Below are 142,892 nucleotides of genomic sequence, written 5' to 3' on the forward strand. Positions count from 1 at the left end.
GGGGGGGGGGGGGGGGGGGGGGGGGTACTGTCTTGGTTTTGGGAATATTGCCTGATTATTACGTAGCTGGCTGAAAGTGCATTGTTTGCCCGGTATCCAAGCAGCTGTACGAAAACAGTTTCCTTCTCTTTTCAGTCAGAAAGGTCTGGAAAGCCGAACGGTTAGAGGCGGATGATTGCCAACTCAAATCCTGGCTGTTGAACCCTTAACTCAACGTTGGTGTTGGGGTGGAGGAGGAGGTGAGTGGGGAGGGGGAGGGGAGGGGAGGGGGGGGTGGTAGAATGGGACACAGTGTCCCAGCGTGGTGATTGAAGCTTCCACACTGTATTCCCTCAGGGAGGGGGCGTGCTGGGATCGGGGAGGATGGGGGGGGGGGGGGGGGCACGGCTGCGCTTATGCTCATAAATGCTGTGTGTGTCTGCTGCTGCTGGCGCTGTGCTGCACGGTGTGTGTGTTTGTCACATGGCCACTTGGCCACAGGGGCTGCCCCCAGTGTCCCCCCCCCCCCCCACACACCTGTGTGTTTGTGTGTCTGTGTGTGGTGTGTGTGTTTGTGTGTGTGTATGTCTGTGAGAGGGGGGGGGGGGGGGGGGGCTAGACCATGACTATGAGTGAGCCTGTCAGTCTCGGGGAGAAGCGCTGACTCCGCGAGGAGGGCGAGGGACGGGGGAGGGGCTTCCGTGCAGAAGTGGTGTCTTCACCCTTCGGCTCCTCCTCCATATCAGACCATCAATAAAAGGTGTGCGAAAAATACAAAAATTAACGTTGTGATTGGCCGCCATGGTTACAGCATTTCAGATTCCCTGGTGTGCGTGGTTTGTTTGGAGTCGGAGACAGGGGAAGAGGAGGAGGAGGAGCGGAACGGAAGACGCCCTCCTCTCCCCCTCTATCCTTCATCTCCCAGTGGTGGCAGCCATTAACCCTCGTGGTGTCTGAGCAGAGAGGGACCTAATTCGCCGCTGCATGTCTCCCTCTCTGACCCCTTCCTCGCACACTGGGGGAGTGTGTGTGTGTGTGTCGTGTGTGTGTGTGTGTGTGTGTGTGTGTGTGTGTGTGTGTGTGTGTGGGAGAGATTGTGTGTGCGTACCCAGGTTGGTTTGAGTTTGCAAACTTCTGAAAGATGCACTTTTCCACTCTGTATCGGAATCTGTGAGAAACACAGAGATGAACATCAAGCGCTCTGTATAACGTGTATGCAAATCTATCAACAAATGGAGCGTGGGTGTGTGTGTGTGTTTATTTGTGTGTGTGTGTGTGTGTGTGTGTGCGTGTGTGGTGAAACTCCTACATCCAGCAGCTGTACACTAACCAACCAGGCCGTTGCAAGCCATCTCCCTCTGTCTCCACTCCTACTCTGTGGGATCTGTCTCTCTCTCCGTCTGTCCATCTTTGGTCTCTCGGCTGAGTATACCCCTCTCTGTCCCCTTATCTCTCTATCTCTGAATTTCTCTGTCTCTCTCTCCTAATCTTTCTCTATTTTTGAACTTTTCTTTCTCTCTCCTGGAAACACCCACCAGACACACACCTCAGGCTTGATATCCATAATCTCCTCCTTTTTCACTTGACATGGGAGCCCTAGCAGATGTGTCCATGCAGCCTTGAGCTGCATCTCTCCCCCTCTCTCTCTCTCTCTCTCTCTCTCTCTCTCTCTCCTCTCTCTCTCTCTCTCTCTCTCTCTCTCTCTCTCTCTCTCTCCTCTCTCTCTCTCTCTCTCTCTCTCTCTCCCCCCCCCCCCCTCTCTCTCTCTCTCTCTCGCTCTCTCTCTGTCTAAAAAACAGGCGGCTCCGTTTGAACCTATCTTTAGGCTACCGTTGTTTATAACATCTGAGGAAATCACCATCGCCAAAATCTGCGTTAGCCTACAACTTATTTGACAGTTGTATTAATAATAGGTTTTGATACGACGTGACATAGCACTATAATTATACCTAATCCCCCAATTACGACACAAAGTTAGAAGAAGAAAAGTGTATTAAGGAATAACATATAAGGGATAATGACTGGGATATAAAGGATAATTAAACACACCCAACCTTCTGGGGACACTCCACACAACAGTTATAATTCTGCACGTGTATTAACACTCCCCCAGTGAGGGGGGGGGGGGGAACCACCTAAGCAATGACCTCACATTTCCAGTTGAATGACTGCTAGTGGAAAGTATCATCGTATCCTGCCGAAGTCTCTTTGATCGCGAGCACGATAAAATGATATCGTGTAGGCTGGTTTCCAATAGGCAACATCTCCTCAGCATTTAGTAGGCGTGTAGTCACGCGCTTCTAAGGGTCTACATCTTCAACTATTTAGTCATTTTCATTCTTTCTTCCATTCTTCCATTCTCTCTCACTCACTCTTTCACAATCTATTCTTGTTAGTGTACGCTGAGAGTGCGTGTACGCGCGCGCGCGTGTGCTCGTGCTGCGCGCTGGAGGCTTTATGGTAATTGCGGTCTCCCGACTAGCCTTCTGGGTAGAGTCTGTGCGAGTGGGAGTAGAGCGAGCGAATCGTTCGGCTCGCGGCATTCGTCGATTCAGTGCAGCAGTCCTGTGTGAGCTCCGCGCGCCCTTGATACGCACCGGAGCTACGTCGCCGCGTCTTTCTTTAGAAAACACGAACACAAAGACCGACGGAATATCCTATTAGACCCACCGGGCCGGCCACCGCTATCTCGGAGAAGACGTGGGGTGAGAAGTGGAGAAGCGGAGGCTTTTTGAAACGGCATGCTCCGATGAAACCCAACATGGCGCTGCTGCGAGGTACGGGCAGGCTGAATTAATTTTTGAGTCGGCGGACCCCAGTCTCCACCTGTATCCTCGGGCTCAGCCGCACGACACACGTCGTCGCCCAAACTACCGGACAATAACGTTGGGCTTTTTCCTTTTTGAACCATATCAGTAATTTCCATGTTTCCCCCCTCTGACGCGAGAGCTTCTTAGCCTACTGACCTGCGCGTTTCATGGAAAACTAAGTGACATTCACAATTAAAGTCCAGCGGAAATGTGAGGCGGGGAGTTGCCTGGAAATAACGGAGAGAGAGGAACTCTTTGTACGCCTCGTTTTTCTTATCGGTGCCAGAGGATAACCTGTTTGGCACTTTTTACTGGTCTTCTGGGTCCGTCACTGGGCGTCCTGGTCTTACGTCCGCGCGGATCGCTGCTCTCCCAGTTAACTTGGCCAAACAGGAAAAAGGCGTGAGTTGGGGCACGACCACGACGGCTGGAGATAACAGCAATTAACCAGGTGAGGAAGAGACGTGACGACCCACCCCGAGACATGAACTGTGGTGACCGATCTTTGAAGCTTTTGTGGGATTGTAATGTATGCCCCACACACGCACACACGAACGCTTGTATGTAATAGGCGTATGGTGTTTTTTCCTCTAGAATCTTTAATGTATTATCTCCCTTCACATGGTAATATACGTTTTCAGGCGATGAAACCTCCCAACAAACAATCCAACGTAGAATTGAATCTCAATGCCAGAGCGGTTTCGTGTGAGGAGACACGGGAGAGGAAAACGGCCACTTCTAAGAATAGCGCATAGGGTGGTCTTTGTGCTTTTCGGCGGGGCAGTGGCATGTGGTTGATAAATAACGTCGCTTTAATGATTCGGCCCTGAGCTTGGCTTTTATTATTCTGCTGTCAACTGGACGGCCCCGCGCCTGTGAACAAGGTGAACCACCTCTAGCAGATTAGTGGACCACAAAGTGTGTGTGCGTGTGTTTGTGTGTGCGTGTGCGTGTGTGTGAAAACGAGCGTCTGCGCTTAACAAGGTTACGGAATACAGCCTCGCCCTGCCAAGGGGAAGCAGACGGACTGCTCCGTTTACGCGTTTTTTAGTTCAGTTGTAGGACACCCCCTTCTCCCCGTCTGTGTGTGCGTGGTCTGTGTGTTTATACACGCGCGCAGTGGTGTTTGTGTGTGAGTGGGTGGGGCTTTGTTTGGACGGAGCAGTCGTTGATGAGTCTCGGTCCCAGATGCCGAGCCGTGTGTGTGTGTGTGTGGGAGAGAGACTCCGTGGAGATCCGCTGTTCCCGACGGGACGTACTGCACTCGCTTTGATGAGAAACGGCCGCCGTGCCACCAGCCAACTCACCGCTCCCTTGATTGGCCGGGGTCCTCCCATTTGACCGTGGCCCACAGCTTCAATTTAAGTGCCAGTAATTTTTTTGTTGCCTAATAGGATTCTGCCGGCACAAGTGGCCGTGCGCACTCCAATAGTTGTTTGCTTCGAGGCAGTATCGTAACCGCGGTCCCGTTTCTCCCGCGCGCCCTGTGCGGCCGTCTGTCCCGTAGCCACCCGAGCACTCATTAGGAGACGCGGTCATGGGAGGATCGATGGCACTCATATTGGCTGGTTCCAGATCATTGACTAGCCTAGCGAGGGAACTGGCTGGAGACGGAACGATGACGCCAAATGGGCATTTCCCTACCATAACACAGGCGTCACGCATTTTGGACTGGGAAGCAAAGGCCCACTGCGATGATTTAATTATAATGGCCACGTCTCTGCGGGTCATAAGAGGCTATTTTCTATACTGACCTTAAATGTAAGTTATGCAGATTCTCCAAACTGTTTCAAAGATAAGAGGTCTATCGATTTTTCTTCTCGTGATATTCGTTAGTTGTAGGCCTATATAGATCTCTTGGGCGATGTTAACATTTGACTAATTGTTAATTAGAGGGATGCATCCTTTATACTATACAGCCTCTGTTTAATGATTGATTTTGTCACTCAGCTGCAATTGCGTCTTTTCAGTCCACGACGAACAATATATTGTGACTTGTTTTAAAAATAATTCAGTGGTGATTATGTCAGTGGTGACGTTAATGTCACCACTAACATAAATATAACGGAAGACCTAAACCCACGGTAATTTCTGTGGGCCGAGGTTATTTATAGTCTTTCCACTGACTGTTTCGCGCATCATTTTCCGACCGTCATTAAGAGGTCAATTTAGGGCTGATGTGTTTCCCAGATGTTTACACTCCGCTCAAAGAGCATCACCATAGCACACGGGTGGTGTTGAAACCATCACTTAGAGGGGATTGTATTTCTCGTGGTCCCTGTGAATTTTAAATGGGTGGCCAACAGTGCTTTAAAGAAACCTAAACCCAGGGCCTGGGGCGTTTGTTATGCTGTGTGATGGATCTTTTATTTGTGACATTCAGTGCATCTCTGAGGCCCTGCATGGGGGGGTGACCAGGAGATGTAATCTGTGTTTATTGGGACAATCACGCCGCCTCCCATTTTAAACCCATTAACCAATGCTCTGCCGATCTCCAGCCTCCCGCAATCAATAGGCCCGGCCAGTCGAACCATATGCTCAGACACGTACATTTAATCCACAATCTTTAGATTTTGCCGTCCGCCACACTTTCAAAGCCCGCAGATCTGTTGACCAAACGGGCGTGACCATTGGGGCCCTAGAACAAACATCCCCTCTACCACGTCTGTCCTTGATGGGGCCGAAAGACGGCCTCTCAGCTTTGGCTCCGCGCTCTCGCTCACTCTCCCTCGCTCGCTCCTCAGACGAGGAGGAGGAGGAGGTGGTGCACGTGAACAAAAGAACGGGGCCGGCGGAGCGCCGCGGAGAGATTGGGTTTCCGCACGCTGCACGGCTCCCGGAGGAGACGTCACGGTTTGATTGAAGCTGCGCTCCGTCCCGGCCCCCGGGGACCCGCCGCTGAAACGGGAGAGGCTTTCTCTCTCCGCTCCACAAAGCTTTTTGTCCCGCTGAGGTTTGGCGCGCACGGATCACTTCCCCGCAGAGAGACATGTCACCGCCCCGGCCAGCGTGTAGCGCCCGCGCGGCACCATCATGTGACGGGAGCCGTTGATACGGCCGGGGACCCAAAGAACACCAGAGTATCCCCGGCCCAAAAGAGTCAGATCGAATAAACTGCCAAAATATAAAAAGCTGGTAAATGCTCTGGTAAATACAATGGATTTGAAATAGAGACCGGCGTGGCGGTTCAGAAACCACGTAGCCTACTTTGGTGTTTTTGTGAAATCTCCAAGAAAGGTTTTTGATTTGCTGACCTTGGCAGCGCCGACCGAAAGACGATTTACATTCTGGAGAAGCGTCACCGCCCTGCCCCTTCTGCTCTCGGCAGGCCCCGTCTTGATCCCGCGTCTCCGGTCGTGTTTGGATGCGGCCGCCTCAGGGCCGTGTCTGACGAAACCCCACAGACATGACGCCGTGCCGCCGAGCGCGGGTGATAGGCGGGTTGCGCCATTTTTTTGGAATGTATTATTGAATGCCCCTGCCGTTCGGAATCTCTCAGAAGATATTTTTTATTGGTTTTGTCCCTCAGATGTGGCCTAATTAAGTCGTGCTATAGAACAACGTCACTGATTGCAATCGGCATGGGGTTTCCAGTCCCAATTTTTTCTATCACTTTCCTGAACCCCCCCAAAAACATCTTCTGTAACGAAAACCAAAGGAGCTCTGACGATCGCGAGGCGATTCGCATGCACTTCCTTGTTACAATCGACCCCTTTGGAGACATAAAGGGCCATTTAGTCCTCATTTGGCGCACCATGAATAGGCCCGGTTCAGCAGCAGTCGCCCGTTCTCCAGTGACAGCACGGGGACTCACAATGTCCTCGTTGTTAGCGGCTGTGATGCCGGGGGGGGGACTGTCCCGTGCGCCGACCTGCATGCGGCTGTGTAGCGCTTGGGCAGGACGCGGGGCCTTGTTTACAGCTCGCTAGCTAACAGCGTGACAGCTGAGCAGCCGCCATCGGCTCTTTCTGGGCTTCTCGTGTCATTCGTTCTACCTCCCCCCCCCCCCACACACACACACACACACACACACACCCAGACTAACGACAGAGCTTCTCTTGCCTCCTTTGCCCCCACCCAATACACCCAGGAGTAGTGGTGAATAACCAAAATCTCCTTGTAGCAGCGTATTATGGCGATGGTCTCGGCGAAAGTCTGCGAGTAGCCCAGAGAAACGGCCGCTCTCCCTGATTTATGCTTTGTTCGCTGGCGGTATGCGTCGCATTCCTTTCGCTTTGGACACACTCTCTCGCGCGGTGGCGGAACCACACATACAGTGCGCTGGTGTGTGCATTTAATCTGTGTTTATCCCCACCCACGCCCTCTTCCCTCCCCCCTCCCCCCACCGCCCGTCGCTGCGGAGATTATCCTGCGTCACACTGCATTTTTTTTTAGAGTCGATCTGCGCTCTGCGCTTCAGAGGGCTTGGATGAGCGCCAAGGACAAAGAGCAAGACGGCGCCTCCACTTCTGTCCCGCTCTAACACAGCCCCGACTTCCCGGTCCCAGAGTCCCACAGCCCCGACTTCCTGGTCCCACAGACCCACAACCCTCCCCACCCCCCTCCTCCCCCCTGCTGATCGAGCCTGCAGCAAAATGGGTTAAGCAACCACTTTTGTGTCTGATGAGGATATTTAGTGTTTCCCCTCCTCGCGCTCGGTCCTTCCCCTCCGCTGCACGGCCCTGACACATGTTAACACTACGGTGCACAGACGCCAGGAGAGAGGCCGACGAGGGGGAGATCCGGTGGAGAGGAAACGATCCTCCTCGCTGGCGTCTATGCCGCCACGTATCACGGGTCAAAGAAAGTTCACCTCTGCGTCACCAGAGTCGCCGTCAAAACAGCATCTGACTGGCGGAGGGAGCGCTCGTACTCAGGCCGCCGGCCCCCTCTTCATCTGGCTGGCGTTGTTCAACGCCTTAGTGTCGTCCCACACACTCGCCCAGAGAGCGAGCGGACACCGGGCTAGCTGGTCCAAAAACGCCCGGTGGTTTTCAGTTTAATGGTGCGGATCGGGCCACGCTCCAGCGGTCCGTCTTATAAACGCAGCTTTGTCTGCTCAACCCCCCCACCCTCCCCTCTCCTCTCCCTCCTCTCCCTCTCCCACCGCCTGCCGGCTCGCTTTACCGGCCGTTGTGATGGATTGGATGCCCGTCGGGACTTGTTTGTTGCACAAACTATTCTTAGCACCGGGGTTATAGGCGTCACCGTGTGTTTGCCTTCCCTCCCGTAGCTCCCGTAGCTCAGTCATCCTCGCTCTCCAAACGATATGTGGCCCTCTCTACGATATGTCATGGATTTGGTGGTCGCCATTGAGGCCTACGTACTGAACGTGAAAATGGTGGCCCAACTTACTGCTTACGAGCATTCATAATGTATATTTTCCAAATTAATGGAATCATGACATTCATATTTTCTTTTGTCGGCATCGTTGAGGGAAAACATCTTCTGCTGTGAAGTTGGCCTCTTGACCTCTGCAGACCTTTTTTCAATTACATTTACCTTTTATTATGGGCGTTTTAATGTTGGTTATCTAATGTTAAATGTTCCCACTAACTTCAGTGTAGGGTCCGGCTTGTGGTGCAGTTTTGGTAATGCTCACTCAGACCCTTGTTACTTAAGTCTTTTTGTGTGCACTTGTGTACACACAGCTAGGCAGTTGCGCTGCCGGCGTAGCTGCTGTTGATGCATGCAGAGCCTGGAAGGCTGCTGTTGATGTATGGTCCGGCAGCTCGCTTTTACTAGACTATTCATTCCACTTAACGACGCGTCCCAGTGCGCTGGTAGCCCTCTGCCTGGACTCTGTCAGCATTGCATGGGGTCGCTATCGTGGGGACACGGCCTGCCATAGGCTGCAACGCTAGCGTGCCATTTATCTGCAAATCTGTTCGTGCGGGATACCATTAGTCTGGCTATTGCCAGACCAAGCTCAATCGTAGATTGAGCTTGGTCTGGGGAAGCTGCTGTCATTTTCTTCAGCACAAAAGGTGTGATCAACGGGCCTAGTTCAACAGACTCTGTACGCTATTGGCTTTCCCTGTCGTTATTGTGTTAAACCAGCATATAGAGCGCAAAGGGGAAAAGACGGCTTGGTGATTGGTTCCCGCAAAAACGTATCGGAAGCAGAACGAAATGTCTTGCTCTTCTCCAGACCCTTGTACTCAGAATGGGCGGGGCTACCAGTCTAGGATTCCATCTCTATACCTGCTGTTCCTGTACGCAGGGACTCTTAATGAGAACATGTCATTTTCTTTTCTCCCAGTCCCCACCGTGCCAGGAAAGCCGTAAGCGTGTGTTTTTTTTTTTGAGTCTTAATAAAATGGCAGCCCTTCTACTGAAGTGAAAAGGGGCCGGGAACGCGGCCATTGTCCACACGTTGAGGTATTATTTCCTGTGTGTCACGCATGCGATGTAGCGAACGCAGGACTGGATTTTCCCTTTTTCTGTTGTTGCGCTGCCTGCCTAAACATGCGAGCGCTGAGTGTTTCAGCGCCCGTCAGACGCAGATGTCAGAAGCGGGCTGTGCCCGGGGGAGGTGGGGGAGGCGGGGTGTGCGTGTGAGGAGATGAGGAGCGAGAGAGGTGGGGGGCCGAGGGGGGGTGCGCTCCGCTGCGCGGAGTGATTAATAGGCCCGAGGTCAGGGTAATAAAAGTGGCGTGCCAGTGGCGGCAGGGGGGCTCGGGGCTGGCTTTTCTTTCAATGTTTTTGTGTGAGGATCAGGCAGCCGAGTTTTCCGTGCGCTGCACGGCCAGCCGTCGCTTTTACTATATTAGGGACCTTTTTCGGCGCCGCGTCTCGCCCACCGTATCCTCCCATGGCTTCCTGCGGCAGGGCTGTCTTCTCTCAGCCACGCTCCGTTAGCCATGACTGTGTGTGACATCCATTGGTTGGTTACGCAGGGGTAAATGGTTTATCCCCGGGATGGACCAGGATGTTGGGGATGAGCAGCGCAGATGGAGATTTAACGACAGAAGTGCGGATTCCTGGATTGGATTATTGGGGTGAATTTAGGGGTGTGCCAATTCTTCTCAGTTTTATTTGAAAGAAAGTACATTATTATAGCCTATATTTGACACCATTCTTACGTTTAGTTAAATGTTCACACTCGTACAGAACCTGGTCCACTAAAATCTAATAATTACTGTTCACATGGTCTTTGTGCTTGATGGCCATGTCTCAAACCAATTTCTACATTCCCCATGCAAACATTATTTTCAGGACTCTGAATCCATGCAGGATATTTCACCAAGATACACAGCTCAAGTCTCTTGCTATATCAAAGCCATCCTTTGTTGAAATCATTGCTTTTGGTTTTATTTAGACAAAAGTACAAATGGTCACCGACTTAACAATACGAAGCTCCACACCGCTGCTATATTAGATCCCGGTGTGTCGTGATTCTCACCATCCCACTAAATGCATGTGGCCTCGTGAAATGTCTCGGGGCTCTTTCCCGGCTCTTTGCATCTTGTGTGCGTCTACCGTCGGTGTGCGTGTCTGCGTTGGCGCGTTTGAAGTGCTCGGTTGCGGTGTCTGTTTGTTGATCCGTGGCACCGTGGCGGCGGGGGTGGGGGGGCGGGGAGGAGGGGGTCCGCCGCGGCCGCCTCTGATGTGTGCTCTCCCCCGGCCCGCCCGGCGCAGAGGGCAGGTCAGGCGGGGCACGGGGGACCAGTGAGCGGGGGAACCCGGCTGAATGGAAGGGGCCCCACCATGCTGGTCTGCCCCCCCCCCATTGGGGGAGGGGCAGCCGGGGGAGGCAGAGCAGGGGGGTTGTTGCTGTCAGCGGAATAGAGGAAAGTGTGTGGGGTGTGGGGGGGGGGGCTGCTTTCATCTTGGAGACTGGGTGGTTTTCTCTGTGTGTGTGTGTGTGTGTGTGTGTGTGTGTGTGTTGGTGTGTGCGCGCGCTAGAGGATCGTTGTTGATGCATGCGGTTAGCGCGGTGCGATTGTTTTCCATCCCACTCGGTTAAGCCAGGTCCTATCTTCCCTCTCTTTGCTTTCCTACACCACTTTCTCGTGTGTTTCTCTACACAGTTAGACCATCGGAGTCTATATATATTTGTATTGTTCGTTACACAACACTTTGTGTGTCCTTTCCAGATGTAAGGTTTGTGCTAAAAGCCTTTTATAGACAACCTTCTGGAAAAATCCAAGAGGGTGTTTTTCAACAGAGGTGTGTGTGTGTGTGTGTGTGTGTGCGTGTGTGTGTGCGTGTGTGTGTGTGTGTGTGTGTGTGTGTTTCTGTGCGCCTCGATGCTTACTAGTAACAGTTTGCATGTCCCCATAGGGCAACATCTGTTCGTGATGTCGATGCTGAGACGCAGACCAACCTGGAACTGAGACAAGGGAACCACATCAAACAAAACATGGCAAGTCCTGCTGCTCCTTATCGGCTCTGTTTACGCTGTGTGACACGCGTGTGACAATTATCCTCATGCACATGTGCACTCTGCTCACTTATGTACAATCAAATGCATAACCAACGCAATCCGTTTTAACTAGGCGTTTTAACGCCTAGTGAATTTCAGAGGTACACCCTTTTAAAGTTTGAATTCAGTACGAGGGAAACCCAGTTTTATGGGGCTTTTAAATCAGTAGCAGCCATTAATTCAGACTTGGTGAAACCGTCTCTTCTTTTGAAACCCCTTTCACCTGCAGGTGGATGCGAGGCTTACGCCTATCGGGCTCGACCGAGGCACTCTAATGCGGGACAGCCTCCGTCTGCACGGCGGGGTGGTCTACCCCGGGATCCGGGCCCTGCCGGCCGAGAAGGGCCGGGAGGGGACGTCCCTGCCCCTGGGTTACGGCCGGGACGGCCTCCCGGAGCTCATCTACAAGCCTGACGGCTCCATGGACAGCCGCAAGCCGACCAACGGCTACCTAGGCCTGTACAAGGGCGCTCCGCTGGGCCTCCACAAGCCTGTGATGGTGCAGGGGACCGGAGCGGAAGGCCTGGGCCTGGAATGTAGAGCGGGTGGGCCGGGGGACAAGAGGGCATCAGAGCTGAGCCTGGCTGGCGCCGGCGGTAGCTACCTCCGTCTGCCCTGGCTCAGCCCCTACCCCGAGGCCAACATGTATCCCTATATGGACTCCTCCAAATACGCCGCCCTGAGCATGTACAAAGCCTCCCTGCTTAGCCAGCCCAACCCCTACCTCCCCCAGCACCTGGCCTACCCCTCGCTGTGTGCCGCCCAGGGGGGCAGTGTGAACCAGGCCGCCGCCTCCGCTGCCGAGCGGCTGTACTACATGCCACCCTATCCGCCCTCTCCCATCTCCTCGCCCATGGTGGCTCCCCCGATGAGGATTCCCGCGGTGACGGTGGCCCCCACCTCCATGGTGCACTGCCAGGACAAGGGGCTTAGCGTGGGCTCGCCGTTCGGACAGCAGCTCCACCAGCCCTCGTCCCACACCCAGCATCACCAGGCCAACCCTGACAGAGACAGATCTCCAAACAGGAGCAGCAAAACAAACAGACCCCCTTCCCGCAAAAGCCTTGGCAGTAGTAACGCTGGCGGTAACGGTGGTAACGGTAGTAGCTCTGGCAGCGGCAACAACAACAACAACAGCGGTGGAAACAACGGCAGTAGCTCCATCGACTCTTCTCCTCGTGCCTCTTCTCGCATCCCCCACCCTCCCCAAGCTCTGTCCGATGGCTCTGTGGACTTACAAAGACCGGTGGCTAGAATGGGTCAACCGCCCACCTCTTCCACCTCTTTATTATCCTCCCAGTCCATTCCCCATCCGTACTCTGTCAACGGCATGGCACCAGAGCAGCCCTCTCCGGCCCGACCCAGTCCCCATAAGCCCCGGCCCAGGGACGGCCCGTCGGAGCAAAGAGCCGAGCGAGGCGAGAGGAGAGCGAGCAGGTCCCCTTCCAAACCCAGTTTCGACCGGGCTGCTCATCAGTCCTCTGCAACCAAAGACCCGGCGGAGAAGCCCCTGGACCTCTCTGGAAGGATGCTTGAGTTTGGCCTGCCCCCTAACGGCTACCCTGTAAAGATGGACGCTTTGACTCCAGGGGCCCGCTACGGGCTGCCCCCCAGCCGTGAGCTCTTAAAGGAGACCCTTTCCCTGTCTCCTCCTTTGCATCCCCACCCGGTGGGCAGCAGCACTTCCTCCAAGGTCTCCGAGAGGCCCGAGATAATCAGCACTTTACACTCCTCCTGGGTGGTGCCCAACCCGTCCCCATCCCATGCTCAGCACATGCCGGGTTTACCCTCTTCCCCGAGGCCCAACCCCAGCCAGGACCCAGGCTCAGTCCAAGCCAAAAGCTCCTCCCCGTCGGTCATCAAACACAAGGGCCTTGAGAAGGTGCTGCCTCAGCAGCGCAGCTCCTCCTGTCCACGGATAGGAGAGCCCAACCACACCATGCCCTCCGCCCAACACCCTAGCTCATCTCTCATCCCGTCCAGGCCCGTTTCCCCGAGGCCCAACGGGGACTGGCCCAAACACAGCCCCAACCCATCAGAACATCACCATCACCGAGAGGGGGGAGACAAGTCCTCCCAGTCCTCTAAGAGAGGGGAGACGGCTCCCGATGTAACTTCATACAAAAGGCAGTGTTTGGAGAACGGTCACCTTTACCTCTCCCAGAGCGACGCCTACTTGAACCACAGCTTGGCCTATGCCAATAGATACCTGCAATACTCTGTCCCCGATGGAATGGCCCTCCACTCCCTTCCCCTGGGGGCCAAAGGCCCTGTTTACCCTCACCCAGTGTTATTGGGCAGCAACAGCCTTTACCCAACCCACTTGGCGGCCAAGCACCCCTTACCATACCACAACCTGGCCGCTCCATCTGGGGGAGAGTACCTCACCTTTAACTCCCAGGAGATGTCCCACCCCCTGATGCAGACCCACACCGAAGCTAAGCTCCAGGAAAGGGGGGATGTGAGCCTAAAGCCCAGGGGAATAGACAAGCCCAGGAGTCGGGCGGATGAATGTGGAGGGGACCGGGCCGGAGCCATGGCTCGGTGTGAAGGGAGCCAAAGGATACTGGAGAAGGGCGCGGGGGAGCCGGGTGCAAGCCACGCAAACCCGCCGTCCTCTTCTGCATCGTCGAGGGAGAGAATCGTCTGCATTGACCTTGTTCACTCCGACACGGACGCAGAGTCTACCCCCAAAGTGCACAAGCTGCCGCCTTTGGTTCCAGGCGCAAAAGTCAACCAAAATGAATGTGACAACCAAAACCAGACGAAGTCTGAATACGAGCCAAAACATCCCCGTCTCCCTTCTCCTCCTCTCGCCTTCCCGACCGGCCTTACCCCCAACCTGAAGGCACCCCACCACGACCGGCGCTCAGACACCACCTTTGGGCACATGAGGCTGGCCCCGGTCGCCGGCTGTGCCAGCGGGACGTCAAGCTCGCCCCAGTGCTCCCCGGCACGGAGTCCCAGCCCGGACCTCGGGGACCAGGACCAGAGCACCCTGAGCTGCGCCCGGACGTCGGGCGAGCGCGGGAAGTGCAAAGGAGAGCGACGAGGCCCCGCTTACGCGCCTCAGACGTGCAGTGACCTGGAAATGGAGGCCGAGCGGGAAATCCTGCGCGGCAGAAGGGCTGAGAGGGAAGACGGCATCGTGGACCCGGAGGACTCTCACGGGGAATGCGATGAGGATGACGACGACGACGACGACGACGACGACGACGACCATTCGTCCAGGGGCTCACGGAGGTCCAGCCTGGCCAAGAGGATTGCAAACTCCACGGGCTATGTGGGCGACCGCTTCAAATGTGTCACCACAGAGCTATATGCAGACTCCAGCAAGCTGAGCCGGGAGCAGAGAGCCCTGCAGGTGAGGCCATTAACACATGGGGCTATATTGGGCTCAGGGGAGGGAGTGGTGATTTTCAGGCAGCACGGCTTTTCTGATGAGAATTGAGTCGAATATATACCATAGAATATATTCTACACATTCTGCACACAATTCAACCACACACGAAAGACTGCACACCAGATTTCCAAAAATCAGCATGATCTTCCCCTCCCCACACTAAATAATTATGACAGAACCCCCCAAATACGTTGTGTATTCGTGGCTAACGTGGCATTAGAGGAACACGGCCTCTGTCGCGCTATTGCCATGGCTACCGGTGTGACCGCCACCCCCTTCGTTTGACATTGCCGCTCCGAGTTAGCACGGGGGCTTTCGGAGCCCTTTACCCGGCTAGCCAGTTTGTTGGAGGGCAGTTCAGAGGTTAACAAAGGCTGCCGTTTCTGTATGCTGATTAGGGAGCAGTCGGCGTAAAGGTCGTTTCCGTGTGCCTGCATTTATTTGCAGAGTGTCCGTGCTCGAGCGGCTCGGTGCTAAAGTGGGCGTTGGAGGTGGCTGCTCGACAGTTACAGTTGGTTAACGGGCTATGCTAACACCAACCGCCTCATAGTTTACACGGCCCATGGCTATGCTTAACCAACAGTCGGCCCAACCTTCTGCTGGGCCCGCTAAGACCCTCCCCTCTGAAAGCCTGCACCTGTCCTCTACTGGCTGGTCGATCTCCACGGTCAAAGTCCCTTGGCCCCATAGACCCCTGAACCCGCATCCCTGAAGAACACGCACGCAGAGACACACACAAACAGGCAGACACAAGCTATAGATATCCCGCTCAACACCAAGGCATGTTGAGCGCTCACACACACTAAAAGCTGTATGCCAGTTTACTGACACTGGCACGGAGGCAGTTTGATAATAAGTTGCATATGTCTGTCTATGTTGTGAACGCAGCCCTGAAAACTTGTGGTTTTGTCTGTCATGCTTGCCACTGCAAAGCTGCAACACAAAGCTATCAGACGCTTTTAATTATGGCCATGAACTAATTGGATCCGGGTGATTCTCGCCAAACAACAAATGAGACTGATACTGAAACACAATTACTATCAATCACGAGTCAAAAATCAGCAAAAAAAATGTCAAGCTAATTTTTCAACATTTTCAACTTAAGCAATTGGGGAATGTTAAAGTCATTTGATAGCTTTGATGTTGTGTTAATAATTGACCTGTTGAATCATTTGATTTGATTGTGTGTTGCTTCGTGGGATTGTTTGGCTTCCTGTTGTTAACTCTGTAAAGATGCCTTGTGCAGAAAAGCCAATGAACATACAATTCATGCAAAAAATATAATAATTATAAATCAAAAACAAACATGACATGATGGACAGATATATATTGAGACCCCCGTTCTAATTGCTTAGATGGAAGTCATATCACAAGAGGAGAGTAATATAAGTCAACCTGCTGCTAACTGGGAGGTCAGTTCTTTACATTTCTTATCACGTATCTACCCCTCTGACAGGCTTTCTCTACTTCTATGTATTTCTGCGCACTCTACCAACTTTTCCTCCTTCCCTCTTTCCCCTCTCGCTGTCTTATTTCTCTTTCCCCGTCTCCCTCCTTCTCCCTCCTCCTCGCCCTCCCCCCTCCCCCCTTACCCCCTCTCCCTCTCTGCCTCAGGGCTTAGCTGTATATGTTTCCTAGCCATGTTCATGTTTCAGGAAGGGAGATGCCAGGGCTAGCCCCCAGAGCGCATGGACTCACAGTGGCTGCACTAGTCTAACCCATGTCTGGATGCCATGCTTGTCGTTTATCTGTCTACCTCTTTGTCCTACATGTGTGTGTTTGTGGAGTGTGTGTGTTTGTGTATATATCTATATCTTCTTATATATGTATTTTGTTAACTTGTTTGTGTTATTGCCATATTTCTTTGATGGAAAGTTTGCTTCAGTAGCAGTTGAGCCCAGATTGAGGTTTAGAGAGGTGTATGTGTGTGCACGCAATGCGGGCAGACGGTGAGTGGTTTTCATGGCTGTCTTGTGTGTGTGTCTGTGTTCTTTGCGTCTTTGCGGGTGTGCGTGTCTGTGTGCGTGTCTATGTATGTGCATGTGTGCGTGCGTGCGCAGCGGGCGATGATGCGGTTCTCGGAGCTGGAGCTGAAGGAGAAGGAGGGCGGCGGTGTGTGTGTGTCTGCGCCGGGTGCGGGACGCGAATTGGCAGACTGCCAGCGAGAGCAAATGCTGGAACACGGCCAGCTCACCGCCAGGCAGGCGGAGAGGGAGGGTGAGACACACACACACACACACACACACACACACACACACACACACACACACACACACACACACACACACACACACACACACACACACACACACACACACACACACACACACACACACACACACACACACACACACACACACACGAGCACACACACACACACGAACACACACACACAAGAACACACACACATACACAAGAGCACACACACAAGAGCACACACGAACACGAGCACACGGCCGCACACACTCAAGCACACTCACAAGCACACACACACAAGTGAGCACACAGTAAAGGACATAGAAACAGACAATGGTTTGTGCACGCTTGCTGCAAATGCTGAGGCAAGTTGGTCTCAAAACACATTAGCCCCCCACCCCCCCTTCCGCGCACGCACACACACACACGGATAAGCGTACACAACACACAGCGAGCGAGCGAGGGAGTTTTGTTTTTGTAGAAGCCTTTTGTTCGTATCTAAGGAAGGAGAGTGAGAGAGAGAGAGACAGCGAGGGGAACAGGGAGAGAATGAGAAATAAAGAGGGAGTGAGAGATGGAGGGAGGAGGAGAACAAACCAGGGTAGAGGGAAAGAAAAAGAGGAGTGGAGAGGGGGAAAGAGGTGGATGAGGAGGATGAGGAGGAGAGGGAGGGAGGCCCCGACGGTACGGCGGAGCCGAGAGCAGGGGGGAGAGAGTCAGTGAGTGAAAGAGCGGATGGGAGAGCGCTACGGAAAGAAGGAAGGAGGGGGGAGGGGGTTACTTATGTTGGCGAGGAGCCCAGCTGTGTGTTGGGCCGAGGCTGGGGCTGACGTGTGAGCCTAATTATGGCACGGAGAGAGCGAGAGAGAAGAGGGAGGAGGGAGAGGGGTGGGTGGGCGGGCGGGTGGGAAAGAGGGAGAGAGAGAGAGAGGGGGGGGGGGGGATGGGGCGGGGGGGTGCGAGTCACGCTCTGTGTGAGAAGGGCGTGGTGCGGTCAGGCCACTGGGGGAGGACAGGGGGCCACCGGGGGGGGGTGGGGGGGTGGGGGGGGCGGGCGGTGACGTGCGCAAGGCGTTTAATCTCTCCCCTCCCCCGCGCTCCCCGGGAAGCGGGAGTGTCTGGCGCGGCCGCGGCCTGGCGGCCTGGCTCGGCTCACATCAGATTAAAAAGTCTTTACCCCATCAAACTTTTACGGCCTGTCTTTAAAGGGGAATAAAAGCTGGCTGGTGTTTGACTGGTATCCCCCCCCCCCCCCCCCCACATCCCCCTTATCCCCACTTCCCTTGTTTTTCTGTCTAACTCGCTCCCTCCCCCCTCCCCTCCCTCTCCTCCCTCCAGCTCTCTGTGTTTGGCTGCCAGCCGTTCTGCATGTCTGACTCTGTTGCTTTCATCTCCCCCCCCCCCCCCCCCCCCTCCCCTTCTCCGCAGGGGTACGGCCGGCCTACGGCAACAACCGGGTCCCGGTCCTGCAGCGCTGCGGCGGGGCCCTCCGGGAGCCCCTGCTGGGAGGGCAGGGCCTGGCGGACGGGGCCAGGAAAGGTGCGCGGGAGGCCGACATCGGACACGGCGTGCCCCCCACCTTGGCACCGGCTAATGGGCACCTCGTGGAGCGGGGCGCTCCCCCCGGCGTGGGGCCCGCCAGGAAGCGGCCCCCTTTGCCCCGAGGCCGGGGAGCAGAGGCCGCAGGAGGCGGAGGGGGAGGCGCGGGGGGAGCGGGACAGGACGTCCCACCCAGAGAAGAGAGCCAAGCTTTGTACTGGTGAGAGAAACGCAAGCGCCGTGTTTTCAAATACCCGGCTCCCCTTTCAATGGAGGCGTTTTCCCCCCTCTCTTTATCTCTCTATCCACGTGCGCTCTCTCTCTATTGCTCTCTCTATCCCTCTCTCTTTTGCTCTGGCTCTACTCCCCACTGCCCCCCCCCCCCCTCCCCTCCTCCCACCCTCCTTTCCCATTTCACTGATTCCTGGTTCCGCCGCTCATTCCCGGTAAAGTTTTCGTCATCCCATTCCTGCCGTGGCTCTCCTTTTTCTAATCAATCCCAACCTAAAGCATGTCAGCCCGCAGCCCTCCCCCCTCGCCCTCCCTCCCACCTCCGGTCCCCCTCTCCCACCCCCGGTCCCCCATCCCTCCCTCCCTCCGCCGGCCCCGTCTCCCGCTCTGTGTGGCAGCCAGCCCACAGGAGAGCAGTCTTTAATCCTGTCTTAAAGCGCAGCGTGTGCAACAGACAGAGTAGAGCGGCCGAGGGACAGTCTCTCTCTCTCTCTCGCTGTCGCTCTTGCTCTCTCGCTCTTTTTTATTTTTTTTTGGTCTCCCTCCCCCCCCCCCGTTACACAGCTGCCGTTCCTCCGCTATGCTTACTCGCCCTCTTCAAGCGGCTCTTTTCTTTTTTATCTCTGTTCTTTCTTCCTTCATCTGTTTTATTTTTTTCATTGTACCGTTTTTTTTTTCTTTCTTCCCTTTTTCCTTGCATGAGCAATTGCTCTCCTGGCAGTCGCAGGGTGGAAACCCCGTCCCCCGTGACTTTGAGGGGGGTGAACAGTTTTTCCTAACCCCCATCCTTCTGTTTCTGAACCTCTCTCAGGGCCCCTCTCATGTGCACACGTGTGTCTGCGTCCATGTGCAGCCACTATTGCCCCCTTTCTCATCTTTCTAAATCGTCGACTGACTCTAGATTTCAGGTTGTGTGTGGCGAGAGCAGAGATCCTCCCCGGGGTAGAAATGCTGTCGTGTCTCCGCCGCAAGCTAACGAGTGCGCGTGAGTGTGTTCCACGCTGGCTAACGTCTGGTCCTGTGTCCCCCCAGACGACCACCGGCCGGCCTTCCCCCCCCGACGAGGAGGAGGAGGAGGAGGAAGAGGACGAGGACGTGAGGAAGCTGAAGGTGTGCATCGAGCTAAAGGGGCTGAGGCTCAGCAAGCCCAACGCCCTCGGCGCTGCCTCGCCCGACCGGGCCCGACATCAAGCAGGAGCGGGCGTGGCCCCAGCCCCATCCCCGCATGTCGGGCCAGGCCCCCAGCCCCTGGGAGAGGAGGGCCCGACCCGGCGGCCCTGAGGACAAGGCGGCGGCGGCGGCGGCGGCGCAGAGAGCGGAGATCCACAGGAAGTGGGGCTGCGAGAGGTCGTCTAACGGTAAGGGAGAGAGTGAGAGGAAGTGCCCCCCACCCGACAGCCTCCTTAAGAGGCTTCAGGGAAGAAGAGGCCTTTTTGAAGACCCCCTCTTTGTGATGCCAAGCTTTTTGTTTTTAGTTTTTTTTCTCAGAGAGATGCGGACGAAAGCTAGTGCAAACAGAGGCTAGGTGTGGCTGGGGCGGAGATGCATTTGGGCGGGTGTACACTCGACTAATGTGGGATCAATGCTGTTTTCCCCACAGTCAAAGACAACCGAGAGTCGGAGTGAAAGATGCAGTCAGACAGAGAGAGAAAGGCAGAGGGGGCGCGCTGATTAGAGCCCTTCGTCATGTGCCCACATTGAGGTAGAGGGCGAGACGCACAAACGACAGGAAGGAAATTAAGAGCAGGAGAGAAAGATTAAAGGAAGTGCGCAAGTGGGGAGGTTTGGTTTTTTATGATTCCGCAGAAACCACATGACTGGATTGTTAGTCGGGCCCGCTTTCCTTTTCATGCCTCTCACTTTATTTATTAATTTATTTTATAAATATCATCGCCTTGGCACAAGCGTTATGGATGCACGCGGCTGTTTATGTTTTTGTCTCAGCAAGCGGAAGCATGGGATGTACGGTAATGCAGGTCACGTTGACGGATCATTAGGGTTTCCGCTTTGACTAAGAGAAGCACAGAGAACCAACGGGTTGACGCGTTCATTTCCTCAACGCCATTTTGACATTGCGGGCTCAAGGGCAATTTGGCATCTCCAGTGCAAACGTGTAACGTTAGAGGCTGAAGCCAGACGAGCCGCGCTTGTTAAAGGATATTACTCATAGGAGTGTCCTTGCTGCTCTCGGTGTGTGTGTGTGTGTGTGTGTGTGTGTATGTGTGTGTGTGTGTATGTGTGTGTGTGTGTGTGTGTGTGTGTGTGTGTGTGTGTGTGTGTGTGTGTGTGTGTGTGTGTGTGTGTGTGTGTGTGTGTGTGTGTGTGTGATGCAGGTGCGAGTCTGTCTCAGCGCGTCTGTGTTCGTGTGAATCCTTTTTCTATTTTTTTTCTCCCTCCACCTTTTTTTTTTTCTTCTTCTTTTCCTGTCGTATTTCTCCCTGCCTCTCTCCTGCGCGAGCAGGCCCGCTGTGCCGACAGTTCTCTGTGCTCATTAATAAACCAACAGGGGCCGGGAGACGGCCTTGCAACACCGCTCCCACCTCCCCCTGCACTCTCACACCCTCGGTGACTCACCCCCTCTTCCCTCTCTCTCCCCCCCCCCCCCCCCCCTCACCACCGCAGGCGGCCCTGTCGCCCCCGCCCTCCCCCCTCCCGGCCAGCCCAAGGACCGAGAGCCCCCGCTTGCGCCCGTCGCCGGGGACCGGCCGTGCGGGCCCCGGGACGTCAGGAGGGCGCCCCCCTCGCCCGCCTCCTCGGACCACCTGGGTGCCGGGGACCCCGTCGCCGTCAAGCCCCGTCGCCACAGCGACGTGGACAAGCCCAAGGGCAAGCGCCCCTGCAAGACCAAGCACACCAGCCAGAGGGAGCGGCGCCGGGGGGAGGCCCCGCCCACCGGCCCTCGCTGCGCCAGCGACCCGGGGGCCGCGGTGGACGACGACGACGACGGCAACAACAAGGTGGGTGCTGGGGGGCTGGGTCCTGGGAATTGTTCTCGGCAGGCTGGCGGCGGTCTGGCGGTTGAGTGGCTCCGGCGTTCCTTTCAACATTCCTGCTGCCGCCTCTGATTATGCAGCTGGGAGGAGGGGAGGGAGGGGAGGGGAGGGGGGGGGTGGGGGGGGGGGGGGGGGGGGGGTATGCGTGGGCTGGAGAGAAGGGAAGTATGTTTACAATGTTTAGAGGGCTGCGGGAGCTTTGACCTCGTTCTGCCCTCGGTAGCTCCCTGTGGACTGTGTGTGTTTGTGCGTCCCTCTGTCCCCAATGGTCGAACCCTGTGTCGCTTTGTTTGTCGTCAAGTGCCGTTCATCCATTGCTGCCTGCTTGTTGTTGGTTTGTCTATTTTCCTTTTTTTTTAACATAACAAGGCAGCCCAGAAGCAATTACACATTTTATGGCGGTGATCACACACACACACACACACACACACACACACACACACACACACACACACACACACACACACACACACACACACACACACACACACACACACACACACACACACACACACACACACACACACACTTTGATTCACAGTGTGGAATGTGGCAGCCGCGGTCGAGCGTCTGAAGCGCCGGAGTTCAAAAGATGAAGAGAGGGAAAAAAAAGACGGCACAGGGAAAAAAAATTGAGAGGGGCAAAAAAAGAAGAAGAGAAGCTTGTTGTTTTACGCCCGCGCTGCTCTCCTCGCTCCTTCTCAGGCTGACAGCTGCTCCCATGTGGAATACCTCTGAGAGGGCACGCACGCACACGCGCACGCACACGCGCTCTCCACGAGTTCCCTTTGGTCATGGTTTAGTGTTTAAAGAGAAGTGACATGCCAACCTGCAGTGTTTAGGCTGGGGAACAATTTGTGTATATGGTGTGTGTGCGTGTGTGGCCTCGCGCCTGCCGTTCTGTGTCGCCGCATGCGTGTTTTTTAAGGAACTTCTGGTGTGCGTGGAGATCCTACGCACCGTTGTGTGTGTGTGTGTGTGTGTGTTTGCTAGTGTGAGTCAGGGCCGGGTTGTTTGTTTAATGTGCCTGCATGCATGTGTGTGTGTGAGCCAGAGGGGAGGCGGCACACAAGCGTTTATGGTGCGGAATGTGTGTCATACTGGTGCTTTACACTCCGTCCTTTTTCCCCTCTCCTCTCCCTCCACTCTCTTTCTCTCTCTCTCTCTTTCTCTTTCTCTTTCTCTCTCTCTCTCCTCAGTCAAGCGAGCAGCGCAGCGCCGCCAGGAGGAGCGCCGCCTCTCCCGATCATTACCCCGGCTCTCCGGTCAAGCCCTGCTCCCCTGGCTGCCCGGCCCCGCCGCCCCCCCCACAGCCCCAGGCCACCGCCAGGGGGGCCGCCCCGGCCGAGGGAGCGGGGCCGCCACGCAGGCCCTCCCCCGCCGAGCCCCCCGCTGTGCGGCCCGTTCCGCCGGAGGCACGGCGTCTGATCGTGAACAAGAACGCCGGCGAGACCCTGCTGCAGAGAGCGGCGCGGCTCGGCTACGAGGTGAGGACTCGGCGCTCCGCGCGCTGCTGCCTTCACAGCGCTGCTGCTGCTGCTGCTGCTGTTTTAGCTGTCTCTGTCTCTCCGTCTGTCTGTCTCTATGGCTGTCTCTTTCTCTCTCTCTCCGGGCTCTCTCTCTCCTATCTGTCTTTCTGTCCGTCTCTTTCGCTCCCTCTCTCATGTCTTTCTCTCCGTCCGTCTCTTTTTATCTCTCCAGTCTCAGTCCCTTCTCCTGTCTTTCTCTCTCCTGTCTTTCTCTCTCGCCTGTCTGTCTCTCTCTTTCATCCCTCACTCCTACTGCTGCTTGCACCTGACTCCTTTCTCAAAATCCTTTGTTCCTGCCACGGGGATCTGGCAAGCGTTGCCTCTATGTTATTTATTTCATTACATTTTTTTTTAACTGCTCCCTCCGTTCCAGGCTCACTCCCATCTGTCCTTTTCTTCTCTCTTTCTTGCTCTCCCTCTTCTCCTTTTCACTTTTGCGCTGGCGGTCTCTCTTCACCCTCTCTCCCTTGGTCTCTCTCTCTCTCTCTCTCTCTCTCTCTCTCTCTCGCTCTCCCCCTGGTTTCCGCTCCCTCCCTTCCCCCCTCTTTCCTCTCAGCGCTCTCCTCTCTTCCTCTCTTTGTGACTCAGATTGTCGCTAGCCACACACACACACACACACACACACACACACACACACACACACACACACACACACACACACACACACACACACACACACACACACACACACACACACACACACACACACACGCGAACACCTCCCTCCCTCCCTCCCTCCCTCTGCTGTGCTCCGCTGTTTCGCATCTCATTAATTTTCTGTGAGGCGGTGTGTGACAAACGCACACACAGAAAGACGTGCACGTGCGTGTGTGTGCGCGCACACGGGCAGGCAGCGCGAGTGATGGGTGGGATCGTTATACAGAGACGGATGCTTTGGTGCCTCTCCAGCATTGGGAGGTTTCTTTCTCGCTCTCTTCCTTTCTCTCTCTCCTTCTTTGTTTGGAGCCACTGTTCGTTCGTTCATTCACTCGCTCCCATCATCATATAGTCTTGACACACACACACACACACGCACACAGGCCTTGCTATATTTCCTTAATTTCTTCTGTCTCGCTATCACAGCTGCCGGTGCTTTGACTGCTTTTAATCAGCCTGACTACCCTGGCCCCCCGGTGTCCCCTCACCCGCTGCGCCTGTCTCCGGGGGTTGGACTCACGTTCATGGTTCCACCGCCACGTTCCATGTTTTTGACGGACACTACTCACTGATGCATCGGTTCGGCAGGTTTCCACGGCTTCTCCCGCTCCTAGTGGACACTGGCTGTCCTTGCTTTTGTGTGTGTGTGTGTGTGTGTGTGTGTGTGTGTGTGTGTGTGTGTGTGTGTGTGTGTGTGTGTGTGTGTGTGTGTGTGTGTGTGTGTGTGTGTGTGTGTGTGTGTGTGTCATTGGAAACATGATCACCCACGCTGGGCTCTGCTTCTAACGACCAGATAGGTGTGTCGTTGTTGCTCATTACGGAGTGCACTACGGCCGTGGGTTTGTAGCGCTGTGTGATAATGCGGTGTGTGTGCGAGAGGGAGAGTGTGTGCGCGAAAGCACGTGTGTGAATGAGAGGTAAGCAATGGGAGTATAATGGTGTTCTAATGGCCCTCTAATGTGCCGTGGTGACTGTGGTTAGCCGTGGCAGCGCTGCTTCTTTTTTTTATTTTATTTTTCTCCTCACACAGGCTCACACGTCGCGGACGCGCACACACAGGCAAACACTGATGCGCGCACACACACATGAACGTACACAGACAGACGCACGCACAGGAAATCAGGCATTCCTGCTTGCCGGCACACGCAAAAGCAGGCAGACGCACACACACACGCGCATGCACTCACACACAGGCACACACAGGCGTATGTGCTTGTACACGCACACAAAGACACACACGCACGCGCAGGGGTGCAGCGCAGCACCGGAGTTCAGTCAGCCGTGCTGGAGAGAAGCCGACTCCTCTCTCTGATTTATGCGTCTCTTCCCAACGTTTTTTTCCCCCCTCTCTCTCCAATTTTTTCCCTCCCGCATTTTTCCCTTCCTTTTCTCCATGTGTGGGGGTGGGGGATTGGTGGTGGGGGGGGGGGGGGTTGTTTGCGCAGCGGTCAGCGCCTTGTTTGTGTAGTCTCAGGTTTTCTCCTCCCCCTTCCCTCGCTCGCTCTCATTCGCCCTCTCCCTCTCTCTAGAAGTCTCGCTTCAGCTCTCTCTCCCTCCCTTTTCTCCCTCCTCTCGCTCTCTCGCTTGCACCCCCCCCACCCCCTCATTCTCTCTCAGGAAGCGTGTCTCTCACTGCCTGTGTGTGATAAGCCTGGGGCAGACCCCTGGGGCACGCACACACACGCACACGCACACGCACAGGCGCACACATACAGGCGTACACACACATACAGGCGCACACATGCAGGGAACACATGCAAACACATTCTCACATATACACACACAGACACTCTCCTCTCGCTCTCTCTCGGTCTCTGTCTCTCTCTACAGAAACAGACACAAGTCACCACGCATACACATGCAGCACACGCTTACACAACAGTGACACGCATACAATGACACACTGACTTATGCACACGCACAGCTTTATGTGCTCGTAGACACACAGTCTCACACACTGCTGTCTTAGCGCCGCAAGCTTCGCGCTTATCGCACATAGGCAGGGAGATATGAGGACCTCGGACACACATATACACACATACACACACACAAACATACACACACACACACACGTTCACAGGTACACTTACACATGCCCAGATACACACGTACACAAGCACTCACACACACACACGCGTACACGTACACACGCCCAGATACAAGCATACACAAGCGCACACGCACACACACAGCTTTCGTAGTGTCATAGTGACCCAGTAAGTGCACGCACAGGCATGCCTACACCCTCGGTCTCCATCTGCTACGCTGCCTCCTCCACACCCACTCCTGTCGCCGCCTACGTTCCCACACCTGCACACACGCAGACACAAAGACACACGCAGACACAAACACACACACACAGAAGCATGTTTCTTAGACCACATGCACAGTCCTTTTGCCGTTACCGTGGCGCTCGATACTCTGCATATTTCATGTTGGTTTTAGATTTGTGGGCCGTGCCCCCCCCCCCTCCACATGTAATCGCGTCGCTCTCTCTCGTATATATATATTTATATAAATTCTGTTCTTGCTCGTCTGCTTGATGCATTTGAAATGGTAATGAGCATGGATTCTGTGGATGTCTTCATCCCCTCCATTTTCCTCTTTCTTTGTAATCTCTGCTACAGTGTCTCGCCCACCTACCCCTCACCACCTACCCCTCACCCTCTACCCCTCACCCTCTACCCCTCACCCTCTACCCCTCTACCCCTCACCCTCTACCCCTCACCCTCTACCCCTCGCCCACCTACCCCTCACCCACCTACCCCTCACCCTCTACCCCTCACCCTCTACCCCTCACCCTCTACCCCTCACCCTCTACCCCTCACCCTCTACCCCTCGCCCACCTACCCCTCACCCACCTACGCCTCACCCTCTACCCCTCACCCTCTACCCCTCACCCTCTACCCCTCACCCTCTACCCCTCGCCCACCTACCCCTCGCCCACCTACCCCTCACCACCTACCCCTCACCCTCTACCCCTCACCCACCTACCCCTCACCCTCTACCCCTCACCACCTACCCCTCACCACCTACCCCTCACCCTCTACCCCTCGCCCTCTACCCCTCGCCCTCTACCCCTCGCCCTCTACCCCTCACCCTCTACCCCTCACCCTCTACCCCTCGCCCTCTACCCCTCGCCCTCTACCCCTCACCCACCTACCCCTCACCCACCTACCCCTCACCCTCTACCCCTCACCCTCTACCCCTCACCCTCTACCCCTCGCCCTCTACCCCTCGCCCTCTACCCCTCACCCACCTACCCCTCACCCACCTACCCCTCACCCTCTACCCCTCACCCCCTACGCCTCACCCACCTACCCCTCACCCACCTACCCCTCACCCACCTACCCCTCACCCACCTACGCCTCACCCCCTACGCCCATCCTACCCCATAGCCATCCTACCCGGCCCTCTGAGAGCTCCAACCAAGACATGCTCTGTGTTATTAACCTGTTCATGCACTGACATGACTCGCATCTATTTTCTACCCTTGCAAAAAATCACGCGGGGGGTGTAAGGGGGGCGGGGAGAAACGGTTCCATGGCGTGGAGCCAACTCTTGGCAGTTCTGGTCCCTGAATCGCACCACGGTGAATAGATTCAGCTCACCACCGAGGCACAGAGCTGATGGGTGCAGTTATGTTAAGTGGATTATCGATCAGGACCCAAAGCATTGATGCTCAATGTATTATACATATCGTTTAACTGACGATGCCCCAACCCCTCCACCACCATCACCCCCACCCCTCCACCACCATCACCCCCACCCCTCCACCACCATCACCCCTTCACCATCCCTCCTCCACCCCCACCCCTCCGCCTCCCCCAACCCCCTCACCCCTCCACCACCACCCCTCCTCCTCCAACACCGCCACCCCCCCCCCCAGCCCCCATGCGAGCCGCTCCGCCGTCCTCCCGTTGGTATGCGAGCCGGTGTCCAGATTAATTAACTCTCCGGTCGCGCTCCAAGGCTGTGCTGCGTCTCTTTTTTAATTTGCCCTTGTCCGACTCGTCAGGCTATGAGAAATGTCTGTCCGGGAACGCCTTGTGCTTCTGACTCTCACACACACACACACACACGCACACACACACACGCACGCAGACGCCAATGAGCCGCTCCGCCACGGCTTGTCGTTATGCTTGTAATTCGCAGGCAGGGGAAAGCCCCGTACCCATACATGTGATACGCATCATCGCACGCAACCGCCCTGCCCGCCAGCCGCGTGGGGTGCAGGACGAGAGCAGGAATGCAAGGGGTTAAATGTCTGAGTGATGCATTGATTGCAGTCGAGCGCAAGGGAAGCATTCTAGAGAGGGAGATTAGAGGACGCAGGGCGTGAGTCCGATGGGCGGGGGTTGTCTCATTTTACTGCGGAGGAGTGCGTGCGTGTTTGTGCGCGCGCGCGCGCGCACGCGTTTGTTTATGTGTGTCTGGCGGGAAGCCGTGGCTCTCGTGCTAAGCTCCCAGCTCTCTCCCACCGATATTAAACACGGCTCCAGAGGTTTAGCGCTAGCCCTCCTCCACAGCCGCACACATTCACAGGCCGGTAAAAACCTCCACGGCATGGAGCCACACACACGCACACTGACGCACACGCACACCTCTCTCTGCCGCGAGGCTGCCTTTATGGCCATGACGACGGTCTCTCAGACCCACACGGGTGCTTGCGAGGGCACACGAAAAATGCCACAAAAACACCCGTACACACAGAGCGGAATCCCCCCAGGGGGGGGGGGGGCCGCCGGGGCACGGCGCTCCTGGATCGCTCTCCGGCAGGCACGCACACGGAGCGCTGGCAACGAGCTGACAAACCAGTTGGAGCACCTTCCTACTGCCTCCCCCTTCTTCTCCTTCTCCCTCGTTCCCTCTCTCCCATCGCTGCTTTTCCATTCCTTCCTGTTATTTTCCTCCACACTCAGACACGCGCTTCATTGTCTCGCTCTGCTCCGTGGCTCGCACTCCCTCTCAATTTCCCCTCCTTGCGTGCTGGCTCTCCCTCCTGCCCGCTCGCTCTCTCACACTCTCTCGTTATCGCCTCTCTCTCTCTCTCTCGCTCGCGCTCGCGCTCTGTGTGTCTTGCTCCCTCTCTCTGTGTCTCTGGCTCTCTCGCTTGCACTCCGTGCGTCTCTCTCATTCTCTGTCTCTAGCTCTCGCTCTCTCTTGCGCTCGCACTCTTTCTCTTGCGCTCGCACTCTCTCTCTTGTGCTCTGTCTCTCTCTCTCTAGCTCTCTCGCTCTCTCCCGTGTTGTTATCGCCTGTGCGCGAGAAGGGCGCCGGCTAATTTGGTCGTCTGTCATCTGCTTGGGTGTTGCCCTTCACTTATTTTCTGTCTCCCCTCGTCACTCACTGTGGTTTTCTGGTGCTGTCTGTATACTTCCTTCCTTTCCTCCTACCCTCCTTCCCTCCCTCCTTCCTTCCCTTAGTTGGAAGAAGGAGGAATGGTATGGCGTTAAACAATCTTCGCGTAGACAGCTGTTTGGAATTAGCATAGAGATGGAAAGTTTGGAGTCATTCCCCACGTACAGATGAGCAAACTCCTCCCGACCCACCATTTACCAAGGACTGTTTGCTGGACATTCTGGAGTGTGTGTGTGTGTGTGTGTGTGTCAATTGTGGAATAAAGTATGTGTGTGTTTTTGTGTTTGTTGGTTCAACCGTACCCAGCTGTGTCTCATTTACCTTGGGTCACTTTTCATACACTACGCTTTATTTTCTCTCACGCATACAATCTCCCCGCACCACACAACGCCAAACCGCGTCACGCCACACACACTTGAAAGACCAGGCACCGAACACTGGCGCTTCCTACACTGTGTGTCCTCCGAACTCTGGTGGTCGCTGCACTCGTGATAATGCCTGACCTCACCGATGGTCTCTACCAGACCGCTCCGTTTCCCCCCCACACACACGCACACACCAAAAAGACGCTTTCAAGCACCCACGCAAGAGGCCAGGGCAGCCAGACACATGAACAGAATCTGGCAGACTAAATACAGTTGAGTCATACTTGCAGTCACCACGCTATGTTTTGATGCCAGATGCCGTGTGTGTGTGTGTGTGTGTGTGTGTGTGTGTGTGTGTGTGTGTGTGTGTGTGTGTGTGTGTGTGTGTGTGTGTGTGTGTGTGTGTGTGTGTGTGTGTGTGTGTGTGTGTGTTTTGCCCATTTGTGTATGTGTCCCGCCGTCTTGAGATGTCGTGTTTTTTGGGGCCTGCAGAAACGCATGCGTCGACTCACCACTCCTTCCTCCTCCCTCCCTCCCTCCCTCTCTCTCTTTCTCCCGCCCTCGCTCTCCCTCTAGGAGGTGGTGTTGTACTGTCTGGAGAACCGCGTGTGTGAGGTGAATCACCGCGACTACGCGGGCTACTGCGCGCTCCACGAAGCCTGCGCCCGCGGCTGGCGCACCATCGTCCAGCATCTGCTGGAGCACGGGGCGGACATCAATTGCAGCGCCCAGGATGGCACCAGGTACGCCCCCACTCACTCACACAGAGAGGCACGTACATGCATACACACACACACCGAGGTAGACAGACGCACACAAACCGAGGTAGACACGCACACACAAACCGAGGTAGACATGCACACACACAAACCGAGGTAGACATGCACACACACACACACACACACACACACACACACACACACACACACACACACACACACACACACACACACACACCGAGTTAGATGCGCACGCATGCACACACACACACACACACACACACACCAAGACAGACGTGCACACACACACCGAGACAGACGCGCACACACACACCGAGACAGACGCGCACACACACACCGAGACAGAAGCGCGCACACACACACCGAGACAGAAGCGCGCACACACACACCGAGACAGAAGCGCACACACACAAATGGAGACAGTCGCACACCGACAGACAGGCAGGCACCGTGCACACACACTAATCCCATCTCGCGAGCGGGGAAAGTGAATGCTTTTTAATTGTATTTAACGTTGATGTGGAACGACGGCGTTTCCGCCTCGGCTACACAAGCCGGGCCCCCCCGTAGCAGCCGCCGGCGTCGTCATCAATCACGCCACTAACAAAATATCTCCCACCGGTTTCACGTTGCGCCTGCCAGCAACGGCGCTTTCCCCCTCCCCCCGGTCGAGAGGTAGCTCGGGAGCACCTGGAGCCTTGACTGCTCTGTTGTTTTAATATATTTTCTTCTTGGCATTGATGGCAGTCTTCGCCTTGGCCCCACGTCGGGGGACACAGGAATCGGTCGGAACGTTCCTTAGCGCCTGGATGTGCTTCCCTCTTTTTGGTGCTAACGTGTGTGTGTGTGTGTGTGTGTGTGTGTGCGTGTGTGTGTGTGCAGACCGATCCACGACGCTGTGGAGAACGACCACCTGGACGTGGTGCGGGTGCTGCTGTCTTACGGGGCCGACCCCACCCTGGCCACCTACTCCGGCCGCGGGCTGCTGAAGATGACCCACAGCGACAACATGGAGCGCTTCCTCATCGGTACGAGACGACCACACACACACAGGCACACAGGCACACACGCACACACGCACACACAGTACCCCTCTCCCTGCCTCTGGTCCATGGTGATTGGCCGGGCTCCTGCTGCTGCTGTGACCTCTCCACAACCTGTTGCTGCTAAATGCCCCCCCCCCACTGCTCTCCCTCCCCCTCCCCCGCCAACGCTCTACTGCTCTGCCTTCCAAATTTCCACAAGACGTGTCTGTATGCCCCCCCCCCCACCCCTGGCCGACCACCTGTTAGACGGGGAGCCGGGGCTTGCGTGCTGCCTCTGAGCTCCTCTATCTGGTTACTTAGCAACGGCAACTGTGTTTGCTTAGTGTACGTGCGGAAATGGGTTCCGTGCAGCAGACTCTCGTGTGTGCGTGTGTGCGTGTATGTGTGTTTGCCTGCTCTGAGCTGTGGCTGCGAACAGGCTTTTGTCTGTGGACAGTTTTGTGTTTTCACAAGGCAACCGCTGCCAAGTTGTTTTGTTGTGTGTGTGTGTGTGTGTGTGTGTGTGTGTGTGTGTGTGTTGGTGGTATGGGGGTTACAGGCAGATTTTTTTGTCTGTGAGCGAAACACACACACAGTGGGAGGAAGCGGAATCGGAGCAACCACTCCCTGCCGCATCCACAACCCCCGCACACCTAACGGCTCAGACCCCGTCACCCGCAGCCCTCGCTGCTGGGGGGCTGACGGGGGGACGGGGGACGGGGGTTTGGAAGAGCCGAATGGAGGCGGGGGTTTAAAGCCGGCGATGGATTTATAGAAGAAGACGGATGGGCAGACGGTGGAGGGGAATTTTGAAAGGGCTACGACGGCTTGATCGATGAACTGCTACCCTGCTCGTTGGATTGACAGAACGAGGGAGCGGGGGGGGGGGGGGGGGGGGGGGGAGAGAGAGAGAGAGAGAGAGAGAGAGAGTGATTGAGAGAGGGGGAGAGAGAGAGAGTGATTGCTGCCCTCCCTCCACCTGGTCCCACTCATCTGGAGGCCGCTAATCCCTCCAAACACACGCCAGACGCCCCACGCCTCGACGCTGGCACTGAGCCCAGCGCTCTCCCTCCCTCCCTCCCTCCCTCCCTCCCTCCCTCCCGCTCCTTTTTCTCTCTCGCTCCCTCTCCCTCTGCGTATGTTTTTGTGCGCTTGTGAGAGAGTGTGTGTGTGTGTGTGTGTGTGTGTGTGCGTGTGTGTGCGCGAGCAGTGTGCATGTGCGTGTGCGAGCAGAAGCACACACTGACTAATGCGCCTGCCTCTCGCCATGTGTGCTTAGCCAGCTCCCTCCGCCTGTTTGTTTCCAGGCTGTGTGTGTGTATGTGTTAGCCTGTGTGTGTGTGTGTGTGTGTGTGTGTGTGTGTGTGTGTGTGTTTGGACGGGGGAGAAGGGGGGGTTCTGGCAGGCGTCCACAGCCTGGCTCTAAACTGAGCCAGCTCTAACCCAGCGGAGACAGTCCTCCCCCATGGTACAGCCGCTGGCACCCCCCGGCCCCCCACGCACCCTCCCACCCCTCCGACCCACACCCAACATTTGCTGTGTTTGTTCCACCGCCCCCTCCCCCACCCCCTCCCCTCCAGACACCGCTCCCTCTCTGCCGACGCTGCCGACAATGCCGCCCACCGCCCCCTCCCCCTGGGTGTCACTGTGATCTTGACACATTCTCTTGGCTCCCGTCTTCACTAAAAGCCCTGGTCCCTTCCCCCCTCTCTGCAGATTATTTTGCTGATCTCCAGGGCCGGCCGGATGACGACCCGGGACTTTATTGGGAGTTCTACGGCAGCGCTGTGTGCGGTGAGTAACGGATTTTGATTTATTTTTTGTGTGTCCAACAAAAATAAATGGGACCGCCAGGCGCAAGCGGTATTTTACTGCGTCTCTGGCGACAGGCTTGACTATTGGCTCGTCTGGCACGGTAAAAAGGAACAAAACAATAGCAGCTGAGGATATGACTGTGTAGCTTTTTTACGACGGAGGTCTGGTGTGGTGCGATGGCTAAAGAACACGCGGTGCCTTGTCGTTCCCCCCCCCCCCCCCATACAGAGGCCGGCGAGGAGGGCGGGGCCTTCGACATCCTGGCGGACCCTCCCGGTCCGGACGAGGAAGACGAGGAGGAGGACAAGCGGGAGCTGTTTGAGTTTGAGTTCTCCGACCGGCCCCTGCTGCCCTGCTACAACATCCAGGTGTCCCTCTCCCAAGGGTGAGTGCCTCGCTCCGTGACCCTCGTCCAAAAGCCCCTCCGCGCCGATGTCACATAAAGCGTGTCGCAGGGCGCCGTGTACTGACCCCCCCCCCCCTCTCCCTGCCCCCCAGGCCCAGGAACTGGCTGCTGCTGTCGGACGTGCTGCGGCGGCTCCGCATGTCGGCGCGGGGCTTCCGGCAGGCCTTCCCCCACCTGGAGGTGGTGACGGTGGCGGAGGCGGAGTTCTACCGGCAGGCGTCGCTCTCCCAGCTGTTCAACTGCCCCGACGAGCTGGACGCCTTCCAGCCCGACAGCAAGGAGCTGCTGGACCTGGTGGAGGGCGGCGCCGAGCTGGCCGCCCTGCTGGGCTCCACCCTGGAGTGCCTGGACGGCCGCTGGGAGCTGCCCTCGGTGGACCGCTTCAAGGAGAAGATCAAGACCATCGGCCGGCTGGGCTCCTCGTGACCCCCGACCCCGTAGGGAGACTGTTTGCCGAGGGAGCCGATCGTGGGCGGTGGCGGTGGAGGTGGAGGTGGTGGTGGTGGTGGTGGTTGAGAGGGGGAGGGATGATTTCATAGCCTTACACGTCGTTGCCGTGGCGCTGCAGGCCCCTGCTCTGGGGTCAGGGCCGGGGCGCTGTACTGAAGGACAGACAGACGGACGGCTGGCTGATGAAGCCGCTGAAAGATTTCCCTCCAGCAAGCGAGCATTGAGGAAATGCAGACTTATGAAACTTAACAACGGTCTTATTTTTATAAGTGGATTAATATATGTATAAAAAAATATATACATCTAAAAGAGTTTTTTTCTGTTTGTTTCTCATCACTCCTCTGATAAAGATTTTATGGAAGATGTCTGAAGCTAAACTTACAGACAGTGTGAGGACACAGCACGTTGTGCTTTATGTTGCTGTTCAGCATAGATTACCGAGGCAGTTCTGTTGAATGTGGCATTTGTGTTTATAGGAAGCACACGATGTATTTTCCCCTCCTTAGCGCTGTAGCGCTTGCTTGAGCCTCAGGGGCTGTCGTTTTGTTTTTTTAACCGATGTTAAAATTTTGCCCTTAATTTAGTCTCTAATTTAACATGGAAACTACAAAATGTGTTGTATAATAAAGTTTTAAGATGTTGATATTCACTCTTCGGCACAGAGCTTGTATATAACAGGGAGGCTATTGCAGTAAAGTAATTTTTGGTGTGTCATTTTTTGTTTTAACTTTGTAATTAAAATATCTCATTTGTATTTATATTTTACAAAAAAAGTTGCTTTAAAATAAATATACAACTGCAAGACGAAATGGGTGTGCTGCTTATGATGTTCGGCCATTTACTCAAAGGAAATTAACATTCATTTTATCAACCAACCGAACCATCTTTTCGTCCTTGAGCGCCACCGTGCAGACGCCTATCCTATGTTGCCATCTAACGGAACACCGAGGTTATTGTAGGTGCTCAATTAACTGCCGCAGACGGCCAACTCCCATTTGCTTCTGTTGTATATGAAAATATGTGTGGTTTGCAGCGCCCTCCAGCGGATTTAACTCATGCCTCTACAAATGATGTCATCGAGTTTATTATTTACTTTTTGCAACCGCATAATTTTATACCTCGGTCACCACAAGCGATCCAAGACGCTAGGGACTTGCATCTGAAGTACCATGCGGCCATTCGGACAGTTTTCTACTTTCAGCAATATGTTATATGAATACTTGATCAAGTTTAAATTTGAAGTCTATGTATTGCGAAGACCTACATCAAAGACTTTGTTTGGTTGGAGGTCGATAGTTGAAGTGTCAAGGCCTTTAGAATTTATAAAGCATAATTTTGAGTAGGTTTATAGCCATGGTGGTATTCCTCTGTACCTTCTACATTAATTATAGTCGTAATGGCTGTTGCATGCCGGCATTAGGTTAACTTAAAATAATGAATTTGTGTCTAACTGGATAAATTATATTCAAACAGTTTGTAGTCGGTGTGAAGTTCCAGAAGATGGATTAGCCTAGTTGAACTGAGTTAGGCTGAAGCAGTGATGACCAGCAGAAAGCTTTTCACAGCCCTATGAGCCTCTCAAAAAAATGGTCTGTCTCCCTCTTGCGCTCACACACACACACACACACACACACACACACACACACACACACACACACACACACACACACACACACACACACACACACACACACACACACACACACACACACACACACACACACACACACACACACAGCATGGGTTACCCTACATAGTCTTCCATTATAGTAGATGGTACCGGGCTAGAATTGGATTTACAAACATATTTACACACATTTTAAATTATTTGCGCTGGTTTTGTGGTTTGTCTAAAATACTGCAATTTTAAATTTACATGATCGGAGTCTACAGAAGAGTTCCACTCTAGCCAGACATATTAAGACACTTAAACGGATTTGATATTTACTTTTCATGCAGTATTTTGACTTTATATTGTCCTTTTTATGTTTTATGTTGTATATGTCGAGCGGTATTTATATTCAGAAAAATTAACAAAATCGGCGCTTTGCAAGAGCACGCTCCCCATGGCACACTCCCATGACGCCTTGCGGCGCAGATGACGTCAGGTCAGCTGATTATCGTCGGAAGAGGAAAGATGTCGCTCGGAAGGTTTCCAAGGATGAAGGCTGTATCTGCCGCTGTGTTGGTCTCTCTCTGCGTTTTAATTGCTGGTAAATATATTGATCAAGACGCGTATGCGTTACATGTCACTATGTTGTATTTTCTGTCCTGTATATCTTAGTCGGGGTCTATTGCGATCGACTAGCATATGTGTGAATGGCAGTGGACTGTCGCTGGCTTGCTTTAGCCAATAAATAAAAATACATCGTCCGATTAAGACTCTTAATGCTTAATCCAAAATGATATGTTTGCTTAGTCGTGTGTGATTATGTTCTAATACTGATACTGATCAGCCAGTTTTACCATCTGCTAACCTGCTCGATACGGTCCGACGATGACCATGGAGAATGAATTGAACTCAACGTTGGCTCTTATCAATTCGTTAGCTTGAATGCTGAATATACAGTTAAACTCAGTGGTTGTAATGTAAATAGTGTATTTTGTCCAGCGAAGCATTTATGTAACCATCGGTATGATGGATTAGTGCTGTGTGTGTCATGTGACACACTGGTTCCTCTTTACGGGGATCACGGGACTGTAGTCGTGAGCGTCTCTGAATGGCTCATAAGGACGTCTTATTCATGGTCTTACGATAACTCCATTGTGATCATAAGAACTAGTGACCCTTTGAATGTTATTTAGAGATATACTGTATAATTTGGAGTCCGATTTCTGGCCACAGGGCTCGAATAGCCTGTGGTTCTCTCCTTCAGCCAATGATAAATATTGGCCTAATAATCTGTTTTCTTTAGTAGTAGCAGAAACTGGATGAAGCTGAGAGTTTTGCTACACCTAAACCGAATGCAAGTGAAAATATCAGTTTTTCACATTCACCTTTCCTTTCCAGGCGTCAACGGGGATAGCCTAACCATCCTGCAGTCTCCGGATTATGTGTCCTTCCAGAAAGGAGACTGGCCAATCTCTGGCGAGAAGATCCCAGACCTGGTGGCCCTAACCATGGGTTTCTCTGTCAAGGAGGTATGACTTTACGTTCCCATATTCAGAACAGAGAATTAATTTGACAAGATAATTCAAGGAGATAATTGTACGTGGAAGTTGACCCCTGGAGATTAAATGGCTTCAACTGATTTGTTTGTTCCTTATAACAGGATCTGTCTTGGCCAGGCCTGAAGGCTGGTCCGTTGTTCCAGAGACCCAGGGCTAACGTGCTGGTGGTGGTGAGGGGGGCCGACAGCCTGGCCCTGCCTCAGAGCGTGGCCTCCTATCCCTTGGAGAACGTGAGTCACGCATTGATGTTGAATCTGAACTGTAACACTGTACACATATTAGGGCTGTAACGATACACAAATTCACGATTCGGTTTGTATCACGATTTTTGACCCACGGTTCGATACATCCCACGATTCTTTTAAATTTAAAAAGCATTTTATTTAAACAACACTTAAATACCAATTATCTTAATGTAACATTTAATAACAAATAATTTGGAACACTGAACAGATTTGAACCGAAAGAATACTATTAAAGTATAGCTAAATTAATAAAGAAATAACCAAAGATTGCAGTTGGAGGATGCTTTTTGCTGGTAGGCATGATAGGGCCCCTTTAACTGTTTGGTTGGTTTATTCAAATATCCTTATTAGCGCTTCTTATTAGGCTATGTAGCTTAAATAATGACATAATCAGGCCGTATAGAATGCAACATGTTTAATAGCCTAACTTTCAATAGATGAGGAAAAACATGAACGTCGCAATAACGAGGCATAGTGTTACGAGTAGCATATGTGTGTGCGGGAGAATGGCAGTGTGCGTATGTGTGTGTGAGTGACGTCAGCGAGTGAGTGGACGAGCGAGGAGAGCGAGCGGTAGCGGGTAGCGCGTGTGTCTAGTGAAGAACGAGTCCGGTAGAATAAAGTACCCATCCTGTCAATAATCGGTGGCCGCTTCATTCCGACCTATAAGCAGACAAACTGCCAGTCAAATCACACAAAACAATAGAGACAGGATCACACAGGCAATTTTTTTCACGCTTGGCCCACTCTGGATAAATGTCGTTCATATCGCATATGAGGACTTCGACGGCTGTGGAGAAATGCAATCCTCCGTAGCCACGGAGAGCTGTGATCACAGAGAGGGCATCTCGTCACATATTTACGGCATCGATAGGAGGGGGCGCTGTCAGCAGACTATTATTTAGACAAATTATTAGCAAATTTCAATCGGACAATTTGACCGAAGAGTTAGAAAGGGCATATCGCGCTTCTGCCTTCTCACACCGCGAGACAGGTTCGTGGCTTTGAGTATCGCGATTTTCGGTTTGATACGCGTATCGTTACAGCCCTAACACATATGCAACACTGCTGCTCTTCCCCAACACACACACATTATGTTGCGAGGTCGGAACGCTATGGATCTTCTGCCTTAATGGCTGTCGTCGAACTCCCACAGCCGGTGCCCTTTACTCTGGATAGCGTCGCCGAGACGGTCCACTCCCTGTTCGCCGAGGACACCCCGGTGGTTCTGCAGCTGGCACCCAGCGAGGAGGTGAGTCTACCGAGCGACACCAACTATACACTGACGCCGAAGGTTTGAATTGATCGGCTAATGTCTGTAATGTTATTCCCGCCCCCTCCGCGCTCCAGAGGCTGTACATGCTCGGCAAGGCGAACGCTGTGTTCGAGGAGCTGCCAGTCACCCTGCAGCAGATCCGTGCACGCTTGTCCCAGGACGGCTCCGTGCTCACCTCCCTGCCACTCAACTCCCTCAGCCGCAACGCAGAGGTTCATTATTTATGCGTTTGGCCCCCAGGCGACAGACTAAGTGACTTATTTGCTTGACAATGTAACCCCTCGTTTATATATTCCAGGCCCTTGATGCCGATCGTAATATCCATGTGAAATTAAGTTGTAACAGTTGGTGAGCACACCCGGGTACATTATAGGTATGATCCTCATGTGTAGCCCTCATAGCAAAGTTTGCTGTAAGATGTAATTGGTTCCTTACAGTTTTCTTTTACCTTTAGACAAAGTTGGCAAAGCTGCTCATATTGGCGATTGGCCATTTCCATGACAACTATGCATGGTTAATTTTTTGTACAGGCTGATCTGCTCTTCCTGTCCGAGGTCCAAGTGCTGCATGACATCACTGCTCTGGTAAGGTGTGTGCGCGTGTGCGTGTGTGTGTGTGCGTGCGTGCGTGTGCATGCATGTGCGTGTGTGTGTGTGTGTGTGTGAGATATTCGCTACCATAATAGGCGTAAGTCTTACACAGAGCAAGCCAAAAAAATAGCCCCACTACATTTTTGCTCTGTTAAAAACCATTTCATGCTATTTAGAGGAAATGATACAAAACATAGAGATTGTGCTATAGGCTTAATACCTGCGTCTCTGTCTGCAGCTGCAGAGGCACAGGCACCTGGCCAAGGACCATTCCCCCGACCTGTACTCGCTAGAGCTTTCTGGCCTGGAGGAACTGATCCGCCGCTACGGAGCCGACTCCCAGCAGTATCGGGACGCCACTGCCATCCTGGCCTCCGTCCTTATCAAGGTGGGTCCGCTTAGGGCTGGGCAGTGGGTCAATATCATCCTTGGTCGTCTTTGAATGATATTGTATTGTCAGGAAATTTCATGTTAGACTTATCGGGATTCCCATTTTTATTGTGTAAAGGAATTTAGAAGATATGCCCTTAGAAGGATTGAATATGATATTTGAAGCAATAATGACAAAGAAAAACTAGTTTTACTTTGATACAATACTGCAAAAATCCATATCCAACTTACGTTCTGACCATCTTAGACTGTCTCGAATGGTGTTTTGAAATCAGAAGCATATTGTGATATTTTGTAAAGTTCCCCAACATTATCCCAATAATAAATATGTCAATATTACCCAGCTCTAAGCCAGCTGTAGAACCCTTCTTCACTCGGATAGGCTTTTGTGGCTTTTTATGGACTGCAAAGTAGGAGTGAATGAGTTGGTAGGGATGAGTCGGTCGCGACCGATTCGTTCACAACGAACGAATCCCGAACGTGAACGAAAATAACTGGTTCCCCAAAACAAGAAGAACTGGTTCTTTGATTCTTTTTTTTTAACATAAAACAAAAATATGGTCACGTAAATAAAATATACAAACGAACAGAGCTTCGTCTCCCCGCGACCTTATGTCGATTGAGTCTACAACGTTCTCAAAGATTCAGCCAATGAGAGGTAGCAATGGTGTTGCCATGGCACCTGGGTAAACAAATGACAAGGTGGTACCGTCGAATTTGCGCGCTTTCTCTGTCTGACGTATCTTGGGTCATACCATTCGACGTGGGGCCACTCATATATCCCCCTAAATTTCCGAAAATAGACTTGACCTCCATCTGTTTATTGGATAAACGCATTTCCCAATCCCAGGAGTCTTTCCTCCATTCTTCGTCAATTCAAGAACAAACAAAGATATTAAACTGCAGTTCGTATTTTTTATTTATGACCATGAAAGTTCTGTAATGCCTGAATAATGAAGAATTAAATGTAAAGTAAAAAATATATAAAACCATGAATGAAATATAGAGAGTAAGCAAGTGGTATAAATATTGGTGGGACGTTTGGTTGTAATATATAGTATATCTTGTCGATTTTCACGCAGGGTAGAGCCTAGAAGTCGCTTAAATTATGCTCAGGGACGTCTCGCAGGGAGGAGGCTAGACAGACACCTGTGAGATTCCCTGAAAAATGACGTAATCTGACGTAACGAACGAATCAAAACGAACGAATCAAAACGAACGAATCAAACAAACGAATCGTTATAGTGAACTGAATTGAAAGAACTAGTTCCCGGAAAATAATCATTTTGCCCATCCCTATGAGTTGGCATAGGTCTGGGAATACTGCCTACGGGGTCGGCATCGCACCAGCGGTGCCATGAATGGGAATCGGTTTATTCCCATTCTTATACATTGGAATTCTAATTAGTTTTCTTTTGCAGTTTGCAGAGGACGTCTACGGTCTCTATGGTAACAGCGCTGTGGTGGAGGTTGTCACTGTGAAAAGTTTTGAGGCTCCCTTGACCAGGAAGTCTCGCTCCATTTTGGAGTCCAAGCAGATTGTAAGTTTAATTATTTTTGATTTGTTCCGTCGTGTTCACTGAAATAAGAAAAGCACTTGTACCTATATATTTTTGGGATGGAAGTATCCGATGGTTCTTTCACATTATTCTCGGTTCTCCTTAAACATTTTCTGTATTTCTTTGTGACTGTTCAGGGTAACCCAGAGAGCCCGTTCAACCTGGCCTACAAATATAACCTCAACTACGCCGTGGTGTTCAACATCGTGCTGTGGCTGATGATCGCCCTGGCGCTGGCTGTTATCGCCACCTCCTATGTCATGTGGAACATGGACCCCGGCTACGACAGCATCATCTACCGCATGACCAATCAGAAGATCCGGATGGACTGAGTCCAGAAATATCCCCGCCCCAGCCGTCCATTTAGATCCCTCTTGTGAAAATCTGTTGTTTGTGTTTAGTGGTTTCATTTATTTTGTGTGAGCTGTGCAGGGTTGATTATTGGGGATGGGGTGGGAGCCACTCGTACTGGTTACTTGCTATTATGGTTTATTAACTAATACAAAGCAGAGCTAGAAACATCTCTCTTAATTGTTGGAAGGAAAAGAGCAGAGGAACTGGCATTGACTTTTGGACAATGCCGGGATCTCATCCAAAGGGACAGTCCCTTGATGAAGCTCTTGATTAATTGGCATTGATTTAGCATTCATTAGATCTAAGATTCCAAGTTTTATGGGTTGAAGAATTTATCTGTATTCCTGCAACTGGTGCATGAAGCTACTGCCTTGCTTGTAGTCATTCAGACAGTGAGCCGTCGTCTTTTGTAGTTTCATCATTCAGTCCAGCTGCTAACATCATTCCTAACACAATTCACTAGTCATGTTTACCTTTTCCTGGTGTCTGCTGTTATTGGGTTAAAAAACCCTGATTACTATTGTAGTATTCTGAAAGTATGATTTGGATTGTACGAATGTGTTTGTTATTTTGTGCTTGTTATGCTGTACGAAGCTATTTTAAGTTAAATTAAATCTTGTGTATATATTGAAATGTATAACTGTAAGGCACTGATGTGTTGTTCATGTGAAAAGAATTATAGATCTAACAATACATGTTGAAGTTCCCCAAAAAGTCAACATTATTGAACTCGGTGTAAATTGAACAAGGAAAAATTATGTGTAAATGGCGAAAGTAATAAATTATTACAAACATACCAATAGCCACCATTGCATATATTTGTTGTCTGGTCTGGTGTGCATAAAAATAATTATACAAAGGGTGGCTTAAATCCAGCGATCTGATTGGTTCCTAGCTGTTGTATAATGAGCGTATACATAACGCCCAATCATTGTGTGAAAGTTTGCATATCAATCCGCGCCTGGAAGTAGAAACGGTTACAAACTAGCAGTTGTTGGTAGTAGCCTAGGAAACGGAAGTAGAAACGGTTACAAAGTAGCAGTTGTTGGGGGTGGCCTAGGAAAATGAACGGCACACGGTGAGTGAACTGCTCCATAGGATAAATTGCCAGGAAACCGCTTTAGCCGAGCCTTCTTTCGGAGGGACGCATGTGAAGACGCATGTGTGTTGCAGCGACCGTCGTGCATTTTGAAGGCAGCGCCAGGAGTGCCTACTTTTTTGTATTCTTTAAAAAAAAAAAGAACAACGCCCCTTAACAGCGGTATGAGCAAATCTAACATGGTTATAACCTCTAGTTAGAATGTTGTGAACATCCTTGTATAGCCAATCAGAAGGGTGATTATCGTTAAACTCCTCCCCCTGAATTTGATAATAGCTTGTGCGCGTGATGCGTTTGGAGAGGAGTGTGCTGTGTAGTTACAAAACCTAAAGGTACGACTACAGTTGCATACGGTACCATAGTAGCCTAATAGTGTCGACAATAACAAATCAACGATGGTTTGACTTATAATCAAAGGTAGGTTTATGGCATCGTTCGATAGATTAGATGATTTTGCAGTTTATGAAATGCAGTTATTTGATATGTATCTCCTTTCACAGCCAGCGTCTACGCGGTCAGGAAGATCCGGGAATCCATTGCTACGGGAGAGCAATCGGAGAAACCCATCTTTAAACCATGTAGTGCTGAAGGTAGAGAGCTGGATCATATGACTTCCTGCTGGCAAGCGAGCATAATTAAACCCAACCTATAAAAGATAGTTGTATATATGATTGTCATTTTTTAAATTGATTTTATTAAGTCACACTGTACTTAATTATCTTTCTCAACTTAAATTGTATTTGGTTTCTCTCCCTAGCTGAAGGAGGACATGGGTCCAAGGGCAACTCACAGGCAGCACTTGCAGCCTCTGAGCTTGATGGCCCTGAAGAACCGGACCCCAGGATATCTTCAGGGAACGCAGTGCAAAAGCTTGGCTCCTGACATTAAACATCTGACTAAATAACATTTAAAACGTAAACATTGTCATTTCCAAAACACAAGATGCAGTCTATCAAGTATCAATAATGTGAGCCATGACCAGTCAGTACGAGTTGTTTACTGTCTTGCCTGCACCAGTGTTTGATGGCCTCCTCGTCAACCCCTCCCACGAGGGGCTGGGCAAGCCGGATGTTTTTGCTGCAGATTTATTTAATCAACACAGGTGACCTAAAATACCAAAAATAAAAATGAAAACAGAAAATATAGTGTGGTATATTTTTGGTTGTGTAATTAATTGTGACGGAAATTGAGAATATAATTGTTTGACAAAAAGCTTTCAAACCTGTAACACAGCTATTGACAAACAAACAACAAAAGAAACATTCACATTCAAGCAAGGAGAGTTTGAAATGACAGCAACATTATTCCTTGCTGTGCTTGGACTTTGTACGTCCACAAAGAACGTCAGTTTCCGGAGTTCACCGGATGTTGAATTAAATCAGGAAAGGCATGAACGATATAATACCGACACGACGATAAGCGTGCCTTTATTATGATTGGATGAATCTGCTGGAAGCTATTATCAGACACCTCTACGCTGTTCTAAACATTAATTGGAGCTCTTCTGTAATTTAAAACATTGCACGGCTATTGGGTAAGCTTTGAGCTCCTCTAATGGTAGCTTTGGAAAGGATGGAGCTATGTGTTTGGCTACAGCTAATCCACTGATAATATGGGTGCACTTCACTGTTTTTGCAAAACACAAAGGACATGTTCTGCAACCGCCATAGTGTAAAGTGTTATGTTGATATCAAGGCTTTGATCGCTTCGTAATCAGTGGTTATTCCTTCACGGAATTCCAGGAAGCTAAGCGTATCAGGCACCTACGAATACATTGCTGCTGCATAGCCTTTTCATAAAGGACGCTCAATTACATATATTACAAATGTAATCGCTTATTACCGCATATAAATACCATAACAACTCATCCACCATCTCGATCTGTTTGACATTCGTGTGTAGAGATGGAAAATATAGTATGTGTTAATATTATGAACATAACTGACCCAAAATGTCTGCGGACATTACACCAAGTGAAGTACTTTATTGTATTATGCAAGAGTGATGTGGCAACTTGATTATTCATTGAAAACTTGCAATAAACTTAATCTTGTCATCTATGTTCCAGATGGTATGAGTTAAGGGACGTTCATTTGTAAAGCCACTACACAATCTATTCTCAATCAAGTCTCAAAGGGCTTTCCATGCCTATATGCAGTTGAATGTTGTCAAGTGAGAAAAGGAAGTATCCCCTGAGACAAAGAGGAAACCACTTTCTTGTATTACAAATGGTCAAGAAATGGAAACATTAACCATTTGTTTAGATCATGTACTGATTAATCAAATGAGATAATCTAAGTAAATATAAACAGTAAGTGGACTAGAACCAAGGGTCATTTATGTACTTTATACATCTATATTTGCAGCATGTTGCTGGCTTTATTATATTATAGTTCACTGTTCAGAGAGCTTACAGTAGTATTTCTGTTTAAAACTTTTCTGTTAATATCGGTATTTGGTTATGCTTCTACCTTCGGCAGGTGCTTTCCAATTGAATATACGTTGACACACAGGACCTGTAGATCAATTATTGATATTAAAATATTAAATTGAATTTGACCATCTGAATCAGTTTAAGCCGTAATTGGGTGAATTAAAAACATGGGGATTACCATGTTTTGATATCAGTTTTGTTTTGAGAAATTCAAATGTGATACTCTGATGAACTACATGGAATGAAAATTCAATTGGGTTGATCGTTGGTCTCTTGCAGCGTGCTCTGGCATTGTCTTCCCATCCCCGGAGCATGATGGAGCACAGAAAAGCCTTAACTATATCTCTGACGGTTGACAAGGACACCTCGGTATGTTAAACACTTCTTTTAATCACTTCTTTAAGGTGTTGTAGAGCTCGGCATCAATAATACCCTTGGTCATCGCATTTATACTATGGTCTTCTCATGATGAAAAGCTATGTTGTTTTGATAAATTGCCTTATATTATACCTTCATCGCAATAAGCTACGCATGAATGTTGTAAATCCTAGTGGGAATGTTGTAAAAGTTGTAAATTTGATATTTCATTTAAAAGTATATAGTAATTTATGTCAATACCTTATTATTTTGTAAATCTCCTGTTCGAATTCTCATATTTTGGCCCTGCTAAGTCTATAAAAGAACATGTTGTATGCACTTTTTTGGTATTTGCACGTAGTGGTAGACTTGCAGTTAATGTCCAGTCAAGCAGGGTGACGGTTAGCTCTGTTGCTCCATAGATGGGGAATCCGCTCAAGCTCCCCAAGTCACGGAGCTCTCCAGAGCGTGGGAAGTTATTGGGCCGTGTAAGTGGTGAACACACCGCAACATGCTCTATCGCACCACAGTGCTACTCTGGAGGTGGAGCCCTGGTGATACCTTACCTTACATTTCCTTGCCTCTCCCACTGACAGATAAATGGTACCAACGTCGTGGAATACAAGGTCAGATACCCTGACACTCAACACAAAAAGGGGACCACGCTGTTTGAACACAACCAGAGGATTATTGTCCGATTGGGATTAGCCAGGTAGGATGCAACATGGAGCCCTTGGATTTTTTCATGTCATAGAAAATATAATCTCAAAGTAGCATAGATTACTTTAAGATCTTTCCCCTTGATTTCCGCTTGAGTTTTAGGTTAAGATTATATCTGTGGTTTCATGTCCACACAAATTGTAGTTTCCCAAACCTTCACAAGATGGGGTACTAGCTCTTAGTATTCATTATATTATGCAGTAGATTGTAAAAGGATCTATAGCAAACCAAGACATTCTTAAGTTTTGCATTGCAAAAAGTGAACAGGGCCCAATATTTTTTTTGGCTTTTAGAATATTTGTTTTATAACAACTTTATCTTTTTCAACTTTATTTAACTTTGATAAAGTTAAATAGTGCATTTTTTTTTTGTATAATATGCATATATGATAGAACAGCTGCATAGTTCCATAACTTTGGCACAAGTCAAGCTATGATTTCACATTCAACCTAAAACAATGCCCCTTTCTTTCTATGATTGGTCCTGTGACTTTTATTGAGCCAATTCTGAAAATTGCCAAAACATGCCCTTGAGTGAAGTACGTTACAATATCTACTATTAATATAATATGGCATTTTATTTTATTTGACATGCTTTCACATCATTACCAGAATCCAGGCTTACCTTACCGGAGAGAAAATATCGTGGCACAGAAAGAATACGTAGGAAAGAGTGAGACATTACTCATTACACTCCATAGTGCTGAGTCGCGCCCGTGGTGTTTTGGATTTGATGGATCACAAACTATGAGCGATGCGCCACTGCGGCCACAGAGAGCTTTGCGAAACGACTTTGGTTTAGTCACGATTGGTGTCTCTTTAACACTAGCAAGGCCACAGAAACAAAGAACAACTGCCAAGATCTGTGCGTTACGTAACGAGTGCTGCATCCACAAAAAATTGTAAGATAAACTAACGTCCTGATTTGAATAACATTATTTCCAACGAATATGGCATTCGCCGCGGTGTGACTCCCTATCAATGTCAGAGGTCCCACCCAGGGTCCAATTTAAGAAGCAAAGCGGTCTTCCTCCACCACTTAAACCAATGGTGAGTTACAGAGGCTTTTGGTCAAAGTTAAAAAAAAAAAATAATAATTCATTCCTCCACTGAACTATTCTTATTAGGAGAAGGAGAAGAGAGACATCGACAAGATCTTTATACCGATGTCAAAAAGCCTAGTACTGAGGAGGTTAATGGTCAACAGTTTTTTGGAACGGACAACAGAAGTCTTGATGTACTTTCAAGAATGTGGCGCAATATTTGTCTACATTTAAAACCCTTTTAATACTCAAACATTTGGAAAGGTCAAAATGGTTGCATTCACATTGTTGAAAGTTTCAAGTAAAAAATACAAACCTCTTGCTTTTACCTCTGTTATCTTAAGTGTTATCAACGGCCGGAATAGCCACAACCTCCCCCAAAAAAGTTTTCTTCTTATCTGAACTTTGCATGACCAGTTCATTTCTAATGTGTGTGTCCCTGCTTTACGATAAAGGATGTTCATAAGCGCCCGAGACCAAGCTTATCATGTCTCCACACTCTCTCTCTCTCTCTCTCTCTCCCTCACACTCACACTCACACTCACACTCACACTCACACTCACACTCACACACACACACACACACACTTCTCGGCCATGCTTCATCCGTCGCGTCTTGGTCCCAGTGTCACTAGTTACTGAGCTGCCGGTAAATGGAGGTTTTAATGTAAGTACAACCAACTGCATACGAGTGACACCACAACGACGAGGCTTTGAGTGTGGCTCTCTTCCTCCCATTCCGTCCTGCAGCAAGAGCCCCTGCCTGATCCTCAGAGACGTGCTGCGGACGGAGGCGGGCCGGGCCTTCCTGGGAAGGCGGAGGTGCAGCCAGCTCACGGCGAACGGCACGCAGACGTCGCCGGAGACCAACGGCCAGACACCGCCCCCCTCGGGTCGCAGGGGGTCGAGGTCGGAGGAGGTGCAGAAGGGGAAGAGGAGAGCCCTCGCCCCTCAGTCCCCGCCCTCCAATGTGAAGACGCCGGTCGGTGCCTCTCCAAGGGTCCCCGACCGCCACATCACCCCCAGGTAGTAACCCCCCCCCCCCCCCAGGCTTTATATCCCCTTTGTGGTACTCACAGTCCCTCAATAGTGGGGTAATCCCGGGTAAAGGGGGATACCCAGCTATTGAGGGGCTATGAGCACCACAAATGTGGTGGCAGAGTAATGACTCGAGAGAGGTGGTTAGGTACACAGCGCACTGGGCGGCTGTGGCTATTTCAGCTGAATGTTATTGTTATGGAACAGTCCATAAGGGGCATATTCAGGGCATAATTCGGTTTGTTTTTCTCCGATTTCTGTCCTGTTATGTCCTTCTATAACACTACATGCAGTTGAAACATAATATCTCAGCCACTCGTCACAACACTCTTGACAACTTTTCTGGTCTCAAAGAAAGAATTGTTGGCTTTTTCCGATGTTTGGCTCACAATCTTTGGCGTGGTAATTCTTCAACTGTCACGGTGATATGAGATAGTATTTCAGACCGACTAGCTGAAAATAGCTTTGAAGGAGCAGAACGTTTCACTGCCCTGCAGGTATTCATGGCTGTGCGAGGAACCGGGGCTTAACGTCTGCTGAGGTCTGGCCTCGAGGGTTGTTGTTGGCTGTTGTAAATCTATTTCCAGGAACAAACCTCGATCATTTCATCGGCGGCGGGGGTTAATACCACTCATTAGCGTTTCACAACGTCCCCAATTTCACAACTCTTGTTCACAACAGTTTGGGGGTGTCTTTCTTTAACTTGGGCTTTCTCTCATTAAATAGAAGTCTATAACAAATGCGTTAAGTGTGTCTGTGCCAGACTGCCCATTGTGCTGGGTTTTCGGCATTGAGGATCTTCTCACCGTGATGGGATCTAACGATACAATATGTGTTCCATCTGTGCTGGGAAGGAGGCCACAGGAGAAGGCCAGCCAGAGGAGAGAGGCAACAGGAGTCAGGGAGCCCCCGATAAGACCAGACGGCAGATATCCAGAAGGAAGAGGTGGGTGCATTACACACCTCCTGCACCACACACACACACACACACACACACACACACACACACACACACACACACACACACACACACACACACACACACACACACACACACACACACACACACACACACACACACACACACACACAAGTGGCAGTGAGATGGCATCAAAGACTAATCCATTCCCTTCCAAATTCCCATGCTGCCTGCTCCCCAGACAATTTCACCTTTCCCCCAAAAAGTAATTTGGTTGGACCTACTCCCAGGCTAAGTACGCACTGTCACAAAATGTTATAGCGCTGTAAAAAACAACAACAAAAAGCAGTTACATTTACAGGTTTTCTTCATACTCTGTGACCCCCCGGCCCCTCCTTTGTTCTGTTCTTCCACTCCAATGAGCTTTGCGGTGTCATTATGTCTCCCCAGCCCTTGTAACCGCGTGGGCCCCCCACTGCGTCCCCGGCGGGGGGCCGTACGTCACCCCCTGGACCGGCAGTCGGCCGTACGTCACCCCCTGGACCGGCAGTCGGCCGTACGTCACCCCCTGGACCGGCAGTCGGCGAGGCCTTCCTGCCGGCAGGGGCAGATGGACGGACCCGGGATCGAACGGGCGACAGATCCTAGTGGGTGTTAAGCAAATGCGTTGCATGGTTGTTTAAATGTGTGTTTCGTTTCAATGTGTTCATCTCAATCGCTTCGGCGCGAGGAGGAAGCGACCGCAGCGTAGACCGGAGCAGAGTGGACATCTTGTTGGGTGTACGTTTCTAAACGAAGGATGTGTATACAAAAGAGGGCCGTCTCTTGCGTTCACTCTCCACATCCGTCCTGCACTTGAATGCATCTCAGTTGCCTCTGTCGTCCGAAATATGTAACTCCTCGCTGCGACAACCCAAATTCCCCGTGTTGGATTCATGAAGTACATCTCGCCTTCAGCTGAAGAGGCGGAGCCACGCGCCGGGCGGGCACCGCAACGGAGCGCCCGCGGCCGCCAGCGACCTCCGACGGAGCGTTTTCCGGCACCCCGGCGATGGAAAGGCAGACGGAGAACCCCAAAACAAACGGCCGTTCCTCGTCCGGGGCAGAAGCCATCCCAGCCAATCAGAGAGCCCGGCCCGCGGGCCGGTGCGAATCACCCTGGACAGACGGGCGTTGTCTGGGAGAGAGTGCGTGAGGCCGAGCGTTTCTCCATCGGGGGCCGGGAAGTCGACCGCATCCCCTGGACTGAACAAGGACGACAGCGGCGCCTCTGATCCCAGTGAGTAGAGAGCCAGATAGTTCACTCATGTTCAGTGGAAAACACTTCTGTCCACCTATCTGTCACGGCGAACGTGCTCTGTGTGTGTGGGTGACGGTGCAAGCCAGGCTTTGTTTTGCTGTGTGCACATGCATCCATCTGCCTCATGACTATAACAGCACTCTCTAACTCTAGCATAACAGCTGTCGTGCTTCCTGTTTTGAGCTCATGTGGTTCTTTGGGGATTGCTACTTTCCTTTGCCTGCCTTCTAATGTCATTAGACCTGTCGCGTCAGTGTGTCTTCATAGCTGCAAGAATCCAGCGGTTTGACAAAGTAAAAGCCCCGGGCTGGGCCGGGAATCACTCGTTAGCTGCACATCTTGTTTGTGTTGCTAAGATCATTACAATGACCTACTCAAACCCCAAGGCTTTCTGAACCTGGGAGTTCTACCTGTGTGTGTGTGTGTGTGTGTGTGTGTGTGGGTGGCTGTTGACAAACTTGTAACTCTTTTGCCTTGTCGTTGTGCTTGTCTCAGTTGTGCTGTCCAGCGATGAGAGCGAGGCAGGCGAGCCGGACCCCCGCTGTAGTCCTGTCAGCCAGCTCAAGGTTTGTGTGGGAGCGACGGGGTCTCTGAAAAAGGCTCCAAAGAAAACGGCGGTCGCTCAGGAAGAAGACACCAACACAAAGGTGGGTGGAGGTGATGGAGTGCCCTTGGGGTTTCATTATTAAACATAACATAAATCATTTTGAAGATAAAGTCTCTTTATTGAGGAGTTATTCCCATCATGAATCACATTTGTAGGGGAGGGAGCAGGGGGAGGTGATTTGAAGGGCTATCGGGGCCAAAGCTACGCTGCTTAGCATGATGATAACAACAGCATTACATTGAAAAAGTTCATCACATGGTAAAATAGAGTGTGTGTGTGTGTGTGTGTGTGTGTGTGTGTGTGTGTGTGTGTGTGTGTGTGTGTGTGTGTGTGTGTGTGTGTGTGTGTGTGTGTGTGTGTGTGTGTGTGTGTGTGTGTGTGTGTGTTTACTGCAGGTGGTGGAGGACAATTTCCCAGATGATGAATTGAAGGCTTTTATAGTGTCCAGTATTTCCAGTCAGGATTACTCGTGCACGACCCTGTCCTTCTATGCCCTGCACTCTGGATGCTACAAGGGGCTTTCAAACGGGAACATCATGGTAACTTCCCTATTCACATGTACTTGGGTGGGTGTGTTGGGTTGTTAACATTAGAGAGCTGCAACTAATGCATAGTTCTCTCTGCCTGTACAGATTCAGGGCAGACGACTCCTCATACCGTTAAAAGGTAATGATGTGCATTCTGTGGAAATCATCTTCACATCTTCATGCATTCATCTGACCAGAGACCTTTTTATTTCTTCCAGTCATTCATTGTCTTTCCGTAAAAGGTTGTAGATAATAGGATGTTTTCAGAAAGCAGTCTGCCTTGCATAGCTTACCATTAACACCGGTAAAGAAGAGCCTTGGGTCTAACTAGCTACAACTGTCACGTCAACGTGTATTCGTGAATCTGCCTGTATTTTGTGTTTCCCCCTTTTATACTCTGGTGGGTCATGGTCATTTACAGACTTGTCGACCTCGTTCAACACAGGCAAAGTGGTTCTGTTATTGGTTGAGCTCAAAATTGAGCAGGTCAAATTAATGTTACATTTTTATGTGGAGCGGAGTGAGCAAGTGATTCTGGTATGGCGGTCATGGCTATGTGAAGCTCTCCATCCACCTTCCACAACATCTTCTCCTTATGTCATCTAGCAGTCTAGTATACCTCGACCAGTGTGAGTGTATCTGTGCTGACGGATTAGACCAACTCCCCTTGGGCTTCCTGAAATATCCCCTGAGGGAGGTCCAGTAAAGTGCTTAGTCTATGCCCTTTGACCTCTCCTCTAACAATATGCAAAAACATGCTTGTTTTCTGATGTCAGTCCTAAACATTCAGCCTTGACCCACTGTACTGAATGGGTTTCAGAGAGGCTATTTATACCTTAAACAGATTATACAAAGGGTTTTTGTCATGTGCTCTTTAAACCCAGGTATATTAAATAATCCCCCAAAACACAATCCATCAAAACATCCAAAGAAAACAAAGTTGCACTGGGTAATCAGATTAGCCTGATTGTTGTGAACGTCTCTTCCAATTACATCCTTACATTAAATCACAGTAAATCCTCATTTACTTTGACCGGCAGTACGTTTTTACCATGGATCCTTGTTGTACAGATGGCGAGGAATTGTATAATTTAGGGCTTTGCAATGTTTATGCTGTAGGAGCAGCAGTATGTCTTCTGCATATCCGAGGATAAAGACTAATGCTAACACATGCTCCCGTCGCTCCTAGACTCCAGTAGCAAGCTGCCGGTGCTATTTGCGGTGGAGTTTAAGGAGCTGCGGAGCTACAGCTTGTGGGAGCAGAGCGAGTTGCAGGCCCGCGGGCTGCGGTACCAGAGTGAGCACCTCGAGCCCCCCATGTTCCTCCTGCTCCTGGTCTCCTACCCCCAGGCCGTCGCCACACAGACGCTTCTCCTCAAGATGTCGGGCCAACAGCGCACGGACAGCCTGGGTGAGACTGCCGAGCAAAAGACGTTACGCACAAGTACAGACAAGTACAAAACGGAGAAAAGAACGTGCATTCAGTGAATGAGTGAACACAAGCACCTTTCTATGAGCACATGTCACAAGCCAACGGCCCGTGTAGAAACGGGTTTTCGGGAGGGGAGCCCTGAACGTTCCTACGCCGGCGTTTTTGTATCTCCACAGGTCAGGTGAGCCCCTTCCTGCTGCTGAGCCTGCGGACCAGGATGGAGGGCGTGGAGTCGGCCGTGCTGCGCTCGGCCCTGGACCTGGCCTCCCTGAGCAACCTGTCCGAGCTGCACGCCGACCGGCCCCTGGACATCCTGAGCGAGCTGGACGACATCCGTTCGCCGGAGATGTCTCTGGACGACTCCCTGGAGTTCATCCGGAGGATCGGGCTGGACCCCCAGCTGCTGAGCTTGCTGGGGGCCAAGGACAGTCCGGAGCTCGCGCCGGAGCCCCCCGCGTCGCCCCCGGAGCCGGCGGGACTGTTTGACCTGCACATCCAGGTGTGCGACCCCGACACCGGCCTGCCGTCGGAGCCCAGCACCGTGATAGACGGCGAGGCGACCCCGGCGCTAGAGAGCTCCGCGCCGAGCGGCGAGACGGCGTGCCCCGCCGAGGTGAGTCGTGCTTCTCCTTCCTTTTTTCTTCTGCGTCTTTCTCTCTCTCTCCACACCGAAGGCATCGCGTGTGCGTGTTTTTGTGGACACCCTCCCTGACACGATGTCCCCTCACAGCGGACCCCCGCTCCCGTACCCGAGCCGGCCGAGCGAGAGTACACCCTGTGTCACCGCCGAGCCGGGGAGTCCTACACGGTGACCCGGGCCACGCCAGATGCCAGCTGGACCAAGTTCAAGCACCAGGGGCTGGCACGCAGGCACGTGCCCCCCCCCCCCCCCCCCCCCCCAATCGAGCAGCTCACTCAGGCCCACCGAGGAGGGGGTAGGGCCCTGCCTCGCTGGAGCTCTGAGAACTCGTACTATTTATAATAAGAATAATATTTCTTCCTCAGGCTCATCCAGTTCCCTCCGCCGCCATTGAAAGGAGGCATCACTGTGACGATGGAGGATCTTCAGTGCCTTGACAGCGGACAGTACCTCAACGACGTCATCATCGACTTCTACCTCAAGTGAGATCTGGGCTCTGCACATGAATAAATGCGGATCCCCAATGGAGTTAAATAAATATTCAAATGTATTATTTTTTAAATGTATACTTCCAGTTCCAGCCATCACCACCCACGTCTCTGAGTCTCCCTGAATGTCTTGGTGTTTTATGTCGTAGGAGGACAACGCTATATAGGAACAGGAGTGTGTTAGGAGCCCTGCCACAACATCCGTGGATGCACAGGGGTTGCCGTGGTGTGTGTCTATGGCTGATGTTGTGTGTGTCTATGGTTGGTATTGGTCTAGGGTTGGTGTGTGTCCAGGGCTGACGTGGTGTGTTCCCTGGGTTATTGTGTGTCCCGGGTCGACGTTGTGTGTGTTGACGTGTGTGTCTAAGGCTGACGTGGTGTGTGTCTCCTCACCAGGTTCCTCCTGGACCAGGCCCCCGCGGCGGTGGTGGAGCGCTCGCACGTCTTCAGCAGCTTCTTCTACAAGCAGCTGACGCGGCGCGACAACGCCAGCGAGGACGGCACTGGCGCCACCGTCAGCCAGAGCCTGCGGCGCCACCAGCGGGTCAAGACATGGACGCGCCACGTGGACATCTTCCAGAAGGACTTCCTGTTTGTGCCCGTCAATCAGGAGTGAGTATTTGTGTGTGTGTGTGTGGGATGCAGGGTGGGTGGGTGGGTGGGGGTGGTAGTTTGTCCTTCCGAATAACCACATGCTACATTAGACCAGACTAATGTTCGACTTGACTTCAGCTGGTGGTCTTCAGGTCGAACAATGGAGCAAAAGCAACCGTTGCATTGAGTGAATGTGCACACAGACGCATATTCACACACAAACGCAGACGTGTGTGTGTGTGTGTGTGTGTGTGTGTGTGTGTGTGTGTGTGTGTGTGTGTGTGTGTGTGTGTGTCATTGCTTTGGTATTACAACACACACACTCTTCAAAGCACAACCTTAAAGCGATGTTAGCTGCAAGGAGTGTATGCTTTGAGGGCCTGGTTTAGCTGATCTTTATCATGGTGACAGAATGGACTTAGAATGAGGCTCCTCAGTCCATCCTCCATTCAACCATCAGCATCAACTGGGTTCACCTCGGGTAATGTCGACCAGCCCTGGTGACCCCTTGAGGAGATCCTCACCGTGAGCGGTTCCCTCGCTCTACGTCTCTCCTGCAGGGCTCACTGGTACCTGGTGGTCATCTGCTTCCCTGGTCTGGAGGAGCCGTCGTCTGCGCGCCGGACCGAGGCCGGCTGGGAGCCCACGCCGGGGGACAGCGGGCCCTCCAGCCCCCCGGCTCAGGAGGCGGCCTCGGCCCCGCCGGCGTCGGATGGCCCCATCCTGGTAGAGCCTTCGTCGCCGCTCACCGTAAAAGCAGATGGGCCGACGGGTATGGTTGATTATGGAACGGGGCGAGAAAGAGGCTGGATGACTGCTTTGAAAGCTGGCGTTGGCTGCTCCTCCTCTTAATTGATTATCGTTGTGTTGCGTTTCAGAAAAAGTTGGAGAGGAGGCCACAGAAAACAGCCAACCCGGTCCCCCGGTATATGCCCCCTTCTCCACTACTTCCCCTGGCCATTTGCCCCCCCCCTTACCTCTCATACAACAGATCCTTATTGTGGTCCTCATTTTGAATTTCCTTTTTCCCTCCCTCCGTTTGGCAGAATTGCACAGAGGCGACCTGTCAGAGGGACACTGTGTGCAAAAGGTGAGTGCATGGCTACACGCTCAGACCAACAGGATGGCGAAGTAGTTCTCTCTCCTTTATTTCCTAGAGGACCACCCCGCTAGAGTTAGCGTTTGTATTCAACCAGGACCCTCATGTGCCCGGTGGTGCCCACAGAAGACTTATCGCCCTCCCCCCACACTCCTGCCTAACTTTACCTTTGGTTCGTTTTGTTGCGGTTTCGGTTTGAAAAGCTTTGAAAAGTCTCGAGTGCTTCCCACTAGGCTTATGACGGCTGTAATTTTCTTTTACGGCTCTCCGCTGAGGACCTCTCGATGCAATGTCCCTTTTGAAATTATCCGTATAAAATTTTCGCCTATAAACCTTCAACGTTTTAGGGGTTGATTGTAAATCCCTCAATGCTTGAGGGTAGGAATAAACTGTAAAACGGGCAAGTTAATTAACCAAATGTGTGCGTTTATGTTGAGGATCTAGTTTGAATCAAGTAGATGCCAAGTGACACACTGCAGTGCATACAATATTTTTGTTAAAAGGGTGTAAAAACGGTGTGCATGCACACTTTTGCAGAAGAGCTTCCCCCGACACAGAATTTGTCAAACCACCTCTGTTAATGAAATATTACACCACCTTCAATTTGTTATATTTAATACCTCAGGCTGCGATCCAGCTCCAGTTGAATTCGACGCCATTGCTGTGCATTGAGAGCAAAGGGTTGACCGAAGTCAAAATTCTTGTTTGTTTACGCAAACCTGGCCAATAAAGCTGACATTCTGATGCCATCTCCATATATATATTTCTGTAACGGTGCACAACTTGAGCTCGATACGCACCGAAGTCATTTCATGTTGTGATTGTCATTTACATTTCTGATGAAGTTATCAACAGCCCATTGGTATTCTTCCTAACAAATTATTGTCGGTCTCGAGCCTTCGAACACACACACACACACACACACACACACACACACACACACACACACACACACACACACACACACACACACACACACACACACACACACACACACACACACACACACACACACACACACACACACCATAAATCGTCACTGTGGGGTTGGTCACACTGACAACTAAACGGCAGGACAGCAGCTTGGATCCCTTTTTAAAAGGTGATACTGGGTTCTGTCTCTGTACAGAAAATGAAGTCGCTGCACAGACGAAACAAACACAAGAATTGCATTGGTCTTGATATTTTTTAAATGGCGTATCATTTATCATCATTTGGAACAATTAAATATTCAGTAGTCAAAACAGTAACTCCCCCCACCCTCCTCTCCATCTTTTTTAAGCCATAATTGGTCACATTGGATTTCTCAGGCGTAGGCAAGGATTCATATATATATTTTTTTTTACCAGTACTGCTTATTATTATTGTCTGGATTTAAATCGTCTGGACCCCCCCCCCCCCCCCCCCATTCCAACCTTGAGAAAATTCCAGACCAAATTACTTTTTTTCGACAAACTCCAGGGCGGTCTGGTAATTTGAGGCCACTCGTATAGACATCTCTAACTCTCCGAGCAGATGTTGGCTCTCCGGTTTGGGGGGAAACTTAATATGACCACTGCCACACGCCATACATGGCCGTCTTCCACTGTGCACGTGTATATATATATATATATATATATATATATATATATATATATATATATATATATATATATATATATATATATATATATATATATATCAACCTCCCCGTCGCTGGGCAGCACCAAGGACACAGCAGGGCAGCGTTGAAATGCTATACCTTTCTAAATAGTGTATACTTATACAGCGGGAGGATCACTCTTTGCTCTCAATCCGCTCGTCCTCAGCAGAGAGGTGACCCAATTTTCCCAAAACCCTTATGGACCAAGAAGTTTGTCCTTAACGTGAACAACCGTTGGACTGTATTCCTACTGAAACGTGACGCTCCGTCGTCGACGTGTGTTTTGAGTGACTCAATCTCAAAAGGCTTGCTGATGGTGTGAGTGGTTGTGTCTCCCCTCCAGGCCCTGCATCCTCATCATGGACTCCCTCAAGCTCTCCCTCCACGAGCGCATCTTCAAACTCATGAGGGAGTGAGTATAAACCCTTTCCACACGTGGGCCTGAAAGAGCACATGTGGTGTGTGTGTGTGTGTGTGTGTGTGTGTGTGTGTGTGTGTGTGTGTGTGTGTGTGTGTGTGTGTGTATACTGATCCGCGTGGGCCCCCAGGTACCTGCAGGCGGAGTGGGAGGTCCGGCGGGGCTCGACGAGGGACTTCAGCGCTGAGCAGATGAAGGGGGCCCACTGCCGCGTCCCCCTGCAGGACAACTGCAGCGACTGCGGCCTCTACCTCCTGCAGTACGTGGAGAGCTTTCTGAAGGTAAAGGAACCGCTTTAACGGGAAATGCCATCATTTAAACATCAGTTTCCGACATAATTCATCAAAATCACTTTGTAGGGCTGATTCCGCCTGACTTTGCGTGAATGTGCCTCTCACGAATGTCAACAACAGCCACACTGCACTTTGTTTTGTTTGATAAGACATTGTGTGAAGTTCTTGAATGGCGATTCAGGATTCTCGTACTGACTGACGCACATTGATTATCAAAGACATGTGTGCTGTTTTGCCATCGTTTACATCTGTGTCAGGGGCACTCTCGATTCAAAGCATTAACTATGCCAAATGATATCGTAAACCGGCGTTTTAGCGAAGCCGGGAGAAACCGCTACGATAGTTTGGTCATCCAGACCTATCCCGCCCTTCAAGCCTATTCTTGTCTAAAACGCATGATGTGAGGACATGGATGTGTGGAGGAAGTGTCATCCTGACTCCTCCCCCATTGTGTTATTGTCCTGCTGTCCTCGGTCTAGGACCCTGTGCTGCACTTTGACCTCCCGCTGCGCCTGGAGCGCTGGTTTCCACGGCAGCAGGTCCGCCGGAAACGAGACGAGATCCGGGACCTGGTGCTGTCTCTCTACCGGCGGCAGCGGCAGCAGCAGCCGCAGCAGCCGCAGCTGGGCCCTGCGGGGGCCACATAGCAGACCTCACATCGCAGGACCCCCGTCCTGGAGCTACTGCCAAAGCTGCTCATACTGAGCAAACAGACGATTTCAGCGTGATCTGAACAGTATTCACTTTCCATTAGGTTTATGGGATGTATCATGGGACCACCTCGCAAGTGCACTCAAATCTGAGCTTTTATAACGGTGTGCACAAAGAAAAGTTAGAAGTACCCACTCTTGAAGTAATTCATGTAAGTATATTTTGGTAGAGGATATTTTAATTGGGTTTAAGACGGTCAGAGTTTAATTGTCGTTCTCATGCCTTGTTTTATGGCCTTGCGTGGGCAATGTGCTAGGGACCGGCCCTCTTTTGGTGTCAAAAGATGTTCAACTTGATTTCAAATTATTTTCAAACGGAGAAGAAAATGATTTTTTTTTGCAAAACATGTCCACCATTTTAACATTTTTAATTTGGACCTACTCAGACCCTCTCTCATCACACCTGCTCAGCACCTGACCGCTCAGCCTGAGGTCTGAGATGAAGCCCTGAATGCCAGACATAGCTGTTGAACCACTGCTGCCTCATTTCTGTCTTAATACTAATCCATTTTGATAGAATTTTTTATCCTTTTACGTTTTGTTTATATATTCCCCTTAAACGTTGAGGTAATTTTATGCCGGGCGTTCTAGTATGAAGTAATGTTACACCTTTTCTTTTTATACAAAAAAGCATTAAAACATCTACACTAAAGCTTACATTTTCCTTTGTTTTAGAAAGTCGTTGGGTTTAGGTGTTTGTGAGGACTTTAGCTTCATGTTTTTTAAGATTTAAGATCACCATCATAGACTTTGTATAGTGACAACATCGTCCGGACTGAAGGTCACCAGACAGAGATGCTGTTTTGTCGTACATATATATATTGACAAATTTAAAGTAGTGTTTAAATGGGTGTAGTGATGTTATCTCTTTGAGAGGGTTACATGACCACGTTAAGTGTTTGTACCTAATCTGGGAAATATTTCTGCATTGGAGAACAATTGTCTTATCTCCAATGTCCTTGAATGCCACACACACACACACACACACACACACACACACACACACACACACACACACACACACACACACACAGGATGATTTACTACACCGCATTGCTCTTACGTTAAGCTTTAATCACATCATATAAATAGACCCTTGTTACAAACAAGGGGAACTTTTAATCCGCTTTCATTGTCTACCCACTGAACTCTTGTCATTAAAGAGCCGTGTGGAGTCTTAAGTCTGCCTACCTGTGATTGCTCTCGGCGGTCAGAGACTCGGCTCTGGGCGAGGGTAAGCGGAGCTCCGCCCCTTGACTCGGTTACCTCTCTGTGTGTTAATCCACCATTAGAGGAAATAAAGGTCAAAGTATAGGTAATGTAGTCTACTTTAGTCAAGGAAGATTGTTAAAGACATGTCAAACTTGCTGCTTTTTGTGCAAAACAGTAATGCAAAAAAGTTGCACAATGCAACACAAACAAGAAAATTCGGTAACACTTTATAATAAGGTGCCTTAATAAATAGCAAACTAAGTCATTACCTAACCCTTTGTTCATTTTTGTTAATTGTTACAAAAATATCTATTTGGCACAAGTTAATCGTTTTTTCATCATTAATTAAAAATTAATTGTTTGCATAACCCTAACCCAACCCTTACACATGACCCTAACACACGACCCTAACCCTAACCATAACACACGACCCTAACCCTAACCATAACACACGGCCCTAACCCTAACACACGACCCTAACCCTAACCATAACACACGGCCCTAACCCTAACCATAACGCACGGCCCTAACCCTAACACACGACCCTAACCCTAACCATAACACGCGGCCCTAACCCTAACCATAACGCACGGCCCTAACCCTAACACACGACCCTAACCCTAACCATAACACACGGCCCTAACCCTAACCATAACACGCGGCCCTAACCCTAACCATAACACGCGGCCCTAACCCTAACCATAACACGCGGCCCTAACCCTAACCATAACGCACGGCCCTAACCCTAACACACGACCCTAACCCTAACCATAACACGCGGCCCTAACCCTAACACATGGCCCTAACCCTAACCAGCGACACTCTGTGGTCAGTGGAAAAAAAAAACTATTAACTTGTGCCGAATAGGTATCGACGTCATATTAAAGAGAAACAGTGTTCAGGAGATATGAGGGGTGAGATATTTTAACAAATATTATTTTAACAATTAACAAATATTAAACAAGGGTTAGGTAATGACTAGTTTGCTATTTATTATGGCACCTTATTATACAGTGTTTCCGAAAATTGTTTAAAAAGCAATAAATAACAAAAGCACAGAATTGCAGTTGATTGTTAGATTTAGGATTATACACTACTTGATTAGAAGGAATCAAAACTTTGAACTATTGCTTCATTCACCCTAATTTTAAATATGAAAATATCAAAGAGACAGCTGTAGAATCAAAAACCTGGACCAACAAACAGCTCCTTGGAAAGGAAGGGGTCAAAAGTTAATGTTCAGACCAATAAACAACCAGCTCAATCCTTAAGGGAGAGTGAAAGGTCAAGGGTCACAGAGAGGAGGATTTCACCTTCCCGGACACAGCTTACTGTCTTCAAGCCGCCCGACCACACACACACACACACACACACACAATAATCTGTTGTGTGAAGCGTCTTAGTGTATATTTACATACGAAAAGTATTGTTGAATGTCTTCTGGTGAGATGAGTATGTAAACTTGCAGACTGGTTGTCTATTGGCCATTTTGCAGGAACATTCGAGGCATCTATACATTCCCATCAACATTCAACAGGTTTCAAACCACACCCCCCTCATATCTCCTGAACACTGTTTCTCTTTAATATGACGTCGATACCCTCTCGTCTGTTATCACACTAGTCAGTTTGTATTCCCCTGTGGTTGCGGTAACACCCACTCAGAGGAGGATGGCCTCCACAATCATAAACGCGTTCCCCTGCAGCCTCCACTTCCTGACACATTCTAGTGGAAAAGTGAAACACAATTCTTCCCTTTTCCTTTTTTTTTTTTTACAAATCTCTTAATCTGGCCATTGTAGTTATTACCTTATTTCTCAATGTGTTTACCTACACCTTAGTCCTGTAACTTCTTGGCTACCTGAGTCCTCCTGAGAGAGCTTAAGACAAACCGGATTAAAGAGCAAAGCGACACGCCATCTGCTCAGCCACCTGACCCAGGAGCTGGTCCTCTCAGCACCACAGGCCACGCCCCTCTTTAGAGAGCGACCACCGTACTATCGCCACAGACGACACTGGATGTGTCGTTGCTCCCTCCACCCCACCCACGCCACCTCGTCTGGAGCCTTCTAAACTATGCTAACCTGCCGCGGGAGCGTGCAGACTTCTCGGCCGAGTGACTTCCCCCAGCTTGTGGATTTTAAGCACCGACCAAAGGATTTAAAAAATGTTGGACACCACACGGTGGAAATATGTCCTGTGTGCCGCCATCTTGACTTTCACTGCTGTCATTGCTCTTGACTCAAGGACAGGTATGGCACCCTACCCTCCTAGGGGCACACTGGAGACACAAAGGGGGGTCTGACTGGCGCTCCAGGTACCAGTCAGTTTGCTGTATGTTCGTGTTGCATGTCACTGTTATACCTCGTCTACCACAGGTGCAGCGTTCGAAGGGTCCTCCATGGGACGTCCTGACGAGGGCCCCGGCGGGGGAACCTCTCTCCAGACGCACCCTCGGGTCCTCCGGATATCCGAGGCGAAGGTGGGCCCCGTGGGCCGGGGGCCGGCCGGGCCCAGGAGGAAGCGGGACGTCCTGCTGGCCAGTGGGGTCAAGCTTTGTGCCCAGGAGACCTCTGAGCAGGTGGTGGCCAACCACCTGGGGTACTTCCACCTCAGAGGTGAGGAAGGCTGGGTAACGGACGGGGGGACGGGCCGCGCACAGAGACCGGGCAGAGGGGTGGTGGGGGGGGGGAGAACCGTACGCTGTTACCTGTACAGGTATGGGGAGCAGGTTATGCAGTGCAGAGAAAGGACACGCATGAGGTATCGTTGATTGATTTTATTCATATCGACCTCATTGGTTATTACTAAATCGCCGTCTGTTTACAGCCGCCCAAATGTGAAAGACTAGATTTTTCTAAATTCTTCTTTTTTTTTGTTGTTGTTGTTGTTGTTGAATGAGCATAATGAAACCCCTTATCCTCTAACTTCTCATAATGAACTACGGCCTTGACTTGATGTTCCTGTGCATCGGGCCACTCTAAGCTGATGTTAGTCCTGTGCTGGTACAGGTTTGTCACCAGTGAGGCCAGTAAGGCCTCCTGGAATTCTCCAGCGAGCTAACGTGCTCTGTGTTAGTTTGAGTCTATCAGGTCAGTTTAACAGCTGGAAGGACTCCAGCGAGTTAAGCCCCATATAAGCCAGGCGATGTCTCTAAGAACCACGGCCAAGTTGAACCGCATGGGACCACTGAACTTAAAAGGAGAGCAGTATGTGAGATGGGTATTTTATAGACTTGGCGGTGAGCAGAGAACAAAAGAGGAGGGAAGATGGAGAGATATCCAGAATGTTGGTTGATCTTTGATTCAGTGATCATTGGTCTCTGATTGGTCGAGTCTTCTGCATGGGTTCCACCTGTCTGGAAGGAGAAGCGTGGTGGATGTGCAAGTGTGTGTGTGTGTGTGCGTGCGTACATGTGCGAGTGTGTGCATGTGTGTATGTGTGTCAGTGAACAGGGGTTGAGTTGCTGTCAGTGAGCTACTGAGATAATCAGCAGGACAGACACCGTTAAACAGTCCTCACCTGATCCTGAGTGGAAGTCCACAAGCTGACATGGAGACGGCTCTTTTGGCTGAGATCATGACACAGATAGTGGAGCCTCACGGACACAGCATTAACAGCAGTAAAGCAAACGAGAGGACAGCAGATGTATGTGTAAACATGACAGTTATGTCCTGGAGTATGCATGGTTGGGGGAGCTTGTTTTGAGGCTCAACTTCAACTGATTTCCTTTTTCGTAGACAAAAGACAGACAAAACTGATAAAACAAAGATTTTTTATTAAGCATTGATCTTAATCTTATCATAATTGCATCATTATTGATCTGGCCATGAACCATGGAAGTTTCTCTGAAGCAAACAAGATTGGGGTCCGACGATGTAACCATAACAAACTGAATTTATGCTGTTTTGATGCAGATCCCCAGAAACCCAATACCGTTGCGCCAAATTCCTGAAAGTGAAATACTGCAGATTTGTTCCCAATCGACCGTGTGGTGTTCTTCTTCCTGGTCCGGTGCTTTCACCAGTCTGCCAGGAGACTGTATGGGAGGCTTTCAAGATCTTCTGGGGCCGTCTTCCCGAGCAGGAAGAGTATCAAAGTTGGATGAGCCAATGCCAGGATGCAGCTGTTTCGGCGCAGGATATTGGCCGATATTTCAGCCAATCAAGAGAGCACCAGGCTTTGGTTAAGAGTGTGAGTGTTTGTTGTTTTTCTCCTCATGTGTGTTTTATTGAGAAAAACAACAAATGAACCTGACAGCACTGAAAGTGCTAGATAGTCCATCATGTTCCATACTCATAGTGCCAACTGTTCTTTACAATTTTTAACAGCGGATTTCATCGCCGGGCTTGAAAAGGTACAAACAATGCATTCCTTTATTTCTTTAATTGTAACTGGTCACTCTCATGACCTTTTAACATAAACTACTGTTGTGACATTGTGTGTCACAATTCCCATTGGATGCCCTCTCTCTCTCTCTCTCTCTCTCTCTCTCTCTCTCTCTCTCTCTCTCTCTCTCTCTCTCCCGCTCTCTCTCTCTCCCGCTCTCCCTCTCTCTCTCTCTCTCTCTCTCTCTCTCTCTCTCTCTCTCTCTCTCTCTCTCTCTCTCTCTCTCTCTCCTCTCTCCCTCTCTCCCTCTCCCCCTCTCTCTCAATTGCCATCCCCCTCAACCTCTCTACACTGTCCCAAGTGAGCCCGACAAAACCTGGCAGCTTATGTGCAGGTTAGGTTGTCATTCTCTTAGACTTCAACCTTACCTGCTCATACAGCCACGAGTTCGTCCCCCACCCCGTCCCCCCTCGACCCTGCTAATCCCCTCTTTGAATCACCCCCATCTCTGCTGCCCATCTTTAAGTCATATGACACATCCGTGCTTTCCTTCCGCCTTCTCTGTGAGAACCTCCACCCACCATCCTCATTATTATCTACTTATACCGTGCAAAACCTGTGAAACTTTCCCCGAGTTGCTCTTTGAATGCTGTTTTTTTTTTTTTCTCCCCCTCTTCATTTTACTTCACACATCCATCACGTATTGAGTCATGGAAACACAAGGAGAGGTTCTACTGCGGTGAATGACTGACTGTTGTGTTCCTGTTCCACAGCTCACCCACGCCCCAGACCTGGGGAGAGGAGGCGCGGGTCACCGCTCAAGGTCCGCTAATGCTAACTAAGCTAGCTAGCTAAAACATCTGGCTTTGTGTTTTGATTTACATCCCCCCCCCCCCCCCCTAAATGTATTGTTGTGTGTGTTTCTGTGTGCGTGTTTGTGTGTCTGTGTGTGTTTGTTTGTATAGCGAGCCAGCTTGGCCCCTGGCCAATGACCAGGTAGAATTTTGGAGGGAAGTCACGTTCGGAAAGCATGTAATCCATATTAACGACCTTAAGGCCCTACGGCACTTGCCAGAGGTTTTCCGCTCACTTTCATTGGCAGTTAAGCAACAATCACAACCTCCCCCCCCCTGCTCCCCCTCCTCCCCCCCCCCCCCCCCCGCCCTCCCCCCCGCTCCCCCTCCTCATCCCCCCCACTCTCCCACCCGACAGCAGGCCCAGCTGGAACTGAGGGTCCCGAAGACAGAGAGCTGGCGGCCGCTGTCCCAGCAGCCACCGGGGGGGGGTTGGTGGAGGAGGAGGTGGAGGTGGTGGAGGTGGTGGAGGAGGAGGCTGTATTCACAGATGCCAGCCCGGTGAGTTTAATAGAAGAGATAAAAAGGAACACACACACACACGCACACGCACACGCACACACAAGAACGACAGACAGGCAGACAGAGCTTTACACAAGTTTATTACCATTACTGAAAAAGAACAAATAACAGAACTAGGTGTTTGAAACAATCACTAACTGAAGCTGTAATGTGTCTTCACAAAACAAACAACCAAAATATACAAAAACTATAGCGGAAATATCTTTGTCGTTTTCTGGATCTGTGTCAGTTCTTCATACAAAAGCACAGTGTTGCGGGTGGATACATCTATTTGCCAATTCATTTTGCAATGCCAGTTCCAGCCCACATTCTGGTTCAGTTTTTATTACACTATACCTATTCTGACCTTTTATATTCTCGCCCCTGAAAAATAAACAATAATTGCAAAAAAACTGAAACCAATAAAAACTATACTGCAACTAAGCATTTTCCAAAAGGAAAAACTAAATTAATCTAGCAAACAAGTGAAATAAAAAACAACACAAATTAAAAGAAACACAAACACGCACACACACAACCATAATCTTTATCATTACAAACCTTACAATGTATCTGTTGTCTCCTATGGAATGTATGTTTTCCTTCCCACAATGCAGCTGAACAATGACATCACTCTGGCGCCGCCCTTGATGACGTCTGTGCTGGAGCAGGTGGTGGAGCTGAGCATCTCCCTGATTGGTCATAGCTACAGCGAGGACCTGGCGGACCCCGGCAGCCTCCAGTACCAGACCCTTAAGACCCAGTTCACGGAGACGGTTGGCTTTCCTTCTCTCACTCTGTATATATATATATATCTCTCTCTCTCTCTCTCTCTCTCTCTCTCTCGCCCCCCCCCCCCCCCCCCAGTTCACTGCCTCCTGTTCTGGGGCCTGTGATGGATGCTTTGTTAGTTTGAACGCAGGCAGCTCCCCAACGGCTACGGTAGTTAGCGTCAAACTGGGCGGGAGGGGGCTTCAAAAGCAGCTTGGACCACATGCTACACATTTGGCATCGCTGCTGTAGTAACAATACTCCCCCCCCCCCCCCTCATGCTTTATGATCTGTCCAAGAAGAAGACCACCCCCCCTTCCCAACCTCCCATGTAAAAACACACGTACATACAGAGAGGTAGGGGGCTTTGTAGAAACATCTCTAGTGATTGGGAGATCCCTGTATTTATGGGTTTTAAACATGGATTTGGCAGTCGTGTGGACGTATGAATATAGGAAGGGGAGGCATGCAGTCAAGCTCCAATGAAAAGAGAAAATACTTGTGTGTGTGTGTGTGTGGTGTGGGATGTGTGTGTGTGTGTGTGTGTGTGTGTGTGTGTGTGCGTGCTTTGCATACTAACATCTGTGTCGGAAGGAGCGTAATTAAAACATCCTGCCTAATCTCTGATCTGAAGTTAATTATTTTAGAGATTTTCCAGGATCGATATCGACACGCGAACACAGACACACAAACACTCCCCAACACACACACACACACACACCCCACCGCATGCAAACAACCCACGACACACACACACACACACACACACACACACACACACACACACACACACACCCCACCACAAACACACACACACACACACACACACACACACACACACACACACACACACACACACACACACACACCCCCCACCACACCCCCCACCACAAACGCGCACACACACACACACACACACACACACACACACACACACACACACACACACACACACACACACACACACACACACACACACACACACACACACACACACACATAATATGAATAAGTAGAAGCAGATAGAAGGTCTGTGATGAGTACACTTGGTCAGTGTGTCTCCAGCTCAACATACTCCTGGTCTCCTCATGTGGCTCTCCCTCGACTGGCTCCTTGCTCCGACCTCCGGAGGTGAATCTCCCTGAATCTCCCCGGCCGTCGTACACAAAACACACCAGGGGCCCACCTCGGCACCGTTTAAGCTAGGCAGGCACCGCAACACAAAGTACCGGCGCCATGACCCTGAGCATGATGCGGGGGGATGCTTTATGGTTTCAGATGGAGGACGCCCTGGAGCGGCTGCCGGGGTTCCACAGCGTGTCGGTGTTGAACTTCAGGTCAGTGGTAATGAGGCGGAGCCGTGTGCCGCCGCCACGCAGCGCTAGCACCGGGAGCAAATCATTTTTTTTTTTAAGGATGGTAGGGGTGAGTATCGCCTTTTTTCCGTCTCTGATTCACCTCTGATTGTTTAGAAGGGCTATCCTAATGATTAGGGAGAGCTCTAAAGGAGAGCCCTTCAAACCAATCAGAGGCGCAAAAGGCGGTACTTACCCCTACCGTCCTACGAAAAAAAGATTTGCTTACCGTGAGCCGTAATAGCAGTCTGCTTAGCATGGAAATTCTTACCAGTGAGAATATTGGTTTGTTGTTTCCGTTGCAGATTTTGAAAAAGGTCATTTTTGTCTGTTTTTTGTGAGGCAATATCTGACCTTTTATGGGGACATTTTGTTCCAAATAGCCGCGTTAAAATGGAGCAGGAACACTCTGAACCCTTGTTCATTGAACGTGCTATGTTGTTTTCAAGACTAAACTAATTTGTCAGATTGTTTTTGTCTTGCAGGCCTCAAATTGATCTTCAAGGGTAAGTGCTCAAACCACAAACCTTAGCCTGTGTGTGTGTCTGTGTGTGTGTTTTTATGTGTGTGTGTTTGTATGTGTGTGTGAGTGTGTTGTGTGTGTGTGTAAGTGTGTGTCTCTCTGTAAATCAGAGGAGCTAGAGAGTGTGTGTGTGTGTGCATGCATTTGTGTTAGTGTGTGTGTGTGTTTGTGTGTGCATGCATGTGTGAATGTGTGTAACCTATATGTCTGTGTGTGTGTGTGTGTATGTGCACACATATTTGTGTGTGAGTGTGTGTGTGTGTGTTACCATGCTCTCTGTGCTGTGTCTACCTGTGTGCACGGCGGTCGGCAGCTTCCTGTGCTAACGGTGTTAGCGGTGCCGCGGCGCCTCACCTGCTAAGTTGGATCAAGGTGGGGTCAGGGTGGTCAGCTGCTCCAGTCCAGAGACGATTATTAGAGCTTTACGACCACACCAATCATCCTCCCAGGGAGGGAGGGAGGGAGGGAGGGAGGGAGGGAGGGAGGGAGGGAGAGAGAGAGAGAGAGAGAGAGAGAGAGAGAGAGAGAGAGAGAGAGAGAGAGAGAGAGAGAGAGAGAGAGAGAGAGAGAGAGAGAGAGAGAGAGAGAGAGAGAGAGAGAGAGAGAGAGAGAGAGAGAGAGAGAGAGAGAGAGAGAGAGAGAGAAATAAGTAGGTTAGGCTAAAGGAAAAAGAGGAAGACTGACACTGACATAGGTGCGTCTGTGTGTGTGTATATGTGCGTGTGTGTGTCAGTAGCGAGGCACATCAAGGCTACAGCATCGTTGTCATCCATGTTGGCCGACCAGCAGCAAATCTCACTGGGGATGAAAATTAATACTTCCCCTCAGTTTGTCATCGGTCACATTTGACACGTGGCACGTCCAGACCTGACAGTTGAGACTGAAACATCTGCACATGATTAGGGTTTCAGGTAGCGAGTGTGATAGTAGTGAAGTGAGGATCCATGGGCACAGTAGGGATTGGAGGTGTGTGTGTGTGTGCGTGCTTTTGTGTGACTCGCTATAAAGGCAGCAAAATACGTTTTGTTTCTTTTAAATGGCAGCGTTTATAAGAGCCCCACATGCACAAGCCCTTCCCAGCCAGATCCCCGCAAACTAGGTCAGAGCGGACGGCTCCCAGTAGTCAAATGATGGCTGATAAATGGCTTTTTCCAACGCTTGGTGCTGCTATGTTTATTATTATGATATTGATCACATTGCGGACTGGAATGTTTTTGGACTATGGCGGCGCGCGGCTCCCCAGCCAGCAGTAAGTCAGTGGAGCTATTAGTCATCTCTGAGGGGGCGCTACAACTCTTCTCACAGGTTAGAGACCTGAAACCTGCTTTTTGTCACTTTTCACTTTGTCAGCCAATGCCTCTTTTTTTTTGTTCAGGATTAGGTTTTCTTTCGCCTGCTTGCCTCCCCCAGACCAAATGGGTTGAGGGAGAGGGGGGGGGGGGGGGGGGGGAAGAAACACACACATTGAGCAATGCGTGGATGGCTTTTATTCATTGGACACTTAAGCGATTGCTGCAGTTTAAACATTCCGTGCAGGTTTAAATCACAGTAATCCACTAAGAAGTCCACCGCTAGCTTTCTAGTTTCCAGGAAGGAACCCCTATTTTCAATGAATCGATTTCGGAATTGATTGATAATCAAGGAGTGAACCACCAATGTAAGCAAACTATTGACCCGACTGTACGGCAGTGTACTCAAGCACTACTTCAGAGAATAAAACAAAGGCGCGGCCACCTTCTGTTAGCCACTATTACCGAGATGCCCTTGAGCACCTTCTGAGAGCCAAGCTAGCCACACAAATTACACTCCGCACCGGCCAAGGAGTGGTGGCAGAACCCTGCTGTAGTAGTTGTGGTCGTGGGCATCGGGCATGGAGCAATTGGTTTTTTTCCCACAGTGAACGTGATGCGGAAAAACACCTCTTCACGCTCAGCCAGCTTTCCCTGTATGAACAGACGAAGACGCCTGAATCAAATATATCCCCTTAATTGGAAACTAATGGATTGGAAAGTCTTTGATCGGATAGTTATTGTATTTAGTCCATTTTAAGTGTGTGTGTGTGTGTGTGTGTGTGTGTGTGTGTGTGTGTGTGTGTGTGTGTGTGCTTGTGTGTGTGTGAGGTTGCGTGCATACGTGTGTGTGTGTGTGTGTGTGTGTGAGTGTGCCCTTGTGTGTGCTCGCAATGCTCTGCGTGCGTACTGTCATGCGTGCGTGTCATGTGCGTGTGTGCGTGTGTGCGTCGGTGCAGGGAGGAGGCGCTGGTGGTGGACTACTCGGTGACGGTGCTGGTGAGTGGGGCGGGCGTAAGCCCCGAGCAGCTGGACTACCTGACCCTGCAGTCCAACCGGGTGGAGAACTCCCATCACCTGGTGGAGGAGAGGCCCACGCTGGTCTTCACCGTCGGCAAGGTCCGGATCCACGGAGGCGAAGCGCTACACAAGACAGACGCCGAGAGTGGTGAGCGACCCGCCGGGCGCTAATAACGTCCAATCGGAAGGCAGGGAGAGGGGGGGGATCTGGCGTTGGCTTTGATGACAACATACTGGATCGCTTGGCGAAAACTTTCCTGATGCCTTGAAAGAGTCATCTGTTTTTTATTCCTCTCCACTCTGTGTCAAAGAGGACCCAGGTTGTAGGATGTAGGAAACATTTGAAAGGAGAAATCACGCAAATATCAGTAATAGGAGCTGCATTTTTATTCAGAGCGAGGCACTGAGGCTCGCATCATGAAATGGTTTGTCCCGGTTTCAGCCAACATGCTTCTTTTTTATCGGAGGAGGAAATCTCATCTACTCAAGGTTTCTACTTAACTTCTAACCTTGAGTGATTTGAGTAACTCTTGCTTTCTTTCTTGTCACTTTCTCTCATGCATCAAATTGTGCCCTCCTTTTGCCGATGATATCAAATTCCTCTGTGTGTCTCTCACACACACGCGCACAAACACAGAGACACGCGCACACACGCACACATCACTATCTCCAATTAGCCAGACAGAGAGTAGGTTTGCTCCCTCACACTTTTCAGGGACCTTTTCCAGTGGAGGAGGAGCCACCAATCATAATGACTCTACCATTTCTTCCCCTCCCTCCGTACGACTTGTACACCACTGGCTGTGATTCCTAGTAAATAGGGCCATTAGCTTAGCAGATTAGCAAGCCACTCGGGAGACGAATGCCATCTGAAGCCTACATACATTAGTTATGGGCCTGAATGATGGGAGGTCTAAACAAGCTCACATGGCCGGCTGGCATGCCTCCGCTGGGGGACTCACAGGCATGTCTTGGCCACGGCGCTCAGCTTTGATGGTAATGCAGTAATGGCTTTGGCCTGTGACGATGGCCGATGTTGGGGCCAGCACTGAGAGCTGATTGGCTGAGTTCGTCTGAGGTAAACGTGCAGTCAGCGTGACGACTGTCAGCACGGTCGACAGAGGTAGAGCGTCCTGGCGGCGGACCAATAAGACAGCTGGAATGGGACCCTGCTTGAGGAGCCAGAGACGCATTCAGGGCATATTCAAGTGTTTACAATGCTGCTCTGTGCTCACTCCTTTTCTGCTAACGTTAGGATTTGAATTGTTGTTGTTTCCGCAGAGCCTGGATCTCCGGACCCCCCACCGACCCCAGACCACCCAGAGACCACAGAACCGCCAGAGACCCCAAACCCCCCAGAACCCCCAGAGACCCCACACTCTCCTATTACCCCAAACCCCCCAGAAACCACAGACCCACCAGAGACCCCTCACCCCCCACAAACCCCTAGACCCCCACAGACCCCAGACCCTCCACAAACCCCTCACCCCCCACAAACCCCTAGACCTCCACAGACCCCAGACCCTCCACAAACCCCTCACCCCCCACAAACCCCTAGACCCCCACAGACCCCAGACCCTCCACAAACCCCTCACCCCCCACAAACCCCTAGACCCCCACAGACCCCAGACCCTCCACAAACCCCTCACCCCCCACAAACCCCTAGACCTCCACAGTCTCCCGACCCCACAGATACCCCTAACCCTCCAGAGGCCCCTGAGACCCCCGAGTCTGAGTCCTTTGATGAACATCTAGTAAGTCAAGGTTATCTCTGTGAAAACAATGTATTCCTCTGCACTATTTAAACACCAATCTAAAGGAGGGCTCCCTCTGTCTGCGTTCCCTCTTAAGGTTCCTTCCTTGACAGTTAAGGGAGTTTTTTCTTTATCTTTGGAGGACTAGGGTTAAGGGTTGTCATCCAATGCTGCATGTGAAACCATGTGAGACTGTGGCTGTGATTGAGGGCTATACTTATATTTCATCGACCTGTCTTGACCCTTCATCTGCGGTCGCCAAAATCTGATGTTAGTCAATAACATTTAGAGAATGAGAGAGAAATATCCACAGAGATTGGCTTTTGTTTGACTCTCTCTGTTAAGTACACTGCTGTCCTTATTATGCCAGCTATATGGAGGAGTAACTAGGGACTTGGATTGCCTCACTATAGAGCAGCCTAGCTTGACTATACATACATATATACATATGACGGGCATTGAAGTGGCAAGGACTGACTGGCAGCTATGCAGTGTATATCAAGATTAAAGTACAAATTAAACACACATCAACATCAGTCATAACATTTATCTATATGCCCAGCGAAGATATATGTTGCTTGCCTCCATGAGGTTTTGGGTGATTATTGTACGGTAAAAACAACTGTTACGTGGGATTTCAGCTCATATTACATGTAAACTGCCCACACATGTTATAGTTTTGGGAAAACTTTGCCTTCACTGTCCAATCTGTTATCCCTCAAACAAAATATGAGTTATGATTTATGCCCGTAGTTGCTCTTGAAGCCCAGTGGTGTGGCGATGTCTACTATAGTCCAACAGAGGATTTGGTTCTACGTTGCATAATACTTGTTTTACACACTCAATGGAATAATTGGAGGTTTGTTTAGAGCTTGACTCCTTGCCACTTTCCAGGCCCCATAGAGAGGACAGATTATGCATGTGTATGTGTGTACATTTTTCTCTGCCGACACCAGAGCTCTCAATCCGACCGGATCATTCCCCATCGTTATTTGTTCTTTCTGCAAGGGCTGAGTATGCCCTTTGATGCTAATCAGGGCTCTGTCGACTCTACAGTGCCTGCTGGGTCGCTTTACTACCCTGCTTTGTGTTTGATTAATTGGACTCATTACAAGAACTGGGAAAGCTTGGCAAACTGCTTTCCAGTAATTGATTACCGAGTCTGAGCAACCCCGCTACTGTGGCCACAGAATGAATTAAGGCTACTCTGTGAAGCCTGGTTGAGAATTGGACGTCTACAGTTCAACAGCTTCTGTTATGCCTTGGCCTTTGGGTGGGTTGTGGGAACGGGCATGAATAGGCCGATTGATCCTGGGATCCGTGGACTACTTAACATTTGTTTGTGAATGGTACAGGTTGATGCAGGGACAGCAGATGTCCCCATCCTGGTGGAGGATTCTGCAGAGAACAAGACAGACTTCCTCGAGGAAGTCCCCGAGATGGATGCCGTGATTCTGGAGGAGAGTCAAAAAGAGTCTCCCGATCCTGGAAATGCCATCTCTCCCATCGATGATAGTATGTTGTACTTTTTTTTCTCTCTTCTCGCTCTCTCTAAATATTACAATACCATGCAATCACGTGAGTACAACAATGGCTTTACCTTGCTTGTCTTGACGTCCTCCAGGTATAGAGGAGGAAGGCCTGATACCTGGAGACCTTTCGCTGATGACCACTCCAGAGAGCCCACCGCCAGGGACGCTCCCTGCTGAGGTGGCGTCCCCAGAGCGAGCAGAGGTGATCGCTCATCCCGAGCCGCCAGTGGAAAGCGAAGCCTCGGGCCTGGAACCTGACGATCCTCCATCTTCATCGGAAACATTTACAACTACAGAGGCGGTGGAGGACTCCTCTGAGACAACAGATGACGGGCCGATCGGTAGCCAAGAGGAGAACGCAATCTCTGAAAACATTCTTGTAGAGCAAGAAATCCTGACCGAGGTCCAGGAAGGGGCAGGACAAGAGTCCATTGCTGGATCTGAAGGGGAGGACAAAGAGGAAGCCATCAATGTGGAGGACGTTCCACAGGAGATTGAAATCACCACCGTGGTGACGGAGACCACCCAAGAGGAAGATCATGTTGTCTCAGTGGTGGTGGCTACACCGGCGATGACAGAGGAAGAAGAGGATCTTCCACAACAACCGGAGGATCTCCCGGCCATCAACGTCAACCCAGCCCCTCCTGAGGAGCCTGCAAACGGGGAGGTAGAAGAGGAGGGGGAGGATGTTGTGGTGACAGGGGAGGAAACCGGAGATGTTATAGAGCAGGAGAACGAAGAAGAGTCGGTGGAGGTCTTCTCCGAAGACCCGGTGGTGGAAGAAAGGGCATCGGATGGCCTCGGTATCTTCGTGTCAGGTGACCTCACAGAGGATGAGCTCTTATTGGTCAACCAGAAGGAGCCAGAGCGGCCAGTCGTCAATCCTCTCCACCCTGGCCCCCCGACCGCCCTGACACCTGAGAGAGAGTCTCCTTTCACTCGCATCTCTGACATCGTAGCGGCCGTAGACGAGCGGTCTGACACGGGAGTGTCCGTCACCACCATGGGTGTAAGATGACACTGTTGTTGATGAAACATGCTTGTGTTTACTCCAGCTTAGGTAGCTTAGCAGCTGAACCGTTAACTCAAGAATAGATTGTCACATATGCATAAGACTTAAAGGAACAATACGTTACATTGACCAGTGTTTAAAATGGCCACTGCAGACTAAATACAGAAAATTGGAGAGAGTTGTCTCCGCCCGTCCTCTCTTCCCCAGACTCGAAGCTCACATGGGTTGCCAGGTTTAGAACAATGAACGTAACCGAGAGCAAAATAAGCCAAGCTCATTATATTTTGAGTGAGCCTAATTGGTGTATATTGGCCATGCGACGACGAGTCCTACACTCTAAATTGATCAGCTAATGTTTACGTTTGCAATTTATTTATGTTTGCAAATTATCATCTTTCTCGCAATCCTTCTTGGCACTAAGCTTTCTCCATCTTTGAAATGCAACTCCAATATTTACCCATGTTTTAGAACGTCTTTGGTCTTGGAGCTATTTCGAAAGAGGGCAAGGCTTTTTTTAGGTTAGGGAGAATGTAGTACAATCTCAGTTGAGCCCGTTTGTTTGCTTGCTTCCTTGGCTGCAGCATGCTGTGCTTGTATGCCAATTTGTTTCATACCTGGCAACACGGGGTATTCTGAAAATAGTGAATCATAACACATGCCAAAATAATAACAAATGTTGCGAGCCGGAACGGAAAATTTAAGGTAGAGCAGACTGGCTTTAGCAATGTGGTCGGAGAAGCCAGTATTTAGACTTAGTCTCTGATGACAGGGCATGGTCATTTTAGAATTGAGTAGAGAACATTGTGGCACTCCAACATAACATTCCATATTGTTTCAACCAATCATCACCGTCACTGTGGCCCCAGGTGCAGACCACCGTGGTGGACCTGGCTGACCCTACGGAGGGGGACCCTGGCTATGACGTTATTCACTATGGTTACGGGGCGACCAATCAAACAGAGGAGGACAGCAGTGGGTTCCCGGCCGGCGCGCCACTAGGCACCGACCAGGTGAGCATCGCCATGCCTGTGATGCCCCAGCGGGCGCTGATGGTGTTCTTCAGTCTGAGGGTGACCAACATGATCTTCTCAGAAGATCTCTTCAACAAGAGCTCTGCAGAGTACAAGGCCTTGGAGCAACGCTTCCTGGAGCTGGTAAACCACCCGTCTGCTCTGTATACATTTTCCTGTGTTTTACCTTAAGAAGTCATCACTTTGAGCTTTTTCGTTTCATTCCATCTCCTTCCACAGCTGGTCCCCTACCTGCAGTCCAACCTGAGTAACTTCCAGAACTTGGAGATCTTGAATTTCCGCAATGGGAGCATTGTGGTGAACAGCAGGATGAAGTTTGGCAAGCCAGTGCCCCAAACTGTCACCACGGCGGTGTACCTGATCCTGGAGGACTTCTGCAACACGGCCTACCAGACCATGAACCTGGCCATCGACAAGTACTCGCTGGATGTCGAATCGGGTAAGTGCGTGTTCTGAGCAAACCATGATGAGCATTGGCAATGCTGCGGCAGTTTAAAATGTTCCAAAAGTCAAGATTTCCTGTTTTCCATGTTTAAATTGTCCGGTATATGAGCTCACTGCTTTGATTAGCTTGATTTGAATCTAAGTGTGTTGAATCTACAGACATTTTCATGCCGAAATAACATTACATTTACGCTGTCATCAGTTTGATTGAATACAGCGTACGATTGTGTCGTATTCCTTGCTCCGTATGACTCCACTCACAAGATATTTCCACCTTCCTGAATGATGTGGTAGCAGATCAGATTTGGATGGCAGTAGACCATTGCCTGCGTGAATTATTCATACTCATACTCTCGTTGACAGTCTTGGATAAACAGCCCCAAACATTTCTGATTTACATGCTAACACTTCCTGTTCGTCACGTAGCAGACGCTTTCACCCAAACGTAACTAACAAGTGAGGTCGAGAACAATAAACATGCCGATGCACTTCCATACGCCCTGCTCCCTCGCATAAGCTCTCCCAATCCAAGTGAACTAACACAGGGACCCTCCTCCCTCCTCCCTCCCCCCAGGCGACCAGGCGGACCCCTGTAAGTTCCAGGCGTGTAATGAGTATGCAGAGTGTAAGGTGAACAGGTGGACGGGCGAAGCAGAGTGTGTGTGCACGGCTGGCTACTTCAGTGTGGACCTGCTGCCCTGCCAGAGCATCTGTGAGCTCAGGGCGGACTTCTGCCTCAACGACGGCAAATGTGACATCATCCCTGGCAAAGGGGCAATCTGCAGGTGTGTGTGTGTGGGTGTGTGTGTGGGTGCGTGTGCTTTCGTGCTTGGTGTATGTGTGTGTATGTGTGCGTGTGCTTTCGTGCTTGGTGTGTGTGTGTGTGTGTGTGTGTGTGTGTGTGTGTGTGTGTGTGTGTGTGTGTGTGTGTGTGTGTGTGTGTGTGTGTGTGTGTGTGTGTGTGTGTGTGTGTTTGCGTGTGTGTGTGTGTGCTTGCAGGTGTGTGTGTGTGTGTGCATGCTTGCAGGTGTGTGTGTTTGTAGTGTAGTTTGTTGTAGTAGGTTAAACAACCTTTCTCCTGTGTTTATCTCAGCCATCTCACAGTTATGGTGAGTCGTATGACAACTCCATCCATCTTGAACTCTCATTAAGGGGTAAAAACAGCCAAAATTCCAGTACAGCTCTAAGTAACTATATTTTTATTTTAGCTGCAAGTCGTCAGCGTTCAACATGGTGGACACATTGTCAACAACCACCTTATCTGCCATGTAACCATGCCTTGAGGTTTTGTTATGTCAACACATCCAAGCAGCTAAGGTGAAAATACACAGCAAATGATTTCCTGGAACCTTTTTATCTTATTATCTATTAGACTGATCTTTGTCGTTTTTTTCACTATTTTTGAAGTTAATTTCAGTTGAGCTGAGCGTGTTTTATTTCAAGCTGGGGGAATAAGGATCACTCAAGAATCGTTTTTGAGTGCTGAAAATGCCCTTGCATCACAGAGGGTTGTTTGTGTGAATCTTGCAAGTTTGACAGGGCTTTTGTTTTCATTCACATTACAAAGTGTAAATGGGTGCTTACGTGTCGTGGGTCAAGGCACCAGAGAAGGAGGCTGGGGGGGGCATGTCCTTCAGTCTCCCTGGGCTGTTGTTGTTTGAGGCTTGATTTCGAGATAAAATGATTATGAACAGGCATGGAAACAATAGCATGGGCCAAGATGAACGCCGGGCCGCTGTTTCACACCCTGCCTTACAAACACACCAGCACATCCAGATGCTGGTGAATTGTTGCCTACTCCACGTTGGCAAAGCCTGTGACACGCTCTGAGGGCAGCACGTTGCATTTCTGCCCTTTTCAAAAATACCCACAAGAGATTCTCAGACCAGTGGTATCCTAAGTAATCAAAGATGTTTTTATAAAAGCGCTACCATATGCCATCGTTTATATATTGGAAGATTCTTTAAAGCTAGGGTAGGCAATTTCTTTTGGAAGCACTTTTGGTCAAAATGGGTTGAAATAAATCAAAAACCCGGACAGAATGACATGAATGGATGACCTACCTGCCTGTCTACCTACCTAGCCGGCTAAAAGGACGCATTCTGCCCGTGCTCTTTTTGCACATTACCAAAGTCTTCTATAAGGCTAGGTAGACCTATTTCTAAAGTTAGCAAAACAGTCGTGGGTTTTGGGGGTGTGACTTTGGAGGGATAATAATAATAATAATAATAATACATTTAATTTAGAGGCGCCTTTCAAAACACCCAAGGGATGTATGATTTGTTTTGATACTTAAATCGACTTGACTCTGGATTGTTTCTCTGAATGGCCTACCCTAGCTTTAAAACACTTTAGACACATATTAAAATTAAGTTGTTTTTGTAACGGAACATGCTGCCTTTATGAAGCTATTATAGAGCAGCCCAACAACAGAACATTAGTGACAGAGCATGGCTGGTGAAACAATCAGTTGCTGTTTGTGAGTTGCATTTGATAGACATTATGAATAGAACAAACGGCATCTTTAAGGCTAATTATTGAGATGTATTTGTTTGTTATTTACTTTGTACATACAGGTGTCGCGTCGGGGAGAACTGGTGGTACCGCGGCGAGCATTGTGAAGAGTACGTATCGGAGCCCCTGGTGGTTGGCATAGCGATAGCCTCGGTGGCGGGCTTCCTGCTGGTGGCCTCCGGGGTGATCTTCTTCCTGGCCAGGACACTGAGGGATCAGTACGACAAGGACGAGTCCGAGGACCCCATACGGTGAGAGGCTAATCGCTAACCGCTAACAGCTAACATCTAACATCTAACAGCTAACCCTCTCTGACCTCTCCATAAACATCGGATCTATTGGGATGTAGTCTGACCCAATGTGTTTCTTTTACTGGCTAAACTCCCTCAATTCTGCTGGCATCTGGATTTTTGGTTGCAGCCAGCCATTGGTCGATCAAGCTGCCCATTCTGCCCTTCGACTCTCTTCAAATCCAATATGGCCAATCTCAGGTCATGTGTCCCCCTCACTTATTTAGATAATACATGTTTTTCACAAATTTTTCCCTGTTCACTAATGCAGACATATGTGTTTGAAATTATATCAGGGACAAGAAAAATTGCTTAAAACACAAAAACATCTCGTCTTCAGATAGATTTTTCTTGTTAGCCGTGGCAGAATAGGATGTTCCCTGATGCCACGGACAAGATTTGGGATGAGGCGAGCTTTACTTGCTGAAGCATCGCACCAAAGCACTGGAACACAGCTGCCTGTCCCACAGTCCCGGTCTTAGATTACAGGCATGAGGTCCTGCGTACTAACTGAGTGGGGAATGAGAGGGCAGAAGGCGCTGGGACATTGTGTGACTGTATCTGTGGGTTAGCCAAACCAGAGCTATGCCACCCCAACCCCCCCCCTGCGCACCCCCATGGGGCTCATCTTCAAACCCCTTCTTTCCGTCATATTTACCTCCCGATAGAGAAACTCAAATGTACTCATGTTCAAATGCAAATGGAGAGACGTCTGAAGATATCGACACAACCGCAATATGTTTTAGGCAATTGAAACTCTCTTTTAATCTGTGGATCTGGAATGAGTTTATAATTGGCGTCGGGGAGAAACTGGATTAACCACAGCCAGAGAGTTAACCAATCAGAGCAGTGCGTTGATCTCTATCCATATAGCCTCCGGACTCAACACAATATGGCCACCGATGCAATGACTCAGAGAGCATAAACAACGAGCATTATCCCGGGTTAATCAAGGTTAGCAAATACTCCAAGCCAAACCTTCTAACGATTCTGGAGAGAAGTCTGAAGAAGTGTCTGGCCGCCTATCCCTGAACGGGTACACAAATCCTTCCTTCTTCATCCTCTCTTCATCTCCAGACTGAAACTCTGTTTGTTTGGCATCCATTGTGTAAGCAACGCCACTTAACAGTTTAACATGCCTACTGACGAGTGCTGTTGCCAATGACTGCCTGTTTTTGAAGCCCTGGCAGAAGAGACTAACATGTAGTTCCTATAACGGCCTGTGGGTAGTTAGAGTCGCTTGGATGCAGAAAGACCTACCACCATTTTACGTCAAGTAATAAAAAGCTTATCGTTTCGTCTTTGTTCAGTTATCTCAGTGGCTCGTTCATCTTCATATCATGTTTTCTGCAAGGCCCTGTTTAACAGCTTTTACTCCATTAAAAAGTTATTAAGGCGGCCAATCAAATTCCAGGCCTCAATGTACCATGCATGGGCGCACAACCTACAACCAAATCGACAGCCTCAAAACAGTTGCGTATAAACCAATGATCGTCATGCAGTCTCCATCTTTACGGCGGCGCTCTCTGTGTTTGCGCCGATGCCCGGCAGGCATGCGGAGAGCCACCCGTCTCTGGAGCGGGCGACCAAGTACAACCCAATGTACGAGAGCGAGGCCACCACGGGCTACAGCCACTACTACCGCCGCTACCCCGAGGCGCCCGTCTACAGCAGCGCCAGCGCAGAGGCCTCCACCGACTTCAGCAGCGAGGAGATCCGACACATTTACGAGAACAGCGAACTCACCAAAGAGGTGTGTGTGTGCGCGCATCTCTGAGTGTGCCTGTGTGCATGTGAGCATCTGTTTGTGTGTGCCTGTGTGTTTGTGGCTGTACTGAGACAATACTTGGAAGGAATGTGTCCACTGTATGTTTATAATCCCCCCCATGAGATATTTGATTGACCCCGACTTTTTTTCCACAATTAGTAGCACATCTGATTTAGCCCCGTTAGAGCTGGTATTGGTAGTGAGTCGTAGTAGTAGTAGAACTGTTATCCAATACCAGATGTTTTGTACTGCTGCCTATTGAAACTATTTTAAATGGTTCATCAACTGGAAAGGTGAAGTTTGTTTTAGATTGTCCTGTCTTTGTGCATTTATAGGAAATCCAAGACCGAATACGCATAGTTGAGCTGTACGCTAAGGACCGGCAGTTTGCAGACTTCGTCCGGCATCACCAAGCGTGAGTAAATGTTTACTCCATTCCTTCCACCTCAGTGGTAAGGCTCCCAATCCAAGTCATAAGCCAAGCCACCCTCATGGGCCTGAGACACGCTACACCGGTGATACCAGAGTGACACCAGGGTGACAAGAGAAAAGTGTCTTCCACTATTTGTAACACCAAGTACAATCTGTGCCAATAAACCTCCATTCAGAGAACGAAAAGGAGATTGGCAGGGCTGAGCTGAGCTGGTGAGAGGGTAAACATTGGGAGGACTAGAGCCAGGCAGTCTGCACTGTAATGAAGACAGAAGGGATTTGGTAGCGTGTGACGGGTCGGTGGGTTGATGGGTCCATTGAGAGAATGCGGTGACCCGCCAAGACAGATAGAGTCGTTTAAAGTTATTAGATTTTGGTTTTGTGAGTGAGACAGCATGTGTGTGTTAGATAGAGGGAGCTGGACTCGGAAACGTATAAAGCGCCCTGTGGGCTGATGTGTTACAGAAGTGTGGACATCCGTAGAGAAAGCTCCTCCGCACAATCGTGAATATCTCCAAACCTTTCCCCTAGAAAAATAAGGTACGTCAGCCCTGAAAGCTCATTGCTACTCAAATAGATTTCTTTATCTGTTTAGCTAGATTGAAGATAGATCACTGTTTAAAATGTTGTAGGAATTAGAAATTGCTGATGTAGCTTGTGCTTGTCCCCTCAAACTGACAATTGTTTAGATTAACCGAGGCTTGTGACTATTGAATCATCGCCATCTCCATCCACGTTAGCCTCATTAACCGTTTCTTCCAACCTCCTTCCTCAGTGCCTTCTCTTGATTGGCTGAGCTTTGGTGGAACGTCCTTGATGTCTGGGGGAGGCATGCCCGCTTAACAGTTGCGTCCCTCTGAGAAGATTCTGATTGTCTCCTTTACGTAGCTCGAAACGCTAACCATTTGGTAGTTTGGAGAAGACAATAACACAGCCAATATGGAAAAGTGTAAATTATGGATAAGTATCTTAGATGAATAGTGTTTTGCTGATTTTTGGCTGCATACGTGTCCAATGTTCCTCAATAAGCATAAAATCTCACCAAATATAATTGGGGCAAAATTGTTGTTCCTCAATGTATCACTCTGACAACTGAGTTCGGAGGGAAGACAAAAATAAGAAGGCTGCTATTGTTTCTAGTGAATGGTGCTATTTATATAGACTGATTGCAATGTTCCTCTAGCTTACGTAAAGCTTCAGTTTACATTAGTGAGTAAACTCTATCTGTCAACTTCATCGTGGAGTTCACTGGAACATCAGGTTCCTTTACTGTTCTGCATTTAGGTGGCCAAACAGAGCCACACTAGGATTACTGTGTAGGCCTCGCATCGCTGATGGAAACTTTCAGTTAGGTGATCCACGGAGTAGTATTCCACCCCATGTACAACGTTGACAGTGATACCTCTGCCTTCTTTGAGTAATCCCTTCATCAACATCAACTTTTAGAATCTTTATTTTCATTTTTTTTTAAGTTTGATGAGACAGACATGAAGGAACAAGGAACTGAAAAAAATGAGGCCAGCATTGAGGGAGGCTCGATAGCTCTCCAGCTCCAGGACTCCAGAAATAAGTCAAAACACATTTAGGACGGAAAATCTTCTAGGGAAAAGGAGTCTGGGGATTTGATCAAGTGGTCTGCTTTCAAATGCAATATGTAATGGGGACTGAAAACATTGAAAATGAGGAGAAAGAAGGGGAAAAAGAAAAAAATCCCAAGTTTGGTAAACAACATGTGCTTTTTGGATAGATGAAGCACAAGCCTGTCTTCTCCCAAAACAAAACTGGTTTCACGAAACATGGAAAAAAATAAAATAAGTGGTTGGCTTGGAGAACCGTCCTGCTCTTCGAGCTAAAATAATGAAGACAGTGTTTTCCACGTGTTCCTTGCGCGTCCGGGGGCTCGTGGCGGTTGGCCCCCTACCTGCTGGCCGACCACCACATCTGCGGCTGATTACGCTGCACACGGCTGTTTGGTTTGGCATGCAGGTGTGACCGTCAGACACGTACAGACTTTCTGTTTACATCGCGGGCCTCAAGATTTCTGCTCGTTTAGATTCAATAGGCCACAGACACAGACTCCTCTCACTCTCTCTCTCAAATGCTCTCTCTTTCTCTCTCTCTCTCTCTCTCTCTCTCTCTCTCTCTCTCTCTCTCTCTCTCTCTCTCTCTCTCTCTCTCTCTCTCTCTCTCTCTCTCTCTCTCTCTCTCTCTCTCTCTCTCCTTCTCTCTCTCTCTCCTTCTCTCTCTCTCTCCTTCTCTCTCATTCTCTCTCTCTCTCATTCTCTCCTTCTCTCTCATTCTCTCTCTCTCTCATTCTCTCTCTCTCTCATTCTCTCTCTCTCTCTCTCTCTCCCATTCTCTCTCTCTCTCTCTTGCTCTCATTCTCTTTCTTTTTCTCATTCTCTTTCTGTTCTCTCGCTCTTTCTCTTTCTTTGTCAAATCTTGCATGCCTCTGCATGTGTTTTTATTATGATGTTTTTATTTATGTGCGTTCCACACACTGTTTCATGTTCTTCCTCCTCCACATGCAGCCCTGGTCCACTGCTCTACACAAGGTTTAAAACAGGATCTCTATCAATTGCATCACAGGTCGATGTCTCCGTCTGATTACACATCCAAGGAAATTATTGTATTTTTTCTGTTTTCTACCATTGTGTATGATGTATATGTTTCTCACCAACACACAGCTGTGTCGTTGACCAATATGAATAAATATACTATTGTTATCCATGTGTATGTTTTATACAATGCAAATAAGAGGCGACTGGTGTTGTGGGACCTTGAGTCAGAAGGGACTAGTCGGTTTCTCTCTGTGGGGGGAATGTGTGGGCCTATACTGAGCCACTACACCAGGTGTTAATCGACTGCACACTAATCCACAAAGCAGATTAGTCTTAACAAGGATGGATAAGGCGAGTTTGTGGCCCCGGCAGGTCCTAACATATACACACATACACTCCCCCCCCCACACACACACACACACACACACACACACACACACACACACACACACACACACACACACACACACACACACACACACACACACACACACACACACACACACACACACACACACACACACACACACACACACATACACTCCCCCCCCACACACACACACACACACACACACACACACACACACACACACACACACACACACACACACACACACACACACACACACACACACACACACACACGTATTCACCCACACACCCGTATTCACCCACGCACACACTTTCTCCTCACCTTGACCCTTGGCGTCTTTGCTTCCAGACGTGTGCACATATAAACACATACACACGTACCCAGACACACAAAGACACACGCAGGCACGCACACTCACACACAGAAACACACACAGGCACATACACACACACTAAATCAAATAATATCCTGGTTGAGGTGAAATATGTTTCCTACCAGTTTTAATGTGCGTGAAAGAATAACATAAATATTGACACAAAAAAATTAGAGCCCACTCTGAGACATTAAACGTTGAGTTTCCCCTCTCACGTGTTGCTGTTGTGTGAGTTTAAACTGTTTTCGGGGTGTGGTGTTTTGATGAGGTCAGAGGCTGGCGGTGGTGGCCTTGGATGATGTCATCTGCGATTTTCTTTTAATATGAAATACTTTTTTCCATGGAAGACAAATTCAGCCATGCAAAGTCAGAGAGAAAGCAAGTGTAGCTGAGTGAACGTCAGGGCGAGCCAGCGACCTTGGTGGGTCTGCGCTCCGGTTTGATGTCATTAAGTGGGCCGCTTATTACGGGTGACGAGTGCGGGCAGCCGTTCAGAACTACAACCGCATTGTCACATGCCGGGTGGATGCCCCGTGTGCGACTCCACTGCCACTTCAGGGGGATTGGGAGTGTGAGAGAGGAGTCAGCAGGCTGGTTGTGCACAGGCCCGGTTCTACGGGGGTGCATAAGCATGCATTGCACCCCCAAAAAAAATGCTTGCACCCTCAATTGAAAAAAAAAAAAAATCAATTTTTTTTATTTTTATAAATATGATAAATATAATAAAATACTTGCTCACAAAACAAATTGTAATGAAACTTGTGACAATTTCCATTAAATACCGTTGAGATATGAGCATCCAACATCACTCTGACTGTTCACCAAACTGACAAAATCACTCCGCATTTATGCATGGTGTTTTGTTTATATGTTGCTTGGCAACAGTCCGCTCAGTGGGGATCTATTTTTGTTGCCGGAAGCAATTTCATTCGTTTATATGATTAAATAAACAAACAAATCACAATCTATCTTCGATTATTATTATTAACAGTACATTTTACTAGTATAACTGTTGTATAAAGCAATATCACACTCGAGGTCGCAATGTTGTCGCTCTATATCAGCGCTGCTGTGATTGGCCGCCGGCCGGCATCGTGCGTCATGCCGGCGTCGCGTGCAAAATGCACGCACCCATATCAGTATATGCGCACGGTAGTGACGTTGAACTTCTTCGGCAGCAACAGTTATATATCCGTTGGATATCCAATACATGTATTAAATGTATTATGTTCATAAGAACCCATATTTCTTTTTATTGTATTTATTTACAATCGTGTTAACTTTAAGAGTATTATACTGATTACTTTTTGTTCAAAGTTCAAAGTCTGAAAGTGTTCGTTCCTTGTTCAGCTAAAATCTGTTTTATTTTTAAGTGGCAATGTACAATTATTTGTTACGTCAAATATCCTGCCACAATTTATAAAAAATAAACCTTAATTTTGAATTGCAGTCACATGTTTTTTTTTGAGTGTAGAATTCTGTTCTTTTTTACACCTCACACATCACACATATCAAAAACCTATCTCATATTCAAAGCTATCTAAGATATCAATAAGCTAATGTTGCAGCTGAAATGTTCTCCACATCACAAGACATGATATAGTACCATCTTTTAAGCACAGTATTTGTTTGTTACATGTCCCAACATGTCAGTAGAATTACGCAGAAGTGCTTGTCTATGGTAGGAAAGGCCTGTATGTAAAGAAGCGAAGTCTGAACTGAAGCTGGGTAGCTGGTTTTAGTATAGTACTAGTGCACCCCCTGTAATCTCAAATGCACCCCAAGGCATTCTGTTCTGGAACCGGGCCTGGTTGTGCATAATGTCTCCTTTTTGGATTTTCTTTTGTAGATAATTTACATATTTACAGACAGCCAACGGCCAATGGCTCTGACGTAAATGAAGAACAACCTCCTTCTCCTGGCGTGATTTAGCAACAGACAGATGCAAACGTTAACTAGGACGAGGGGTCCGGTGACTGTTGTGTATTAAGTTTCATGATGGAGGCTGATTGGCTGAGTTGTCCTGGGACGTCCCTTAGAGGAGAATGTTGCGGGACACCCGACCGCTCGCACCTGCTTGTGGCTCATCCCGCTGACCCCTGGAGGTTTACTAGTCCATGTGAGAGGAGCATCTGCCTCTGGCGCCGCTGTTCTGCCCGCCGCCGCCGCTGGAAGCTACCCGCAGGGTTAATTCACAACCAGGCATCTCCCTCTAAGCAGCCATCTCGATTTTTCATGAAAAACAGGAAAAAATTATTATATTTAATTAACAAGCAAGAGGAGCCTGACTCCAGCAGCCCGTTCAGCATGGTTTGATTACACAGCCTCGAACAATAACAGCCCTCACACCCTTATTGTATTTAAGTTATTATCAACAGCATGGAGAGGACAGCTGCCCACAGCCCGGCCCAGTGTGCAGATGACCTTAATGCCCGCTGGAAGCCGCTCTGAAGAGAAACCAGAAGCCCATGGGGTTCTGCCTGCCGTGACCTCAGAAGACCCACTTCTGGCCTGCATCCCTCTCCGTTCTCTCTCCTCTCCGCTATGAATCACAAGATGCAGATTGCTTTATTTGTCCCTACGGAAATTTGTCTTGGACATAAAGTCTGTCAAAGCGCTTTGGTTCTGCAGCCACTAGAGGGCCACATCACTGATGAAACACGAATCCCCCCCACATAAAACAACTCTCTCAACAGGTCCGCATGAGCTCAAACTCAGCCACTCAAAAACGTATCGCAACGTTATCCGTTCACAACCCTTTTTGGATGTTTAATATTTACATTTGTCCGGGGGTATGGTGGAGATAAAGCCGGAACAGCTGGTGTGTCTGGTTCTAGGGTAACAGTGGTATTTGGAGGAGGGCCAAGAGCCATTACAACGGAATAGGCCCCATGATGGATGCTCGCCACGGAACAGCACAAACACCACGTAATTAACTATGATTGACTCTCCATCCCCCCTGGGGACTCACTGTTCAGACACCCACACACACACACACACACACACACACACACACACACACACACGCACACGCACACGCACACGCGCACACACACACGTGCAAACACACGTGCAAACACACGCACACATGTGCACACACACAGAAACACATTGTGGATAAATGTGGTTCCATTGACCGTGTGATTAGTGAGTGTTGCAAGTCCAGCCTTCCCTGGAGGACCGAGCAGCAGATTGCTAAAAGTGAAAAGATCAGGTGGCTTTCCTATTCAAACGTTTGGAACACACACGTGCACATACCGTGCGCAGACACACACACACACACACACACACACACACACACACACACACACACACACAGATAGACCCAACCCAACAAACACACACATGCAAGCACACACACACATACACACAGATAGACCCAACCCAACAAACACACACATGCAAGCACACACACACACACACACACACACACACACACACACACACACACACACACACACACACACACACACACACAAATCTCTCACATGTTACCTCTCTCTCTCTCTCTCTCTCTCTCTCTCGTCCCTCTGACTGACTGTACAAACCGAATTATGTTCATTAGCGTTAATTGTCCAATCATAGCGATAAACCCCCAGTGTAGAGCTTGAGAGTCAATCGGAAAGGTGCAGCTCACTCCCCAGGTCGGCCGTGGTGTGGTGTCACGTGAAGCGCCTGCTGATTTATAAGCGGATAAATGAGGTGGAGGTCCAGCGCCGGCCCAGGTCCACAGGACGCTGCTCAAACACTCAAGGCTCAAGATATAGTCAAACTATTCCCCTCTTTGGGGGTCGGCCATTTTTGTCTTAAAGTGTTTCTAATTGGAAAACCACGTTTCACCAAAAACTTATTTTAAAGGAGTTCAAAACATCGAGTGAGGCGGTGGTCTATATATATTTATATGGCTGGAGGACAACTGTGTGCTCTAGAAAGTAAAGTGAATTTGATATTAACCACATTTATCCGTTTCGATGACTGGCTCGGGGGACAGTTTAGGTCCACTGCCTCCAGAAATCCCTGGCTTACTTCTGACAGGATTCAGGCTTCACTGAACAATGCACAACATTAGAAGAAATAAGCCCCTGCTTATCCACCACCCATTTTCAGATATATATATATCTAGTACACATAGTCAACCACAGTACACACAGTAAGTCTATCTGCTGACGTTGTGCGGGGAAGGAAGGAAGAGGTCAAACCAATAAACCACTTGTTTATTGCTAGGAGGTCTCATTACAAATCATACCACACCACAGAGAGAGGCGGCATCCAGTCGGGGGTGGGGAGGGTGGGAGGGGGGGGGGGGGGTCGATTTTAAAAGCGGTGCATTTCTCTGTGGGTCCATCGTCGAGGCGATGGCGGTTCTCCCATCAGCTAAATGCGGCCGGAGGTATTCTTATTCCATCGCTCTCTTCCACCTCGGTCTCCAGAACCTCAACCCCAATTCTCTCAGCGTTGAAGTCACTGCTTTTGGCGGTTAAAATCGATTTATTCCATTAAGCGATGGTTGGAAAAGCGGGTCTCTGGCAACGTGGCGTTGCCAGGGGTCTCTCTCTCTCTCTCTCTCTCTCTCTCTCTCTCTCTCTCTCTCTCTCTCTCTCTCTCTCTCTCTCTCTCTCTCTCTCTCTCTCTCTCTCTCTCTCCGGGAGGGCGGGAGGCCTGGTGGTTGCTGAGGTAACCTGCTGGCCCTTGATTTATGCTGCACAGATGTTACGCAGTGCAGGGTTGTTTTGGTGCTTGTGGTTGTGGTGGTGGAGGTGGTGGTGGTGGTGCTGGTGCTGGTATTGGTATTGGTGGTGGTGGTGCTGGTAGTGGTGGTGGTGGTGGTGGTGGTGGTGGAGGTGGTGGTGGTGGTGCTGGTGCTGGTATTGGTATTGGTGGTGGTGGTGCTGGTAGTGGTGGTGGTGGTAGAGGTGGTGGTGGTAGAGGTGGTGGTGGTGGTGGTGGTGGTGTTTGTGGTGGTGGTGGTGGTGGTGGTAGAGGTGCTGGTGGTGGTGGTGCTGGTATTGGTGGTGGTGCTGGTGGTGGTGGTGGTGGTATTGGTGGTGGTGGTGGTGGTATTGGTGGTGGTGGTGGTGGTGGTGGTGGTGGTATTGGTGCTGGTATTGGTGGTGGTGGTGGTGGTGCTAGTATTGGTGGTGGTGCTGGTGGTGGTGCTGGTGGTGGTATTGGTGTTGGTGGTGGTGGTGGTGGTGGTATTGGTGGTGGTGGTGGTGCTGGTGGTTTTGGGGCTTCAAACACCATTTGCTTCCATGAAAGAGCCGCAGTCTGTGGGGCCAGGGGAGTCCCTGTTCAAATCAATGGTGCGGCGAGATGAGTGTCAGGGTTCTGTGTGTGTGTGTGTGTGTTTTTATCCATCCCCCCCTGCCCCGTCTGATCCAAGAGTCCATTCGGTGAGATCCCTCATAGCCGTGGCAGTCAGCGGAGAAAAGTCATCTTTAATCACAGTTTTACATCCCTACACACACAATGAATAGTCGTTAGCGGGGGGTGTCAGGTTTCTGATGAACTTCCTACCTGCGGTGTTTGGATGTTTTGCTGGGATACGCTTTCGTATAAAAGGGTTTGGATGAGTCTCTGTTGTGCGCCTCAGGGGATGTGTGGGGGAGCTGAACGTCAAAAGCAGGTCTTGTTATCATCCCTCTTTAATCAGGCTGCCTTTAGAGCTCTAGCAGCGAAGCGAGGAGCTGTCCTCCGTTTATCAGCGGGGATCACTCAGGCTGCTGGGCGCCCATGGGGGGGGGGGTCCCTCTGTTTTGGTGATCGCTGTTTTGTTGTAGAAACTCATTCGGACCCCCACAATATCTGTTAGGGGACGATCCCTGCAAGAAGGGGAATTCTAGAAGGGGGGAGACGGAGGGCTGAGGAGAGGAAGAATGGAGGGGGGAGGGGAGGGGGGTTAGAGGGGGGCTTTCATTTTGATTAAATGAAGCATGCCTCCCGGTGGATTTAAAGAATTTAAAATGAACACTACTTTTCCCCCCTTTCATTTCTTAACACCAAGGCTCCAGAGCATTCATCTTGGTGCGTTGAAGCGTTAAATCCCCAGCGTTATTTATATCTGTGCCGGTGACGTTGACATGGACGACAGTGCAAAAAACATGATCTCCCGCCGGCTGGGCCAGGCATCGCTGTCAGCAGGGATCCCCCCGCATGGACACGTGGAGACACAGGGAGACAGAGGGGGAGAGAGAGGGCTCTTGGGCTGGGGGAAGCCTCCCTCTGGTCCATCAGCACCCTGGCCTGATCACCCGTTGGGAGAGGCAGCAGGTCGGCTCTCCTCTTGAACGGAGAGTCACAGAATAAGGGATAGAGAAAAAGCCCTAAGTGTATTCCAAACCGCTGCCTTGGGCTCAGAGAGTGATGTCATTCTCCTTGGCGGTGTGCAGAGTTAATGGGTGGAAATGGGGGTTCTGCTCCGACGACAAAAAAAAGGAAAAGAAAAAGCGAAAAGAAAATTGCTTTTTGTCTGATTTCTTTTTCCCCCGTATGACTTGCCTTTTGTTTCGTCTTTAAGCTGGTTCAGGTGTTGAGGCATCAAACCCATCTTTTGGAGGTTATTTTACAGCATGGCACGCTTCATGTAGACTGGTAAATGTTACTGTTGCCATGGGGACAAAACAAGTCCATCCATATTCGAAAAAGCTGAACTCTAGAGAGAAGTGGCTAGCCCTTCAACACATTATATTATAAATTGTGGGAAATATATACTTATTTTTAGCTCTTCCTTTTTTTTCTTTCACACAGCTGTTCCTTTGTTTTCTCCTCTGAGCTAACTTAACAAATAGTTCAAGCAGACAAATAAATATTTACTAAAGACCACATTGGCTGTTTCTGTATTATTGCAGGAGGATCAACCTAGCTGATCCGCATCCAAAACGACATTCCTTAGAAATGCCTGGTCATAGTGCTCTTCTGACCGGTGGCCACCCAAAGTGCATTAACCCATTCACACACACACACATTGACCCGTCATTGGCTTTATCAACCATGGGGTTAGGTGTCGAACACCTCAACACTGAGGAGAAGCTAGGAGAAGACTACCCGCTCTAAATCCAATGGCGCTATTGTCTGGTGGAGCCTCACGGTTGAATATCCTTGATCCAATATTCAACTTATGGTACAACAACCGGGACACGAGAAAAAAAGACCTCAGCCGTGTTGTCACATTAACGATACTTCAAATCCATTAACCGTTTGGAGTTTAAGGTTTTTATCCCTTTAAAATACGTCGTTATTCCCTTTGTTTTTTTCTTTCCTCCCGTTTTTTTCAACTGTCAACGTCAACGCGTGTCCACCCAGCCGATGTCTCCAGTAGAATACGTGACTCCAGAGAAAGGCAGCAATTCCACCCGATTACGCCATCCTTCGCTCGGGGTAACCTGCTCCAAAACACCGCTCTCTCCGGGCCCCCGGCCCCCCCCCCCCCCCCCCCCCCCCTCCCCCATCGATTACCTCCCTCCCATTATCCACACGGCGCGCCCAGCATCTTCCATGATGCAGGCGGCCCCTGGCAGCCGCCCAGCGGAGAGGCAGACGGAGCCAGACAGTGTCCAGACTCCCAGGGCCCTTCGTCGGACCCTCGTCAGACCCCTGTTTGTGCAGGAGAAGACAAGGAGCAGCTGCGTTCTCTGAAGGGGAGCGAAGCCAGCGTTCTGTTGAGAACAGTAGACAGTAGCCCCCCCCCCCCCCCCCCCCCAGTTTCATGGCTGTTTATTGTCATTGGCAGCACCAGGTATGGCGTCTTGCCTCGGCTTTTACATTACCTTCAACACCAGCGTCCTATAGGGCCTGGTAGCACCTTTGCTTCACGCTGGCGTTTTTAAATAGTATTATTTAGATATTGCTGTAATTAATTACAATTATAATACCATAATTTCATCTTTTCGATGAAAGCGCAGCTTAAATATTTGCGTTTTTCCGCTTTTAGTGATGAGATATTTGTTCCCTGTTATGTTATTATAGAAGTGTATATTAGTTTGTCTTCTTGAATTAATGGGAGACGATAGAGAGCCCCTCAGTAATGGGAACACATGATTAAACATCTGCTAATTGGTGTGTAGGCCATCGCAAGGAAGGATACATCAGCCAAAATAGGAGCTTAGAATGCTAGTTCTAAAACTCACAGACATTTGGCGGTGCTGAAAGTCCACCCGAGAATGAGAAGCGATACGGAGGTCTTCATCGGAGCATGGAGCTCGGGGTTACAACGTAAACACACGGATCAAAGATAATGATGTGAAATTTCCACAGATCCTGTCAACAGTATCTTGAGATACTGTTGACAGGATCCTATCAACAGCAAACAAATATCTGGCACCTCATAGCTAAAACATGCCACGTTAAAGAAGTTATTTCCTATGGATGGCCTAGTTTAAATTTTGATCTGAAAAATCATACTTTTGTCATCATTTCTAATTAGGGCTCACTGATTGGCCCTGTGGATGCAAGATTGGGTGAATACTTATGTCATCATTTCAGGTTTTTATGTAAGCCCCCCAACTTTAGGCACATGTGCATTCAGACGAGTCGGGTACATTTAAATTCAAGTGTAAATACTTATTTTGCACTATAATTTTCCAACCGCCCAAAAAGGGGGAACTCATTTCGAAACGTTTAGGTCCCTCGCTGTTTCCATCCCTCCGTTTGTTTTGCTTGGTTTTGCGGTCTTCCTAAATATAGTGCCTCTGTGGTCAGGACTTATAACGTTGTTTTAGATACGTGGTGTAGTTCTGAGGAAACCATGGCTACAAACCCCAACGTGAGGCAGGAAACGCGTGCTGGGATCAACAGATTTCCTGCACTTTGCTGTTTGGGAGCCGTGTTTTCTTCATTTTTTTTTCAAGCATCCCTCAATCTGGTTCCCGCTTTGTCTTTAAGCTCTGCACATTATTCTTTTTAATGCCGTTCTGTCGGTCACACGTCTTCTCCCTACGCTACGCGTACAACTTCCGACCACTCTCCCGAAATATCTCCTCGACCTCGTCATGCAGTAGTTACTGAACTCCCTCGCCTCGTGTCCGGAACACGGGCTGCAGGACATCGCTGTTGCTGCTGCTCCACATCTGTGACCAAGAGAGCACTGACGAGCAAGATAACTATCTCGCCGCCGCGTTCTTGGCAGGAACAAAGCACCACGGCGACATGCACTCGATCAAAGGAACCAGCCTCTCGCCAAGAGCAATACGTCACACCTTATCTGAGGCTCTCTAGTACGTCGATACGATTCAATGGAAAGAAGGAAATGAAGCAATGAGGAAGATTTGCGTCACTTATCTTTGCATTGCTAAGATAAGACCGTCAAGAAAATCATGGATTTGTTGTACTATCAAGTACAACAAGTGCACATCAAATCTTCAAATGGCATCCAAACTGATTTGTCTCTTTGCAAAGGCCCATCTGCTTTCTGCTTGGCTTTCTTGGAAGTTCCTTTTCCTAAAGAAGCATTGTGTCACTTTTTCACATAAATAATTAGAAAAAAATAAATAGAACTACAAGTACTAAAGAAAGTCTAAAGAAATAAAAGCGTTCGCAGGAACGGCTCAATCGACCCAGGTGTTCTTTCCTCTTTAAATCCATTTGATCGATGGAGCAAAAGGAAAGGGAAGGAAAACTAATTTTGAACTAATGTGACGGCTGCAGTGAAAATGGCACATTGAAAGCGTAACGCCACGAGAATAGAATACGGGGCAACTTGAGACAGAGTCAAAATGTGTTTGGTAAAACTGCTTGCTCTTATCAGGAGTGAGCTGCATGGTTTCAATTATTATTATTTTTTTTATCATGCCACATATGCCCAAAAATAATCCCCTTGGTGCAACATCACTTTCATGGAGCATCCATCTTTGTACTAACACAGATCAGAGGGCCGTCAATTCCGCTCAGAACGTTACAAACCTTTTGGCCAACTGCCGATCCGAGCAAAACAGATCTTTTTCTGGTTTCCTGCCAATGGCGAGAATTTCTGACAAACATATGGAGGCCAGATGGTTTTCAGCCCAAACAAATCTTGCAGTGCCTGGGCCGATACATGCAATCAAATGTGTATGGCTTCAGAACCAGCCAGTGACCTAGGGCTAGACACAGCTCACACCAACAGACCTTGCATGTCTGGGAATGCATTGTTTCGTGTTTGCATAGGTGTGCTTGCCTGTGCATGCGTGTGTGTTTATGTTCGGGTGTGAGGTATGGGGAAAAGTATGGGTGCATGTATACATTCAGACAAAGTTTTTACGTGCATTGCATATGGCGTGTGGATGAATACATGGAGAGTGGTCATGGGTTCGTGGGTCTTGGCAAACGTTTTTCATGTGGTGTAATGAACATGTACTTGTACTTTGTGCCTTATGCCCTGATTACTGCAGAGGAAGTGTTAGTTATGGATCTGGAGCAGGGTCATGTATCATGGATTGAAGTCACTTGGTGCCCAGGATTGAGCAGCCACCAAGCAAAGGGCTGTATATTGCAGGCTTTGGAAATGGTTTAGGATTGTCTCTGAAAAAGCTGCCGTCTTGTTATTTCATTGATGGTGTTCTTGTGTGTGTGTGTATTATGGTACATTTTAGGAGACACTGTGAGGATCATGGTGTGTGTGTTGATGGGTGTGTGTGTGTATGTGTGTGTTATGATATATTTAAGGGGACATTTTTGAGGATCATCGTGTGTGTGTGTGTCGGTGTGTGTGTATGTGTGAGTTATGTTATATTTTAGGGGATATTTTGAGGATCAAGTTGTGTGTGTGTGTCGGTGTGTCTGTGTATGTGTGTGTTATGTTATATTTTAGGGGATATTTTGAGGATCATGGTTTGTGGGTGTGTTGGTGTTTGTGTGTATGTGTGTGTTATGTTATATTTTAGGGGATATTTTGAGGATCATGGTGTGTGGGTGTGTGCATGAGTGCATATGTGAGTGTGTTACGGAATATTTGGTTGGGATACTGCATGGTGTGTGTGTGTCTGTGTGTGTGTGTGTGTGTGTGTTATGGTATATTTGTGGGTACAAATTGACGATCATGATGTGTGTGTGCTTTTGTACGTGCATGTGTGAGTGTGTTTTGCTTCATTTGGGAGGACTGTGATGATTATGGTGTGTTTGTGTGTGTGAGCGCGAGTGTGTGTATGTGTGAGTGTGTGTGTGTGTGTGTGTGTGTGTTATGGTATACGTGTGGGGACAGTATGAGGATTGAGGAATGTTATGGAAAATGAAATGATTCTCAGAGGTAATGGCTGGGAAGAGGAGAGGAGAGGAGAAGAGTATGGGGTGGGGGCGGGGGGGGGGGGGGGGGTTGTGGCAGTTGGAAACAGTGGCCATTTTTTTCCGAGCCCTCCACTGTATGCCTGCTGGTCACCTGCTCACAATTAGACCTGGATTCCTTGGCTCCGTCGTCCTCCTCTGATGGCTGCTGCAATCACTGGCTCTGGCTGGTCTTGGAACACACACGCGACAGGCCCTCAGCGCCAGGGCCTGAAACTGAGCAGAGCGTTACTGTCATGACACTCAGCGCAAGTCTTGTCAGTTCCTTTACCAACATGAAGTACACACAGTCTGTGTGTTTTTTTATTTTATTTTTTACCCCTACTAGGTTTCAATATTTGAGATTGCTGATAGCGATCATTCTAATGGAGACTGCTTACATTCCAAAGGGGTCCAGTCCAATAAGCAGTCGGTTTACGATTTTTCTTTCTTTTCTAAATTCAGAAATATGCACTACTTCTACTGCTACCGAGCAAGAGCGCCAAGGAGAGATGTAAATCTGTTCGCCGTCCGAAATCAATTTGTCTCATTCGAAAAAACCGTTCCGATCCATTTGATCTGTCACCCCCTCCTCCTCCTCCACCACCACCCCCACTTCCCCCTTGTTTGCTCAGCTTCGGCTCAAACTCCTCCGACGCCTCGGACCCTTTCAACACCCGCTCTTTGCCTCTTTTGTCTCGGGGTGCGATGACAAAAAAACTCTTACGCTCCATCTCCTGGAACCGAGGCGTGCCGGAGCCCCGTGGAGACGCTTTCACTTGAGCGTTTCGCCGCGTCTTGGAAGCCGAACAGGAGGTGAAGACGGAGAAGGATGGCAGGGCGAGAGGGCCAGATCACGGAGACGTCTGGGACCCTCCGATAGGGCCCAGCGATTGGAACCGTGATGGGGCTTCAAGAGTTCAACACCAACTGTCTGGCAGCCGCGACCGCAGGTGCTACCCGAGGCTGGCTGCTTCCAATCCCACTTTCAATGGACGGAAAGTATTTTAATGGGAAACACAGGGGTGGATATTATAAAGGAAAAGAGAGGCAGCAGAAGGTTCCTCTATATCCTCCTGCTCCAATTAGAGCGCTCTTCTCGGGAGTCGGGAGGCTCCCTCAGCGGTTGACCTGTGCGCCGTCTTCCAAGGGCATCCATCCATCCATCCATCCTTCCATCCATCCATCCTTCCATCCATCCATCCATCCTTCCATCCATCCTTCCATCCATCCATCCATCCATCCATCCATCCATCCATCCATCCATCCATCCATCCATCCATCCATCCATCCATCCATCCATCCATCCATCCATCCATCCATCCATCCATCCATCCATCCATCCATCCCTCCATCCCTAGCCAGTTAAAAAAACAACCTCATTGCCATTCAATCGGTCAGACATGTATAAAAAGAAGGCTTCACATGTAACTGAAGCCTTTTTCAAACAGAGACTTACATTTTATGGACGGAGTTATCAGGAAAAAGGGGAAAATACATAACCCTAACCCTTTTCTTTTAATGACAATAAATGGCAAATAAATAATTTTGAAGAAAAGGGCCAATGTAGAGACAACTAGAACAAAATGAGAAATACCAGTTTTGGATATAAACTCCTGTGTTTAACACTCAACCACCAGATGTTTCTCCTATTTTACCAGTTGGGGTAAAAAGGGGGGTACTATTTGAGATTACGCAACAAACGCTGCTGCTTAATCACTGGATAATGTGCTCATTTGTATCTAATTAAACGCAAATGTGCATTAGCACAGTCATTAGAGATCTGGCCCGGGACGCTGCCGTCCGCAGAAACGTTTCCAGGTTGCTCCGCGCGGTGACAGGATCTCAGCTGCTCAGCGTATTTCCCCGCACGGCTCTCTCTCTCAGGTGCCCCCTTAACTCGGAGACCTGCCGACGCGAGCCAGAGAGCAAGGCAGCAGCCGAATAGGGGAAGCTGGGTGTGTAGAGCAACAGGGGTTCCCTCTTATTCTACTCCACTGGATTATATTTTAAAGGATCGGTTATGTAGTATTATATTGGATTTTATTTTATTAATTTAGCCTAATTGAAATGTGATTATTATGGATTTTTTTTATTTTTTTTAATTGTATTCAATTATATTCTTCTTATTGTCCAATGGATGTACGTAAAAATGGTAGATTTTTTTTATCACATTTTATGTAGCATCTAATACAAATAGTGAAATACTTCTGATCCTTCTGAATGGCAAGCTATAGTGTCAGTGAAGTCATTCAATAAATGACTTCACTGAGAAGAAATAAATGCAAAAAAATGCTTGCATATAGATGCAGCCATTTTGTCTGTAGAGTGGAAAATAATGTATAATTAGTTTGCTAACATGCAACATTTGCAAATAAAAACTATCAAAAAATGCATGCATTAAGAATAACTTCAGAAAGTCAGGGAAAAAAAACCTGTAGATTGAGGATTGAATGCAAGCTAGAGTATGCAGGCAAACATGAGATAACTAACCTTAATATTTCCAGCAAAATATAAATTAAGCCTCAAATGACACTATGGGCGAGATATGAGGGACCTAATTGGGAGATGATATGACAGGTTGATGGGAAGTCTGACTAATCACCTGCCTTACCACGTCAACAACCATTATTTGATGCCAGTTCTATGTTAAATTTGAATGTCCTTCGCCCCTGTTCATCATGAAGTGAACCGTGTGAAAGCTACTCCTAGTTCTCTCTATCGGGACACAGTGATCTTTGAATGTGCATCACCCATCACCCATGTTTCTTATTTTCGGCTTTCGGTAAAACATCAGATCCCATCTGAGACAAAAATTTTTTTATCCAGCTTCAAGTCCCTCCGATGGACGTGCAGCGTCGAATCATCTGCTTTTAATGAATTATTTTAACGGATGTCTGCAACTCATACCCTCCATTGGTTCACAAGAATGCATTTTTTAACATAGTGGCCACTAAAATACCATTCATAGAGCTAAGAAGTTAAGTGCTTTTAACTTCCACCCGCTGGATGCCTCACATCCGATCCGTGGAGCACAATGACAAAAATGAAAACCATCAATTACCTGATTGCTGTACATTAAGGTGCAAACTCTTCCGCGCAAGGCCCCATGGACGGATGCGTGGCTGATTCTTGTGGTCCTGCTTTGATACACGACACCCCCGCTGCTCTGATGTTGGGCTTATCCTTCCTAGGTACCCAAGGACCTTTATGATGTGCGTAACAAAGACCAGCTGCAAGCCAGAGTATCCATCTGTCGTCAGCCCGGGTCTGAGTGGGTCTGGGGCTGGATGAACAGGAGAGAGATATCACCATTGTCTCCGTATTGTGACCCTGGGTTTTACGTATCATATTAAATCAGGGCCATTATGCAGACCTGGCTGATCCAGTCCCCTGAGTCAAGGACCGGCTGAAATGCCAACCTGGGGCGGTTCTGGTGCTGCTTGTGACCCAGATTTGAGGAAGAACAATCGTTGGACGGGACTGTTTTTTTTTTTCCTAACATTGAAGTCACCCGTGACAAAGCCCGCAGATGAAAACAACTCCCTCAGCCTGTAGCCATGGCAACAGGTACAAAGAGAGAGAACATCTACCCATGGCTTGCACGTGTTATGGAAGCCCTTTTGATTTCTCTGTGAATGAAATACGGACTAATTCGTATCACTTTAGTGCCTATGTGATCAAGGTCATGTACCACAGCTGAGTGCGTGTTTACACCTCACGAGAGACAAGCTCAAGAACACCAAGGTTACAGGGCAGATGTTTACCACTATGGGTGTATTTGCCAAGAGAAGATGGGGCAATCCTTTTGACTGTAGACCACAACATGTCCCTCCGTCCATCTCCGCGAAATGTAACATCGCTAGAGCCTCCTGCACCGGTAAGTGCCCCTGATGATGGAGATGATGATACCAGGAATAGTATGATTATTTCCAAGACTTTGGCATCGTAATGCTGCCCCCTGGTTCCTGTGTTTTCACATGGCGCTGCACGCCGTGCAGGCTGTAACCTTCGTCGGAGTCTGCTCTGTGTCCTCGGCAGAGTCTTCCAGCCCCCTGTCACACAACGCTCCCTGGGTTTATTTGTCTAAATCATGGAGACGATCAAAGGGTGAAGCGGAGGCCAGAGACAGCTTAATTTGACCATATCCTCAGGCCAGGAAAACAAACTCATTTCAATCAGGAATTATCTCCCCCATCATCTAGTGCTGTCTGGCCCTTTTTCGAACCCTTGCTAAAACATTTTTCTGGTTATTTTTATTTCTGCACGAGCATTTCAGCATTTCTTAGAAACTAGGTGAACATGACAGAGGGGGGGATATAGATGTGTATTTCTCGCCACCTCTTTTTCACTTAACTCAGTCGACTGTTCAGTCATTTGCTTTGTCACGCAGTGGCATTGCTAAATCTTTTATGTGGGCTTTGCCCCATCCTTTAAGAGTCCTCAGACACAGATAAACAGAAGTATCCTATCAGTAGGCATGGTTGATAGCTTATAAGACTTTATTACAAGAAATATGCACATATTAAACAATTACACACATTGATACTAAAGTTACTAAACCGATTATCTGTTCATTTCCTTCTGAAATCTATCCCAGCTTTACCTTTAATATGTGCGCTGATCTATATAAGCCACAAGCCCAACTCTTACAGTCTTTATCGAGAGTAGAGTACCGTAGTTAAATAGGTAATGACCCTCCTTTGCAACTAAGCTAAATTAGATATTGCATTTTAATGCCAATGAAGGAAGGAAAGGGTGAGTCATTCTCAATGTGGTCGGACCTAAAGATGACTTCAGACCGTATCTGCTGTAATATTTCATAAAGTCCTGCTGGTGAAGCTATTGTATGGTAAGTCCCTCTTCTTCGGTCTGTGTTTCATATTGAGGTGCTGCGGGTTTTAATGGAATCACACATACTACAGATTCATATTGTGGTAATTGATGGTTCAGTGATCAGCGCGATGCAGTACTGATACATTGTGTTTATACATCTATACACAGAAAGATCGGCAGAAATACGAAAAACGATAAAATGTTTGTATTAGCATTACAGCAAACGTGCCCTCTGTGAACTTCAACGGATTCTTGGCCAGGGATTTTGGTATTCTGTATTGTGATACTTGGGTTTATTTTCACAGAGGTGGTTATGGAGTGATCTTCTCAACCAAGTATTCATCACACTCACACAGAAGCTCTGCCAGTGCAAAAGCAGAGTGGGAACCGTGCAAGAAGACAATCATCTGATCTGAGTCTTTTAATGTGGCTCCATCTGTGCATTTGTGTACTGATGGGTGGGAGCCAGACTTTTATTTTATATCCTATGGATTTGTTTCCTATCTCCTGTGCTGTCTGCCCTAAGTTAGAGACCAGATCTTCCCATGTACTGCTTTTATTTCATTCATCACTGTAAAGACAAGCAGTATACCATGCATGAAGATGATGTGTGTGTGATTGTGAGTGTATGTGTGTGTGTGTGTGTGTGTGTGTGTGCACACAACAGGGGCGTACATACATACATACACACACACACACACACACACACACACACACACACACACACACACACACACACACACACACACACACACACACACACACACACACACACACACACACACACACACACACACACACACACACACACACAGGCAAAATGCCTTGCATGAAGAAAACTCATGTGAGTGCAGAATACAAAGGAACACTCATTCACATAAGCACACACACACAAAATGGAAAACACATTTAGATCTCTCTTTTCTGCTCTCAGACACACGTTGAGGACCGTTGAATTACATTTGTCTTCTCTCTCTCTTTTTCCACTTCCACTCTTTTCCGTCCAAATCCCTCGTAGTCGCCCTCTGTAGCGCCGCTCTCTCTCTCCCTTCCCCCTATAGCCCCCATTCCTCATGAAGATCTGCAGATTGCATTGTTTAAGTTGGCGCAACACTTGCCCACTCGTCGGAGTGGCGCGTTTTCTTAAGCCGCTAGCTGTCGTGTAAAATAGGCACCGAGTTCTCTGGGTAGTGCGCGCAAGTGATGAGACCCACGTGCATCACCCCCCCCCCCCCACCCCATTCCCCCACGTGTGTGAGCACAGGACTGCATGAAACACGAGCATCTCCCGTCCTGGTGTTGCGCAACCGTTAGAAATCACTTCTCCAGATGTACGTCCACGCACACGTGCGCACCTGCCCGTGTGACTTATTGGGTGAGCAAGCAAAGTTTGACGTCGGTGCACACAGGGTGGTGTGTAATTGCCACGCAGATTGTTCTCCTTTTGGAAAACGTTGTGATCATTTGTGTCACATCATTGTCATGCTCGGATTTTTCAATTCCTGTTTATAATGTGATTGTCATCAGCTACTTCACTTGGAAGGGAAATACGCCAGACTTCATACGATTGTGTGTATGTGTCTCTGTGTGTGTGTGTGTGTGTGTGTGTGTGTGTGTGTGTGTGTGTGTGTGTGTGTGTGTGTGTGTGTGTGTGTGTGTGTGTGTGTGTGTGTGTGTGTGTGTGTGCAGTGCCGCTGCTAGCTATTTTGGGGCCCTAAGCATAACTCCTTTATGCCCCCCCCCCCCCCCCCCCCGAAAAAAAGAATTGGTTTCTGCCAGTTTAACATTTTATTAAAACGCAAAAGTTAAATCTACATTGTAAACACAGTTCACAGAACAGCCAAAACATACATACAGTACACACAAGTATTGGAATGTCCAAAATCTTTTAAATTAAATAGTTATCCATGAATACAAACTTAAAACCAGAAGTATACAAGTAAGAATATATATATTTTTAATTAAAAATATATATATTTTTTTATCAGGACTTGAGGCCCTACGCGCAGGGCCTCAAGTAGAGCGAGTAGAGCGCGTTATGGGAGCGGCGGCACTGGTCGTCATGAAAAAAAACATAAGGGGTAACACTGTGGTTTTTTATTGGTCGTCATGAAAAAAAAACATAGGGGGTAACACTGTGGTTTTTTATTGGTCGTCATGAAAAAAAACCTAAGGGGTAACACTGATGTTTTTATTGGTCTTCATGAAAAAAAACATAAGGGGTAACACTGTTGTTTTTTATTGGTCGTCATGAAAAAAAACATAAGGGGTAACACTGTCGTTTTTTATTGGTCGTCATGAAAAAAAACATAAGGGGTAACACTGGTTTTTTATTGGTCGACATGAAAAAAAACATAAGGGGTAACACTGTCGTTTTTTATTGGTCGTCATGAAAAAAAACATGAGGGGTAACACTGTTGTTTTTATTGGTCGTCATGAAAAAAACATAAGGGGTAACACTGTTGTCTTTGTCAAATAAAACATAAGGAGTAACACTGTTGTTTTTATTGGTCGTCATGAAAAAAAACATAAGGACATTGTTTTTTATTGGTCGTCATGAAAAAAACCATAAGGGGTAACACTGTTGTTTTTTATTGGTCGTCATGAAAAAAAACATAAGGGGTAACACTGTTGTTTTTCTTTGGTCGTCATGAAAAAAAACCTAAGGGGTAACACTGATGTTTTTATTGGTCGTCATGAAAAAAAACCTAAGGGGTAACACTATTGTTTTTATTGGTCGTCATGAAAAATAACATAAGGGGTAACACTGTTGTTTTTTATTGGTCGTCATGAAAAAAACCATAAGGGGTAACACTGTTGTTTTTTATTGGTCATCATGAAAAAAACATAAGGGGTAACACTGTTGTCTTTGTCAAATAAAACATAAGGGGTAACACTGTCGTTTTTTATTGGTCGTCTTGAAAAAAAACATAAGGAAAATAATAGAAATACACACATACATTTTAATGTCATGTATATCCTCTTTATTGATGATTGACTATTGTGTAATGTCATCGCCTCAGCGGTGCAGTGGCGTGCACTCTGCCTAACCCCCCGGAGACCGGGGTTCAAGTCCGGTTGATGTCTTCTGTTGGAAGACTCATATATCTATTTCATGTGAATTATAAAGTCAAGTATAACCTTCGTGATGCCTATGTCCGGTGTCTTGTTGGTGCATTGTTAAGGTCGGAGGTTAACACTTTAAACAGCTCATTTTTGGATCCCCGCAAAAACGTAGACAGGGGTAGACACTGTCGTTTTTTTTTGGTCAACATGGAAAAAACATGAGGGGTAACTGTCGTTTTTTATCGGCTGTCATGAAATAAACATAAGGGTCTATATTTATCAAATAAAACATAGGGGGTAACACTGTTGTTTTACTTTGGTCGTCATGAAAAAAAACACAAGGGGTAACACTGTCGTTTTTTTTGGTCGTCATGAAAAAAAACATAAGGGGTAACACTGTTGTTTTTTATTGGTCGTCATGAAAAAAACATAAGGGGTAACACTGTTGTCTTTGTCAAATAAAACATAAGGGGTAACACTGTCGTTTTTTATTGGTTGTCATGAAAAAAAACATAAGGGGTAACACTGTCGTTTTTTATTGGTCGTCATGAAAAAAAACATAAGGGGTAACACTGTGGTTTTTTATTGGTCGACATGAAAAAAAACATAAGGGGTAACACTGTCATTTTTTATTGGTCGTCATGAAAAAAAACATAAGGGGTAACACTGTTGTTTTACTTTGGTCGTCATGAAAAAAAACACAAGGGGTAACACTGTCGTTTTTTTTGGTCGTCATGAAAAAAAACATAAGGGGTAACACTGTTGTTTTTTATTGGTCGTCATGAAAAAAACCATAAGGGGTAACACTGTTGTTTTTTATTGGTCGTCATGAAAAAAACCATAAGGGGTAACACTGTTGTCTTTGTCAAATAAAACATGAGGAGTAACACTGTTGTTTTTATTGGTCGTCATGAAAAAAAACATAAGGACATAAGTAACACTGTTGTTTTTTATTGGTCGTCATGAAAAAAAACATAAGGGGTAACACTGTTGTTTTTTATTGGTCGTCATGAAAAAAAACATAAGGGGTAACACTGTTGTTTTACTTTGGTCGTCATGAAAAAAAACATAAGGGGTAACACTGGTTTTTTATTGGTCGACATGAAAAAAAACATAAGGGGTAACACTGTCGTTTATTATTGGTCGTCATGAAAAAAAACATGAGGGGTAACACTGTTGTTTTTATTGGTCGTCATGAAAAAAACATAAGGGGTAACACTGTTGTCTTTGTCAAATAAAACATAAGGAGTAACACTGTTGTTTTTATTGGTCGTCATGAAAAAAAACATAAGGACATTGTTTTTTATTGGTCGTCATGAAAAAAACCATAAGGGGTAACACTGTTGTTTTTTATTGGTCGTCATGAAAAAAAACATAAGGGGTAACACTGTTGTTTTTCTTTGGTCGTCATGAAAAAAAACCTAAGGGGTAACACTGATGTTTTTATTGGTCGTCATGAAAAAAAACCTAAGGGGTAACACTATTGTTTTTATTGGTCGTCATGAAAAATAACATAAGGGGTAACACTGTTGTTTTTTATTGGTCGTCATGAAAAAAACCATAAGGGGTAACACTGTTGTTTTTTATTGGTCATCATGAAAAAAACATAAGGGGTAACACTGTTGTCTTTGTCAAATAAAACATAAGGGGTAACACTGTCGTTTTTTATTGGTCGTCTTGAAAAAAAACATAAGGAAAATAATAGAAATACACACATACATTTTAATGTCATGTATATCCTCTTTATTGATGATTGACTATTGTGTAATGTCATCGCCTCAGCGGTGCAGTGGCGTGCACTCTGCCTAACCCCCCGGAGACCGGGGTTCAAGTCCGGTTGATGTCTTCTGTTGGAAGACTCATATATCTATTTCATGTGAATTATAAAGTCAAGTATAACCTTCGTGATGCCTATGTCCGGTGTCTTGTTGGTGCATTGTTAAGGTCGGAGGTTAACACTTTAAACAGCTCATTTTTGGATCCCCGCAAAAACGTAGACAGGGGTAGACACTGTCGTTTTTTTTTGGTCAACATGGAAAAAACATGAGGGGTAACTGTCGTTTTTTATCGGCTGTCATGAAATAAACATAAGGGTCTATATTTATCAAATAAAACATAGGGGGTAACACTGTTGTTTTACTTTGGTCGTCATGAAAAAAAACACAAGGGGTAACACTGTCGTTTTTTTTGGTCGTCATGAAAAAAAACATAAGGGGTAACACTGTTGTTTTTTATTGGTCGTCATGAAAAAAACATAAGGGGTAACACTGTTGTCTTTGTCAAATAAAACATAAGGGGTAACACTGTCGTTTTTTATTGGTTGTCATGAAAAAAAACATAAGGGGTAACACTGTCGTTTTTTATTGGTCGTCATGAAAAAAAACATAAGGGGTAACACTGTGGTTTTTTATTGGTCGACATGAAAAAAAACATAAGGGGTAACACTGTCATTTTTTATTGGTCGTCATGAAAAAAAACATAAGGGGTAACACTGTTGTTTTACTTTGGTCGTCATGAAAAAAAACACAAGGGGTAACACTGTCGTTTTTTTTGGTCGTCATGAAAAAAAACATAAGGGGTAACACTGTTGTTTTTTATTGGTCGTCATGAAAAAAACCATAAGGGGTAACACTGTTGTTTTTTATTGGTCGTCATGAAAAAAACCATAAGGGGTAACACTGTTGTCTTTGTCAAATAAAACATGAGGAGTAACACTGTTGTTTTTATTGGTCGTCATGAAAAAAAACATAAGGACATAAGTAACACTGTTGTTTTTTATTGGTCGTCATGAAAAAAAACATAAGGGGTAACACTGTTGTTTTTTATTGGTCGTCATGAAAAAAAACATAAGGGGTAACACTGTTGTTTTACTTTGGTCGTCATGAAAAAAAACATAAGGGGTAACACTGGTTTTTTATTGGTCGACATGAAAAAAAACATAAGGGGTAACACTGTCGTTTATTATTGGTCGTCATGAAAAAAAACATGAGGGGTAACACTGTTGTTTTTATTGGTCGTCATGAAAAAAACATAAGGGGTAACACTGTTGTCTTTGTCAAATAAAACATAAGGAGTAACACTGTTGTTTTTATTGGTCGTCATGAAAAAAAACATAAGGACATTGTTTTTTATTGGTCGTCATGAAAAAAACCATAAGGGGTAACACTGTTGTTTTTTATTGGTCGTCATGAAAAAAAACATAAGGGGTAACACTGTTGTTTTTCTTTGGTCGTCATGAAAAAAAACCTAAGGGGTAACACTGATGTTTTTATTGGTCGTCATGAAAAAAAACCTAAGGGGTAACACTATTGTTTTTATTGGTCGTCATGAAAAATAACATAAGGGGTAACACTGTTGTTTTTTATTGGTCGTCATGAAAAAAACCATAAGGGGTAACACTGTTGTTTTTTATTGGTCATCATGAAAAAAACATAAGGGGTAACACTGTTGTCTTTGTCAAATAAAACATAAGGGGTAACACTGTCGTTTTTTATTGGTCGTCTTGAAAAAAAACATAAGGAAAATAATAGAAATACACACATACATTTTAATGTCATGTATATCCTCTTTATTGATGATTGACTATTGTGTAATGTCATCGCCTCAGCGGTGCAGTGGCGTGCACTCTGCCTAACCCCCCGGAGACCGGGGTTCAAGTCCGGTTGATGTCTTCTGTTGGAAGACTCATATATCTATTTCATGTGAATTATAAAGTCAAGTATAACCTTCGTGATGCCTATGTCCGGTGTCTTGTTGGTGCATTGTTAAGGTCGGAGGTTAACACTTTAAACAGCTCATTTTTGGATCCCCGCAAAAACGTAGACAGGGGTAGACACTGTCGTTTTTTTTTGGTCAACATGGAAAAAACATGAGGGGTAACTGTCGTTTTTTATCGGCTGTCATGAAATAAACATAAGGGTCTATATTTATCAAATAAAACATAGGGGGTAACACTGTTGTTTTACTTTGGTCGTCATGAAAAAAAACACAAGGGGTAACACTGTCGTTTTTTTTGGTCGTCATGAAAAAAAACATAAGGGGTAACACTGTTGTTTTTTATTGGTCGTCATGAAAAAAACATAAGGGGTAACACTGTTGTCTTTGTCAAATAAAACATAAGGGGTAACACTGTCGTTTTTTATTGGTTGTCATGAAAAAAAACATAAGGGGTAACACTGTCGTTTTTTATTGGTCGTCATGAAAAAAAACATAAGGGGTAACACTGTGGTTTTTTATTGGTCGACATGAAAAAAAACATAAGGGGTAACACTGTCATTTTTTATTGGTCGTCATGAAAAAAAACATAAGGGGTAACACTGTTGTTTTACTTTGGTCGTCATGAAAAAAAACACAAGGGGTAACACTGTCGTTTTTTTTGGTCGTCATGAAAAAAAACATAAGGGGTAACACTGTTGTTTTTTATTGGTCGTCATGAAAAAAACCATAAGGGGTAACACTGTTGTTTTTTATTGGTCGTCATGAAAAAAACCATAAGGGGTAACACTGTTGTCTTTGTCAAATAAAACATGAGGAGTAACACTGTTGTTTTTATTGGTCGTCATGAAAAAAAACATAAGGACATAAGTAACACTGTTGTTTTTTATTGGTCGTCATGAAAAAAAACATAAGGGGTAACACTGTTGTTTTTTATTGGTCGTCATGAAAAAAAACATAAGGGGTAACACTGTTGTTTTACTTTGGTCGTCATGAAAAAAAACATAAGGGGTAACACTGATGTTTTTTATTGGTTGTGTGTGTGTGTGTGTGTGTGTGTGTGTGTGTGTGTGTGAATGTGTGTATCTGTGTGTTTGTATATGTGATTGTGCGTGTCTGTGTTTATATGTTGGATTGTGTGTGTGCGTGTGTGTCTGTGTGTAGGTTGGAGTGTGTGTGTGTTTGTGGTTATGTGTGTCTGTATATGTGTCTGTGTGTTTGTGTGTGTGTTTGTGCATGTATTTGTGCTTTGTTTTGCACGGATACTGTACATGCAAGTTTCGCGTGCAGCCAAGCGTGCACATGCTAATGAGTTTGGTGTGTTTGAATCGGTTCAGCTATTTGGAGGAACATTCCTGCCCTCATAATTTTCTACTTGTGTACACTATGCCTGGTTAACGGAAGAGTCTGGCGGAGACACTGAAACAATTAAAGCTGTTGCTTTGGCGGGGTATACACATGGCTCTTCAGACACATGATGCCTTTCTGTACAATCAGCGAAAAGTCCCTTTGGGATTCAAAAGGAGATCCAAAGTGAGACATGTGTGAGTCAAAGCGAGAGTTATGTCAAAAAAAGTGAGCCGTGCGTAATGCACGGTAACTCGACTCGATCTGCTGCCCAGGGAGCGTGGAAGCGTGAAAAACGGGGCGCACACAAAAGTTGATTCATCGCTATCTCGAACCCTAACATTGGGAAGCTCTCATCATCGCCGCTCTAGCTTCAGGTACAGTGGAACAGTGGGACTTAACAAGCCGGCCCATTCATGGCATCAGCACATGAAATTACCTCTGGAAAAAGACGGTGGAAAAAATAAAAGATATTATTTTCTTTTTCCATACTCAAAATCCAACCCAGTCTGAGAGGGGGAGAGTCCCGAGCGCTGCTCGCGCCGCAGTGAGGGCCCTGCTGTTGGCCGCTGCTGCTACCGCACTCCTTCTCCAAGTCCCTAAAGCGTCCCTGCCGGTCACCGATACAAAATAAAAAGTGCAGCCTTGTGACCTTAAGCTCACTCGCGCGCTGCGGTTCACCATCGGACCAGAAGGTATTTGGCGTGAACCCGTGGGCTGGTGTGTGGACGGCCATGGTGGCCCTGCGGGTCGCCGAGGGTTTCTCCAAAGCGTTTTTCCGGCCGATAAAAGCGGCGATGCTGCCTCAGCCCTTACCTCTAGCGGAGCCACCGGCTCTGAGCCGACCATTGTTACCACAGATCAGCCCCTCTCTTCCCACCAACCCCCCGCCCCCACCTTAACTGCCAGCCACACAGTCATTGCAAGTTGCGGGAAAGCTTAAATGAATACCCACAACTGCGTGAGTCCCCCGCCCCCCTGTCCATTCCATGTACGTAAGTTCCCCCGTCCCCCCCACCCCTTCTGAAGCATATCCCGGACGTGTGGCAGCTGGAGCTGGCGAGGTGATGAGAGAACCGTAAAACACGCAGAGCGGGATCAAGCCATGGGTGATGACAAAACCAGAGGAGCAGCGCAACCTGTCTCCCTCTCTCTCACTCTCTCTCTCTCTCTCTCTCTCTCTCTCTCTCTCTCTCTCTCTCTCTCTCTCTCTCTCTCTCTCTCTCTCTCTCCCTCTCTCTCGCCGCTCTTTTTACAGAATCTCTATGGACGGATGCACTGAAAGGACACATGTAGGTCATCCAGGAAGAGGTTGCAAAGTTGCCGGCAGGAAGAAAGCAGAAACAACCTCGGTAGATAGATAGATATATGGATAGATAGATAGATTGATAGATAGATAGAAAGATAGATAGAAGGTTTGATGGATGGATGATAGATAGATAGATAGATAGATAGATAGATAGATAGATAGATAGATAGATAGATAGATAGATAGATAGATAGATAGATAGATAGATAGATAGATAGATAGATAGATAGATAGATAGATAGATAGATGGATGGATGGATGGATGGATGGATGGATGGATGGATGGATGGATGGATGGATGGATGGATGGATAGACAGATATTGGGTTCTAAACGGAGGAGGTAGAATCGAGGGTCAGAAAGGTCGCTCCATGACCCCCCGCTGTCAAACAGGAGGCCCCTGAGCAGCAGCCTGAGGTCAGGGGCCTGGTGGTGGCGGCATGGCTAACAGGTAGATCTGGGCCTGATTCAAACCAGACCACATTCCACAGCGGCACGGCCCAGGCGAGGGGTCAGACCTGGGACTCAACACGGAGGAGGAGAGGGGCTCGTCCATAGAAGCAGAGCAGAGCAGCAGTCCATGGCACTTGTGTGTTTGTGTGTTGTGGGCGCGCTTAAGGAAGATAGAGTACACTGTTGAGGTGTGTGTCTGTGTGTTGTGGGGGGGGGGGGGGAGATCTTAAAGACGATAAGGTAAAAGGTTGAGGCATGTGTGTGTATGTATGTATGTGTGTTTGTGTGTGTTTGTACAAGTATGTACGTTGTGGAGGGGGGGGGGGGGGGTTGAAGAATATATGGTGAAACGTTGAGGTATGGGAGTTTGTGTATGTGTGTGTTTTTTGATTTTGAGTTGTGTGCCAGTGTGCCTGCGTGTGTGTGCGGCGTGTATGTGCGTGTGTGAGTGAATCCCAGTGTGTGGACTGATGTGGTTTACTATCAGACATCAAAAGCAGCCATGGTCTTGGTCCGCAGGTCACCCACAGTGTTCATTATAATGGCTCTTTAGTTGTCTAATCTGAACCATATTGTCCTTAGTCTGCAGATGACGATGCATCCGTTTTATAGAGATGTTGACACAGTGAGCCCCAGAGAGTTGCGTTCAGCTGAACGTTTACCAGGACGTCCTGCAAAGGGTTCTCCTTCCCTGGTGCGCCATGGCTTCCTGTCTCATGGAAAACCATGTGGGACACACTGCCGGAGGCTGGACCATACCGATCAACACATGTACACGCACACACACACGCACACGCACACGTACACACACACACACACACACATACAAATACATGCACATCCATGCACAAACACACACACAACCACATACACACACACACACACGTGCACATACATGCACACACACACACACACACACACACATGCACACACACACACACACACACACATCCAAGCGTACACACACACACACACACACACACACACACATACACACACACAAGTGAACATCCATGCACACAAACACACACACACACACACACACACAAACACACACATGCACACACATGCATACACTCACACACACACACACACACACACACACACACACACACACACACACACACACACACACACACACACACACACACACACACACACACACACACACACACACACACACAGACATGCGTGTATGGGCCTCTCGTCCTTGTGGACCAATCCTGGCTGAAATGAGTCTTGGCTATCCTTGACCACACTTGGCCCCAGCAAACCAAAACACATACGGCGCACACACACACACACACACACACACACACACACACACACACACACACACACACACACACACACACACACACACACACACACACACACACACACACACACACACACACACACACACATGCACACACACATGCACACACACACAAACGCTGAACCGAGTGGCTGTAAACATTGATGGATGATATCAAATTTCAAACAGAATTTTTTATGATGTAACACCATAATCATGTCGTTTTGCTTCAGGAGAAAAAAACAAAACAAGAGACATGGGGAGTTTCTAGATTGACAGCAGCACATGTTGTTTCAGAGGTCTACAGTATTCACATGCTGTTAACATGTTTTTCACAGTTTCCTTGCAAGTGGAAGAGCATGTGTTTATCAACATGTCAACCGAGACGTTGTTCACATGGCGTTGTCATCTCTGTACATTGTAGCATCAGATGCTGCTCATGTGGCATACAGAACGTAGCGCTCTCTTTTGAAAAGAGAGCAAACTGTTGCTTCCTCTCCCGGCTGTGTGTGTGAGTGTGTGAGTGTGTGTGTGTGGATGTATGTGTGCATGATACTTTTCCTATCCTGCTTGTGTTTGCATGTGCATGTGCGTGCATGCTGCATGTGTTTGCATTTGCGTGCACACTGCTTGTGTTGACGTGTGAGTGCGTGAGTGCGTGTGTGTGTCTGTGCTTTGGTCTGTCATGTATCTGCACTGCATGTTCTTTTCGTTATGTACTGTATGCCTGAAAGAGAAAAGGAGAGAACGATGTAGATGTTGATGTTCAAAGTGAAGATATGCCATGAGAAGTACTCAATGCCTCTATGACCAAAGCAGATGGAGATGGAGTGAGAGAGTAAAGCTAACATCAGTGACTGCATGGAAAGCACCAAGCAGGGTCCTGGACATGGTGTGCTGTATCGGCAGGGACCATCAAGTCTTTAAAAGGACATCCAAAAAGACAGTTCAAAGTTAGTTGGCAAGTCAAAGGTCTGCATGACCGAAAATGAGAGGAGAGAGGGAGATAGGGAGAGAAGAGGAGAGCATGAGCTTAATAGAGAGAGGGGGAGAACGAATGGGAGAGTGGCATGGGATAGACAAAGAAAAAATGAGGGAGGGAGAGAAGTAGAAATGAGGGCGAGAGACAGAGGGAGTGCTTGAGACAATGAGGAAGAGAGAGAGAGGGAGAGAGAGAGAAAATATGTGGTGTGGATCTGCGAGATGAGGAGAATGTTGAGTGGGTGTGCCTCTCTCTCACTCTTGCTCTGTCTCTCTCTCTTTCTCTCTCGCTCTCTCTCGGTCTCCTCCCTTCTGTTCTTCTGAGGTATAGATGGAGCAGGCACATCCAGCCAGCCCAGTCCAGAGAGCTGCACTAGTCCTGAGACCTCACCTCAGAGAAGTAGTCCAGCCACAACCACACACTCGCACACACTCAACCACACACTCAACCACACACTCAACCACACACCCTGAAAGAGCTCCAGGATCTTCTGCCAGGGCCAGTCGGTTTTGCCCTCCTACTTATTGAGCAGCCATCCTACACCTGCTTATCTCGTTACTTTCCGCCTTTCGCAAGACTTCCTTCCTGAGGGCTCCTGCAGACCACGATTTGTGAACCAGGAGCGTGTACGTCAGAGGTGCTGCAGTATTGGAGATCCTGAGCCGGGCAGACGCTGTTGATGATGATGATGATGATGATGATGGGTCGCTCAAACAGCACCCTGGGGTCCCTCTTCCTCCTTGCGGTCATCGTCGTCGGGATATGTTCGGCGGGAGCGCCCATCAGGAGTAGAGGTAGGCTTCACCTGCATGTCCCGCCTAGAGATAGAAGCTAGTCACTAGAGGAGCGGGCTGCACATTTTCCTGTTTTGTGTGTTATTTGATGCAGCAGAAGAGATTTTTGGGATATCTAATGCATGCATGGGAGGGACTTTTATATGAAAGTGTTGCAAATGCAAATGCACAATATTTTGCTCATAAGCCTTGTTAGATTCCATTTTGTATGCAAAATGTGCGATTTGCACCTTTCATTTGCACAAAACTTGAGTTTGCTAGAGAGAGAGAGAAAGAGAGAGGAGAGAGAGAGAGAGAGAGAGAGAGAGAGAGAGAGAGAGAGAGAGAGAGAGAGAGAGAGAGAGAGAGAGAGAGAGAGAGAGAGAGAGAGGGGGAGAGAGAGAGAGTGCTTGCATGAATGCATAAGGTGTCGAACTCTGCAAGCATGGCTCTGTTTATGGTCCATGTGGGTTACAGCACATTTCTCTTAAAACCTGAGCAGCACAGACCCACTCAGAGGCTGCTCATGTGTCCAACAAAACCAGTACCAGGCTGAAGGTCGGGGGTCACCCGCTGGGACGGCTTTCCCAGAAGTGTGCCTGATTCACCGACCAGGAAGACAATTTGCATGCTTTACGAGTCTGTCTAATTACTTGTATTCACTGAGTCCCGCAAGCAACGTCTGATGGTTTTTATAAAGGACCTATCAAAGCTCTAACAGTCAGGCAGACATCCGGCTGGTTCTAATTAAACCGCAGACCCTTTACATTATCCCCAGTTAAGGTACAATTCACAGGGACGAAGCAACAAATACTGATCCACTGTTTATTTTATATTGTAAAGGTGGAGGCTAAACGTGCAATGTAAAGCCTGTAATCCTTCCCCCGTCTCCCTCAATGCCCTTTGTAAGCAGACATGCTGTGAAACAGCTATAAAAGGGGGATTTATTTTACTACGCGGATTACACTGCATTGAGCTTCCCGTCTGATTAGGATTCTCACGACAGCCCTGGAAAACACCACATTTTCCTGTGCACTTTCCACATTACTGTCTCCTAATTATCTATTTTGCCACACACAGAGACACACACTACACACACACTCACACACACACACACACACACACACACACACACACACACACACACACACACACACACACACACACACACACACACACACACACACACACACACACACATACATACACACACACACACACACACACACACACACACACACACACACACACACACACACACACACACACACACACACACACACACACACATACACGCACGCACATACATACACGCACACATTCACAAACACAAACACTCAAACGTGCTCATACACACACACACAAACACAGGCACGCAAACACGTGCACACACACACACACATGCACAAAAACAGATATTTATACATATTTCTCTGGCCCTGGACCACTAATCTGTTTTCTGTGAGTTGAAGTCGGGCTGAGGGGAATTAAGGTGATTAGATGTTGAGTCTGTAGGGAGCGCTCAGTCTGTAAGGAGAGGCGGGCACAGTGGAAAAGAAGACATTGTGTATTTGGCGCTCCAGTGGCTTTCAGTGTGTTACTAGCAGACCTTGGCCCGCAGACAGTAACAATACGGAGCCCCGGGAGCTAGATGAAAGGGTGTACACATTGGGCTTTGAAGCCCAGCTCAAGGTCCACATCCAGGTGCCTAGATTGATACGGAGAAGTAGTTGGCGAGGCTGCCCTACGTCTCCATATTGAGACACACGATCTGAGTCAGGCCAGGCAAGTGGTGCTGGAGTGGTTTCAAGTGCAGTGTGTGAGTTAGTGCTTGTTCGTGATGTCTGGTGTTGTTGTGTAATATAATCATCTGGGCCTGTATTCAGGGGACACATTTGAGGGGGGAAATCTTTCGGAGACTCTTTGGATCATTATGTTATTTATGTTTGCTGACACATTTACGTGCAGTTTTCATATGATATTGGGCAGTTGGCAAATTGCCAAAACGTACAGTACAACCATGGCAAATGTTACTTTTTCACCTTATGGTGATTTTAGATTTTATACTTCTAATTGGACGAGGCCAAACCTGTATCTGGGCCAAACCTGGGCCTGTCAATATCTGGTGTAAACATATGCTCTCTGTATCTGGTGTGAACCTGGCTCTGTGTGAATCTGGTGTTAATCTGGGCCTATATATCTGGTGTTAACTGGGGCCAGTCTGTATCAGGTGTAAACCTGTAACTTAAACCGGAGTAGATGGACAATATGAATGATGGGTGGAGCGGAGGAGAAGGAAAAGCGGATTTGGGGGATTTAGCACGAGGTGCCGGCGGGCCAGCGAAGTGAAAGACGGCAGGGGGAAGAGACAGATACGGGCCAGGGGAGATGGAGAGGAGCTGGGGCGGGGGGGAGAGGAGTGAGAGGAGAGAGGGGAGCGGCGGTGGAAGAGGCAGAAAACGTCATGAGAAGAAAACTGGGGAAACAGCTGTTGTCCGCCCGATTCTGACATGTGAAGACAGAGTGTGAGAATAGGTTGGACCAGCCGCAGAGAGCAGCAAAGGCAGGAGAGGAGGCAGGAGAAAGCTGGTTTGCGGCTGCCAGCTAAAGACCTCTTTCCCCCCCACCGAGACGCGGTTCCGACCGCTACCATGCCGGTGATTATGTCACGGTGGCTTCACCTGACGGGTTGTTTGGAGGAGAACATTAAATGGAGGTATGGCTGGAACTATCAGTATTTTCCAGAGTTGAATTAAGACAGCGCTCGCTGGCTCTGGGTTTGGCCCTTTGATTTCCTTGTATAGTCCATGGAAGAAATAAATAAAAAATAGACATGTTGTCCATACCAGGGGCTGTTAAAGAATCAGACAAACGGTTCCCCATTCACCTCTCCTCATAAAAAACAGCAACCTGAGATTGGCAGGACATTCCCAAATCTGTCAGGAATTAAGAACCTGTTAGCAGAAAGGAAGAGTGGGATTGTGTGTGTGTCTGCATGTGTACCTACGTATTTGTGGATGTGTGTGGGTCTATGTGTTTGTGCGTTTGTGCTTACATGTATGTGTGTGCGTTTTTGTGCCTGCATATGTGTGCTTGCATGTTTGTGTGTGTGTGTGTGTGTGTGTGTGTGTGTGCTTGTCAATGCATGTGTGAGCTTTTGTGTGTGTGTGTGTGTGCGTGTGCATGTGTGTGTGCACTTGCACATGTGTGTGCATGTGTCCGTACATCTGTGTGTGTCTGTGTGTGTATGTGTGTGTGCGCTTGCATGTGTGTGTGTGTGTGTGTGTGTGTGTGTGCGTGTGTGGTTGAGGTTTGTATGGAGCAAAACACCCAGCAGGATGTGGGATTTAATTGCACGCTGTGGCTAAACTGACATAACTGCATTACTTTGAGACACTTGTAATTTCCAAGACGGCCTCCATTACTCCCACCAAGGTTCCTTTCCACACTGTCGGAATTCCACACGACCATGTTGCAAAACATTGAGAGGGCGTCCTGGATACTCGTGTACACACACATACACACACCCCCGCACGTGTGAACACATTTTGTTCTGATCTGACACATAGATAACCCTATTAACCCCCTCCTTCTCCCCAAGGACAATCCCTCACGGATCCAGAGCCAAGATGGCGTATTCCCGAGCACAGTTGCCGGCGCTTTCCAATTCCCAATCCGTCCCATCAAAACACTTCCTCCATTTCTTTGACGTAACGGTCGTTTTCAAAAGAATCCGAAAAGAAGAACCAGGCAAATGAAATGTTTATTGAATTATGTGTCATGTTTTATTGTCTGATAGTCTTGTTTACTGGCAGATCCTCAACACATTGATGAAATCATGTTATGGCTGTTGAAGCCAGAGCGGTTGTTTCCATTGCAGTTCCACAGTGAGCAGGGAGCCCTTCTGGGAATACATAATGTATTTCACAGACATTCATCCGTCCAACATGTTGAATTAAAAAAAGAGCTTTGAATAGATTATCGGCTATGGATTTGTGAGGGGATTCAGTATTGGCTTGAAATTATGAATTCCATAAATTATCACTCAATTATGAGGGGATGAAAGATCATAATTAAAATGTGAGCTTTAAACAGTTTCCGTCTTCCCGTCTGTCTGCCATGGTTCGTACTCAAATGTTTAACAACATGAGCCACGCAGAAGTAGGGAGGAACAGGGAGCAACACATCTTTTGACAAATTAGAGGCATTTGTCCTGCGCTGTGAGTATGATTCAATGGAATTTACTGTTTAAAGACGTCCAACATTGAGTGATATTGTGAGGTTTCAGGGTCAATTATAGCTCAATCCTGTTCTGCGTGGGGACTAATCTATCCTGTCTACACAGGTCAGGGTCATGGTTAAAACGAAATACCTAAAGACCTGCGTTCGACAGCACCCCTTCCCGTACATTCTGGTCATGTGATGCAACGTTTCTTTCCCTTCCCTGAGATGAAGATGCGTGAGGAGCTAGAAGGGTATTGCAAAGTACGACTGCTATGTCTGTGTTACATCCATTTATATAATCCACACCATACATCCTTGGCTGGAATGTACATGTTCTGTTATTTGTGTGTGTGTGTGCCGCCTAAATGCAGATGGCCACACACACCTGAACGGACACGCATGCCCCAAACACACACGTACACAGATACACACAGGCACACACACATGTACACGCACACACGCACACACACACACACACACACACACACACACACACACACACACACACACACACGCACACACACACACACACACACATGCACACACACACAAATACACACACACAAATACACACACCAACACACACACACACACACACACACACACACACACACACACACACACACACACACACACACACACACACACACACACACACACACACACACGCACACACGCGCACACACACAAAAACACAAACACAGATCTTTAGCGACTTCATATCCTTACAATCCTTTTGGATTAGCTTGTTGTTGATATTTTAGCTTTTTATCGGATTGGTTGTTGGACCCATAGCTGGACATGTTTTCTTAAGACTAATTCATCTTAGCCTGGAAATACTGATGCATGTTGCTGTCCCAAGTCAGGGAGCAGGCCCAGAGCTGGGGTGTGGGGCGGGATTCATATGGGACTCCGCCAGGGTTCGCTTGCGTTGGCCTTTTGCGAGCTCTGCCAGAAGTGTCCTCATGTTTCATGCAGTCGGAGAACTCCTTCCAAGGCACCAGGCAGCCACACTATTGTTTTGTTTGTGTGTTTCATTTGATTGGAACTATAGCAGGCAGCAACCAAACACATGCATCTTTTGATAGGAAACATGCAACTTTTCCAAATTGGAGTCTCCCCTGCTTTTCCACTGTCGCTCTTTGTGTGTGTGTGTGTGTGTGTGTGTGTGTGTGTGTGTGTGTGTGTGTGTGTGTGTGTGTGTGTGTGTGTGTGTGTGTGTGCGTGTGTGTGTGATTTTGGCCCCGCACAGCGCTGGCGCTCCCGCTGAAACACAGTTCCACCGTCTCCCTCTCCACTGAATAGTGAAACCAAGGTTACACGCAGCAACACAACGGAGCTCAACACAGCTCAACACAAGAGAACTCTGCTATTATTATGTATCAAAACCTTGGAAGACATCCTGTAAACATGCCACCTGCTCACTTGATTGTACTTGGTTTATTTACATGTTTTGTATACACACGCACACACACATGCACGCAAGAACACACACCAATGCACTCATACATGCATGCATGAACGTGCACACACACTTGCGGACACACACACGCCGAAGAACGTGCACACACAGACACACACAGACACTCATAGACATGCAAACACGCACACCTTTTCACAAACATAAGTGCACCCCCCCCCCCCCCCCCCACACACACACACACATTCCCACACACATGCACACCCACAAAGCTTTAAATATGACACATTTCGTCATAAGTTCTAAACTGACATTAATTTATGAGCAAGGTAGGCCTACTAAGAAAGTAATCCTAAACTATTCTGTCCGCCGCAAACTGTCAGCTTGCATGAAGCAGTAGGCCTACGCGCAAAGTGTTCCTGTCCTCATTTCAACTGTTTGATCAAGCGTGTGCAACTTGAAGTTGTTGTAAAGCCGTAAATTGTGGTCATGGTCTAACGCTCGCTGGGTAAAGGATTTCTTGTTTTATGACTGTTTGTATTGCCTTTCTTTGTGAGGTTTTGGTGGGGAATATTTTATAAAGCTTTATTGCCAATGGGGTTCAACTCTCCTCTGGCTGACCTCAAGTTCTAACCAAGTGTTTACAGATTCAATTTTATTGCTGCCTCAGGTCTGATTCCGAGGCCTGTTTTCAAAGGAGAAGCATTGTTTGTGCTAATAGGTAGAGAAGAGCATAGATTTACGATGCATGTTTGTGTTAAATGCCTAATGTCTCTTATAATAACATTTAAACCTTTCTACGAACACAGAATAAAAACAAGCTGAGTACCATCCCCACCCTTGAAATAATGGAAACCACCAGTTAGAAATGCTTTCCCACAAATCTTTGAGCACATCAGAACCCTGAAACTGAACCCTGAAACATTGTTCAATTGATAAAACACTGTTTCCCTGGAAATCAAACTGAGCGAATAATTCCTTCTTAGACGTGATCCCATATTGAGCTTTCCTGAATTATTTCCCTCACAAAGGACCATGTGATTGAACGCTTGTCTCACGACATGAACCAGGCATCCAACCAAAACCATGGAATCACCATCTCCATTTTTCTCAAGAGGCCGGAACGTTTCATCCCAGGCTGACAAAAAAAAAAAGACATAAAAACCTTGTCCTCCTCTCCCCCCTCTCTCACTCCCCCCCCCCCCCCCCCCCCCATGCAGTGAGACGGCAGAACATGAAGGTGCGTATCAACGCCACGGGGGACACCATCATCATGAAGTTCCTGCGGCCCAACGCTGACACCAAGCTGGAGGGTTACATCCTGGGCTACGGCGGCAGCATGTTCTCCAAGCAGTACATCCAGCTGCCGGAGAACGGACAGCCGTACGAGACGGAGATGGGTAAGACGGAGACGCTGATGCAAGGTTTTCACAACGGTGTGTGTGTGTGTGTGTGGGTGGATGTGGGTGTATGTGGGAAAATCGGACAAGATGTATCCTGGTAAGCATGACAAACGGGGGAATGTCCGTATTGCTGTGATACACGTGCGTTGCATTTGAACCCTTTTGGTCACGGCTAGATTCTCAGCCTCCTCTGAGGGAAACGCATACCACACGCACATCACACAAACAATCGACGAGGCCTGTGGCTCCGCGGCTTCGCTCTCCGCAAATCCCTGACGTTGTGCCCAACATCGTCCAAATGTCACAGGCATTTTCCTCCGGTCGTGTCTTGGTCTTTGATCAGAACTTGGCAGCCACAGGCTCCTGAAGGAGATAGCCTATCATCCACATCATCATCATCATCATCATCATCATCATCATCCACATCGTCATGACCATCATCATCCACATCATCATCATCATCATAATCATCATCATCATCCCTGTTTTGCCTCTAATAGATGCTGAGCCCAAGTACCTCATCGCTGTCCAGCCTATTCCACTCAATGACGTGAAGAAACAGTGCACAGGTAAACACCAAAGGCGCCCCTAAGGTTCCAATACCAAACGTACACAAACCAGCACTTTGTATCAGACATCTTGAGAGTTGTGTCTGAAACGGCGTGTTAATCCTATCTCCGCTCAGGCAAGGTACAAGTGGAGAAGCCACTGCATCTGGTCATTGGCTCAGTGACCCCAACGTCAGTGCTCCTGTCCTGGGGAACTCTGCTGAAGACCCCCTACGAGGGCAACATCATGAATGACTGTCTGGAAGAGGGGTGAGTTAACACACCCGTAAAGCACCACATATACACTCCTCAACCCCCAGGAAAACAATGAAAGAAAGAAGATGGCTGTAAAGGGAGGAAGGGTGCAAGGGCGATTGTGTGACTTGTTATGTACGGTTCTGATATCAAAGCATTGAGTTGCATTGGCGTAAGGTTGGTGTTGGTCCATTGGACTGGGTGCCGGCCATGGACTGGAGGTGTAGGGTGGGTCTGCGAAACGAGATGTGCCAACCGAACATTAAATCCACACCACTGTATGGGCATTGGCTTCAATCTGTTTGCAATGTGGGAGCGTGCAGGTGTTATTGTGGCTGGACTGGAAGTGTGGATCTTCTTGGCTATCGGCCTATAGGAGTACACCGTGCGTTCAGAGGTTCTCTTTAAATGATCAACAGGAAACAGATCTTCCTTTCAAAGGTTATATTTAGTTATCTATGCACAGAGAAGTTTGGGAATAATACTCGACAGTTGGCTTGGACATGCTAGTTTCACCTTTGTCTCCTGCACCATTGAAATATGAACTCCTTTTTTAAAGTCACAATCACTGTGACAGCCAAGAAAACTAAACCATGTGTCCCAAACTCAACTCAGCCATGATCCTACATGCGGTCAATTCATTATAAATCTATAATCTGACAAATCCGATGAGCTCATTGCTTTGCCGATCCGTTATGTCTTCCCCCAGGCATTACACGGTGCGTTATCGTGAGAGACACAGGAAGTGGAACTACCAAACCTGCCCCACCAGCGACACAGTCATCGATAACCTCAAACCCAACACAGCCTATGAGTTTGGTGTGCAACCCAATGGGCCCGATCGGCCCGGAACGTGGAGCAAGCCAGTCATCCACAACACCAACATTGGAGGTATGCAACCTCAGCTCTCTCACATAAATATTGTTGGGTTTGTGGTACGCCGTAAAGAGAACCAAAACAATTTCTGTTTATTTGTTCAGGCAATTCACAAGCAAAGCTTAAGCCACTCTTTGTATGAGTCTCAATTGCTTGTCTTGATCCTGACGGAAGAGATGTTTGAAATGTCGTGCTTTTCATTAATTCCCCTTCTTCCTGTGAGTTCCACTGCACTCACATTCTTTTGCATTGTTATTTCCAGACAAACCTATCCAGAAACCCTACAAACCCCGTCAAGTGAAGCCTACGGTATGTGTTGTTTTGAAATGGGAAAAAAAGTCAATTGAATCCTATTGGTGACTGATACCCTTTTAAATGTTATGTTATGGTGCACTTTCTCCACCTCACCAAAGTCAAGATCTCAGGTCGAATGACCGTGAACAACCCACATAGACAGGAGATCTGCTACAAATGCTGTGTAGCAAGCTTAAGTTCCATTAAAAAATGTAAAGGTTGGGCATTTAGAAGGCACTTTTATCCAAAGCGACTTACAACCATTCATACACACATTCACAATCCGACGGTGGAGGCAACCATGCACGGCATCAGTCAGTTCGTCGGGAATAGTTAGGGTTAGGCGTCTTGACACTTGGGAACGTTGCTTATGAACATCTCGACACTCAGCCAGGGATAGAACGAGCAACCTTCCGGTTGGAAGTCAACCTGCTCCACATCCTGAGCTACGTCCGTCCCTGTGAGTGTAAACCTGAGTGTAATGTGAGTCCGTCCCTGTGAGTGAGTGCAATGTGAGTGTAATGTGTTCTGAAGGGATATTCTGATCGTTGAGTTTCCATTCAACTATTGCATGGAAACAGCGTGAACAACAGCGTGAGCACAGCCAGAGTCGAGGTACCCGCGGCTGGCTCAGCGTCCGACTGGAGTATTTAAAAGGAGGGACAAAGACGGAGCGAAAGGACCTCTGGCGACAGGGTTTCCGGCTGTGCAATGTGGTTTGGGTCGGGTGCCTGTGGCCTCCACGTCCGCTCGTTCACAACATTGGCACTTTCGAAGGAAAACTGGGAGAACCTATTCCTGATGGTGGCGTTCAGGCGTTTGATGGGATGTAGCAAGCCATTGGCTTATGTAACACAGAGAAATCGGCGCACGGGGACGGAACGTCAGTTGTGAAAAAGTCAAAACCTCTCGATATGGTGATAGTGGCACTTACTCTGAGCCGTTGACAGATCGGGCCTCTCGATGCGTTACAAACACTGTCTTCATCACTGTTTTTTGTTTATCCTTTCCCCCAGCAGAAACCTTTCGCCGGAGGCCCACGCACCTTCCCCTTCCCGCCTCGCCCTGGTAAGCCAATAGGAAGATACTCCTGATGTCGGTCAATCTCTCTGAACCCAGTTTAACACCAGCAAAGTTTTTACAGGCCTCCGGGATTTATGGCTGCTCAGAAACGTCTTTGGCCCTTCTCCTCCGTGTCCCCCCGCTATTAGTCTGTGCGCTGGAAGACTTCTGAGTCGATTTGTTTTTTTTCAGATAAGGCCTCATCCTCCTGATTTTTATTTCACAACCTTCATCTCATAGGTTGGCTGGATGTGAGAGGCATGAAGCCTTACGCTGACATTGTTTGTCTGAGATAATTGACTTGACTTGGAAAAGTCACTTTTTCTTCACAGCACTTTAATCATTATTTGTGGTGCCCGTACATGGAATATGTTGCAATGCTTGATATGATATGTATTATTAACATAATAAATCTCTTCCATGTTTTACTTCTCAGTTCTTCATAACAGGACCCAGGGCAGGCTGCCTGTCCCCCGGAAAATAGGCCCAAAAGCAACCCTTGGTAATGACGCCTCTGACCTAAAGTTAGGCTTACAGGTTTATAAAATGTTCTTCCTCTCTGTTTCTGACCTTCCTCATGTGTGTCGTCCATCAATCTCCGTCTCTTTTCTCTGAATATACCTTTGCAGGAAATATGCAGGTACTTTTTTATCAACACCAAATTAAGTGAAGGACACACTCCATATAACATAACATATGTTATACTCCTCAGCTTCGACCCACGCCACTAGACAGAATTCTCTGTCTAACCCCGGAACCACAAACCCTCTGCTCAAACTGCTCATGGGTAAACATTCATGGTATTTTATTTGAAGCACTTTGCTGGCGCGGCCGTGCTTAATCACAGGCTTGGCCGATGGAGTCCTAAAGTTTGCCTAGTCGGACAGCGCTGCATGAGCAAGGTTGGCATGCCCTAATCAGGACTTTTCTGTGATGCAAGCGGACTGCTTTAGTAGGTTCATAACGAAAACCCAAGCATAGGGCGGCTTTTGTTGCACAATATTATGGCCAAATCATTGTTATAATTTGAATGGCTCGTGTTTGGGTAGCAGTTATTACTGCCCATGTGGACATATACGACGTGTGCTCCTTAGTGATATAGTGTCAAGGCCAGGACATGTTGGTTTGCCAGCATGAGGTGCAAAGCAAATTCTATATTTGAATACAGATTAAGACCTATACCAAAATCTATGAATATGGTAGAGTTATTTCACTAGTTTCCAGTATCTAATAGATAGATAGATAGATAGATAGATAGATAGATAGATAGATAGATAGATAGATAGATAGATAGATAGATAGATAGATAGATAGATAGATAGATAGATAGATAGATTGATAGATGGATAGATGGATAGATGGATAGATAGATAGATAGATAGATAGATAGATAGATAGATAGATAGATAGATAGATAGATAGATAGATAGATAGATAGATAGATAGGGACTTTATTAATCCCTCAGGAAGGTTCCTTTAGGAAATTGCAGTTCCAGCAGCAGCAAACAAAATGTTACAAATGGAATAAGAAATCGGCTGCTTATGTCCGGTGTGTTATTTTTTCCACCCATGAACTCATCCTCCCTACGTCGTTATCTAAGACAGATACCTTTCATTGTCAGACATTTTCACATTTAGCGTTAATGATCATTCAGCAACAAGAACAAACACTTCCATAAATGAACAAGGTGGCGTGTTGATCTCAGTATTCCTTAGCAACCTTACCACTTTCCTAAACACACACAACAGTCATATAAACCTTATAGGGCCATAAAAAAGAGTTAAGGTACCGATGGCCTAGAACGCTCCGTTGCTTGCACTGGTTCTCTGTTGGCTTTCCCTCTCTGCCTAACTCCTTAGTTTTTCCGTGAGGAAAACCTATGATCAGATTGAATAATCAATCTGGAATGGTCCATCAAAATCCCAAGGCAGGTGATCAATAAGCAGCCATTGAGCCTGATGGTTCAAGGCATCCTATAACCTCATGGATTTGGATACCATTCCTTCACTGTTGCTTGGTAGCTGAGATCCGCAGGGATACTGTTGTATTGTTGTTGCATTGGAAACTCCTCCATGTGGGCTGCTTGCCGTCTAAATGGAACCACTGCTATCAGTCTCATGCCATAGAGAAGTCATTGTCTAACTTACTGTTTGCTCCAGGAAAAGTGCTGAGAGATCTCAAGCCAGCTGCTATTGGCCTCAACATTTATTGCTTTAAATTTGTGCTGTGCTCAATTATTATTTATATTCCTGCTTTTATCTATTTTTAAGGCACTAAACCTTTTCTTTTCCTACTGTCATACAGGACCTTCTATGTGATATATTATCTCACTGTGCAGTATTATGCCATCTTGGCGGTACTGTTTTCTTTTGCACAACCTAGGAGAAGACCACTCCAGATCTGTCTTCCCTCCTTTCTTGGATGTTCTTCCAGCTCCCAGAGTCCTTCCTAAACTCCCCCTTTCCACCACTATCGTGTCTTTAGTGCCCAAAACAAGTGGTCCTGTCCAGCCAAAGCCCCTTCCAACTGATGACAATACGCAGACCACCACTCAAACCCATGCTCTGCAGAATCTCAGACCACCTCCCCCTAAAACCACTCCCCAGTCCAAACCCCGTCCCCATGTTACTCAGACCCAGGCACGAACCAAGCTCCGGCTCTCCCTTGCGTCACTTCCTCCTACAAAGACCAATCACCAGTCCCAAACCCCCAGTGTCACTCATTCTATACTTCACAATAAGACCATGCCTTGGTTTCAAACACAACCCCTGCCAAAGACCAAAGCAGGGCCTTGGTTTGAACAGAAACCAAAACAAGTCATTCAGTCAAGGCCCCAGCAGGCTCTGCCACCCAACCCCCGGGCTAGACCCAAGCCACAATCCCCACCAAAGACTAAACCCCAAATCCTACCCAGGCTAAAGATCACACCCAAGCCGCAGCCACAAACAAAAATCCAACCCCAGCCCAAGGCAGACACTCTTTTTCCTCGGCGTCAGTCTCAGGCCACACCACAAACCCGGCGTCCCAGGGTCAACCCAGGACTGCGAGTCCCAACGGGTAATGACCTCTTCCCACCAGTGATGTAACAGTCATAACTACATGATCAAAACATGTTTGTGTTTTATATTACCGTTGTTTTCTATGTGTTGGATTGACATGTTTACGTTGTTCTAAGCTATAACCAACAACCAACCAAAGTTACATGATGATGGTCTAGGTGCCTAATTCATAAAAGTGTTGTTTTAAAGTAGGCCATTTCAGATAAAAAAAGCCAATTTTCTTCCACACAGCACCTAGTCATCACGAGGTGGGCAAGCCTCTGCCAAGACCCGCCCTGGCGGCCGAGAGTGCCAGTAGTAACAAGCAGGGTAAACATGATGACACGCTCGCCCCGTTACATGTTGTCATCGGCGCACACGGGACCCCCTGCGCTTTCCGTGGTCCTTCCAACTGTCCGTCAACGTGTTGGATGGTCCCCCTGCTTCTTCCCCCCCCATTGCTCCATCCTCCACAGTACATTGTCCCCACCGCCATTTCCACTACCACCCTCCATCCTGTTTCCATCCCTGTCTCTACTCTGGACCCAGCCACATCCACCCCACCCCCCAGGGGATCCCCCAAGCTACCATGCTCCAAACTCTGGCTCTGTCTCAGCCCTTCGAAACCCTCACCCATATCCCTCAGTCTTCATTCTATCCCTAATCTGCTTTTGTGCGTTGTTGTGTCTCGTTGTGTCTCCATCAATCACCGTTTCATTCCATCCAGGTCTGGTAAGAGCCGCTCTTGGGAGCAGATGTTTCCTAACCCCCCCCCCCCCCGTCCCCCCGTCCCGTCCCGTCTCTCCACCCCCTCAATGTGTCTTGATGTCTTGTCTAGGTACCGGCTTCAAGAAACCCTCAACTGGCGCCGTACCTCGCACCACCACCACCACCACCACCTCCACCACCACTACCACCACCTCCGCCCCCACCACCACCTCCACCACCACCTTCACCACCACCACCACCACCGCCGCCGCCACCACCACCAAAAGCCCGACCACGCGTGTCACCCCGGCAGCCCGAAACACCGGCCAGTCTCGTGGCAGGGTGGCAGCTAACCCCGCCTCCCCTCTAGATCCCCGCAGGCCAACCAGGGTGTCCAACTCCACCCACCGCTTCAACGTGCCCGGGGGTAAAGGAGCATATGTCTGTCAAACGTCTACCTCATCCACCACAATGTCGCACCCTGTCTCCCCCTTTTTCTCCACTCTCTCCTCCAGCGTTCCCCGGCGAGGTCCTCATGCCACACCTGAGTACACACAGACGGGCGACACATCCACACACAGACTTCACTCACACTGCCCGCAGGCATTCGCACACACAGACATTTACCATTCTGAGAATGTTTCGTGCTGGGCTCACAAAGTCACGAAATGTCTGCGATTTGGATTATCGCAACTCTGTCGGTGGCTTTGATGTTTAGCTTTTTCAGGGGCAGTCTGCTGGCTGTGAGGATGGACCTCTGCCTCCCGTTTCTCCTTGGTTCTCCCCTGTTTAACTGTGTGTATTTTCTTAATGAGCGTCCATGAGCGGTTCTCCAAGGCCCACGTATGCGGTGTGAGTTTAGCACCTTAATCTGGAGCCGCAGCGGCGTGTCTGGGGTCAGGATCATTAACATGATTTACGCTCTCGCTCATGCTGGCCTGGCGGGATGTCTGGCCAGGACACACCGCATCTGCGCCAGGCTTGCCAAGCCAAGCAAGATGTAGCCAACACCACCACCAGCGCCAATCTCCCTCTGTCCTTCTCTCTCTGTCCATCCTCCCTCTGTCCTTCTCTCTCTGTCCTTCTCTCTGTCCTTTTCTCTGTCCTTCTCTCTCTGTCCCCCCCCCTCTCTCTCTCTCTCTCTCTCTCTCTCTCTCTCTCTCTCTCTCTCTCTCTCTCTCTCTCTCTCTGTCCTTCATCTCTCTGGCCTTCACTCTCTGTCCTTCTCTCTCTCCTTCTCTCACACCACACACACACACACACACACACACACACACACACACACACACACACACACACACACACACACACACACACACACACACACACACACACACACACACACACACACACACACACACACACACACATAACTTTGTAGTAAGCCCGGCAAACTTTGTAGCAACAGCAAAGTTCCACAAAAATAAGAAAATAAAAAGGCTCCAGAGGCCCACCAGTTAATAAACAAAGTTATAATAGGGAAAGCTGGAACACAGCTTCCCAGCGGTATTCCCACTGACAAAACCCTTCAGCATTGGGGAAGTCACTCTGTGAAACCTTTCTTTGTTCTCTGACTTCCCTCTCAGCGGGCTAAATCCTCTTAAGCCCACACCTCACTCGTTGCGGGGGTTGTGTTCTTTAACCGCCGATGGGTTTGTGTGTGTTGACACACAGAGGCGCGTGGGCCTCTCCTAACAGAGCCTATTCTCTCTGCAGCCTCCGGGGAGCGTCACAAGGGCCATGCTATCCCCAAGCCCTTGCTGAGGTCCAGAGATAAACTGGGTAAAGATAAACTAACCCACCATCATCATCCGAGTGTCCCTCACCAACTAACTCCTTCCCTCTGAGAAGGGACCCATCACATCACCCCCCCCCCCCCCCTCATTCAGCCGACTCAACTGACATTTTCCTGCTCTGTGATTTGGCAGCTTGCCCTCTTTCCCAGTGTGCAGCCATTCTGTGTTGTATTTTCTGTGTAGCGTCATTATTCTATACTTGACTGAGACTGAAGCCAAATGTTTTCCTCTCTGTCACCCTGAGTTTTGGCAGACACCTGTCCTTGGAGCCCTTTTTTTAGCCCTGCTGGAAAAATGGACGTTTTCATGTGGTTTGCCCTGTTTGGCATGTTTTTTTGCACGGCGCCCACCCCCACCCCCCCCTACCCCCCCCCCCCCCCCCCCCCCCCCACCACCTCCCCGATGTGCCTCAGAGGTTTCAATTAATGGGTAGAGAATTAAATCAATCTCTAATAGGAGCGTAACCTACGTCTGGACCACATGTCGTTGTGGTGACGCTCTCTCACACCCCTCGCATTCATTGCTTGTGAGGGATATTTGTGCTTCAGTCCCATGTCCCAGCTGCGGTGTGTGTGTGTGTGTGCGCGTTATTTCTGGAAACTTGGACGGTTTCAGAGGTCTTCAAGGAGCCGCACGGCTCGCTGGAAGCAGCTCTACAGAAAGATGTATATATTAATACTATCTCGCCAGTCCACCCTATGCTCCATCGTCACTCGCATCTTCACTTGATTCATCTCTCTTTTCGTTTTTATCCTCCGATGACTGAATGATTTCGTCTCATTCGGAAGTGAAATGGAAGTACAACAAGCAACGGCGAATGAATGTTAGACATTATTTATTGTTGCAAAAACACTGAACTGTACTCCGTAGATCTTTTCTTTTTCCTTCCTTGGAAGCATTTGAGTTTAGAGGCCTTCTCAGACGACCAAGTCACTCATTAAAACCATCCATGTCTCTGTGATGCGTTTGTGAACCCCGGGTATTTTTTCGAAGGGGTACGGTTTCACATCTTCCCGGAAACGCCACGGATCTGACAAGAAGCAGAACCCCCCCTCCCCAACTGCTGTTTTAACCCCCACATCAACGTGCGATAACATTGTGCAGCTCAGACCCGGCACCACCAGAGGCAGCGCCTCACCGACCGCAACTCTTAACCCCCGGGCCAAAAAAATACCTACCGTCGGAATAGTTTGAGGTAAAGCAGAGCCTTGCCAGGCAGCACGTCATAGCCCATGCACATCACATCGACTCCAGCTTGGATCTCAACTCTCCCGTTCCAGTTGTGCATGACAGTCGCTCCTTTTTAGGTCTACTCTCAGTTTTTGTTTCTTGATCATTCCGTTCGCTTTTTGACTGCCTTGTGATTAGCGGTGCGGGGTTGGTATATTAGTACCTGTCTAAGCCATTAAATTAAGTCTTTTTCTCTCGGCATATGTTTGCCATTATGCTAAAGTCGCTCCATGTGTGATCCGGCAGCGTGCTTGAAATGTATAGTAGGTGGTAATCAGCGAGACATGCTAGCAGATGCAATCGGGGTTCCTCTTGCTAGCTTCAACTCATCTCTCGAGGGGGTTGGTGCCAGAAATCACTGATTTATGCTGCATGGAGGTCATGTCCAGCAGGGTCCAAGGATAAAATAAGCCAAGGGAAATATTTATGAGCTGACAACGGCTGCCACGGCTAATTACAGTCTGCAGAGACTAACGATGGTCTGAGTTAAGATAATTCTTAGTTGGTAGAACCTCTGTCATAGGAGCAGGACAATATCTTAGCAGCCGAGAAGTGAAACACGCACAGGAAATCTCCACTTTCCATCCTCCAACAATGGATGTATTTGCCGAGGGCAGAATCGACCTCATCATAGATTTGGAGTAATGATCATGTCTACTGATAGGAGGATGCTTATGTTGAACTTTTAAGGTTAAAGTTGATGTAACTTCATTTCGAGGCCCTGCTCTTCCTTGTAGTCATGTTATTCAGAACTCCGAAACAGTTACATTACTTATAGCTGTCAAAGTTAAGTAGAAAAAATTGAAGCTTTTAAAAAACAAAGCAAAGTAACACTCAATAGATCAAAGAAGGAACAATACAGATTTATTATTTTTCAACATATGGACAAATAATAAAAGTAGCTACAATTTAATAACCCTATTGTAGGATTTTCTTTTTTATATATATATTTCTTGGCTGCAATATTTAGAATTTTGCAGTTAAGGCTGTGGTTGTGTTATGGTTATTAAAAATAAACATGGGTTTCATCAGGGCTTTTCATAGACATGTGGCAGGTCACCACAGTGGCACGTTCATGAGAGACCTTTCACCATTTCACATAAAATCTGTCTGACTTTGATGTACTTTATTGCTGCTTGCATTTGTCTGTGTTTGCATACTTTCCCCTGATTCATCATCACCCAGCTCACCCCAGGCTTGTTCATCCCACCTAATCCACCATCTCTGAGAATATCATTGCACGCGTTTACCGTGCAAAAGACATTCCTCATTTTCAACTCTGCATCTCTCCTACAGTGCCGACCGAAATGCCTTCATTTGTAGTACCTAACCCTATAATGGACTCTCTTTCCCAGGCTCCCCTCCGATTCTGCACCCCTCTCTTCCTGTCAGCAAGAGACCAAACCTGGTGGGGAAACCCAGTGACCACCATGGTGAGGTTTACCACCACAGAAGCATTAGGAGAAAAACTAATTTAGAAATGAGATATTTCTCTCTTCTTATTTCAGTAAAGGAAATGTATTTATTCACTTCCCAAATTTATATTGAATACAATGATGGATACATGATGATTTTGCTTCAATTCAAGGCTTGCTATTTGTTTTTTTTATGAACAGGTTTGCTGAAGCTTGATGTCGTTGTGCATACCCTTATTTGTTTCACTCCTTTCCTTCTTCAAATATTTGCTTCTGCAAATATTTGCTGTAATACATGTGTGTCCAAGAGTATGTGTGTGTGTGTGTGTGTGTGTGTGTGTGTGTGTGTGTGTGTGTGTGTGTGTGTGTGTGTGTGTGTGTGTGTGTGTGTATGTGTGTGCAATCATCCTGTGTCTTCTCCTCTCTCAAACCGCACAATGCTGGTTATGCAACGATTGACCCCTAATCTCTCCCGCCCCCAGGGACAGCGTGCTGAGTTCCTGTGACGTGCATAGCGTTCAAAGCGGTAATGCATGGACAGCCCCAGATAGCAGTGAGCTGATCTCTTATCCTTCCCGCCCTCCTCTTTCCCTTTAGATAAACCCATGGATCTCAAGCAGGGCGAGAAGGAGTCCATCCTAAAGCCTTTCCCCCTGGTGACGGCCAAGCCCAAACAAGAGCGCAAAACCACAACCACCTCTTCTCCAGCATCTAATGGTACTAGTGACATCATCAATGACTGTGTCTGTTTGTTTATGTGTCCGGGAGACCTGCATACATGGTTTCACTGTAAAAAGTAAATTAGTCAATTAGTCAATTAGAGTGTGCATGGTTGAAGGTGGACAATTGGTGACTGAGAGAGAGAGAGGGAGAGACACAGAGAGACAGAGAGACAGAGGGAGAGAGACAGAGAGAGACAGAAAGAGACAAAGGGACAGCAAAAGAGAGATACAGTGAGTTGAGAGAGAGAGAGAGAGAGAGAGAGAGAGAGAGAGAGAGAGAGAGAGAGAGAGAGAGAGGGAGAGACGGAGAGACGGAGAGAGAGAGAGAGAGAGAGAGAGAGGGAGAGACGGAGAGACGGAGAGAGAGAGAGAGTGTGCTAAAAGGATAAATGAAAAAAATTAAACGAACAAGGGACAGGTAAGACAGCGAGGGAGCGAGCCAGAGCATTCACCACTAAATGACCACTCAGCGGTGCCAAGGCTGTAAAAGAAGGAGCACAGAGAGTTCCAGAGCACGTCCAACCTCACGCCAACTCTTCTCACACATTTCCTCTCAGTCACCCGGTTTGATATCTCAGAGAACTCCACCATATTCAGCTCCCAGCCTGCGTCGGACGTCGACGCCATGGGCAAGAAGCGCTTCGTGGGTGAGTTCTGCCCCCCCCCCCCCCCCCCCCCTCCCCCACTTACATTTATATGCATCGGCTCCCACATACATAATTTCATCCCAATCAGCCTCTGCCTGCTATATCAATGTCTCAGGGGTTGTGTGCTCATCGCAGAACACTGAGCTATAAGCAGTCTAGTTGCTGCGCCTCATGGCTGTTTGCACATTCAGGACCTTTTCGAGGTATCATCAAAACCTTTCAGATTCTCATTATTTTATGTTTGAATGAAAAAAGGTTCCTAAAATACACACTGCTCCTACAAGTCTCTCACAGACTCATATGCAAATCAGGCAACCACAAGTAGGGAACCACTACTTTTTCTGAATCAACCATAACTTTTCTTTTGCTTTTGGTTGGGTGGCCTTCCTTCCCCTCGGCCGCCGCCACAGCCCCCCATGTGGTCTACAAGACGGACAAGAAGCCGGACGAGCCCTGCTCCATCACCAACTCCCTCACCTTCTTCCCCGACGAGGAAGCGGGCGAGCAGAACGCCACGGCGGCCCCCCGCCTGCCCCCCACCAACCTCACGGTGGTGACGGTGGAGGGCTGCCCGTCCTTTGTCATCCTCGACTGGGAGAAGTCGGACAACGCAACCAGGGGTACGCTCGGGTGGTGGTCACCTTGCACAGTGTGTGTGTGTGTGTGTGTGTGTGGGGGGGTTGGGGGGGGGGGGGGGGGAGGGAGGAGAGGGGGTGTGGAGAGAGGACAGACAATGGTGGAGAGGAAATGGATGTTTTGAAAAGACAGTTCAGACTGTTATGACGGGAGGTGATGTTTGGACTTTGGCTTGGTTTTCTTGAATGCAAAACAAACCCACGCACGCACGCGCGCACGCGCACACACACACACACACACACACACACACACACACACACACACACACACACACACACACACACACACACACACACACACACACACACACACACACACACACACACACACACACACACACACACACAGACAGGGACACAAGTACAGCCGTTTCCCATTGAGGCCTCCTCACACAAGGAGTTCATCAGAGCTGGTGAGCCTTAATGAGGCTGTAATGTATCAGGGGAAGGTCTTTCATTCTTTCATTCATTCATACTAACAGCGTGTCAGAGAGGAGGAGGCCACACTTCAGGATGCTCCAGGCTAAGTCCCTTTTGGTTGGTCCTGGATTAATAGCATTTAGCCTAATGTTCCCATCCCTCTTGAAACAACGAGGGTGCAATCTGCACTTAACCTCACATCTGTACGATGCCGTTGGGTCTTTAAAGTGCCAGACCTCCCTGACTCATATGCGGCAATGTTTGTGTCGCTAAACACACTGGTGCCTCTTTTTGGTTCAGAGTACGAGGTGATCTCCACGACTAAAGGTCCCCATGGGGAAGAGGTGTCCATTTTGACGACCAACCAGACACACACGGCCGTGGAGAACCTCAAGCCGGAGAGCAGGTAAAACACACACACACACACACACACACACACTACAACTCAGGAAAGGACCATGATCAACTTGAAGCTGGTGATGCTGCGAAACGTGTTCTAAAGTGATGGACAACAGGATCTACAAACGTCAAAGAAACTTGACCCATCACAAAGGGATGCGTCCACTTTTGTGCAGACTGCACTTCCGCAGAGCGGGAAAAGCCGTAAGCTTGTTTAGCTGTAATTAACCGTAACTTGAATGCACGGTAATTGGTGATTGGCTTGGACACATGAGTGTGCGGTAATTGGTCACCCGCTGGGCTCCGTAGCCCGGAGGGTGAATGGACACCACCTATTACAGCTGCCTAAACAGGAATAGAAGGAAATAGGCTGAAATTCTGTGAGATTGCAATGGATTAATGGCAAATGGAATCATTTAGCACTTAATGTGCGCCTTGATAAGCCTTAATAACATCATTAGAAGGTTGTTTGTTTTCTATCACTTTAAGATTGAGACACAATGATCATCGCCTTCATCTCTGTAGGAAAATCCCTAGGCTTCAGGTAGCTTTCTGAAGAAGTGAAAGGTGTGCGTTGAATTGCGTTGTTACCAAAATTAAGATTGAAGATCAAGTGTGGTTAAGAACTTGGACTGATAAAAGTTGCAGTTGCATACTTCAGCCAAACCTCTTGAACCCTGTATATTCTTAAAATTGTATACAAATAATGGTCCATGTGTTTTATCATTGCATTGCGACGATGCACTTGAAACGTTGTTAAATAATGAGGTTAACAGTATGTCATGTCAACACATAAAAGGGAGATTCTTGCAGAAACATGCTGACTTGATAAGGCCCTTTTTATGTTTGTTTTTTTTAGGACCAAAGGACTAGAGCTCATTCAAATACTAAACTTTTGTTTTACCATTTGTTGAGTAAAACGAAGGGGATTTCTACACAAAATCATAGTAAAACTGGGTGGAGTTTCTAAAAAGTGTTTTTATTTCATTACAGTCGGCCCTAGCTAGCATCTGGAGACTCCAAATTCACCAGAACCTTCCTGAGGTCCCAGTATGCTGGCTCAACAGTTGCCAGTACATTTGAAAAGAGCACATGGAATAGTCATTAGGTTGTGCGTCTGTGTGCACGTGTGTGTGTGTACTGAACTATAAAAAAAGCAAAGAGTCTCGTTTTCTCACTTTAGGGGATGGGAGTAACCCAATCTTAAACCCACAAAAACCTACGGAAAGCCACTAGCTGTTCCTTATTTCACATTTCACTTAATGTGACTATAAATGCCTGGAAGGGATGTGTGCCTGCCTACACAACATAAACTGAGAATAGAACATTTTCAATGGTATTCCAATGAACTCAGGCTGGATATTGTGTCTTTGTCAGTCCATTGAAGTAACAATATGTGATCTGTGTCTGTGTTTTTATGTGTGTCTGGTTTTCCCCCTCAGTTATGAATTCACCGTGTTGTCAAAGAATGAGCATGGATCTGGACCGCTCAGTGTGCCTGTTACTTTTAGCACAGAGTCAGGTAGGTTTAAACCGCCACCGTCCTTTTTTCCCCTCCACGTGTGTCATTTTCTGGACCACACCAGAGAAAATCCCTATTAACCGGAGCTAGCTGCAACAGTGTACCTGGGAGTACTCCTCCAGAGTGCGCAGTGAGGGCTCTCTGTGGAGTGCTCATAACGACACTCTGATTAGTGTAGCTTAGCATCTCCAGAGGTGAGCATTTACGCTGTTGTGGGGTCTAATGATTTCAACATGGCCGAGTGGTTTCCAGAAGAGGACTGCCATTTGGGGCCAGGCCGGCTGATTAAGACCCAGGGGTAACTTGGGCTTGCCAAACATCTCCTCTGGCTCATTTAAAACACATGCACACACATCGCTTAGGCCATAGTCACCTGACCTACATTTATTAATACTGTTAATCCCCTAATGAGACAGTTAAAAACAGATGCAGACCAACAAACATGTGATAAAAGCTGATTGTTATTCTCTTGCGGACACATCCTTCTTTAGAACTCTTTGTCTTTGTTTTACTAGGGCCCCAACAACAAACAAATAAAAGCAGAGTGCCTGGGTTAATATCGGCTGGCCTTTTAAAAATCAAACCCCACATTTTGAAAGCTTACATTTAATGCCAAACAGGCATTGATTCTGAGAAGCTAATACAAAAGCCATGTTCTTTATCAGTGGAATTAAAGAGTGATTCAAAGAGATAGTGCGATTGATAAAAAAGGGGTTCCTGTTACTAACTAACTCATTGCTCTTCCTCTCTGTGTCTCTCCTGTGTGCAGCCGACCCCAGGGTCAGCGAGAACGTCTCAGGTGAGTCCCCCCTGGGTTATTTTTATGGGGTGCATATAACAGCAGGGGAAAGGTGTTTTAAGTCTCGGGGCTCCGAGTATGGCCTCGCAGATATGCGCCTCTTCGATAGAAGATCACATTTACAGGTTGACCTCATGTCTGTCTGTCTCCTGTGCTCCGCAGGGAAAGACGCCATCTGGACTCAGTTCCCGTTCAAAGCCGACGCATACTCAGAGTGCAATGGAAAACAGTACGTGAAGAGGACCTGGTACCGCAAGTTTGTGGGCATCCAGCTCTGCAACTCGCTGAGATATAAAATCTACCTGAGCGACTCACTCAATGGTAGGTGTGTGCTGCTGAGTCGTGGACGTATCATCTGGGTGAGCCTTTCTACATATGCTAAGAAACGAATGGATGATCCAAATGGCCTAACATCTTCCTCCTAGCCATGTGAATCCATCCAGATATTCAAGTGTGCGTTGTGCAATGAATGTCAGTCTGGGCCTGGCTGGGCAGCCATTGATATCCATATATGGGTGCAACTTTATACTGTTAAAAAAACTCCAGCCATTCAGATTAAACACGTAATCGACACACTTTTTCTGTCTTTGCTTTGGCCGACTCCAGTTGGAAGTAATCTCTTCTCCTCTGAGAAAAGCCTTCTGTGTATATTTGTTAATATTTTAACATCTTTATCTGGTTTACCTTAGAATGAAATAGCTTTGATCTCTCCCGTCGATTTCTAAGCTTTCCTTGGGTGCGGAGGAAGGTTTTATATTCTGCAGACTGGAGGGCTCCTTGTTCATCCTCTTCAACGCCCCTAGCGCTGATTGGTCCTATCACTCCTTAAACACTTTCAATGTGCTCGAGGCCTGAGTACTGATCCGCCCGCAGAGATAAACAGAATGTGAACTCGTAAGATCCGGATGGTTTCTAACAAAGCTATCTTCCTCCCCCATTAGGGAAGTTCTACAACATCGGAGACCAGACTGGACACGGTGAAGACCACTGTCAGTTCGTAGACTCCTTCCTGGATGGGCGTACTGGCTCACAGCTAATGGCTGACCAGCTGCCCAGCAAATCAGGTAGGTCACACTGCGACGACAAAAGGAATTGCTCCTGGGCTCCTCGTAGAGAATGTGAAGTTACGTCACGTTGGGGGCCAACTTGTGGCCCCAAGACAGAACCAGCAGTATTCTGTTCCTCCAATAGAGGAGGGTGCACTTTCAGTAGTATTTTGGTGGAATAAATCTTTAAACGTATAAGCAGGTACTATTTAAGGTATTTAAAGCTATTAAACTAGGGGGACTAACAAGGTTTCTAGAAATGCAGTCCAAGAAATGCAGAACTAGGACTGCGATCCAACAGAGGCCTCTAAACCTGGAGGGTTCACCATAGTGTTATAACACTGCGTTACGTCAACTTTACATATCCTATGTACAGTTACGCTAGCCTAACTGTACATAGGTACATATAGGCTTAAGGGAACTTCATCTGGCTCTCTCTCTCTCTCTCTGCACCAGGTTTCTACCGAGCCATGCGCCAGGAACCTGTCCACTTTGGCGAGATCGGCGGGAACTCTCACGCCACCTACGTAGGGTGGTACGAGTGCGGAACGCCCATTCCTGGAAAGTGGTAAATTCAACGCAAAGGGGGACACCTTTAATTTCTTCTGAAAGCTACCTGGAAGTTAGGATCACGTCACCGACAGAGAGAGGGAAGAGGGAAGGGGGGGGGGGGGGGGGGGGGGGGATGGAGATAAAATAACAAAAGAGTCGCTTTAGTCAACGCACCGGTTCACACAGAGGGTGGTGGGCCGCGCTTTCTGGTTGCCATGGACACCCCGGCTATTGTTGGTTGCGTCTGCTTAAAGCGGAGCCGCTCTCCGGCGCGTTGACGTGTACAGGAACATTCAGTGTGGCGGGAGTCTGTCTGGTCCGCACGGCCCTTCATTTCACTATTTATCAAACATGATGTCAGGCTATGAGAGGAAACTTCTAGCGTTTCCAAGTGAATATTAAAATATGATCTGAGAGAGAATGTTGGGAAGCTGGCTCCCATAATGTAGTTTGTATAATATAATTTATCAAATAATTAACGTTAAGTGTATCATCGTGCTGCCTTTTGAGACGAGACAAACAAAAAACTGTTCAGCCGTACATGCATGACATTTTTGTACACACACAAAAATGTTGTCATTGATTGATTGTGCATTTAAAGAGAACCTAATGTACTCAGGCCTGTATTATATTCCACAAAACCTTCTGCTGGCCCTAAGGGAGTATTAGCATTTGCAGTTTGCACTGTTGTTCATTTGTGTATATGGTGAAGTAATGGCAGTGTTCAGAATCAAGTGTGAATTTCAGGTCTTCCATGTCCTTGCTGCAAACAAATTGTATTAATTTTAAGAAACGATGTTCCGTGGGGTCCAAATACAATGTATTTTTTTAAGTTTTCTACCAATGTACGCAACCAATATTACATTATTTGTTTGTACCATTTAATGATTTGCTATTGAAATAGTGTACATACATCTTTGGATTGAGGGGTATTAAAAGCAATTGTTTTGCCTACAATAATAACAAATCTGTTTGTGGAATTTGTTTTTTCTTACGTTCATTACAAAAAATAAAAAAATATCTTCAATTTGGGCATGGATTTCTATGCTGTCGTTGGAGTTCAACCCCATACGTACAGGAGAATTTTTTTGGGAGTAAAAAAAAAAAACACACTTTGTTTCAAGTTGACACAGACCATACACCTAGGCCTTGTATATCCATATACGCCCTCCTATGAAATACCCTTAAACCCATCTCGCTCAATTCTTCTCACTCAGGAAGACAGCTTAACATGAGACACTCACCGCACTCCCTCTCGCCACATAGTCCAGTCTACCACATCCCTCGGTCAAGCAAATAAATATGAAGACCACAGGGCCAGGTTTTCCCAAATCGGGGGAAGGAGAGAGTGAGAGACCTGGGAAGCGAAGCTCAACAGACATGAACTCAGAAACCACAACGAGGAGGTGTAGACAGGGCAAGCGACCGAGACGAAAGCTTTTCCAGGTGCAACGAAATATCCCCACTAAAGAAAACTCTTGGGTCTCAATGTTTTATTAGGTTCCAGAGAAAAAAATGTTACAATTTATACATTAACAACTAATATTACAGAAAGGTGTGAGTTTTTCCTTTATTTGATATATTAGTAAAAACGAGTGACCGGATAAAGTGATAGAAAGAGCGAGAGAAAGTAATTACAAGAAGATAAAGAGGAGATCAGGTTAATCCTTTCGGGATGCCACTAATCTGCAACCTCCCATGAACCATCGCTCACATAAACTAGGGTTTCCAACGCAGGGCAGTTTAAACAGCAACATAATTAATACACATTGAGGGACATCAAAACAAAAACAAAAACATAAAAGGTGCAACATTTTATTCTATAAGAGTCTTCAAAAGGCATCTAACCAACAAGGCCAGTTAGACGCTTCCATTATCAACATTATCTGTTTGCCGAGCACGCTATATGTATATATATTATGTATATATATATATATAGATGGATATTAGGGACACACCGATTTCAGCAGGAAAAATAATGTTGATCATGAAGGACGAAAGAGAAATAAAAAGCTTGTACGACGACAGCCTGTTTGGAATCTCACAGGGGTGTGCACGGAGACAGAATTAAAACTACACACAGACAGACGCTGGAGGCATGGTGATCATTTAGCAGGCCATTCTCTCAGGGTGGGGGGAGAGGGGGAATAACTAAAAACAAACTAAAACTATCCAACAGCGGTCAGAATGTTTTGCTGGAGAGACAGCATGGAAACATACGACAGACCGGGGGGGTGGGTGCTTCTAATAGAGGGGGTAACTTGTTGAACAGTGGGGGGGTGGATTTGAACACCATGTGAACGGTGACCAGGCCACGCAGAGCCTGGCGCCGCACAGGGTCGGCCTTAGATGTATTGCGGAGCTCCGGCGCCCGGTTAAAGCAGCTTTTATCGGTACCCGGGCCCCGGCTGAGTGTAGCCACCGCCGTAGGGGGGGCGGTTGCGGGCATAGGGGTTAGCTGACCCGGGCGGAGGGGTGACATTGCTGCCCGGGGGCGGGGTGTACGCGGGCCGCGGCTGGTACCCTTGGCCGGGCTGGGCGTTGGGAGGCAGGCTGTAGTTGGCCGGCTGGGAGGCCTGGGCGGTGTAGTTTTGGGGAGGGAAGGCTCCCGGGGGGTACTGCTGAGCCCCCTGGGGCGGAGGGGGCTGCTGCTGCTGCTGCTGCCCGGCCTGGAAGCCCGGGGTAGGGGCCTGGCCGGGGGCCGGGGCCTGGGAGGAGGCAGGGGGGTAGTTCTGGAACTGCTGCGGCTGCTGCGGCTGCTGCGGCTGCTGCGGCTGTGGAGGGCCAGGCTGTGGTGCTCCGGGCTGGGTGTTGTAGCCTGCTGACAGACGGACACACACACACACACACACACACCCACACAAGATAAGGTTTTTTATTCCTAAAGCACTGACGGAGCATCAACACACAGCATGTCAGCTATGGGCCGACCAGCATGCTTACCGGCGTACTGCAGCCCATACTGCTGCTGCTGGGGGGGAGCAGCAGGCTGCTGGGGGGGGTATCCACCAGGAGCCTGGTACTGCTGATAAACCTGACCTGCAGTTTAAAGAGGAACACACCGCATGGGGTCAGTGGGGGAGCATTTCGAACCATGTATGCTGTGTATAAGGGGAGGAGAGTATTGACAGAGCAAACACTAATGTCTCCTTGTGGGCCGCCCTGATAAATCGAGGCTGACGAAAAACAGCTCCACACCGATCCTTTACCGTGTCATTACACTGCCCACATCCCCCGAACCAAACCCATTACAAATGGATACCTTTAACAAACAACCGTAACCGATTATGTGTAAAGACGGGCCTGCATCTGTACATGTGGAGAGAGCAGCACCCGGCGGCCTGAGCGACCACAGCTGCTCGCGCCATGATAAAACAATTTGTTCCTAGAGGCCCAGCACCCAGCTCTCCTCACGGCCAGCTGGGGCTCTCCAAGCTAAACACCGCAGCATGCAGGTGCCACGGCGGACAGAAACCAATGTACACCAAGACACAGGCGTGCTCACGCACTCCAGCATTCCTGCGCCGTGTCGTACTGACGTGTGCTGGCGCGGCGCAACGAGTGGCCAGCCGCAGAGGCTGAACATAACGCGAGTCCACGTCGCGGGGGTAACTGCGGTCGATGCTAAGAGGCCCCCCCCCCCCCCGTGTCTGCCGAGGCTAACGTCCTGCGGTCAGGTTACCCATGACTTCACCGCTCCACGCCGCTTATGAATACACATGTAGGACGAGTGCTGTCACTAAGAGCTCAGGACCCTGAATAGCCTGCACGCTGATGGGATTGATTCATTTAAAAACCTGTGGGGGAAACATTTCAGCATCGTGTTTTTACTTATCGATACCTCCCCCCATTTGACACAACACAACGCAGACACAACTCTGGCTCGTCCATCGGGAGGAAAACATAGAGGTTTTTTGGCCGAGCTGGAAGTTCTCACAAGGGGTACGTCAGCAAACCAGGGTTTGTTTTCGTTTCTTTATGAGAACACTTCACACTGTCCAGCCTGGCACGTACAGCCCCAAAAATAAATAAAAGAAGGACACCTAAAAGATAAATAAATGAAGG

At 48.4% G+C, this 142,892-nt stretch overlaps 6 protein-coding genes and 1 long non-coding RNA gene across 31 annotated transcripts in view; 5 read left to right on the top strand and 2 right to left on the bottom strand.

Moving 5' to 3' along the window:
• Window positions 1-11,437: 11,437 nt before the first annotated feature.
• bcor (BCL6 corepressor) lies at window positions 11,438-34,736 on the top strand (the record flags this gene model as incomplete). The annotated part of the gene is given in 15 exon segments (XM_060040459.1): window positions 11,438-14,581; window positions 15,976-16,032; window positions 16,681-16,837; window positions 18,245-18,490; window positions 18,492-18,575; window positions 19,440-19,528; window positions 19,619-19,801; window positions 19,803-19,944; window positions 21,209-21,543; window positions 22,779-23,066; window positions 30,068-30,234; window positions 31,114-31,259; window positions 32,973-33,050; window positions 33,300-33,456; window positions 33,570-34,736. Coding segments are annotated over 15 exon segments (5,607 nt in total), but the record flags the coding sequence as incomplete, so codon positions are not given.
• Window positions 34,737-35,988: 1,252 nt separating this feature from the next.
• Window positions 35,989-42,308, top strand: atp6ap2 (ATPase H+ transporting accessory protein 2). Its single transcript, XM_060040234.1, has 9 exons — window positions 35,989-36,140; window positions 36,938-37,068; window positions 37,200-37,328; window positions 38,500-38,595; window positions 38,694-38,831; window positions 39,150-39,203; window positions 39,448-39,597; window positions 41,021-41,140; window positions 41,296-42,308. Exons 1-9 carry the CDS (start codon window positions 36,026-36,028, stop codon window positions 41,488-41,490), a joined length of 1,128 nt encoding a protein of 375 aa, XP_059896217.1. The 5' UTR covers window positions 35,989-36,025; the 3' UTR covers window positions 41,491-42,308.
• LOC132448731 (uncharacterized) lies at window positions 36,887-38,537 on the bottom strand. Its single transcript, XR_009523413.1, has 2 exons — window positions 38,408-38,537; window positions 36,887-37,382 (listed from the first exon to the last, which is right to left on the bottom strand). It is a non-coding gene; the product is annotated as an uncharacterized LOC132448731 (long non-coding RNA).
• A 126-nt stretch (window positions 42,309-42,434) lies between the features above and the next one.
• senp7 (SUMO specific peptidase 7) lies at window positions 42,435-59,527 on the top strand. 6 transcript variants are annotated; one of them, XM_060040227.1, is made up of 26 exons: window positions 42,692-43,028; window positions 43,112-43,201; window positions 43,369-44,145; window positions 44,680-44,922; window positions 45,325-45,414; window positions 45,825-45,890; window positions 45,999-46,114; window positions 47,914-48,189; window positions 49,056-49,147; window positions 49,571-49,612; window positions 49,673-49,767; window positions 50,078-50,399; window positions 50,916-51,067; window positions 51,423-51,566; window positions 51,660-51,693; window positions 52,744-52,965; window positions 53,163-53,599; window positions 53,717-53,856; window positions 53,992-54,108; window positions 54,511-54,726; window positions 55,269-55,480; window positions 55,587-55,633; window positions 55,755-55,798; window positions 57,793-57,861; window positions 57,998-58,148; window positions 58,640-59,527. In XM_060040227.1, the coding sequence occupies exons 5-26, from the start codon at window positions 45,358-45,360 to the stop codon at window positions 58,805-58,807; spliced, it is 3,219 nt and encodes a 1,072-aa protein (XP_059896210.1). In that variant the 5' UTR covers window positions 42,692-43,028; window positions 43,112-43,201; window positions 43,369-44,145; window positions 44,680-44,922; window positions 45,325-45,357; the 3' UTR covers window positions 58,808-59,527. The 6 variants fall into 6 exon arrangements, with proteins under 6 accessions (XP_059896211.1, XP_059896212.1, XP_059896210.1 ...); XM_060040228.1 differs by lacking the exons at window positions 42,692-43,028; window positions 44,680-44,922 and adding an exon at window positions 42,435-42,590; XM_060040229.1 differs by lacking the exon at window positions 44,680-44,922 and having other exon boundaries at window positions 42,683-42,943.
• Window positions 59,528-62,050: 2,523 nt separating this feature from the next.
• Window positions 62,051-84,226, top strand: impg2a (interphotoreceptor matrix proteoglycan 2a). 4 transcript variants are annotated; one of them, XM_060039850.1, is made up of 21 exons: window positions 62,051-62,333; window positions 62,460-62,699; window positions 64,109-64,275; window positions 64,413-64,438; window positions 65,184-65,233; window positions 65,623-65,765; window positions 66,383-66,541; window positions 67,815-67,873; window positions 68,377-68,397; window positions 70,663-70,871; window positions 72,005-72,477; window positions 73,833-73,992; window positions 74,102-74,211; window positions 75,888-76,175; window positions 76,272-76,491; window positions 77,071-77,281; window positions 79,073-79,261; window positions 80,852-81,053; window positions 81,404-81,483; window positions 81,966-82,040; window positions 82,276-84,226. In XM_060039850.1, exons 1-20 carry the CDS (start codon window positions 62,249-62,251, stop codon window positions 82,006-82,008), a joined length of 3,135 nt encoding a protein of 1,044 aa, XP_059895833.1. In that variant the 5' UTR covers window positions 62,051-62,248; the 3' UTR covers window positions 82,009-82,040; window positions 82,276-84,226. The 4 variants fall into 4 exon arrangements, with proteins under 4 accessions (XP_059895833.1, XP_059895829.1, XP_059895831.1 ...); XM_060039846.1 differs by having other exon boundaries at window positions 62,054-62,333; window positions 74,102-75,018; XM_060039848.1 differs by having other exon boundaries at window positions 62,054-62,333; window positions 65,626-65,765; window positions 74,102-75,018.
• A 29,068-nt stretch (window positions 84,227-113,294) lies between these two features.
• Window positions 113,295-139,854, top strand: LOC132449199 (target of Nesh-SH3). Of its 16 annotated transcripts, none has more exons than XM_060040895.1 (23): window positions 113,295-113,836; window positions 120,680-120,859; window positions 121,363-121,431; window positions 121,548-121,680; window positions 122,375-122,556; window positions 122,804-122,850; window positions 123,852-123,903; window positions 124,334-124,399; window positions 124,610-124,684; window positions 126,281-126,955; window positions 127,189-127,266; window positions 127,775-128,071; window positions 129,361-129,426; window positions 132,026-132,103; window positions 132,683-132,802; window positions 133,365-133,454; window positions 133,865-134,074; window positions 134,810-134,915; window positions 136,351-136,430; window positions 137,200-137,229; window positions 137,392-137,550; window positions 138,171-138,293; window positions 138,732-139,854. In XM_060040895.1, the coding sequence occupies exons 1-23, from the start codon at window positions 113,722-113,724 to the stop codon at window positions 138,845-138,847; spliced, it is 3,147 nt and encodes a 1,048-aa protein (XP_059896878.1). In that variant the 5' UTR covers window positions 113,295-113,721; the 3' UTR covers window positions 138,848-139,854. The 16 variants fall into 16 exon arrangements, with proteins under 16 accessions (XP_059896878.1, XP_059896879.1, XP_059896880.1 ...); XM_060040896.1 differs by having other exon boundaries at window positions 113,296-113,836; window positions 123,855-123,903; XM_060040897.1 differs by lacking the exon at window positions 129,361-129,426 and having other exon boundaries at window positions 113,296-113,836.
• A 451-nt stretch (window positions 139,855-140,305) lies between these two features.
• The window catches only part of tfg (trafficking from ER to golgi regulator), a 13,509-nt gene continuing 10,922 nt past the window's right edge, over window positions 140,306-142,892 (bottom strand). The window contains exons 7-8 of one of the 2 annotated variants that reach the window (XM_060040914.1): window positions 141,771-141,866; window positions 140,306-141,645 (exon numbers count right to left, since the gene is read on the bottom strand). In XM_060040914.1, the coding sequence (XP_059896897.1) occupies window positions 141,215-141,645; window positions 141,771-141,866 (527 nt within the window). In that variant the 3' untranslated portion in view covers window positions 140,306-141,214. Of the gene's footprint in view, window positions 141,649-141,770; window positions 141,867-142,892 lie in introns of both variants that reach the window. The other variant, XM_060040913.1, reaches the window with a different exon arrangement.

This window comes from Gadus macrocephalus, chromosome 20 (genome assembly GCF_031168955.1).
Source record: "Gadus macrocephalus chromosome 20, ASM3116895v1".
NCBI lineage: Eukaryota > Metazoa > Chordata > Actinopteri > Gadiformes > Gadidae > Gadus > Gadus macrocephalus.

Coding starts and splice junctions, on each gene's coding strand:
- atp6ap2 (XM_060040234.1), top strand. CDS start 36,026: ATGACGTCAGGTCAGCTGATTATCGTCGGAAGAGGAAAGATGTCGCTC. Junction 36,141..36,937: donor TCTCTGCGTTTTAATTGCTG/GTAAATATATTG, acceptor TTTCCTTTCCAG/GCGTCAACGGGGATAGCCTA. Junction 39,204..39,447: donor TGCATGACATCACTGCTCTG/GTAAGGTGTGTG, acceptor CTCTGTCTGCAG/CTGCAGAGGCACAGGCACCT.
- senp7 (XM_060040228.1), top strand. CDS start 45,358: ATGATGGAGCACAGAAAAGCCTTAACTATATCTCTGACGGTTGACAAG. Junction 45,415..45,824: donor CGGTTGACAAGGACACCTCG/GTATGTTAAACA, acceptor GTTGCTCCATAG/ATGGGGAATCCGCTCAAGCT. Junction 57,862..57,997: donor ATCTTCAAACTCATGAGGGA/GTGAGTATAAAC, acceptor GTGGGCCCCCAG/GTACCTGCAGGCGGAGTGGG.
- impg2a (XM_060039846.1), top strand. CDS start 62,249: ATGTTGGACACCACACGGTGGAAATATGTCCTGTGTGCCGCCATCTTG. Junction 62,700..64,108: donor GGGGTACTTCCACCTCAGAG/GTGAGGAAGGCT, acceptor TGCTTTCACCAG/TCTGCCAGGAGACTGTATGG. Junction 76,492..77,070: donor CTCGCTGGATGTCGAATCGG/GTAAGTGCGTGT, acceptor CCCTCCCCCCAG/GCGACCAGGCGGACCCCTGT.
- LOC132449199 (XM_060040895.1), top strand. CDS start 113,722: ATGATGATGATGATGATGATGATGGGTCGCTCAAACAGCACCCTGGGG. Junction 120,860..121,362: donor GCCGTACGAGACGGAGATGG/GTAAGACGGAGA, acceptor TGCCTCTAATAG/ATGCTGAGCCCAAGTACCTC. Junction 129,427..132,025: donor GAGGTCCAGAGATAAACTGG/GTAAAGATAAAC, acceptor TCTCTTTCCCAG/GCTCCCCTCCGATTCTGCAC.